The 142,887-nt window shown below is 45.9% G+C and overlaps 10 protein-coding genes across 10 annotated transcripts; all 10 read left to right on the top strand.

The window, feature by feature from the left end:
* Positions 1-37,019: 37,019 nt before the first annotated feature.
* LOC132223771 (T-cell leukemia/lymphoma protein 1A-like) lies at positions 37,020-37,358 on the top strand. The gene has a single exon (XM_059678791.1). The coding sequence runs from the start codon at positions 37,020-37,022 to the stop codon at positions 37,356-37,358; it is 339 nt and encodes a 112-aa protein (XP_059534774.1).
* A 32,391-nt stretch (positions 37,359-69,749) lies between these two features.
* Positions 69,750-70,091, top strand: LOC132223770 (T-cell leukemia/lymphoma protein 1A-like). The gene has a single exon (XM_059678790.1). The coding sequence runs from the start codon at positions 69,750-69,752 to the stop codon at positions 70,089-70,091; it is 342 nt and encodes a 113-aa protein (XP_059534773.1).
* A 5,226-nt stretch (positions 70,092-75,317) lies between these two features.
* Positions 75,318-75,665, top strand: LOC132223769 (T-cell leukemia/lymphoma protein 1A-like). Its single transcript, XM_059678789.1, has one exon. It carries the CDS (start codon positions 75,318-75,320, stop codon positions 75,663-75,665), a length of 348 nt encoding a protein of 115 aa, XP_059534772.1.
* A 4,480-nt stretch (positions 75,666-80,145) lies between these two features.
* LOC132223767 (T-cell leukemia/lymphoma protein 1A-like) lies at positions 80,146-80,484 on the top strand. Its single transcript, XM_059678788.1, has one exon. The coding sequence runs from the start codon at positions 80,146-80,148 to the stop codon at positions 80,482-80,484; it is 339 nt and encodes a 112-aa protein (XP_059534771.1).
* A 6,392-nt stretch (positions 80,485-86,876) lies between these two features.
* Positions 86,877-87,215, top strand: LOC132223766 (T-cell leukemia/lymphoma protein 1A-like). The gene has a single exon (XM_059678787.1). It carries the CDS (start codon positions 86,877-86,879, stop codon positions 87,213-87,215), a length of 339 nt encoding a protein of 112 aa, XP_059534770.1.
* A 10,848-nt stretch (positions 87,216-98,063) lies between these two features.
* LOC132223765 (protein p13 MTCP-1-like) lies at positions 98,064-98,402 on the top strand. The gene has a single exon (XM_059678786.1). The coding sequence runs from the start codon at positions 98,064-98,066 to the stop codon at positions 98,400-98,402; it is 339 nt and encodes a 112-aa protein (XP_059534769.1).
* A 4,531-nt stretch (positions 98,403-102,933) lies between these two features.
* On the top strand, positions 102,934-103,272 carry LOC132223764 (T-cell leukemia/lymphoma protein 1A-like). The gene has a single exon (XM_059678785.1). The coding sequence runs from the start codon at positions 102,934-102,936 to the stop codon at positions 103,270-103,272; it is 339 nt and encodes a 112-aa protein (XP_059534768.1).
* Positions 103,273-108,844: 5,572 nt separating this feature from the next.
* LOC132223763 (T-cell leukemia/lymphoma protein 1A-like) lies at positions 108,845-109,183 on the top strand. The gene has a single exon (XM_059678784.1). It carries the CDS (start codon positions 108,845-108,847, stop codon positions 109,181-109,183), a length of 339 nt encoding a protein of 112 aa, XP_059534767.1.
* A 15,935-nt stretch (positions 109,184-125,118) lies between these two features.
* LOC132223762 (T-cell leukemia/lymphoma protein 1A-like) lies at positions 125,119-125,457 on the top strand. Its single transcript, XM_059678783.1, has one exon. It carries the CDS (start codon positions 125,119-125,121, stop codon positions 125,455-125,457), a length of 339 nt encoding a protein of 112 aa, XP_059534766.1.
* A 714-nt stretch (positions 125,458-126,171) lies between these two features.
* LOC132223760 (protein p13 MTCP-1-like) lies at positions 126,172-132,281 on the top strand. The gene is made up of 2 exons (XM_059678782.1): positions 126,172-126,211; positions 131,938-132,281. Exons 1-2 carry the CDS (start codon positions 126,172-126,174, stop codon positions 132,279-132,281), a joined length of 384 nt encoding a protein of 127 aa, XP_059534765.1.
* Positions 132,282-142,887: the final 10,606 nt, after the last annotated feature.

The raw sequence follows: 142,887 nt of genomic DNA, 5'->3' as shown, positions 1-142,887 counted from the left end.
TAGCATATTGGGATTTTATTATATAGGATTAATTTCATACAGGAAGGGAGCGAGAAACATCACTGATGAGAGAGAATCATACATTGGGTGCCTCCTGCACGCCCCCTACTGGGGTTCGAGCCCACAACCAGAGCATGTGCCCTTGACCAGAATCAAACCTGGGACCTTCCAGGCTCCACAGTCCAACCCTCTATCCACTGAACCAAACAAGCTAGGGCTCATTGGTTAAATGTTGTCTTTGCATTGACCAGGAATTGAACCGTGACCTCCGGGTTCATAAGTCATCCCTCAACCACTGAGAAACACCAGCTTGACTCAAAATGCTTTTATTGATTTGAGAGAGAGGGAGAGATACAGAGAGAGACAGAGAGAGAAAAAGACAGAAATAGCGAAAGGAGGAGTAGAAGAACAAGAATAAGAACAAGAAGACCCAGAAGAATAAGAAGAATAAGAGAGAGGGAGAGAGAGAAAGAGAGAGAGAGAGAGAGAGAGAGAGAGAGAGAGAGAGAGAGAGAGAAATGTGCTCTCAGCAGATAGAAGGACAGAGCTTATTAAGAAGGTGAACATACTATACAGGTCCCACTAGCAGGGAAGCAGGACTGGGGCTCAGGTTGACAAGAGCCATCACATGTCCTATGAGTCTTCCATCAGCGCAAGGATCATTTCCTCTACGCCATTCTCCTTGATGTCGTGCAGGATGCGCCAGAACCGGTTCAGGTGTTCCACGTACGGGCCTCCAGGTTGGAGCATCCACATCAAAGGCATGATCCTCGAGGTCCGAGGGCCGGTGGTGAGTGAGATATGCCCACTGGGGATGTCTTCCTGGTGCAACTGTACTTGCACGACACCTCCTGTCTCCATGACAAGATGCAGCCACGTGCGCTGGTCCTCGTCCTCATACACCGAGTGCCCACGTATCCTCAGGCAGATGGGGTGCGAGTTGAGGTGCACCTTCAACGGGAGCTCGGCCATGAACCCTTCGTCATCCAAGGAGCGACAGCCACAACTTGTCGGAGCCTCTCACTATTTCGGTCCTGGAATCGAAAGACAGGGAATCAGGTCTCCAAATGCATTTTACCTCGGCTTTTATTTTATGGTTTTTACCGTTCTGTTTGTGGTTGCCATTTGTTTATTTTGCAAATTTATGAATCTCAACTTTTTTTTCTTTTTAGTTTTAGATCTCTCTTCTAGAACAACCTGTACAAAACGTACTTAAAGTAATATATGACTCTATGAAGGTAACATGGTCCTATGTAATTTTAAAAACTTTTTTTAAATGAGTTAACATAGAACATTAGGTTGATTTCAGGGGTACACCCCAATGATTAGACATTATATAATGGACTAATTAATCATGCAATTAATCTCATACACATCTGACAACATACACCGTTGTTATAATATTAATAGAGGCTCAGTGCACAAAATTCATGCACTTAAGGGGGCCCCCCATCCGACACTGCCACCTCTTCCAGTCCAGGACCCCTTGAGGGATGTCTAACTGAAGGCCTAGGCCCGCTTTAGTGCTGCCGTGGAGGCATCCACTACCCCCCTGTGCTCGGCAGCTGTGAGCCTGGCTTTTGGCTGAGCGGTGCTCCCCCTTTGGGAGCGCACTGACCACCAGTGGCCAGCTCCTGCCATGAGTATCTGCCCCTGGTGGTCAGTGCATGTCATAAGGACCAGTCATTCTGCCGATTTTCCGATTTGCACATTAGCCTTTTATTGTATTGGATTGACTCAAGGCTCTACTTTCCTGTGCCGTGAATATTCATTCTTTTTTTATATAGTTTTACTGATTTCAGAGAGAAAGGGAGAGGGAGAGAAAGAGAAGGATAAATGATGAAAGAGTATCTAGGATTGATTTCGTTCTGCATGTCCCCTACTGGGGATCAAGACTGTAACCCGGGCATGTGTCATGACTGGGAATCAAATCGACATCTCCTGGTTCCTAGGCTTAAGCTAAAAAACTGAGACATGGCAGCCGGGTTCTTTATTACTTTTCTATTCTTTTATTTTCTTTTTTTCTTAATTAAAGTTTGTACTTGGTTCAACTTTTCTTTTTGTCCTGACAAGAACACCTTCTTTCTGTTCATCTCAGAGGGAACTCACAAACCATAGAACAACCCACCCCATGCAAATAATATGCTTTACCTTTAACAGCTGGCAGAGGAACAAAGCTAACGTCTTCGTCCAGGTGGGCTTCTTAACAGGGGCCTTGCTTCTCAAGTGCTGGTGAGAGAGGCAAGACCAAAATATTCAGAGAGAGACAGATACCTGGGATAGCTGATTGGGACAACAGGAATCAAGTGACAGGTGAAACAGCAAGTCGGATTCCTGAGGTATCATTACATCTCTTATAGAATGATCTCTCCCTTCCCCAAACCTCAGCCTTGCTCTTGGCAAGAGCTGTATGGTTTTGCTGCTAAACTCACTTCAGCCCACAAAGCCCAAATCCCTCCCTCAGATCAGACTCCATCCCCCATCCTTCCTCCTCCTCCTCCCATCCATCTTTTTCTTACATGTTCTTCTTGCTCTAAAGGCAAAGCACTGTTCTTCGCTGCTTTCCTCTGTGACTGGTCTCTGCTTCCCCCTGTCACCTGCAGAAGAAAGAACATGACAATGATACACATATTCCCAGGAGTCCATGTACCCGGAATGTGTCCAGAAAAACAAGGTACCACTCACTCACACCCCAGAAACCAGTCCCGAAGACAGATGGTCGTGGGGAAGGAAAGAGGTTTATTCAGGTGCCAGCAGCATGAGAGGATGGGGGAAGCTCATCCCAAAACTCATCTGCACATCTCATTGCAGGCAGAGGCTTTTATGAGGAAGGAGAGGCCAAACAGAGCAAAGAGGTCAGGAGGTGGGACTGGAGAAGTTCTCTACGTTCCAAAAGGCACAGTCCAATCTGATAAGGATCTTGCACCTGGTCAGGTGACGGTCCGTTGTGCGTCATCCTAGCTTTTGTCCTCCTGGTTCTAAGGTTGAAGGTCATGAAATCTCCCAGAACTGGGAAAGTCAGAGTTCATATCTTCTAAAATTAGTTCCTAGGATTCTTATACAAACATGCTGTTTACCTACCAGCTTCATTATGAGTCAGAGTCTGTACTTAGAGAAGCAATGTGGAAAGAATGGGGAGGTGAGTTGTAATTCCCACTGTGACATGAATGCTGCAATGCTTCAAGGCGTTTGCACCCTTTGAAAATGTCAAATTGGCCCTGGCCAGTTTGGCTCAGTGGATAGAGTGTCGACGTTTGACCTGAAGGGTCCTGGGTTTGATTACCAGTCATGGGCACCTGCCCAGGTTGTGGGCTCGATCCCCAGGGACAGACGTGCAGTAGGCAGCCATTCCACGATTCTCTCATCATGGATGTTTCTAACTCTCTCTCTCCTTTCCTCTCTGAAAACAATAAAAATATATTTGAAAAAAAAAGGCCGACGCTCTGTCCACTGAGCCAAACCAGCTCGGGCCCTAGGTCATCTTTAAATGACTACTTACCTGGTATGTTACACCAAAAAAATAATTTACTATTTTAAAACAATGTGCACGTCATCTGAATGCAACAATGGCTAATATTTTATTTAAATGTTTTCATTGACTCAGAGAGGAAGGGAAAGATAGAGGGAGAGAAACGGCCATGATGAGAGAGAATCACGCATCAGCCGCCTGCAACACGTCCCTTACACTATAGATTGAGTCCGCAACCTGGGTATGTGTCTTTGACCGGGAATCGAACCATGACCTTCTGGTTGATAAGTCGATGCTCAAACATTGAGCCACGCCAGCTGGGCCCGAAGTTCAATATTTTGAATATGAGAAACAAACCTTAGAAACCCATCCCTCATGCTCCCCAATCCTCAGCCTTAAAGGTCTCAATTTGCATTTGCAAACACGTTCCTGCAAGAGGAGAATTTAACCAGCAGTCAGTGATCTCTTTAATGCAACCATGGATGCCCTGCAATTGATTTCTGGGGATCCCTCCTGCTCCCTCTCCAGCCACCGCTCTTTGGTGCGATGCTAGATGAATTTTATGATCGCTGGGCTTTGTTTGGGGTTTTTCAGTGATACACACAATTAAAAACCCAAATGCATCCAGACCTAGATGATAAAGCCAAACACAGAGCCGGCTTGACCTTCAGGAGACTAGCCCTGGCACCCCCATAATTCCTCAAAGGAAAGAGATGATCACCATAAAACACCGGTAATCCCCCAAACATCCGTTCTTTTTTTGGAGAGGGTAGTATGGGTTGACGAACCTCAGGAGATCAAACAATGAGAACCCTGGTCATTAAAATGAAAACTATTTCCAGTGATGTCTCTGAGCCTTGTCTACCGAGGCTGGGCTAATATTTTCAGGCTTACGGTCCTTTGCTTTTTCTTTCTCTGTGTAATATATTTTTATGAGAGGCCCAGTGCACGAATTCGTGCACCAGTGTGGTCCCTCAGCCTGTCCTGCGGGATCGGGCCAAAACCGACTCTCTGAAATCTCCCAAGGGGTCCCAGATTCTGAGAGGGCAGAGGCCAGGTCAAGGACCCCACCGCTGCCACATTTGGTCTGGGGAGGGACACGATAGGTTGGTCAGCTGGGGAGGCACTTTGTGAGGGCACCAGGGTTTGTCCAGCATGTCTCACTCAGTCGCGATCAGCCAGACTAGAGCAACAATCTGACCTACCAGTCTGAATGTCTTGTCCCTGGTGATCAATGCATGTCATAGTGACCAGTTGAGAAAACATAGTATATCATTTCCATATTATGCTTTGATTGGTTGAACAGATGACCGGTTGACTGGGCACTTAGCATATTAGGCTTTTTTTATATAGGATTGATTTCATACAGGAAAGGAGCGAGAAACGTCAATGATGAGAGAGAATCATACATCAGGTGCCTACTTCACGCCCCTGTCTGGGGATTGAGCCCACAACCAGAGAATGTGCCCTTGATCAGAATTGAACCTGGGACCTTCCAGAGTCTACAGTCCAACCCTCTACCCACTGAGCCAAACAAGCAAGGGCTTATTGGTAAATTCTTGTCTTTGAACTTACCAGGAATTGAACCGTGACCTCCGGGTTCATAGGTCATCCCTCAACCACTGAGAAACACCAGCTTGGCTCAAAATGCTTTTATTGATTTGAGAGATGGAGAGAGACAGAGAGAGTGAGAGAGAGAAAGAGACAGAGAGATAGACAAAGGAGAAGAAGAAGGAAAAGAAGAAGAAGAAGAAGAAGAAGAAGAAGAAGAAGAAGAAGAAGAAGAAGAAGAAGAAGAAGAAGAAGAAGAAAGAGAAAGAGAGAGAGAGAGAAACATCAACGTGCCCTTGCACACAGGGGCTGGCAGATAGAACAACAGAGATTAGTAAAAGGTGAACAGTACAATACACGTCCCTCCAGCAGGACATCAGGACTGGGTCTCAGGTTGTCAAGAGCCAGGGACCACATCACATGTCCTACGAGTTGTCCATCAGCTCAAGGATCATTTCCTCCATGTCACCCTCCTTGACGTGGTGCACGATGCGCCAGATCTGGCCTATGGAGTCCAGGTACCGACTGCCAAGCAGAAGCGACCACCATGAAGGCATGCTGCTCGAGGTCTGCGGCCTGGTGGTGAGTGCGATATTCAAACGGGGGATGTATTGCTGGCGCAACCGTACTTGCAGGACACCTCCTGTCTCCATGATGAGATGCAGCCACATGCGCTGATTATCGTCCTTGTACACTGAGGGCCCACGGATCCTCAGGAAGATGGGGTGCGAGGTGAGGTGCAACTTCGATGGGAGCTCGGCCATGACCCCTCCGTGGTCCAAGGAGCAACAGCCACAGCTTCTCAGAGCCTCTCACTACTTCGGTCCTGGTATCGAAAGACAGGGGATGAGGTCTCCAAACGCATTTTACCTCAGCTTTTGTCTTTATGGTTTTTGTGGTTGTGTTTGTGGTTTCCTTTGTTTTATTTTGCAAACTTATAAATCTCAACTCTTCTTTCCTTTGAGCTTTAGATCTCTCTCCTAGAACAAACTGTAACAAATGTACTTGAAGTAAAATTTGACTCCGTGAAGGTAACACGGTCCTATAGAATATTTAAGACACTTTTTATATGAGTTGACATACAACCTTAGGTTCATTTCAGAATTACATGCCAATTATTTCACATTATATAATAGACTAAGAAGCAATGCAATTCATCTCATGCGCATCTGACACCATACACAGGAAAATATTAGTAGAGACTCAGTGCACAAAATTCCTGCACTTGTGGGGGTCCCTCAGTCTGGTCTCGCAGTCCGGAACCCCTTGAAGGATGTCCAACTGACAACTTAGGCCCACTTGAGTGCTGCTGTGTAGGCTCCCACCAACCCCTGTGCTCGGCAGCTGTGAGCCCTGCTTTGGCTGAGCGGTGCTCCCCCTGTGGGAGTACACTGACCACCAGTGGAGAGCTCCTGACATAGCATCTGCCCCCAATGTTCAGTGTGTGTCAAAGCAACCAGTTGTTCTGACATTTGGTCGATTTGCATATTAGCCTTTTATTATATAATATTGCATTGATTCAATACTCTACTTTACTGTGCCATGACTATTCTTTCATTTTTTTCCTATAGTTTTACTGTTTTCCGAGAGGGAGGGAGAGGGAGAGAAAGAGAAAAAAAGATCAGTGATGACAGCGAATCACGGATTGGTTTCCTCCTGCACACCTCCTACTGGGGATCAAGTCTGTAACCCGGGCATGTGCCCGGAAAGGGAATCAAACTGTGATCTCCTGGTTCCTAGGTTTAAGCTAAACACGTAATCCATGCTGACCAGGCTCTTAGTTTTCTTTTCTTTTTTTCTTTTCTTAATTAAAACTTTGTTGTTGGATCTACTTTTCTTTTTGTGCTGACACCACCACCTTCTCACTGATCAACTCAGAGGGAACTCACAAACCATAGAACAACCCACCCATGCTAGTCATATGCAAATAATATGCTTTACATTTAACAGCTGGCAGAAGAACAAAGCTTACATCTGCTTCCAGGTGGGCTTATCAACAGCGGTTTTGCTTCTCAAGTGATGGTGAGAGAGGCAAGACCAAAATATTCAGGGACAGACAGATACCTGGGATAGCTGATTAGGCATACAGGAAGTCAGGAGACAGGTGAAACAGCAAGTTGGATTCCGGAGGTCCCATAGCATCACATATAGAATGATCTCTCGCTTCCCCAAACCTCAGCCATGCTCTTGGAAGAGCTGTATGGTTTTGCTGTTAAACTCACTTCAGTCCACAAAGTCCAAATTCCTCCCTCAGATCAGACTCCATCCCCAATCCTTCCAGTTCCTCCTCCTCCTCCTCCTCCTCCTCCTCCTCCTCCTCCTCCTCCCATACATCTTTTTCTTACTTGTTCTTCTTGCTCTGAAGGCAAACCACCGTTCTTCCCTCTTTTCCTCTGTGAGCAGACTCTGCTTCGCCCTGTCACCTGCAGAAGAAAGAAAATAGCCATGATACACCTGTTCCAAGGAGTCCATGTATCAGGAATGTGTCCAGAAAAAACGAGGTTCCCCTGACTCACACCCCAGAAACCAGTCCTGTGAGACAGGTGGTGGTGAGGAAGGAGAGGTTTATTCAGGTGCTGGAAACCTGAGAAGATGGGGGAAGCTCGTCCCAAAACTCTTCTGCACTTCTCAGTGCAAGCAGAGGCTTTTATAAGAATGGAGAGGCCAAACAGAGCAAAGAGATAAGGGGGCGGGGCTTGAGAAATTCTATACGTGCCCACAGGCACAATCCAATCTGATAAGGATCTTGAAAGTGGTCAGGTGACGGTCCAGTGTGCATCATCCTAGCCTTTGTCATCCTTGTTCTAAGGTTGAAGGTCGTTGAAGCTGGCTCACCCCAAGCATCATGCCTTTGATGTGGAGGCTCCACCCTTTCGGCCAGTACGTGGACCACATGTGCCAGTTCTGGCGCATCGTGCACCACATCAAGGAGAATGGAGTGGAGGAAATGATGCTTGAGCTGATAGACCACTTGTAGGACAAGTGATGGGGTCCCAGGCTCTTGTCAACCTGATCCCCAGTCCTGCTGACCTGCTGGTGGGATGTGTATAGTTCTGTTCAACTTTTTAATAAGCTCTGCTGTTTTATCTGCGACCCCCTGGGTGCGAGGGCACATTGATGTCTCTCTCTGTTTCACTGTCTCTCTGTCTCTCAATCTGTTTCTCTCCCTTTCTCTCAAATCAATATAACCATTTAGAGCCAAGCTGGTGTTTCTCAGTGGTTGAGCAATGACTTATGAACCAGGAAGTCACGGTTCGATTCCTGGTCAGGGCACAGACAAGAATTAACAAATGAGCCATAGCTTGTTTGGCTCAGTGGATAGAGGGTTGGACTGTGGACTCTGGAAGGCCCCAGGTTCGATTCTGGTCACAGGCACATGCTCTGGTTGTGGGCTCAATTCCCAGTAGGGGTTGTGCAGGAGCCACCCGATGGATGATTCTCTCTCATCATGGATGTTTCTCTCTCCCTTCCTGTATGAAATCAATCCTATATAATAAAAACCTAATATGCTAAGTGTCCAGTCGACCGGTCATCTGTTCAACGAATCAAAGCATAATATGCCAATGATATACTTAGGTTGCTCAGCTCCTGGCTATGACATGCATTGACCACCAAGGAGAAGACATTCAGACTGGTAGGTCAGGTTGCTGCAGGGGTCTGGCTGATCGGGACTGATGAGATGGGCTGGACACACCCTGGAGCCCTGCCATGGTCCCTCCCCAGCTGGCCAACCTCCAGTGTCCTCCCCAGATCTGATGGTGCACCAGTGGGGTCCCTTGGCCTGGCCTGTGCCCTCTTGTAATCTGGGACCCCTCGGGGGATTTCATAGAGCCAGTTTTGGCTGATCCCCACAGTGCAGGCCCATGCACCACACTGGTGCACAAGTTCGTGCACTGGGCCTCTAGTAAAAATATGTTAAACAGAGAAAGACAAAGAAAAAACCTTAAGCCTGAAAATATTAGCCCAGCCCCGGTAGACATGACTCGAAGACATCACTGGAAATAGTTTTCATTTCAATGACCAGCGTTCTCATTATTTGATCTCCTGAGGTTCATCAACCAATACTACCCTCTCCAAAAAGAATCAATGTTTGGGGGATTACCAGTGTTTTATGCTGATCATCTCTTTCCTTTGAGAAATTACGAAGGATGCCAGGGATCATCTCCTGAAGGCTCCAACTGGCTCTGTGTTTGGCTTTAGCATCTAGCTCTGGATGCATTTGGGTTTTTAGTTGTGTTTAGCAATAAACAGCCCCAAACAAAGCCCAGCGATCATATAATTGATCTAGCATTGCACCAGAGAGAGGCGGCTGGAGAGGGAGCTAGAGGGAGCCCCAGAAGTCAATTTCAGGGCATCCATGGTTGCATTAAAGAGATCACTGACGGCAGATTAAATTCTCCTCTTGCAGGAAAGCGTTTGGAAATGAACATGAAGACTTTTAAGGCTGAGGACTGGGGACCGTGAGGGATGTGTTTCTAAGGTGTGTTTCTCATATTCAAAATACTGCACTTCCGGCCTGTCCAGTGTGGCTCAGTGGCTGAGCATTGACAGATCAACCAGGACGTCTCGGTTCCATTCCCATTCAGGGGCACATGCCTGGGTTGCGGGCTCAATCTCCAGTAGGGGATGTGTGGGAGGCGGCCAATGTGAGATTCTTTCTCATCAAGGATGTTTCTCTCCCTCTCTCTTTTCCATCCTCTCTGAGTCAATAAAAACATTTAAAAAAATATTAACCAAGTGTTGCATTCACATTAAATGCACATTATTTTAAAATGGTTGATTATTTTTTGGGTTTAATATACAAGGTGGGTGTTCATTTAAAGTGGACCTAGCACCGGAGCTGGTTTGGCTCAGTGTATAAAGCGTCGGCCTTTTTTTTTCAAATATATATTTAATGATTTCAAAGAGGAATGGAGAGGGAGAGAGTTAGAAACATCCATGAAGAGAGAATCATGGATCGGCCACCTCTTCCAAGTCCGTCACTGGGGATCAAGTCCACAACCTGGGCATGTGCCCTTGATCAGGAATCAAACCCGGGACCCTTCAGTAGGAAGGCTGACACTCTATCCACTGAGCCAAACCGGCCATAGACTATTTCACTTTTTCAAACGGTGGAAACGCCTTGAAGAGGAATGAAGCATCACAGCATTCCTGTCACAGTGGGATTTCCAACTGACCTCACCATTCTTTCCACATTGTTCCTGTAAATGCAGACTCTGACTAACAATGAAGCTTGTAGGTAAACAACCTGTTTGTATAAGAATCCTAGGAACAAATTTTACAAGGTATGAACTCTGACATTCCCAGTTATGAAAGATTTGATGACCTTCAACCTTAGAAGCAGGAGGACAAAGTTCAGGATGACACACACTGGACCGACACCTGACCACTTGCAAGATCCTTATCAGATTGGACTGTGCCTGTCGTTACGTAGAGAACTTCTGAAGCCCTGCCCCCTGACCTCTTTGCTCTGTTTGGCCTCTCCCTCCTTATAAAATTCTCTGCCTCCACTGAGATGTGCAGATGGGTTTTGGGACAAGGTTCCCCATTCTTCTCAGGTTGCCGGCACCTGAATAAACCTCTTTCCTTCCTCACCACCACATTTCTCATAGGACGATATTCTGGGGTGTGATTCAGGGGAACCTTGTTTTTCCTGGATGCATTCCTGGTACATGGACTTCCGGGAACAGGTGTATCATGGCCATGATCTTTCCTCTGCAGGTGACAGGGGAAGCAGAGACCGGTCACAAAGGAAAGGAGTGAAGAACATTGCTTTGCCTTCAGAGAAAGAAGAACAGGCAAGAAAAAGATGGATGGGAGGAGGAGGAGGAAGGATGGGGGATGGAGTCTGATCTGAGGGAGGAATTTGGACTCTGTGGACTGAAGTGAGTTTAGCAGCAAGACCATACAGCTCTTGCCAAGAGCATGGCTGAGGTCTGGGAAAGAGAGAGATCATTCTAAAGGTGATATTATGAGGCCTCAGGAATCCTACTTGCTGTTTCACCTGTCACTTTGCTTCCTGATTTCCTGATCAGCTATCCCAGGTATCTGTCTGTACCTGAATATTTTGGTCCTGCCTCTCTCACCAGCATTTGAGAAGCAAGAAAACTGTTAAGAAGTCCACCTGGACGCAGACATTAGCTTTTTTCCTCTGCCAGCTGTTAAAGGAAAAGCATATTGTTTCCATATTATTTGCATGGGGTGGCTTCTTCTATGGCTTTGAGTTCCCTCTTAGATGAACAGAACTAAGGTGGTGGTGTCAGGACAAAAAGAAGAGTTGAACCAACTACAAAGTTTTAATTAAGTAAAAAAGAAAAGGAAAGGAAAGAAAAGAGCCCGGCTGGCATGGCTCAGTTTTTTAGCTTAAACCAAGGACCTGGAGATGTGGATTCGATTCCAAGTCATGGCACATGCCCGGGTTCCAGTCTTGTTCCCCAGTAGGGGGCATGCAGGAGGCACCCAATCCGAGATTCTCTGTCATCATTGATCTTTCTTTCCCTCCCGATCCCTTTCTCTCTGAAATCAGTAAAACTATATGTAAAAGACGAAAGAATAGTCATGGCACAGTAAAGTAGAGCATTGAGTCTATGCAATTATATATAATAAAAAGCCTATATGCAAATCGACCAAACAGCGGAATGACTGGTCTCTATGACACACACTGACAACCGAGGGCAGATGCTCATGAGAAGACCTGTCCACTGGTGGTCGGTGCACTCCCACAGAGGGAGCACCGTTCATCCAAAAGCCAGGCTCACAGGTGCCGAGCACAGAGGGGTGGTGGGAGTATCAATGGCAGCACTATAGCAGGCCTAAACTTTCAGCTGGACATCCCTCAAGGGGTCTTGGACTGGGAGAGGCTGAAGGGTTGGCGGAGCGACCCACCTGAGTGCATAAATTTTGTGCACTGAGACTCTAGTACTACTATAATAACTGTGTATGGTGTCAGATGGGTATGGGATTAATTCCATGATTTCTTAGTCCATTATATAATGTCTAATCATTGGAGTGTACCCCTGAAATGAACCTAAGGTTCTATGTTAACTGTCATTTTAAAATGTTTTTAAAATTCCATAGGACCATGTTACCTTCATAGAGTCATATTTTACCTTACCTACTTTTTTTTACCGTCTGTTCGAGAAAGAGCTCTAAAACTGAAAAGAAAGAAAAGTTGAGATTTATAAATTGGCAAAATAAACCAAAGGCCACCACAAACACATCCGTGAAAACCATAAAGATAAAAGCCAAGGTAAAATGCGTTTGGAGACCCCATTTCCTGTTTTTAGATTCCAGGACCGAAGTAGCGGGAGGCTCTGAGAAGCTGTGGCTGTTGCTCTGTGGACCACGGAGGGGTCATGGCCGAGCTCCCATCGATCGTGCACCTCACCTCGCACCCCATCTACCTGAGTATTCGTGGGCCCTCGGTTTATGAGGATGAGAACCAGTGCACATGGCTGCATCTCGTCATGGACACAGCAGGTCACCTTCAAGTACAGTTGTGCCAGGTGGACTACCCCAGTGAGCATAATGGACTCTCCCCTGGCCCACTGACCTTGAGCACCATGCCTTCGTGGTGGACGATCCACCTTCACAGCAGGTACCTGGACTCTATGGACCGATTCTGGCGCATCGTGCACCACATCAAGAAGGATGACATGGAGGAAATGATCCTTGAGCTGATGCACGACTCTTAGGACATGTGATGGGGTCCCTGGCTCTTGTCAACCTGAGCCCCAGTCTTGCTGGCCCGCTGGTGGGATGTTTATAGTTCTGTTCACCTTTTTAATAAGCTCTATTGATCTACCTGCCACCCCCTCTGTGTGAGGATACATTTCTCTCTCTCTCTCTCTCTCTCTCTCTCTCTCTCTCTCTCTCTCGTTGTTGTTGTTGTTTTTCTTCTTCTTCTTCTTCTTCTTCTTCTTCTTCTTCTTCTTCTTCTTCTTCTACTACTACTACTTTTCTTCTTCTACTGTTTCTCTCTCTCTATCTCTTTGTCTCTTTGTCTCTATCACACTCTCTCAAATCAATAAAAACATTTTGAGCCAAGCTGGGGTTTCTCACTGGTTGAGGGACAGACTATGAACCTAGAGGTCACGGTTCGGTTCCTGGTCAGGGCACAGACAAGGTTTACCAATGAGTCCTAGCTCTTTTGGCTCAGTGGATAGAGGGTTGCACTGTGGACTCTGGAAGGTCCCAGGTTCGATTCTCCTCAAGGGCATATGCTCAGGTTGTGCACTCCATCCCCAGTAGGCTGCGTAGAGGAGGCACCCGATGTATGATTCTGTCTCATCATTGATGTTTCTCATTCCCTTCCTTATGAAATCAATCCTATATAATAAAAGCCTAATATGCTAAGTGTTCAATCGACCGGTCATCTGTTCAACCAATCAAACCATAATATGCAAATGATATACTAAGATTGCTCAACTCCTCGCTATGTCATGCATTGACCACCAGGGACAAGACTTTGAGACTGGTAGGTCAGCTTGCTGCTGGGGTCTGTCTGATTGGGACTGAGACATGCTGGACACACCTTAGAGCCTTCCCAAGGTCTCTCCCCAGCAGGCCTACCTCCTGTGTCCATCCCCCGACCTAATGGGGCACCAGTTTGGTGCCTTGGCCTGGCCTGTGCCCTCTCACAATCTGGGATCCCTCGGGGTATGGCAGAGAGACAGTTTAGGCTGATCCCCGCAGACCAGGTCAAGGCACCACACTTGTGCACGAATTCCCACAAACATTTTTTCTTTTTTTGGAGAGGGTAGTATTGGTGGACGAACCTCAGGAGATCAAACAATGAGAACGCTGGTCATTGAAATGCAAACTATTTCCAGTTATGTCTTCTAGCCTTGTCTAGCGGGGCTGGGCCAATATGTTTAGGCTTAAGGTCTTTTTCTTTTTCTTTCTCTGTTTAATATATTTTTACTAGAGGCCCAGGTTTCAGGTTCATTTACCAGTAGGGGGTGAGGGGGAGGTGGGCGATCCCTGATTCTCTTTATTGCAACCATGGATGCCCTGAAATTGATTTCTGGGGCTCCCTTCGATCCACCTCAAACCTTCTCTCGCTGGTGTGATGCTAGATGAATTTTATGAAAGCTGGTGTTTTCTTGGGGCTCTTTAGTGTTAAACACAATTAAAAACCCAAATGCACACAGAGGTAGATGCTAAAGCCGTGATTCTCTCTAATCATGGATGTTTCTCTCCCTCTCGATTTGCCTTCCTCTCTGAGTCAATGAAAACATTTTTAAAAATATTAGCAATTTTTGCATTCAGATTAAATGCACATTGTTTTAAAATGGTTTATTATTTTTTTGAATTAACATACGAGGTGGGTACTCATATAAAGACTACCTCGCGCCCGAGGTGGTTTGGCTCAGTGGATAGAGCCTCGGCCTTTTTTTTTCAAATATATTTTTATTGATTAAAGAGTCGAAGAGAGAGGGAGAGAGTTAGAAACATCCATGATGAGAGAATCATGGATCGGCCGCCTCCTGCAAGTCAAGTCCAGGGGACCAGACCCACAACCTGGGCATGTGCCCCTGACCAGGAATCGAACCCAGGACCCTTCAATTCCATGGCTGACACTCTATCCACTGAACCAAACCAGGCAGGGCCAATTTGACATTTTCGAAGGGTGGAAAAGCCTTGAGGCATCTCAGCATTCATGTCACAATGGGAATTACAACTCACCTCACCATTCTTTCAACATTGTTCCTGTAAATGAAGACTCTGACTAATAATGAAGCTTGTAGGTAAACAGCATGTTTGTATAAGAATCCTAGGAACAAATTTTACAAGGTATGAACTCTGACATTCCTAGTTCTGAAAGATTTGATGACCTTCAATCTTAGAACCAGGAGGACAAAGGCTAGGATGACGCACACTGGACCATCACCTGACCACTTGCAAGATCCTTATCAGATTGGGCTGTGCCTGTGGGCACGTAGAGAACATTTCAAGCCCCACCCCCTGACCTCTTTGCTCTGTTTGGCCTCTCCCTCCTTATAAAAGCCTCTGCCTGCACTGAGATGTGCAGATGGGTTTTGGGACGAGATTCCCCCATCTTCTCAGGTTGCCCCCACCTGAATAAACCTCTTTCTTTCCTGACATCCACCTGCCTCCCGGGACTGGTTTCTGGGGTGTGAGTCAGGGGAACCTTGTTTTTCTGGACACATTCCTGGTACAAGGACTCCTGGGAATATGTGTATCATGGTCATGTTCTTTCTTCTGCAGGTGACAGGGCAAAGCAGAGACCGGTCACCGAGGAAAGGAGTGAAGAACGGTGCTTTGCCTTCAGAGAAAGAAGAACAGGTAAGGAAAAGATGGATGGGAGGAGGAGGAGGTGGAAGGATTGGGGATGGAGTCTTATCTGAGGAAGGAATTTGGACTTTGTGGACTGAAGTGGGTTTAGGAGCAAAACCATAGAGCTCTTGCCAAGAGCATGGCTGAGGTTTGGGAAGGGAGAGATCATTCCATAAGTGATGTTATGAGACCTCAGGAATCCTACTTCCTGTTTCACCCGTCAATTGCTTGCTGTTTGCCTGATCAGCTATCCCAGGTATCTGTCTGTCCCTGAATATTTTGGTCTTGCCTCTCTCACCAGCACCTGAGAAGCAAGACCACTGTTAAGAAGCCCACCTGGACGCTAACGTTAGTATTGATCCTCTGCCAGCTGTTAAAGGTAAAGCATATTATTTGCATATTATTTGCATGGGGTGGCTTGCTCAATGGTTTATGAGTTCCCTCTGAGATGATCAGAAAGAAGGTGGTGGTGTCAGGACAAAAAGAAAAGTTGAACCAATCTAAAAGTTTCAATTAAGAAAAAAAAAAAGAATGAAAAGAGACCGTCTGGCATGGGTCAGTTGTTTACCTTAAAGCTAGGAACAAGGAGATTCAATCTGATTCCCAGTCATGGCACATGCCTGGGTTACTGTCTTGATCGCCAGTAGGGGGCATGCAGTAGGCAACCAATCCGTGATTCTCTGTCATCCTTGACCTTACTCTTTCTCTCCCTCTCGCCCATCTCTGAAATCTGTAAAACTATATAAAAAAAAACGTAAGAATCGTCATAGCACAGTAAAGTAGAGCATTGAGTGAATCCTATGTAATAAAAGACTAATATGCAAATAAACCAAATGGGAGAACGACTGTTCGCTATGACACATACTGACCACCGGGGCAGATGCTCATGTCAGGAGCTGTCCACCAGTGGCCAGTGCACTCCCACAGGGGGAGCACCGCTCAGCCAAATGCAAGGCTCACAGCTGCCGAGCACATGGTTGGAGGGAGTCTCCACGGCAGCACTAAAGCTGGCCTAAGCCGTCAGTTGGACATCCCTCAAGGGGTCCTGGACTGGAAGAGGCCCCAGGGTTGGCTGAAGGACCTTCCACAGTGCATAGATTTTTGTGCAATGAGCCTCTAGTAATATTATAACTGTGTATGGTGTCAGATGGGTATGAGATTAATTGCATGAATTCTTAGTCCATTATATAATGTCTAATCACTGGGTTGTACCCCTGAAATGAACCGAAGGTTGTATGTCAACTGTCATTTAAAATATATTTTAAAAATTCTATAGGACCATGTTCCCTTCACAGAATCATATTTTACTTCAAGTAGGTTTTGTACAGGTTGTTCGAGAAGACAGATCTAAAACTGAAAAGATAGAAAAGTTGAGATTTATAAATTTGCAAAATATACCATAGGCAACCACAAACACAACGTTAAAAACCATAAATATAAAAGCCGAGGTAAAATGCATTTGGAGACTCTATCCCCTGTCTTTCGATGCCAGGACCGAAGTAGCGGGAGGCTCTGAGAAGCTGTGGCTGTTGCTCCTTGGACCACGGAGGGGTCATGGCTGAGCTCCCTGCAAAGGTGCATCTCACCACACACCCTTTTCGCCTGAGGATCCGTGGACCCTTGGTTTATGAGGACGAGGACCATCGTACCTGGGTACATCTCGTCATAAACACAATAGGTGTCCTGCAAGTACGGTTGCGCCAGGAAGACATCGCCATTGAGGATATCGGACTCAACGTCATCGAACTGACCTCGAACAGCATGCCTTTGATGTGGAGGCTCCACCCTGTAGGCCAGTACGTGGACCACAGGTACAGGTTCTGGCGCATCGTGCACCACGTCAAGCAGAATGGCGTGGAGGAAATGATCCTTGAGCTGATGGCAGACGCATAGGACATGTGCTGGGGTCCCTGGCTCTTGTCAACCTTAGCCCCAGTCCTTCTGGCCTCCGGTGGGACGTACATAGTTATGTTCACCATTTTAATAAGCTCTGTTTTTCTATCTGCCACCCCTGGGTGCAAAGTCACCTTGATATCTCTCTCTCTCTCTCTCTCTCTCTCTCTCTCTCTCTCTCCCTTTCTTCTTGTTCTTCTTCTGCTTCTTCTTCTCCTTTCTCCTTGTCTCTTGGTCTCTCAGTCTCTCTCTCTCTTTCTCTCTCTCTCTCTATCTCTCTCTCAAATCAATGAACGCATTTTGAGCCATGCTGGTGTTTCTCATTGGTTGAGGGATGACTTCTGAACCGTAGGTCACGGTTTGATTGCGGGTCAGGGCACAGACAAGAATTAACCAATGAGCCCATCTTGTTTTGATAAGTGGAGAAAGGGTTGGACTGTGGACTCTGGAAGGTCCCATGTTTGATTCTGCTCAAGGGCTGATGCTCTGGTGGTGGGCTCGATCCCCAGTAGGGGGCGTGGAGGAGGCACCTGATATATGATTCTCTCTCATCATTGATGTTTCCCGCTCCCTTCCTGCATGAAATCTATTGTATATAATAAAAGCCTGATGTGCTAAGTGTCCAGTCGACTGGTCATCTGTTCAACCAATCAAAGCATAATATGCAAATGATATACTAAGGTTGCTCAACTGCTCACTATGACATGCATTGACCACCAGGGACAAGACATTCAGACTGGTAGGTCAGCTTGGTGCTGGGGTCTGGCTGATCGGGACTGAGTGAGACTGGCTGGACACACCCTGGAGCCCTCCCATGGTCCCTCCCCAGCTGGCCAACCTCCCGTGTCCCACCCCAGACCTAATGGGGCACCGGGAGGGTGCCTTGGCCTGGCCTGTGTCCACTCGTAATCTGGAACCCCTCAGGAGATGTCAGAGAGCCAGTTTCGGTCGATCCCTGCAGGCCGGCTGAGGCACCAGACTGGTGCACGAATTCCCCCAAACATTCGTTCTTTTTTTGGAGAGGGTGGTATCGGTTGATGAACCTCAGGAGATCAAACAATGAGAACGCAGGTCATTGAAATGAAAACTATTTCCAGTGATGTCTTTGAGCCTTGTCTACTGGGGCTGGATTAATATTTTCAGGTTTAAGGTCTTTTTCTTTTTCTTTCTCTCTTTAATATATTTTTACTAGAGGCCCAGGTTTCAGGCTCGATCGCCAGTAGGGGCTGTGTGGGAGGAGGCCGATCCGTGATTCTCTAATGCAACCATGGATGTCCTGAAATTGATTTCTGGGGCTCCCTCGGCTCCCCTCCAGCCTCCTCTAGCTGGTACGATGGTAAATGAATTTTATGATCGCTGGGCTTTGTTTGGGGCTGTTTCATGCGAAACACAATTAAAAACCCATATGCCCACAGAGCTAGACGCTAAAGCCGTGATTCTCTCTCATCATGGATGTTTCTCACCCTCTCGATTTCCCTTCCTCTCTGAGTCAATAAAATCATTTAAAAAAATATTAGCAATGGTTGCATTCAGATAGCATGCACATTGTTTTAAAATAGTTTGTTATTATTTTGGTTTAACATACCAGGTGGGTAGTCATTTAAAGATGACCTATCGCCCTTGATGGTTTGGTGCAGTGGATAGGTCGTCAGTCTGCGAACTGAAGTGCCCTGGGTTCGATTATGCTCAAGGGCACATGCCCAGGTTGTGGGCTCAATCCCCCTTTGGGGGCATGCAGGGGGCAGCCAGTCCATGATTATCTCGCATCTTCACTGAGGTTTCTAACTCTCTCTCCCTTCCTCTCTAAAATCAATTAAATATATATATGCCTCTAGATCTGTCATGTGTCACACTGCAGACGCTCTGTCTCATGACCCCTTTGGGCTCGATTCCTTTGAGGGAAGTATGACGGTGACATTTGAACTCTGTTTTTTTCTCCCATTTTTTATTTTATTTTTTTATTTTGCTTCTCCTTAATGCCAACAGGCAAATGTCTGACATTTCCATAGGACTCCATTCATCTTTCCTTCCTAATTGGGGAAGAGTTTTTCTCAGTTCAGGTCATTGAGCTGGGAGTTGTTTTTAATTACATTTTTTTCAGAGAGGAATGGAGAGAGAGAAACATCCATGATGAGAGAATCATGGATCAGCTGACTACTGCACGTCCCTCACAGGGTATCAAGCCCACATCCTGGGCATGTTCCCTTGACGGGGACTCGAACCCGGGATCCTTGAGTTCACAGGCCGACACTCTATCCACTGAGCCAAACTGGCCAGGGCCAATTTGACTTTTTCAAAGGGTGCCAATGCCTTGAATAAGAACGAAGCATCTCAGCATTCATGACACAGTGGGAATTACAACTCACCTCGCCATTCTTTCCAAATTGCTCCTGTAACTGCAGACTCTGACTAATAATGAATCTTGTAGATAAACAGCATGTTTGTATAAGAATCCTAGGAGCTAATTTTAGAAGATATGAACTCTGACCTTCGCAGTTCTGGGAGATTTGATGACCTTCAACCTTAGAACCAGGATGACAAAGTTTCAGATGACCCATACGGGACCAACACCTGACCATTTGCAAGATCCTTATCAGATTGTACACTGCCTGTCTACACTTAGAGAACTTCTCCCACCCAGCCCCCTGACTTCTTTGCTCTTTTTGGCGTATCCCTTCTTATAAAAGCCTCTGCCTGCACTGTATTGTGCAGATGGGTTTGGGGACGAGCTTCCCCCATCTTCTCAGGTTGCCCCCACCTGAATAAAACTCTTTCCTTCCTGAGGACAACCTGTCTCCGGGACTGGTTTCTGGGGTGTGAGTCAGGGGAACCTTGTTTTTCTGGACACATTCCTGGCACATGGACTCCTGGTAAGATGTGTATCATGGTCATGTCCTTTCTTCTGCAGGTGATAGGTAGAAGCAGAGACCGGTAACAGAGGAAAGGAGAGAAGAATAGTTCTTTGTCTTTAGAGCAAGAAGAACAGTAAGAAAAAGATGGATGGGAGGAAAAGGAGGAGGAAGGTTGGGGGATGGAGTCTGATCTGAGGGAGGAATTTGGACTTAGTGGACTGAAGTGAGTTTAGCAGCAAAACCATACAGCTCTTGCCAAGAGCATGGCTGAGGTTTGGGGAAGCGAGAGATCATTCTATATGTGATGCTATGGAACCTCAGGAATCCTACTTGCTCTTTCAACTGTCTCTTTGTTTCCTGTATGCCTGATCAGCTATTCCAGGTATCTGTCTGTCCCTGAATATTTTGGTCTTCCCTCTCTCACCAACACTTGAGAAGCAAGACCGCTGTTAATAAGCCCACCTGGACGCAGACGTAAGCTGCCAGCTGTTAAATGTAAAGCATATAATTTGCATATTACTAGCATGGGTGGGTTGTTCTATGATTTGTGAGTTCCCTCTGAGATGATCAGTAAGAAGGTGGTGGTGTGAGGAAAAAAAGAAAAGTAGATCCAACAACAAAGTTTTAATTAAGAAAAGAAAAAAAGAAAAGAAAACTAAGAGGCCTGGTCAGCATGGATTAGGTGTTTAGCTTAAACTGAGGAACCAGGAGATCACAGTTTGATTCCCTTTCCGGGCACATGCCCGGGTTACAGACTTGATCCCCAGTAGGAGGTGTCCAGGAGACATCCAATCCGTGATTCTCTGTCATTATTGATCGTTTTTTCTCTTTCTCTCCCTCTCCCTCCCTCTCGGAAATCAGTAAAACTATAGGAAAAATATGAAAGAATAGTCATGGCACAGTAAAGTAGAGCATTGAATCACTGCAATCCTACATAATAAAAGGCTAATATGCAAATCGACCAAATGTCAGAACAACTGGTTGCTTTGACACACACTGAACATTGGGGGCAGATGCTATGTCAGGAGCTCTCCACTGCTGGTCAGTGCACTCCCACAGGGGAAGCACCGCCCAGCCAAAGCCAGGCTCACAGCTGCCGAGCACAGGAGTTGGTGGGAGCCTACACAGCAGCACTAAAGCTGGCCTAAGCTGTTAGTTGGACATCTTTCAAGGGGTTCCGGACTGCGAAACCAGACTGAGGGACCCCCACAAGTGCATGAATTTTGTGCACTGAGTCTGTACTAATATAACTGTGTATGGTGTCAGATGCGCATGAGATTAATTGCATGATTTCTTAGTCCATTATATAATGTGTAATCATTGGGGTGTAACTCTGAAATGAATCTAAGGTTGTATGTCAACTCATATAAAAAGTGTTTTAAGTATTCTATAGGACCCTGTTACCTTCACGGAGACAAATTTTACTTCAAGTACATTTTGTACAGTTTGTTCTAGGAGAGAGATCTAAAGGTCAAAAGAAACAAGAGTTGAGATTTATAAGTTTGCAAAATAAACCACAGGCAACCTCAAACACAACCGTAAAAACCATAAAGATAAAAGCCGATGTAAAATGCGTTTGGAGACCCCATTCCGTGTCTTTCAATACCAGGACCGAAGTAGCGAGAGGCTCTGAGAAGCTGTGGCTGTTGCTCTTTGGACCACGGAGGGGTCATGGCCGAGCTCCCGTTGAAGGTGCACCTCACCTCGCACCCCAACTCCCTGTGGATCCGTGGGCCGTGGTTGTATGAGGACGAGAATGATATCAGGTGGCTGCATCTCTTCATGGAGACAGGAGGTGGCCTGCAAGTACAGTTGCGCCAGGAAGACGTACCCATTGGGCATATTGCAGTCATCAAAAGCCTGCTCACCTCGAGCATCATGCCTTTGATGTGGAAGCTCCACCCTGGAGGCCAGTATGAGGACCACATTTGACGGTTCTGGCGCATCGTGCACCACTTCAAGGAGGATGGAGTGGAGGAAATGATCCTTGAGCTGATGGATGACTCGTAGGACACTTGCTAGGGTCCCTGCCTCTTGACCACCTCAGCCCCAGTCCTGCTGGCCTTCTGGTGGGACATGTTTAGTTCTGTTCACCATTTACTAAGCTCCGTTGTTCTATCTGCCACCACCTGTGTGCCAGGGCACATTGATGTCTCTCTCTCTCTCTCTCTCTCTCTCTCTCTCTCTCTCTCTCTCTCTCCTTGTTCTTCTTCTTGTTTTTCTTATTCTTGTTCTTTTTCTTCTTCTTCTCCTTCTTCTTCTTCTTCTTCTTCTTCTTCTTCTTCTTCTTCTTCTTCTTCTTCTTCTTCTTCTTCTTCACCTCCTACTCTTTTTTCTCTCTCTCTCTGTCTCTTACTCTCTCTCTCACTCTCTCTGTCTCTCTCCATCTCTCAAATCAATAAAACCATTTTGAGCCAAGCTGGTGTTTCTCAGTGGTTGAGGGATGACCTATGAACTCAGAGGTCATGGTTGGATTCCTGGTAAGGGCACAGACAAGAATTGACCAATCAGCCCTAGCATGTTTGGCTCAGTGGGGAGAGGGTTGGACTGCAGACTGTGGAAGGTCCCAGGTTCGATTCTGGTCAAGGACACATGCTCTGGTTGTGGGCTCGATCCCCAGTCAGAGGCGTGCAGGAGGCACCCGATGTATGATTCTCTCCCATCATTGATGTTTCTCACTCCCTTCCTGTTTGAAACCAATCCTATATAATAAAAGCCTAATATGCTAAGTGTCTAATCGACTGGTCATCTGTTCAATCAAAGCATAATATGCAAATGATATACTAAGGTTGCTCAACTGGTCACTATGACATGCATTGACCACCAGGGACAAGACATTCAGACTGGTAGGTCAGATTGTTGCTCTAGTTGTGCTGATCAGGACTGAGTGAGACATGCTGTACAGACCCTGGAGCCCTCACAAGATCCCTCCCCAGCTGGCCAACCTCCCGTGTCCCTCCCCAGACCTAATGGGGCAGTGGTGGTGTGCCTTGGCCTGGCCTGTGCCCTCTCATAATCTGGAACCCTCGGGAGATGTCAGAGAGCCAGTTTCGATCGATGCCGCAGGCCAAGCTGAGGCACCACATTGGTGCATGAATTCATGCACCGGGCCTATAGTGAAAATATATTAAACAGAGAAAGACAAGAAAAAGACCTTAAGCCTGAAATTATTATCCCAGCCCCTGTTGACAAGGTTCGAATACATCACTGGAAATAGTTTTCATTTCTTTTTTTAGTTTTTTTTTTTTTTTTTTTTTTTTGCTTAAAGTATTACAAAGGGTATTGCATATGTGTCCTTTTTTTCCCCCCACTCTGACAATCCCCTGGCCTCCCCTCCCCCCTAGTGTCTTATGTCCATTGGTTATGCTTATATGCATGCATACAAGTCCTTCGTTTTCATTTCAATGATCAGCATTCTCATTGTTTGATCTCCTGAGGTTCGTCAACCGATACTACCCTCTCCAAAGAAAAAGAACTAATGTTTGGGAGATTATGGGTGTTTTATGCTGATCAATTCTTTCCTTTGAGGAATTAAGAGGGATGCCAGGGCTTGTCTCCTGTGTATGGCTTTAGCATCTAGCTCTGGATGTATTTGGTTTTGTTATTGTGTATAGCACTAAACATCCCCAACCAAACCCAGCGATCATAAAATTCATCTAGTTCACACCAGAGAGAGGGAGCGGGAGAGGGAGCTGGAGGGAGCCCCAGAAATCAATTTCAGGGCATCCATGGTTGCAGTAAAGAGATCACTGCCTGCTGATTAAAATCTCCTCTTGCAGGAAAGTGTTTGCAAATGCACATTCACACCTTTAAGGCTGAGGACTGGGAAGTGTGAGGGACGTGTTTCCAAGTTGCCTTTCTCACATTCAAGATATTGCACTTCCGGCCCAGCCAGTGTGGCTCAGTGGTTGTGCGTCGACCTATCAATCAGGAGGTCATGGTTCTATTCCTGGTCAAGGGCACATGCCCACAATGCAGGCTCGATCGCCAGTAGGGGGCGTGCGGGAGGCGACCGATCCGTGATTCTCACTCATTGTGGATGTTTCTCTTCCTCTCTTTTTCCTTCCTCTCTGAGTCAACTCAATCATTTAAAAAAATGTTAAGCAAGTGTTGCATTCAGATTAAATGCACATTGTTTTAAAATAGTTTATTATTTTTTTGGTTTAACAGACCAGGTGGGTAGTCATTTAAAGAAGGCCTAGCGCCTGAGCTAGTTTGGGTCAGTGGATAGAGCATCGGCCTTTTTTCCCCCCAAATATATTTTTATTGATTTCAGAGAGGAAGGGAGAGGTACAGAGTTATAAACATCCCTGATGAGAGAATCATGGATTGGCCACAACCTGCAAGTCCCGCACCTGGGCATGTGCCCTTGCCTGGGAATCAAACCCGGGACCCTGCAAGTCCCTCACTGGGGATCAAGCCCACAACCTGGGGATGTGACCTTGACTGGGAATCAAACCCGGGACCCTTCAGTTCAAAGGCCGACACTCTATCCTCTAAGCCTAGCCGGCCAGGGATAATTTGACGTTTGCAAAAGGTGGAAACGCCTTGAAGAAGAACAAAGCAACTCAGAATTCATGTCACATTAATTACATGAATTCATGTAATTCATGGGAATTACAACTCACCTCACGATTCTTTCCACATTGTTCCTGTAAATGCAGAATCTGAAAATAATGAAGCTTGTAGATAAACAACATGTTTGTATAAGAATCCTAGGAACTGTTTTTAGTAGATATAAACTCTGACCTTCCCAGTTCTGGGAGATTTGATGACCTTCAAACTTAGAACCAGGACGACAAAGGCTAGGATGACTCACACTAGACCGTCACCTGACAACTTGCAAGATCCTTACCAGATTGGATTGTGCCTGTGGGCACATAGAGAACTTCCCAAGCCCTTCCCCCTGACCTCTTTGCTCTGTTTGGCCTCTCTTTCCTTATAAAAGTCTCTGCCTGCACTGAGAAGTGCAGATGAGTTTTGGGATGAGCTTCCCCCATCTTCTCAGGTTGCCGGCACCTGAATAAACCTCTTTCCTTCCTCACCACCACATTTCTCACAGGACTGGTTTCTGGGGTGTGAGTTAGGGGAACCTTGTTTTTTCTGGACACATTTCTGATACATGGACTCCTTGGAACAGGTGTATCATGGCCATTTTCTTTCTTCTGCAGGTGACAGGGCGAAGCAGAGTCTGCTCACAGTGGAAAAGAGGGAAGAACGGTGGTTTGCCTTCACAGCAAGAAGAACAGGTAAGAAAAAGATGGATGGGAGGAGGAGGAGGTCGAACTGGAAGGATTGGAGACGGAGTCTGATCTGAGGGAGGAATTTGGACTTTGTGGACTGAAGTGAGTTTAGCAGCAAAACCATACAGCTCTTCCAAGAGCATGGCTGAGGTTTGGGGAAGGGAGAGATCATTCTATAAGTGATGTTATGAGACCTCAAGAATCCTACTTGCTGTTTCACCTGTCATTTGCTTCCTGTTTTCCCGATCAGCTATCCCAGGTATCTGTCTGTCCCTGAATATTTTGGTCTTGCCTCTCTCAACAGCACTTGAGAAGCAAGACCACTGTTAAGAAGCCCAGGTGGACGCAGTTGTTAGCTTTATTCCTCTGCCAGGTGTTAAAGGTAAAGCATATTATTTGCATAATATTTTCATGGGGTGGCTTATTCTATGGTTTGTGAGTTCCCTCTGAGATGATCAGAAAGAAGGTGGTGTTGACAGGACAAAAAAAAATGTAGAAACAACTACAAAGTTTTAATTAAGAAAAGAAGAAAAGAGGTGAAAAAAATGGAAAGAAAAGAAGAGAAAAAAAAGAAAAGAAAAGGAAAGAAAGAAGCCCGGCTGGCATGGCTCATTTTTTTAGTGTAAACCTAGGAACCAGGAAATGTCGATCAATTCCCAGTCATGGTATATGCCTGGGTTACAGTCTTGATCCCCAGTAGGGGGCATGCAGGAGGCAACCAATTTGTGATTTTCTGTCATCATTGATCTTTCTTTCTTTCCCTCTTTCTTTCCTATGAAATCAGTAAAACTATATAAAAAGAAAGAATAGTCATGGCACAGTAAAGTAGAGTCTTGAGTCAATCCTTTATAATAAATTGCTAATATGCAAATCAACAAAACAGGAGAACGACTGGTCGCTATGACACACTCTGACCACCGGGAGCAGGTAGTCATGTCAGGATCTGTCCACCGGTGGTCAGTGCATTCCCACAAGGGGAGCGACACTCAGCCTAAAGCCAGGCTCACAGTGACTGAGGACAGGAGTTGGTGGGAGCCTCCCCAGCAGCAATAAAGCGGACCTAAGTCATCAGTTGGATATCCGAAAGGGGTCCCGGACTCCGAAAAGCCACAGGGCTGACTGCGGGACCCCTGCCCCAAAGTGCATGAATTTTGTGCACTGAGCCCTAGTAATATTATAATAACTGTGTATGGTGTCACATGGGTATGAGATTAATTGCATGATTTCTTAGTCCATTATATAATGTCTAATCATTGGGGAGTACCCATGAAATGAACCTAAGCTTCTATGTTAACTGTCATTGAAAAAATATTTTTAAAATTGCATAGGACTATGTTACCTTCATAGAGTCATATTTTACATTAAGTAAGTTTTGTACAAGTTGTAAAAGAAGAGAGATTTAAAACTAAAAAAAGAAGAGTTGATATTTATAAATTTGCAAAATGAAACAAAGGCAACCACAAACACAACCGTAAAAACCATAAATATAAAAGCCGAGGTAAAATGCATTTGGAGACTCTATCCCCTGTCTTTCGATACCAGGACCGAAGTAGCAAGAGGCTCTGAGAAGCTGTGGCTGTTGCTCCTTGGACCACGGAGGGGTCATGGCAGAGCTCCCTTCGAAGGAGCACCTCACCTCGCACCCCACCTGCCTGAGGCGTGGGCAGTCGCTGTATGAGGATGAGAACCAACGCACGTGGCTGCCGCTCCTCTTGGACATACGAGGTGTCCGGCAAGTCCGGTTGCACCAGAAAGACATTCCCAGGGGGCATTACATACTCTTTTCCAACCCTCTGACCTTGAGCATCCTGCCTTGGATGTGGACGCTCCACCCTGTAGGCAAGTACCTGGACCCTATGTTCCAATTCTGGCGCATCGTGCACCACGTCAAGGAGAATGGCATGGAGGAAATGCTGCTTGAGCTGATGAAAGACTCGTAGGACATATGATGGCGTCCCTGGCTCTTGTCAACCTGAGCCCCAGTCTTACTGACCTGCTGGTGGGATGTGTATAGTTCTGTTCACCATTTTAATAAGCTCTGTTGTTCTATCTGCCACACCCTGGGTGTGAGGGCACATTGATCTCCCTCTCTCTCTTCCTCTCTCTCTATCTCTTTCTTCTTGTTCTTATTCTTCTTGTTGTTGTTGTTCTTCTTCTTGTTCTTCTTCTTCTTCTTTCTCTCTCTCTGTTTCTCTCTCTCTCTCTCTCTCTCTCTCTCTCTCTCTCTCTCTCTCTCTTCCTCTCTCTCAAATAAATAAAAGTATTATGAGGCAATATGTTGTTTCTCAGTGGTTGAGGGACGACCTATGAACCTGGAGGTCAAGGTTCAATTCCTGGTCAGAGCTCAGACAAGAATTAACCAATGAGCCCTAGCTTGTTTGGCTCAGTGAATAGAGGGTTGGACTGTGGACTCTGGAAGGCCCCAGGTTCGATTCTGGTCATGGGCACGTGCTCTGGTTGTGGGCTCGATCCCCAATAGGGGTCTTTCAGGAGGCATCCGAGGTATGATTCTCTCTCATCATTGATGTTTCTCTCTCCCTTCCTGTATGAAATCAATCCTATATAATAAAAGCCTAATATGCTGTGTCCAGTCGACCGGTCATCTGTTCAACCAATCAAAGCATAATATGCAAATGACATACTAAGCTTGCACAACTGCTCGCTATGACATGCATTGACCACCAGGGACAAGACATTCAGACTGGTAGGTCAGCTTACTGCTAGGATCCGGCTGATCAGGACTGAGTGAGAGATGCTGGACACACCCTGGAGCCCTCCCATGGTACCTCCCCAGATGGACCAGCTCTCATGTCCCTCCCCAGAACTAATGGGGCACCATTGGGGTGCCTTGGCCTGGCCTGTGCCCTCTCATAATCTGGGACCCCTCAGGATATGACAGAGAGCCAGTTTCGGCCAGGCTGAGGCAACCCACTGGTGCACAAATTCGTGCACTGTGCCTCTTGTAAAAATATATTAAACGGAGAAAGGAAAAGAAAAAGTCCTTAAACTTGAAAAGAGTAGCCCAGCCCAGGTAAACAAGGCTCAAAGACATCACTGGAAATAGTTTTTATTTCAATGACCAGCGTTCTCATAGTCTGATCTCCTGAGGTTTGTCAAACCATACTACAATCTCCAAACAAGGAATAAATGTTTGGGAATTACGGGTGTTTTATGCTGATCAACTCTTTCCTTTGAGGAATTAAGAGGGATGCCAGGGCTCGTCTCCTGAAGTCTCGAACTTGCTCTGTGTGTGTCTTTAGCATCTAGCTCTGGATGCATTTGGGTTTTTAGTTGTGTTTAGCACTAAACAGCCCCAAACAAGCCCAGTGATCATAAAAATCATCTACCATCCCACCAGAGAGAGGAGGCTTGATTGGAAGCTGGAGGGAGCCCCAGAAGTGAATTTCAGTACATCCATGGTTGCATTAAAGAGATCACTGACTGCTGATTAAATTCTCATCTTGCAGGAAAGTGTTTGCAAATGCACATTGAGACCTTTAAGGCTTAGGACTGGGGAGCCTGAGGGATGTGTTTCTAAAGTGTGTTTCTCATATTCAAACTATTGCACTTCTGGCCTGGCCTGCATGGCTCAGTGGTTGAGCGTCAACCTATTAACAAGAAGGTCATGGTTCAATTCCCGGTCAAGAGCACATGTCCGGGTTGTGGGCTCAATCGCCTGTAGGGCGCTTGCGGGAGGGGGCCAATCTGTGATTCTCTCTCATCATGGATGTTTCTCTCCCTCTTGCTTTTCCTTTCTCTCTGAGTCAATAAAAACATTAAAAAATATTAAGCAAGTGTTGCATTCAGATTAAATGCACATTGTTTTAAAATACTTTATTATTTTTTTGGTTTAACAGACCAAGTGGGTAGTCATTTAAAGATGACCTAGCGCCCGAGCTTGTTTGGCTCAGTGAATAGAGCGACGGCCTTTTTTTTCAAATATATTGTTATTGATTTCAAATAGAAAGGGAGAGGTAGAGAGTTAAAAACATCCTTGATGAGAGAATCATGGATTGGCTGCCTCCTGCAAGTCCTTCACTGGGGATCAAGCCCACACCTGGGCATGTGCCCTTGACCAGGAATCAAACCCGTGACCCTTAAGTTGAAAGACTGACACTCTATCCACTGAGCCAAACCGGCTAGGGCCTATTTGACTTTTTCAAAGGGTGGAAACGCCTTGAAGAAAGGCGAAGCATTTCAGCATTAATGTCACAGTAATTACATGAATTCATGTAATTCATGGGAATTACAACTCACCTCAACATTCTTTCCACATTGTTCCTGTAAATGCAGACTCTGACTAATAAAGAAGCTTGTAGGTAAACAGCATGTTTGTGTAAGAATCCTAGGAACTAATTTTGCAAGATATGAACTCTGACCTTCCCAGTTCTGAGAGATTTGCTGACCTTCAACCTTAGAACCAAGAGGACAACGTCTAAGATGACACACAAGGGACCAACACCTGACCACTTGCAACATCCTTATCAGATTGGACTGTGCCTTTTGGCACGTAGAGAACTTCTCACGCCCCGCCCACTGACCTCTTTGTTCTGTTTGGCCTCTCCCTCCTTATAAAAGCCTCTGCCTGCACTGAGATGTGCAGATGGGTTTTGGGACAAGTGTCCCCCATCTACTCAGGTTGCTGGCGCCTGAATAAACCTCTTTAATTTCCCCCCAGCACCTGTCTCACGGGACTATTTTATGGGGTGTGATTCCGGGGAACCTTGTTTTCTCTGGACACATTCCTGGTACATGGAGGCATGGAAGATGTGTATCATGGTCATGTCCTTTCTTCTGCAGGTGACAGGGGGAAGCAGAGACCGGTCACAGAGAAAAGGAGCGAAGAACGGTGCTTTGCCTTTAGAGCAAGAAGAACAGGTAAGAAAAAAGTGGATGGGAGGAGGAGTAGGAAAGATTGGGGATGGAGTCTGACCTGAGGGAGGAAATTGGACTTTGTGGACTGAAGTGAGTTTAGCAGCAAAACCATAGAGGTCTTGCCAAGAGCATGGCTGAGGTTTGGGGAAGGGACAGATCATTCTCTATGTGATGTTATGGGACCTCACGAATCCTACTTGCTGTTTCACCTGTCTCTTTTCTTCCTGTGTGCCTGATCAGCTATACCAGATATCTGTCTGTCCCTGAATATTTTGGTCTTGCCTCTCTCACCAGCACTTGAGAAGCTGGACTGCTTTTAAGAAGCCCATCTGGACGCAGATGTTCACTTTGTTCCTCTGCCAGCTGTTAAAGGTAAAGCATATAATTTGCATATTATTTGCATGGGGTGGGTTGTTCTATGGTTTGTGAGTTCCCTCTGAGATGATCAGAAAGAAGGTGGTGGAGTCAGGACAAAAAGAAAAGTATATCCAACAAGAAAGTTTTAATTAAGAAAAGAAAACAAAGAAAAAAAAAACTAAGAGCCTGGTCAGCATGGATTAGTTGTTTAGCTACAACTGAGGAACTAGGAGATCACAGTTCGATTCCCTGTCAGGGCACATGCCTAGGTTGCAGTCTTGATCCCCTGTAGAAGGTGTGCAGGAGGCAACCAATCCATGATTCTCTGTCATCATTGATCTTTTTTTCTCTTTCTCTCCCTCTTCCTTCCTCTCTGAAATCAGTAAAAGTATATGAAAAAAATGAAAGAATAGTCATGGCACAGTAAAGTAGAACATTGAGTCAATGCAATCCTATATAATAAAAGGCTAATATGCAAATCGACATAACGGCAGAACAGGTGGACACTATGACATGCACTGACCACGGGGGCAGATTCTTATGGCAGGAGCTGTCCACCGGTGGTCAGTGCACTCCCACAGGGGGAGCGCCGCTCAGCCAAAGCCATGCTCACAGCTGCTGAGCACAAGGTGGTGGTGGGATCCTCCATGCAACACTTAAGGAGGCCTAAGCTGTCAGTTGGACATCTCTCAATGGGTCCCAGAGTGCAAGAGGCCACAAGGCTGACTGAGGGACCCCCCACAAGTGCATGAATTTTATGCACTGAGCCTCTGGTAATATTATAATAACTGTGTATGGTGTCAGATGTGTATGAGATAAATTGCATGATTTCTTGGTCCATTATATAATGTCTAAACATTGGGATGTACCCCTGAAAAGAACCTAAGGTTTTATGTCAATTGTCATTTAAAAAATATTTTTAAAGTTTCATAGGAAAATGTTATCTTCACATAGTCATATTTTACCTTAAGTATGTTTTGTAAAGCTTGTTCTAGAAGACAGATCTAAAGCTAAAAAAGAAAGAAAAGTTAAGATTTGTAAGTTTGCAAAATAAACCACAGGCAACCTCAAACACAACCGTAAAAGCCATAAAGATAAAAGCCGAGGTAAAATGCGTTTGGAGAGTCCATCCCTTGTCTTTTGAATCTAGGACCGAAGTAGCAAGAGGCTCTGAGAAGCTGTGGCTGTTGCTTCTTGGACCACGGAGGGGTCATGGGTGAGCTCCCGTCGAAGGTGCACCTCACGTCCCACCCCATCTGCCTGAGTCGTGGGCCCTCGGTGTATGAGGACGAGAATGATCGCACGTGGCTGTATCTCTTCACGGACACAGGAGGTGTCCTGCAAGTACTGCTGCGCCAGGAAGACGTACCCATTGGGCATATCCCAATCACCCAAAGCTGGCTCACCTCGAGCATCATGCCTTTAATGTGGACGCTTGATTCTGGAGGCCAGTACGTGGACCACATGTTCCGGTTCTGGCGCATCGTGCACCACATCAAGGAGGATGGAGTGGAGGAACTGATGCTTGAGATGACAGACAAGTCGTAAGACATGTGATGGGGTTCCTGGCTCTTGTCAACCTGAGCCCCAGTCCTGCTGACCTTCTGGTGGGATGTGTGTAACTCTGTTCACAATTTCACTAAGCTCCGTTGTTGTAGGACAAATTGATGTCTCTCTCTCTCTCTCTCTCTCTCTCTCTCTCTCTCTCTTCCTGTTCTTGTTCTTCTCCTTGTTCTTCTTCTTCGTCTACTTCTTTTTCTTTTTCTTCTTGTTCTTCTCCTCTTCCTCCTCCTCCTCCTCTCTCTCTGTCTCTTTGTCTCCCTGTATCTCTCGGTCTCTCTCCCTCTCTCTCAAATCAATAAAAGCATTTTGAACCAAGCTGGTGTTTCTCAGTGATTCAGGGACCACCTATGAAACCGGAGGTCACGGATCAATTCCTCGTCAAGGCACAGACAAGAATTCACCAATGAGCCCTAGCATGTTAGGCTCATTGGATAGAGGCTTGGACTGTGGACTCTGGAAGGTACCAGGTCCGATGCTGGTCAAGGGCACATGCTCTGGTTGTGGGCTTGATACCCAGTAGGCGGTGTGCAGGAGGCACCTGATGTATGATTCTCTCTCATCATTGATGTTTCTCGCTCCCTTCCTGTATGAAATCAATCCTATATAATAAAAGCCTAATATGCTAAGTGTCAAGTCAACCGGTCATCTGTTCAACCAAGCAAAGCATAATATGCAAATGATATACTTAGGTTGCTCAACTGCTCGCTATGACATGCATTGACCACCCGGGACAAGACATTGAGACTGGTAGGTCAGCTTGCTGCTGGGGTCTGGCTGATCGGGACTGAGCGAGACATGCTGGACACACCCTGGAGCCCTCCTATGGTCCCTCCCCAGCTTGTTAACCTCCCGTGTCCCTCCCGAGACCTAATGGGGCACAGGTGGTGTGCCTTGGCCTGGCCTGTGCCCTTTCATAATCTGGGACCACTCAGGAGATGTCAGAGAGCCAGTTTCGGCCGATCCCGGCAGGCCAGGCCAAGGCACCTCTCGATTTCCCTTACTCTCTGAGTCAAGAAAATCATTTAAAAAAATATTAGCAATTGTTTCTTTCAGATGGCATTCACATTGTTTTAAAATAGTTTATTATTTTTTTGGTTTAACATACCAGGTGGGTAGTCATTTAAAGACTACCTAGCACCCGTGCTGGTATTGCTCAGTGGATAGAGCGTAGGCCTGCTGACTGAAGTGTAATGCGTTTTATTCCAGTCAAGGGCACATGCCCAGGTTGCAGGCTTGATCCCCAGTGGGGGGTGTGCAGGAGGCAGCCGGTCCATGATTCTCTCTCATCAAAATGGATGTTTCTATATCTCTCTCCCTTCCTCTCTAAAATAATATATATATATACACATTTTTATAAAAGAGCCCACGCCTCAAGATCTGTCATGTGTAGCACTTCAGTCACTCTGTCTCGTGTCCCCTTCGGGCTCTATTCCTTCAAGGGCAGTATGAGGGTGACATTTGAATTGTTTTTTTTTCTCCCTTATTTTATTTTATTATTTTACTAGGGGCCCGGTGCACGAAATTCGTGCACTGGGTGTGTGTGTCGGGGGGAGTGTCCCTCAGCCCAGCCTGCCCCCTCTCACATACTGGGAGCCCTCAGGCGTTGACCCCCATCACCCTCCAATCACAGGATCGGCCCCTAGCCCAGGCCTGACGCCTCCGCCAGAGGTGTCAGGCTTGGACAGGGGACCCCCATTTCCCCCTGATCACTGGCTCTGGCCCCCGCCCAGGCCTGAGGCCTCTGGCCCAGGAATCATGCCTGGGCAGGGGACCCCCATCTCCCTCTGATCGCTTGCTCCACCCCCCGCCCAAGCCTGACACCTCTGACCCAGGCTTCAGGCCTGGGCAAGGGGACCATCATATCCCCCCAATCCCTGGCTCTGCCCCCCGCCCAGGCCTGATGCCTCGGCCAGAGGAGTTGACCCTCATCACCCTCTGATCACCAATCACCAGATCGGCCCCTTGATCAGGCCTGAGGCCTCTGGCAGAGGTGTCAGGCCTGGGCAGGGGAGCCCCAGCTCCCCGTGGTTGCAGGCTCCACCCCAGCCCAGGCCTAACACCTCTGGCCTAGGCATCTGGCCCGGGCAGTGGGGACCCGCAGCTGCAGCGGCACCGCGATCGTGGGCTCCGCTTTAGGCCCAGGCAAGGGACCCCTAGCTCCCGGGACTGCCAGCTTCGACCATGCCCAGCTCCCATTGCTGGCTCCTCCCATACTTCCTGCTATCACTGGCCAGGGCGGAAAAGGCACCTGATTCTCCGATCATGGCTGGGGGGCAGGGCAAAGGCGGCCCCAGGGCTGCCTTTGCCCTGCCCCTCAGCTCTTAGCTCCCCCCTGGGTTTCCGATCACTGTCAGTGGCAGGGGGCTTCTTCCTGCTTTCCCTTTCGCCTCCCTGCATTGTGCCTACATATGCAAATTAACCGCCATCTTGTTGGCAGTTAACTGCCAATCTTAGTTGGCAGTTAATTTGCATATATTCCTGATTAGCCAATGGAAAGGGTATCGTCGTACGCCAATTACCATTTTTCTCTTTTATTAGATAGGATTTTCTTCTCCTAAATGCAGACAGGCACATGACTGACATTACCTTAGGGCCCCATTCATCTTTCTTTCCTAATTGGTAAGAGTCTACCTCAGTCCAGGTCATTGACCTGGGAGTTGTTTTTAAATTTTTTTTTTTTTTCAGAGAGGAATGGAGAGGGACAGAGTTAGAAACATCCATGAGGAGAGAATCATGGATTGGCTGCCTCCTGAAAGTCCCTCACTGGGGATCAAGCCCACAACCTGGGCATGTGCCCTTGACCAGGAATCGAACCTGGGACCCTTCAGTTCGCAGGCCAACACTCTACCCACTGAGCAAACTGGCTAGGCCTTCTTTGACTTTTTTGAAGGGTGGAAATGCCTTGTAGAAGGATTAAGCATCTCAGCATTCATGTCACAGTGAGAATTAAGACTCACCTCCCCATTCTTTCCACATTGTTCCTGTAAATGCAGACTCTGACTAATAATGAACCTTGTAGGTAAACAGCATGTTTGTATAAAAATCCTAGGAACTAATTTTAGAAGATATAAACTCTGACCTTCCCAGTTCTGGGAGATTTCATGACCTTCAACCTTAGAACCTGGAGGACAAAGTCTAGGATGACACACACGGGACCAACACCTGACCACTGCAAGATCCTTATCAGATTGGACTGTGCCTTTTGGAATGTAGAGAACTTCTCCAGCCCCGCCCCCTGACCTCTTTGCTCTGTTTGGCCTCTGCTTCCTCATAAAAGCCTCTGCCTGCACTGAGATAAGCACATGAGTTTTGGGACGAGCTTCCCCCATCCTCTCATGTTGCTGGCACCTGAATAAACCTCTTTCCTTCCTGAGGAACACCTGTCTTCGGGACTGGTTTCTGGGGTGTGAGTCAGCGGTACCTTGTTTTTCTGGACACATTCCTGGTACATGGAGTCCTGGGAATATATGTATCATGGTCATGTTCTTTTTTCTGCAGGTGACAGGGGGAAGCAGAGACCAGTCACAGAGGAAAGGAGTGAAGAAGGGTGCTTTACCTTCAGAGCAAGAAGAACGGCAAGAAAAAGATGGATGGGAGAAGGAGGAGGAAGGATGGGGGATGGAGTCTGATCTGAGGGAGGAATTTGGACACTGTGGACTGAAGTGAGTTTAGCAGCAAAACCATACAGCTCTTGCCAAGAGCATGGCTAAGGTTTGGGGACAGGAGAGATCATTCTATAAGTGATGTCATGAGACCTCAGGAATCCGACTTGCTGTTCCACAAGTCACTTGCTTCCTGTATGCCTGATCAGCTATTCCAGGTAACTGTCTGTCCCTGAATATTTTGGTCTTGTCTCTCTCACCAGCACTTGAGAAGCAACAGGGCTGTTAAGAAGCCCACCTGGACACAGACGTTAGCTTTGTTCCTCTGCCAGCTGTTAAAGGTAAAGCATATTATTTGCATGGGGTGGGTTGTTCTATGGTTGGTGAGTTCCATCTGAGATGATCAGAAAGAAGGTGGTGTTGTCAGGACAAAAAGAAAAGTTGAACCAACTACAAAGTTTAATTAAGAAAAAAAAAAGAAAAGGAATGAAATAAAAAGAGCCCGGCTGGCATGGCTGAGTTGTTTAGCTTAAAAACTAGGAACCACGAGATGTCGATTCGATTCCCACTCATGGCACATGCCCGGGTTACAGTCTTGATTCCCAGTTGGGGGCATGCCGGAGGCAACCAATCCTTGATTCTCTGTCATCGTTGATCTTTCTCTTCCTCTCCCTCTCCCTTCCTCTCTGAAATCAGAAAAACTATATGGAAAAAAAAAAAAAACGAAAGAAAAGTCATGGCACAGTAAAGTAGAGCACTGAGTCAATGCACTAAAGTGGGCCTAAGCCATCAGTTGGACAACCCTTTAAGGGGTCCTGGACTGCGAGAGTAGGGCTGGCTGAGGGACACTCCTGAGTGAATAAATTTTGTGCACTGAGACTCTAGTAATATTATAATAACTGTGTATGGTGTCGTATGAGTATGAGATTAATTGCATGGTTTCTTAGTCCATTATATAATGTCTAATCCTTGGGGTGTACCCCCAAAATGTACCTAACGTTCTATGTCAACTGTCATTTTAAAAATGTTTTAAAGTTCCATAGGACCATGTTACCTTCATAGAATCATATTTTACATTCAGTACGTTTAGTACAGTTTGTTCTAGAAGAAAGATCTAAAGCTGAAAAAGAAAGAAAAGTTGAGATTTATAAATTTGAACCAAAGGCTACCACAACACAACGGTAAAAATGATAAAGATAAAAGCCGAGGTAAAATGCATTTGGAGACCCCATACCCTGTCTTTCGATACTAGGACAGAAGTAGCGACAGGCCCTGAGAAGGCTGTGGCTGTTGCTCTTTGGACCACAGAGTGGTCATGGCCAAGCGCCAGTCGATCGTGCACCTCACTTCGCACCCCATCTGCCTGAGGATCCGTGGGCAATCGGTGTATGAGGACGAGAACCAGCGCACATGGCTGCATCTCCTCATGGACACAGAAGGTGTCCTGCAAGTACGGTTGTGGCAGGAGTACATCCCCAAGTTGTATATCGCACTCACCGCCAACCCTCAGACCTCGAGCAGCATGCCTTGGATGTGGACGCTCGACCTTGGCAGCCAGTACCGGGACACCATGGGCCGGTTCTGGCGCATCGTGCACCACGTCAAGGAGGATGGCATGGAGGAAATGATCCTTGAACTGATGGACAACTCGTAGGACACTTGATGGGGTCCCTGGCTCTTCTCAACCTGAGCCCCAGTCCTGCTTCCCTACCGGCGGGAGGTGTATAGTTCTGTTCACCTTTTTACTAAGCTCTGTTGTTCTATCTGCCACCCACTGGGTGCGAGGGCACATTGATCTCTCTGGCCCTCTCTCTCTTTCTTCTTGTTCTTCTTGTTTTTGTTCTTGTTCTTGTTTCTTCTTCTTCTTCTTCTTCTTCTTCTTCTTCTTCTTCTTCTTCTTCTTCTTCTTCTTCTTCTTCTTCTTCTTCTTCTTCTCCTCCTCCTCCTCCTCCTCCTCCTCCTCCTCCTCCTCCTCCTTTCTCTATTTCTGTCTCTTTGTCTCTCTGTCTCTCTCTGTCTCTCTCCCTCTCTCTCAAATCAATCAAAGCATTTTGAGCCAAGCTGGTGTTTCTCAGTGGTAGAGGGACGACCTATGAATCCGGAGGTCACGGATCAACTCCTGGCCAGGGCACAGACAAGAATTAACCAATGAGCCCTAGCTTGTTTGGCTCAGTGGATAGAGGATTGGACTGTGGACTCTGGAAGGTCCCAGGTGAGATTCTGGTCAAGGGCACATGCTCAAGTTGTGGGTTCGACCCCAGGATGGGGCATACAGGAGGCACCGGATGTATGATTCTCTCTCATCATTGATGTTTCTCACTCCCGTTCCTGTATGAAATCAATCCATATAATAAAAGCCTAATATGCAAAGTGTCCAGTTGACCAGTCATCTGTTCAAACAATCAAAGCATAATCTGCAAATGGTATACTAAGGTTGCTCAACTGCTCACTATGACATGCATTGACCACCAGGGAGAAGACATTCAGACTGGTAGGTGAGCTTGCTGCTAGAGTCTGGCTGACCGGGACTGAGTGAGATGGGCTGGACATGCCCTGGATCCCTCCTATGATACTGCCCCAGCTGGCTAACCTACCACATCCAACCTCAGCCCCGATCATGCACCGTTGGGGTTCATAGGTCTGGCCTGTGCCATTGCATATTCTGGGACCCCTCGGGGGATGTCAGAGAGCCAGTTTTTGCCAATCCCCGCAGGCCAGGCCGAGGCACCACACTGGTGCATGACTCGTGCACCGGGCCTCTTGTAAAAATATATTAAACAGAGAAAGACAAAGGAAAATACCTTAAGTTTGCAAATATTAGCCCAGCCCGGGTAGACAAGGCTCGAAGCCATCACTGGAAATACTTTTCTTTTTTATTTTCATTTTAGTTTTCTTTCTTTTTTTAATTAAAATATTACAAAGGGTATTACATATGTGTCCTTTTTACCCCCTGCCCTTGACAATCCCCTGGCCTCCCCTCCCCCATAGTGTCTTATGTCCATTGGTTATGCTTATATGCATGCATACAAGTCCTTCGTTTTCATTTCAATGGCCAGCATTCTCATTGTCTGATCTCCTGAGGTTTGTCAACCAATACTACCCTCTTCGAGAAAAAAGAACGAATGTTTCGGATTCCGGGTGTTTTAAGCTGATCATCTGTTTCCTTTGAGGAATTATGAGGGATGCCAGAGAACGTCTCCTGAAGGCTCAAGGTGGCTCTGTATGTGGCTTCAACATATAGTTCTGTGTGCATTAGGGTTTTTAATTGTGTTTAGCACTAAACAGACCCAAACAATGCCCAGACATCACAAAATTCATCTACCATCGAACCAGAGAGAGGTGAAAGGCGGAGCGCCCAAGGGGAGCCCCAGAAATCAACTTCAGGGCATCCATGTTTGTATTAAAGAGATCACTGACTGCTGATTAAATTCTCCTCTTGCAGGAAAGCGTGTGAAAATGCAAATTGAGACCTTTAGGGCTGAGGACTGGGGAGCGTGAGGGATGTGCTTCTAAGGTGTGTTTCTCATTTTCAAAATATTGCACTTCTGGCCCGGCCAGCGTGGCTCAGTGGTTGAGCATCGACCTATCGACCAGCAGGTCATGGTTTGATTCCAGGTCAAGGGCACATGCCCAGGTTGCGGGCTCAATCCCTGCCGGGAGCCGGTCCATCCTTGCTGTTTCAAGGGACCTGGCATATATGGCATAAGGTTCTTAATATGTTTGCTCACCTTCTTGGCGCTGTGTTTTAACCAAGGTCACCTCTCCGAGAAAGGTTGAATCCCCAGGTAGGAATTTTCCCCTGAAGTTAGGGAGGGAATAAAACCCCTCAACTAAGTGCCAGGCGGGTAATTAATCATTTTAACTACGAACAATCATGCTTAAGCTACATAATCTTTACTCCCTGGAATGGAGATAAGAAACGCCCTAACCTTTGGAATAGAGATTGATAGGATTGAATCAACTGGTATAAATACAGATGCAACAAGACAACAACAGACAGAATTCAGAACACAGAACCTACACAGAACGTTCTCTAGAGACAGAAGAACTTCGCTGGAGAGAACATGGCAAAAGATCCTGGACTGAACCTGACTACAGAAATTGGCAAGAGAACCTGACTAGAACCTGGTGACTGAACCTGGCTGGAGAGCCTGGACGGAGCCTGGCTGGAGAACCTAGTGAGGGAACATGGCTACAGAACCTCGCTGGAGATCCGAAGCAGAACCTCTATGGAGATCCTGGCTGGAGATCCTGGCTAGGCTGCTGATCAACTGAACGCTGTCTCCGTGTCCTTCCTTCTTCGCCAACTCCGTCCACACCTTTGGGGACCCCTGGACCTGCTGCGGTTGGACCCCAGCAGATCCCCAGTAGGGGGAGTGTGGAAGGCAGCCGATCGGTGATTCTCTCTCATCAATGATGTTTCTCTCCCTCTCCCTTTTCCTTTCTCTCTGAATCAATAAAAACATTTGAAAAAATATTGAGCAAGTGTTGCATTTGATTAAATGCACATTGTTTTAAAATGGTTTAATATTTTTTTGGTTTAACAGACCAGGTGGGTAGTCATTTAAAGATGACCTAGCGACCGAGCTGGTTTGGCTCCGTGGATAGAGCGTCAGCCTTTTTTTTTCAAATATATTTTTATTGATTTCAAAGAGAAAGGGAGAGGGAGAGATTTAGAAACATCCATGATGAGAGAATCATGGATCGGCTGCCTCATGAAGGTCCCTCACTGGGGAACAGGTCCACAACCTGGGCATTTGCCCTTGACTGGGAATCAAACCCGGGACCCTTTAGTTCAAAGGCTGACACTCTATCCACTGAGCCAAACCGGCCAGGGCCTATTTGACTTTTTTAAAGGGTGAAAATGCCTTGAAGAAAAACGAAGCATCTCAGCATTCATGTCACAGTTGGAATTACAACTCACCTCACCGTTCTTTCCACATTGTTCCTGTAAATACAGACTCTGACAAAAAATGAAGATTGTAGTTAAACGACCTGTTTGTATAAGAATCCTGGTAACAAATTTTACAACGTATAAACTCTGATCTTCCCAGTTCTGGGAGATTTGATGACCTTCATCCTTAGAACCAGGAGGACAAAGTCTAGGATGACTCACATTGGACCAACACCTGACCACTTGTAAGATCCTTATCAGATTGGACTGTGCCTGTGGTCACGTAGAGAACTTCTCAAGCCCCGCCCCCTGACCTCTTTGCTCTGTTTGGCCCCTCCCTCCTTATAAAATCCACTGCCTGCACTGAGATGTGCAGAAGGGTTTTGGGATGACATCCTCCATCTTCTCAGGTTGCTGGCACCGGAATAAACCTCTTTCCTTCCTCACCACGACCTATCTCACGGGACTGGTTTCTGGGGGGTGAGTCAGGGGAACCTTGTTTTTCTGGACACATTCCGGGTACATGGACTCTGGGGAATATGTGTATCATTGTCACAGCCTAAGCCAGCAGGTCATTATCTCCCGAGGGGTCCCAGACTGGGAGAGGTCACAGGCCGGGCTGAGGGACCGCTCCCCACCCCCCTGAGTGCACAAATTTTTGTGCACCGGGCCTCTAGTATTATATTATCTGTGTATGGTGTCAGATGGGTATGAGATAAATTGCATGATTTCTTGGTCCATTATATAATGTCTAAACATTGGGATTTACCGCTGAAAAGAACCTAAGGTTGTATGTCAATTGTCATTTAAAAAATATTTTTAAGGTCCATAGGACCATGTTACCTTCATAGAGTCATATTTTACCTTAAGTATGCTTTGTACAGCTTGTTCAAGAAGAGAGATCTAAAGCTAAAAAAGAAAGAAATGTTGAGATTTATAAATTTTCAAAATAAACCAAAAGCAACCACAAAGAGAACCTTAAAAACCATAAAGATAAAAGCTGAGGTCAAATGCTTTTGGAAACCCGATCCCCTGTCTTTCAAAACCAGGACCAAAGTAGCGAGAGGCTCTGAGAAGCTGTGGCTGTTGCTCCATGGACCACGGAGGGGTCATGGATGAGCACCTGTCGAAGGTGCACCTCAACTCGCACCCCATCTGCGTGAGGCGTGGGCCTTCGTTGCATGAGGATGAAAACCAGCACACGTGGCTGCATCTCTTCATGGAGACAGGAGGTGTCCTGCAAGTACTGATGCGCAAGGAAGACATCCCCATTGGGCATATTGCAATCACCCAAAGCTGGCTCACCTCGAGCATCATGCCTTTGAAGTGGAGGCTCCACCCTTTAGGCCACTACGTGGACCACATGTGCTGGTTCTGGCGCATCCTGCACCACATCAAGGAGAATGGAGTGGAGGAAATGATGCTTGAGCTGATAAACCACTTATAGGACAAGTGATGGGGTCCCTGGATCTTGTCAACCTGAGCCCCAGTCCTGCTGACCTGCTGGTGGGATGTGTATAGTTCTGTTCAACTTTTTAATAAGCTCTGCTGTTTTATCTGCGACCCCCTGGGTGCGAGGGCACATTGATGTCTCTCTCTGTCTCTCTGTCACTCTGTCTCTCTTTCTTCTTGTTCTTCTTCTTTTCTTCCTTTTCTCCTTTCTCTCTGTCTCCCTGTCTCTCTTTCACTCTCTATCTCTCTGTCTCTCTCCCCCTATCTCAAATCAATAAAACCCTTTTGAGCCATGCTGGTGTTTATCAGTGGTTGAGGGACGAATTATGAACCCGGAGGTCACGGTACGATTCCTGGTCAGGGCACAGACAAGAATTAACCAATGAGCCCTAGCTTGTTTGACTCAGTGGATAGATGGTTAGACTGTGGACTCTGGAAGGCCCCAGGTTCGATTCTGGACACAGGCACATGCTCTGGTTGTGGGCTCGATTCCCAGTAGGACGCATGCTGGAGGCACCCGATGGATGATTCTCACTCATCATTGATGTTTCTCGCTCCCTTCCTGTATGAAATCAATCCTATATAATAAAAGCTTAATATGCTAAGTGTCCAGTGAACCGGTCATCTGTTCAACCAATCAAAGCATAATATGCAAACGATATACTAAGGTTGCTCAACTGCTCCCTATGACATGTATTGACCACCAGGGACAAGACATTCAGACTGGTAGTTCAGCTTGCTGCTTGGGTCTGGCTGATCGGGACTGATTGAGACAGCCTGGACATGTCCCAGAGCCCTCCTATGGTCCCTCCCCAGCTGGACAACCTCCCACATCCCACCCCACCCCGATATTGCACCAGTGGGGTCCCTAGGCGTGGCCTGCGACCTTTCCCAATCCGGGACCCCTCAAGGGATTTCAGAGAGCCGGTTTCACCCTAATTCCACAGGCCTGGCTGAGGGGCCCCACTGGTGTATGAATTCGTGCCCCAGGCCTCTCATAAAAATATATTTAAAGAACACACCAAGTCTTCAATTTCCATTGACGATGAAATTGGGAAGCAGTTCCTAAGACCTATCGTTCGTCTTCCAAGAATATGAACAGGAATTTAAGCTCAGATTCCGCAAATACAGAGACTGCCCACAGTATATATATTTCATCACGTTGGCGATTAGTTACCTCCGAGAGAGATTCCATTTCCATTAGAAAAAAGCCCGCGATTTCAAATAAAGGGGAAGTCGTGTTAATTGTGTCTATAATTTGTCCTCCATAACTTTTCTGCTTGTAGACCCGATTTGTCTCATTGTGTGTGGAGTTTCTTGCCCCAATAACCCTAGAAATTTTTTTTTCTCACCTTCCCCCAAAAGTTTACTTTTGTTATTTTTGTTTGTTTGTTTTTACTGGTAATTTTTATGCATTTGAAGTGGATTTCACATCCTTATAGGGTTTGGGGGGTCTGAACCATTACCGCCCTTTTTAAGGAGGGTTATGGATAATTTCAGAATATCACACACTCTCCCTCCCCCTGCCCCCCCATGTCTTCAAAGAAATGAAAGCATCGTTTTCTCTACTTCCCTTCAGAAAAATTTCTGGTTTTATGTGTGTGTATGTGTGTGTTTTTAATAAATATATTTTTATGGATTTCAGAGAGGAAGGGAGAGGGAGAGAGAGAGAAACATCAATGATGAGAGAGAACCATGGATTGGCTCTATCCTGCACGCCCTCTACTGGGGATCGAGCCTGCAACTCAGGCGTGTGCCTGACCGGGAATAGAACCTGTGACCTCCTGGTTCATAGGTCGATAATCAAACACTGAGCCACACCAGCTGGGCATTATATTTATTTTTTTACTTTATTTTTATTGTTGTCATTACTACTGATGCCCCATTTTCCCTCTCTTATCCCACCTCCACCATGTCTCCCCTCCCCTTTTCTGTGGCCATCATCACCCTGTTTACCGTGTCTATGGGTTATGCATATATGTTCTCTGGTTTTTGACCAATGTCCCAAAGTATTAAAAACCCATGCACTTAGTTGTCATTTGATATTTATGAATATCCTCTAAAACATCTATTACGTGCAAGTGCAGGTGGGAAGTCATATATTATGTCCGACTACCACTTTGGGCTTTGTAAAAATATGCAAATACTTTTTAAAAAAGCAGACTGAGATTACAGAGTCTAAAAGAGAAGAAAATCCACTGTAGCCAATCATTTAAGTACTAGAGGCCTGGTGCATGAAATTCGTGCATGAGAAGGGAGGTGTCCCTCAGCCCCTCTCCAATCTGGGACTTCCCTCTCACAATACAGGACTGCTGGCTCCTAGACGCTCGCCTGCCTGCCTGATCGCCCCTAACCACCTCTGTCTGCCGGTCTGATCACCCCTAACTCTTCCTCTGCCTGCCTGATTGCCCATAACTGCTCCCCTGTTGGCCCGATGGCCTCTATCTGCTTTCCTGCTGGCCTGATCACCCCTAATTGCCTCTGCCTCAGCCCCTGCAACCAGGACACAAGCTTCCCTCCTCCAGCTGGCAGCAGGAACCTGGGACCCAGACTTCCCTCCCTCTGGCCAGCCGCAGGCGCCCAGGACCAGGGACAGCTTTGCACCTGCTGGTTCCAGGCACCCAGGACCCGGGTGGCTTTGCTGGGGGCTGCTATTGTCCAGAAGGATGTCCAGAAGGTCGCCCAGAAGACGTCTGGTCTAATTAGCATATTACCCCTTTATTAGTATAAATAGTAATTGTTCTACTTGTTCTTTCTTGTTATAAAGATACATACATGTTGCTATAACCTATGGTTAGGTTTCATTCAAACGCAAATACAAAGGCCTTAAGTTCAGGGAAGGATTAACGGGATTATGTTGAAAATTACTTGGAAAAGAATCAGTGACTCTCTCCTGAAATGAATACATTAAATTTTTTTTTGAACTTTATTCTCAGGGATGCCTGTGTCTGTCATTGAATACTCTTTATCTTTTTTAAGAGTAGGGAGAAAGCTGTGTGTTGAGGTTTATTAGATGCAATTCTCCATGATATTAACACTACTAAGCCCGCATGATTCTTCGGATGAGAAGCTATGGATAGATGTCAAGTGTGGGCGGATGAATGAGGAATATTTAAGAATTTAAGGGTGGGCTTACCCAGCTGATTGATATCTCACACTTTGCGTGGGGGCAGGCTTACATCAGAATTTCCATTGGAATTGGGTTGACCAGATGTCCGAAAATGAAAAGAATTCGCAACTGCACCCTCCATGAAATATTCCTGTCCCCGCTGGGGATTTCAAACCAGTGTGTTAGAGACGGGCACTTTTATTCTTTCCAAGGAACTTAGACATTTGCCTGATTCTGGGTATTTCTATGCACTGCGGTTCAGGTTGTGAATATTGGGGAGGCAATTTGATTTTTTTCTTTTTTTTTCAAATATATTTTTATTGATTTCAGAGAGGAAGGGAGAAGGAGAGAGTTAGAAACATCCATGATGAGAGAATCATGGATCGGCTGCCTCCTGCATGTCCCTACCTGGGGATCAAGCCCACAAAATGGGCATGTGGCCTTGACCAGGAATCGAACCTGGGACCCTTCAGGTCGAAGGCCGACAGTCTATCCACTAAGCCAAACCGGCCAGGGCCAATTTGACTTTTTCAAAGGGTGGAAATACCTTGAAGCAACTCAGCATTCATGTCACAGTTAGAATTACAACTCACCTCCCCATTCTTTCCACATTGTTCCTGTAAATGCAGACTCTGACTAATAATGAAGCTTGTAGGTAAACAGCATGTTTGTATAAGAATCCTAGGAACTAAGTTTAGAAGATATGAACTCTGACCTTCCCAGTTCTGGGAGATTTGCTGACCTACAACCTTAGAACAAGGAGGACAAAGGCTAGGATGATGCACACTCTACTATCACCTGACCACTTGCAAGATCCTTATCAGATTGGACTGGGCCTGTTGGCATGTAGAAAACTTCTCAAGACCCACCCCCTGACCTCTTTGCTCTGTTTGTCCTCTCACTCCTTACAAAAGGCTCTGACTGCACTGAGATGTGTAGATGGGTTTTGGGACGAGCTTCCCCAATCTTCTCAGGTTGCCGGCACCTGAATAAACCTCTTTCCTTCCTGAGGAACACCTGTCTCACGGGACTGGTTTCTGGGGTATGAGTGAGTGGTACCTTGTTTTTCTGGACACATTCCTGGTACATGGACTCCTGGGAATATGTGTATCATGTTCATGTTCTTTCTTCTGCAGGTGACAGGGGGAAGCAGAGACTGGTCACAGAGGAACGGAGTGAAGAATGTTGCTTTGCCTTCAGAGCAAGAAGAAAAGGCAAGAAAAAGATGCATGGGAGGGGGAGGAGGAAGGATTGGGGATGGAGTCTGAGCTGAGTGAGGTATTTGGGCCTTGTGGACTGAAGTGAGTTTAGCAGCAAAACCAAACAGCTCTTGCAAAGAGCATAGCTGAGGTTTGGGGAAGGGAGAGATCATTCTATAAGTGATGTCATGAGACCTCAGGAATCCTACGTGCTCTTTCACCTGACACTTTGATTACTGTTTGCCTGATCATCTATCCCAGGTATCTGTCTGTCCCTGAATATTTTGGTCTTGCCTCTCTCACCAGCACTTGAGAAGCAAGACGGCTGTTAAGAAGCCCACCTGGACACAGACGTTAACTTTGTTCCTCTGCCACCTGTTAAAGGTAAAGCATATTATTTGCGTATTATTTCCATGGGGTGGCTTGTTCTATGGTTTGTGAGTTCCCTCTGAGATGATCAGAAAGAAGGTGGTGGTGTCAGGACAAAAAGAAGAGTTGAACAAACTACAAAGTTTTAATTAAGAAAAAAAGAAAAGAAAAGAAAAGAAAAGAAAGAAAAATCCCAGCTAGCATGTCTCAGTTTTTTAGCTTAAACCTAGGAAACAGGTGATGTCCATTCGATTCACAGTCATACAGTCATAGCACATGCCCTGGTTACAGTCTTGATCCCCAGTAAGGGGCATGCAGGACGAAACCAATCCGTGATTCTCTGTCATCATTGATATTTCTTTCTCTCCCTCTCCCTTCCTCTCTGAAATCAGGAAAACTATATATAAAAAAAGAAAGAATAGTCTTGGCACAGTAAAGTAGAGCATTGAGTCAATCCTATATAATTAAAGGCTAATATGCAAATCGACAAAATGGCAGAACTACTGGACGCTATGACACGCACTGAACACCGGGGGCAGATACTCATGGCAGGAGCTGTCCAACGATGGTCAGTGCACTCCCACAGGGGGAGCGCAGCTCAGCCAAAAGCCAGGCTCACAGATGCCGAGCACAGGGGTTGGTGGGAGCCTCACCAGCAGCACTAAAGCGGGCCTAAGCTGTAAGTTGGACATCCCTCAAGGGGTCCCCAACTGGGAGAGGCCACATGGTTGCCTGAGGGACCCGCAGAGTGCACAGATTTTTGCACACTGAGCCTCTCGTAATATTATAACTGTGTGTGGAGTCAGATGGGTATGAGATTAATTGCATGATTTCTTAGTCCATTATATAATGTCTAATCCACCCGTGGGCAAACTACAGCCTGCAGGCTGGATCCGGCCCGTTTGAAATGAATAAAACTAACAAAAAACAATGACCATACCCTTTTATGTAATGACTAGAGGCCCGGTGCACGAAATTCGTGCACTGGGTGTGGGGGAAGAGAGTGTCCCTCAGCCCTGCCTGCCCCCTCTCACATACTGTGAGCCCTCAATCATTGACCCTCATCACCCTCCAATCGCAGGATCGGCCCCTTGCCCAGGCCTGACGCCTCCGCCAGAGGTGTCAGGCTTGGACAGGGGACCCCCATCTCCCCCTGATCACTGGCTCTGGCCCCCGCCCAGGCCTGAGGCCTCTGGCCCAGGAATCATGCCTGGGCAGGGGACCCCCATCTCCCTCTGATCGCTTGCTCCACCCCCGGCCCAAGCCTGACACCTCTGACCCAGGCTTCAGGCCTGGGCAAGGGGACCATCATATCCCCCCTATCCCCGGCTCCGACCCCCACCCAGGCCTGATGCCTCTGGCCAGAGGAGTTGACCCTCATCACCCTCCGATCACCAATCACAGGATCGGCCCCTTGACCAGGCCTGAGGCCTCCGGCAGAGGTGTCAGGCCTGGGCAGGGGACCACCAGCTCCCCGCGGTTGCAGGCTCCACCCCTGCCCAGGCCTAACCCCTCTGGCTGAGGCGTCCGGCCCGGGCAGTGGGGACCCGCAGCTGCAGCAGCCCCGCGATCGTGGGCTCCGCTTTAGGCCCAGGCAAGGGACCCCTAGCTCCCGGGATTGCCAGCTTCGACCATGCCCAGCTCCCATCGCTGGCTCCACCCATACTTCCTGCTATCACTGGCCAGGGCGGAAAAGGCGCCTGATTCTCCGATCATGGCTGGGGGGCAGAGCAAAGGCGGCCCTGGGGCTGCCTTTGCCCTGCCCCCCAGCTCTTAGCTCCCCCTTGGGTTTCCAATCACTGTCAGTGGCAGGGGGCTTCTTCCTGCTTTCCCTTTCGCCTCCCTGCATTGTGCCTACATATGCAAATTAACCGCCAACTTGTTGGCAGTTAATTTGCATATAGCCCTGATTAGCCAATGAAAAGGGTAGCTCGTACGCCAATTACCATTTTTCTCTTTTATTAGTGTTGATGTTTACTTTGAATTTATATTAGTTCACACAAACACTCCATCCATGCTTTTGTTCTGGAACTCCGGTCCAGTTTAAAAACCCATTGTGGCCCTCAAGTCAAAAAGTTTACTCAACCCTGGTCTAATCATTGGGGAGTACCCCTGAAATGAACCTAATGTTCTATGTCAGCTATCATTGAAAAAATGGTTTTAAAATTTTATAGGACCATGTTACCTTCACAGAGTCATATTTTACATTAAGTACATTTAATAAAGTTTGTTCTAGAAGAAAGATCTAAAGCTAAAAAAGAAAGAAAAGTTGAGATTTATAAATTTGCAAAAGAAACCAAAGGCAACCACAAACACAACCGTAAAAACCATAAAGATAAAAGCCGAGGTAAAATGCAGTTGGAGACCCCCTCTCCTGTTTTTCGATACCAGGATCGAAGTAGCGAGAGGCTCTGAGAAGCTGTGGCTGTTGCTCTGTGGACCACAGAGCGGTCATGGCCGAGCTCCCATTGATCTTGCATCTCACCTCGCACCCCGTCTACCTGAGTATTCGTGGGCCCTCAGTTTATGAGGACGAGAACCAGTGCACATGGCTGCATCACATCATAGACACAGGAGGTCACCTTCAAGTACAGTTGTGCCAGGTCGACTACCCCAGTGAGCATAATGGACTCCCCACCAGCCCTCTGACTTCGAGCACCATGCCTTCCTACTGGACGATCCACCTTCACAGCATGTACCTGGACTCCATGGACCGATTCTGGCGGATCGTGCTCCATGTGATGAAGGATGACATGGAGGAAATGATCCTTGAGTTGATGGACGACTCATAGGACATGTGATGGGGTCCTTGACTCTTGTCAACCTGAGCCCCAGTCTTGGTGGCCCACTGGTGGAACGTGTATAGTTCTGTTCACCTTTTAAATAAGCTCTGTTACTCTATCTGCCACCCACTGAGTCTGAGAGCACATTGATCTCTCTCTCTCTCTCTCTCTCTCTCTCTCTCTCTCTCTTTTCTTGTTCTTGTTGTTCTCCTTGTTGTTGTTGTTGTTCTTCTCCTCCTCCTCCTACTTCTCCTCGTCCTCCTCCTCCACCTCCTCATTCTCCTCCTCCTCCTTCTTTCTCTCTCTCTCTGTCTCTTTGTATCTCTGTCTCTCTCTGTCTCTCTCCCTCTCTCTCAAATCAATAAAAGCATTTTGAGCCAAGCTGGTGTTTCTCAGTGGTTGAGGGACGACCTATGAACCTGGAGGTCACAGTCTGATTCCTAGTCAGTGCACAGAGAAGAATTAAACAATGAGCTGTAGCTTGTTTGGCTCAGTGAAGAGTGGGTTGGACTGTGGAATCTGGAAGGTCCCAGGTTTTATTCTGGTCAAGGGCACATGCTCTGGTTGTGGGCTCAATACCCAGTAGGGGGCGTTCAGGAGGCACCCGATGTATTGTTCTCTCTCATCATTTATGTTTCTCCCTTCCTGTCTGAAATAAATCTTATATAATAAAAGCCTAATATGCTAAGTGTCCAGTCAACCGGTCATCTGTTCAACCAATCAAAGTATAATATGCAAATGATATACTAAGTTTGCTAAACTGATCACTATGACATGCATTGAACACCAGGGACAAGACTTTCAGACTGGTACGTCAGCTTCCTCCTGGGGCCTGGCTGATCGGGACTGAGACGGGCTGGACACACCCTGGAGCACTTCCATGGTCCCTCCCCAGCGGGCCAACCTCCCGTGTCCCGCACCAGACCTAATGGTGCACCAGTGGGGTCATTTGGCCTGGCCTGTGGCCTCTCATAATCTGGGACCCCCTCGGGGGATGTCATAGAGCCGGTTTCGGCTGATCCCCGCAGGCCAGGCCGAGGCCCCACACTGGTGCATGAATTGGTGCACCGGGCCTCTAGTAAAAATATATTAAACAGAGAAAGACAAAGAAAAAGGCCTTAACCTTGAAAATATTAGCCCAGCCCCGGTAGGCAAGGTTCGAAAACATCACTGGAAATAGTTTTCATTTCAATAACCAGCGTTCTCATTGTTTGATCTCCTGAGGTTCGTCAACCCATACTACCTTCTCCAAAAAAAGAACGAATGTTTTTGGGATTACCGGTGTTTTATGCTGATCATTTCTTTCCTTTGGGAAATTATGAGGGATGCCAGGTATCATCTCCTAAAGGCTCGAGCCGGCTCTGTGTATGGCTTTAAAATCTAGCTCTGGATGCATTTGGGTTTTTAGTTGTGGTGAGCACTAAACAGCCCCAAACAAAGCCCAGCGATCATAAAATTCATCTAGCACCACACCAGAGAGAGGCAGCTGGAGAGCGAGCTGGAGGGAGCCCTAGAAGTCAATTTCAGGACATCCATGGTTGCATTAAAGCGATCACTGACTGCTGATTAAATTCTCCTATTGCAGGCCCTAACTGGTTTGGATCAGTGGATAGAGCGTTGGCCCGCAGACTGAATGGTCTCAGGTTCAATTCCAGTCAAGGGCCTGTATCTTGGCTGTGGGCTCATCCACAGTAGGGAGTGTGCAAGAGGCAGCTGGTCGATGTTTCTCTCTCATCGATGTTTAAAACTCTCTCTCCCTCTCCCTTCCTCTCTGTAAAAAATCAATAAAATATATTTCTTTAAAAAATAAATTCTGCTCTTGCAAGAGAGTGTTTGCAAATGCACATTGAGACCTGTAAGGCTGAGGACTGGGGAGCATGAGGGATGTGTTTCTAAGGTGTGTTTCTCATATTCAAAATATTGCACTTCCGGCCTGGCCGGCGTGGCTCAGTTGTTGAGCATCGACATATGGACCGGGTTACATGAAGGACGTGTATACAAGTTGCTTTTCTCATATTCAAAATATTGCACTTCCGGCCCAGCTGGCGTGGCTCAGTGGCTGAGCGTCGACCTATCAACCAGGAGTTCACCGTTTGATTCCTGATCAAGGGCACATTCCCAGGTTGCGGGCTCGATACCCAGTAGGGGGTGTGTGGGAGGCGACCGATCATTGATTCTCTCTCATCATGGATGTTTCTCTCCCTCTCGCTTTTCCTTCCTCTCTGAGTCAATAAAACATTAAAAAAATATTAAGCAAGTGTTGCATTCAGATTAAATGCACATTGTTTTAAAATAGTTTATTATATTTTTGGTTTAACAGACCAGGTGGGTAGTCATTTAAAGATGACCTAGCGCCCGAGGCTGGTTTGGCTCAGTGGATAGAGCGTTGGCCTATTTTGTCAAATATATTTTTATTGATTTCAAATAGAAAGGGAGAAGTAGAGAGTTAGAAATAACAATGATGAGAGAATCATGGATCGGCTGCCTCCTGCAAGTCCCTCACTGTGGATCAAGCCCACACCTGGGCATGTGCACTTGACTGGGAATCAAACCCGGGACCCTTAAGTTCAAAGACTAACACTCTATCCACTGAGCCAAACCGGCTAGGGCCTGTTTGACTTTTTCAAAGGGTGGAAACGCCTTGAAGAAAAACGAAGCATCTCAGCATTCATGTCACAGTAATTGCATGAAATCATATAATTCATGGGAATTACAACTCACCTCAATACTCTTTCCACATTGTTTCTGTAAATACAGACTCTGATTAATAAAGAAGCTTGTAGGTAAACAGCATGTTTGTGTAAGAATCCTAGGAACTAATTTTAGAAGATATGAAGTCTGACCCTCCCAGATCTGGGAGATTTGATGACCTTCAACCTTAGAACCAGGAGGACAAAGTCTGGGAGGACGCACAGTGGACCATCACCTGACCACTTGCAACATCCTTATCAGATTGGACTGTGCCTGTGGGCACATAGAGAACTTCTCAAGCCCCACCCCCTGACCTCTTTGCTCTGTTTGGCCTCTCCCTCCTTATAAAAGCCTCTGCCTTCACTGAGATGTGCAGATGGGTTTTGGGAAGAGCATCCTCCATGTTCTCAGGTTGCCGGCACGGGAATAAACCTCTTTCCTTCCTAACCACCACCTGTCACAGGGGACTGGTTTCTGGTGGGTGAGTCAGAAGAACCTTGTTTTTCTGGACACATTACTATTACATGGACTTCATGGAACAGGTGTACCTTGGCCATTTTATTTCTTCTGCAGGTGACAGGGGGAAGGAGAGAACGGTCACAGAGGAAAGGAGCGGTGTTTTGCCTTCAGAGCAAGAAGAATAGGTAAGAAAAAGGTGGATGGGAGGAGGAGGTATTGGGGATGGGGTCTAATCTGAGGGAGGAGTTTGGACTTTGTGGACTGAAGTGAGTTTAGCAACAAAACCACACAGCTCTTGCCAAGAGCATGGCTGAGGTTTGGGGAAGGGAGAGATCATTCTATCAGTGATGTCATGAGACCTCGGGAATCCTACTTGCTGTTTCACCTGTCACTTTGCTTCCTGTTTTACTGATCAGCTATCCCAGGTGTCTGTCTGTCCCTGAATATTTTGGTCTTGCCTCTCTCACCAGCACTTGAGAAGCAAGACGGCTGTTAAGAAGCCCACCTGGACGCAGACATAAGCTTTGTTCCTCTGAAAGCTTTTAAAGGTAAAGCATATTATTTTCATGGGGTGGGTTGTTCTATGGTTTGTGATTTCCCTCTGAGATGAACAGAAAGAAGGTGTTGCGGTCAGGACAAAAAGAAAAGTTTAACCGACTACAAACTTTAATTAAGAAAAAAAGAGAAGAAAAGAATAGAAAAGAAATAAAAAGAGCCTGGTGCCATGTCACAGTTGTTTAGCTTAAACCTAGGAACCAGGAGATGTCGACTTGATTCCCAGTCATGGCACATGCCCGGGTTAAAGTCTTGATCCCCAGTAGGGGGCATGCAGGAGGCAACCAATCCTTGATTCTCTGTCATCATTGATCCTTCTCTTTCTCTCCCTCTCGCTTTCTCTCTGAAATCAGTAAAACTAAATAAAAAAAGAAAGAATAGTCACGGCACAGGAAAGTAGGGCCTTGAGTCAATCCAATATAATAAAAGGCTAAAATGGAAATTGAAAAACGGCAGAATGACTGGTCGTTATGACACGCACTGACCACCGGGGGCAGATCCTCATGGCAGGAGCTGTCCACTGGTGGTCAGTGCGGTCCCAAAGGGGGAGCACTGCTCAGCCAAAAGCCAAGCTCACAGCAGCTGAGCACAGGGGGGTAGTGGGAGCCTCCATGGCAGCATTAAAGCGGGCCTAAGACTTCAGTTGGACATCCCTCAAGGGGTCCCGGAATGGGAGAGGCCGCAGGGTTGGCTGAGGGACCCACTTGAGTGCATAAATTTTGTGCACTGAGCCTCTAGTAATATTATATCATGTGTGTACCATGTCAGATGTGTATGAGATTAATTGCATGATTTCTTAGTCCATTATACAATGTCTAATCATTGGGGTGTACCTCTGAAATGAACCTAAGGTTCTATGTTAACTCATTTAAAAAATATTTTTAAGATTACATACGACCATGTTACCTTCTTAGAGTCATATTTTACATTAAGTACGTTTTGTTCAGGTTGTTAGAGAAGAGAGATCTAAAACTAAAAAGAAAGAAAAGTTGAGATTTATAATTTTGCAAAATAAACCAAAGGCAACCATAAACACAATGGTAAAAACTGTAAAGATAAAAGCCGAGGTAAAATGCGTTTGGAGACCCCATCCTATGTCTTTCAATACCAGGACCGAAGTAGCAAGAGTCTCTGAGAAGCTGTGGCTGTTGCTCCTTGGACCACGGAGGGGTCATGGCCGAGCTACAGTCGAAGGTGCACCTCACCTCACACCCTATGTTACTGAGGATCCATGGGCCCTCGGTGTACAAGGATGAGAAGGAGCGCACATGGCTGCATCTGGTCATGGAGTCAGTAGGTGTCCTGCAAGTACGGTTGCGCAAGGAAAAAATCCCCAGTCGGCATATCGCACGCAACACCAGCCCACAGACCTCGAACACCATGCCTTTGCTGTGGACGCTCCAACCTGGCAGCCAGTACCTGGACTGCCTGAGCCGGTTCTGGCGCATCGTGCATCACATCATGGACAATGGCGTGGAGGAAATGGTCCTTGAGTTGAAGGAAAACTCGTTGGACACCTGATGGGGTCCCTGGCTCTTGTCAACCTGAGTCCCTGTGCTGCTGGTATGCCGGTGGACGTGTATAGTTCTGTTCACCTTTTTAAAAAGCTCTGTTGTTCTATCTGCCACCCCTGGGTGCAAGGGCACATTGATCTCTCTCTCTCTCTCTCTCTCTCTCTCTCTCTCTCTCTCTCTCTTGTTGTTGTTGTTGTTGTTGTTGTTCTTCTTCTTCTTCTTCTTCTTCTTCTTCTTCTTCTTCTTCTTCACCTCCTTTCTCTCTCTCTCTCTCTCTCTCTCTCTCTCTCTCTCTCTCTCTCTCTCCCTCTCTCTCAAATCAATTTTGAGCCAAGCTTCTGTTGCTCAGTGGTTGAGAGACGACCTATTAATCTGGAAGTCAAAGTTCGATTCCTGTTCCGGGCACAGACAACAATTAACCAATGAACCCTAGCTTGTTTGGCTCAGTGAATAGAGGGTTGGACTGTGGATTCTGGAAGGTCCCAGGTTCAATTCGGGTGAAGGGCACATTCTCTGGTTGTGGGCTCATCCCCAATAGGAGTCGTTCAGGAGGCACCCGATGTATGATTCTCTCTCATCATTGATGTTTCTCTCTCCCTTCCTGTATGAAATGAATCCTATATAATAGAAGCCTAATATGCTAAGTGTCCAGTCAACTGGTTATCTGTTCAACCAATCAAAGCATAATATGCAAATGATATACTAAGATGGCTCAACTGCTCGCTATGACATGCATTGACCAACAGGTAAAAGACATTCAGATTCGTAGGTCAGCTAGCTGCTGGGATCTGGCTGATCTGGACTGAGTGAGACATGCTGGACACACCCTGGAGCTCTCCCATGGTCCCTCCCCAGCTGGTCAACCTCTCATGTCCCTCCCCAGACCTAATGTGGCACCGGTGGGGTCCCATTGCCTGTCCTGTGGCCTCTCATAATCTGGGACCCCTCGGGGGATGTCAGAGAGCCAGTGTCAGCCCGATCCCCGCAAACCAGGCCGAGGCACCACACTGGTGCACGAATTCGTGCACTGGGCCTCTAGTACAAATATATTAAACAGGGAAAGAGAAAAAAAAAGACCTTAAGACTGAAAATATTAGCCCAGCCCCAGAAGACAAGGATCGAAGACATCACTGGAAATAGTTTTCATTTCAATGACCAGCGTTCTCATTGTTTGATCTCCTGAGGTTCATCAACCGATACTACCCTCTCCAAAAAAGAACCAATGTTTGCGGGATCACGCGTGTTTTATGCTGATCATCTCTTTCCTTTGAGGAATTATGAGGGATGCCAGGGCTTGCCCCCTGAAGGCTCGAGCCGGCTCTGTGTATGGCTTTAGCATCTAGCTCTGGATGCATTTGGGTTTTTATGTGTGTTTAGCGCTAAGCAGCCCCAAACAAATCCCAATATCGTACAACTCATTACCATCGCACCAGACAGAGGTGCCTGGAGGGGGGACCAAGGGGAGCGCCAGAAATCAATTTCAGCGCATCCATGGTTGCATTAAAGAGATCACTGACTGCAGAATAAATTCCCTTCTTGCAGGGAAACTTTTGTAAATGAATATTGAGCCCCTTAAGGCTGAGGACTGGGGAGCATGAGGGACGTGTTTCCAAGTTGCATTTCTCATATTCAAAATATTGCACTTCCGGCCCGGCAGGCGTGGCTCAGTGGTTGAGCATCAACCTATCAACCAGGAGGTCATGGTTCGATTCCCGGTCAAGGACACATGCCCGGGTTGTAGGCTCGATCCCCAGTAGGGGGCGTGTGGGAGGCAGCCGATCCATGATTCTCTCTCATCATGGATGTTTCTCTCGCTCTCTCCTTTCCTTCCTCTCTGAGTCAATAAAATCATTTAAAAAAATATTAGCAATTGTTGCATTCAGATGGCATGCATATTGTTTTAAAATAGTTTATTATTTTTTTGGTTTAACATACCAGGTGGGTAGTCATTTAAAGACAAATTAACCCCCAGCTGGTTTGGCTCAGTGGATAGAGGGTTGGACTGTGGACTCTGGAAGGCCCCAGGTTCGATTCTGGTCAAGGGCACATCCTCTCATTGTGGTCTCGATCCTCACTGGGGGGCATGCAGGAGGCAGCCGGTCCATGATTCTCTCTCATCGTCGCTGATATTTCTATCTCTCTCTCTCCCTTCCTCTCTAAAATCAATAAAAATAATATATATATATTTTTAATAAAAGAGCCCATGCCTTGAGATCTGTCATGTGTCGCACTGCAGACACAATTTCTCATGACCCCTTTGGGCTCGATTCTTTCAATGGCCGTATGAGGGTGACATTTGAATTATGTTCTTTTTCTCCCCTTTTTTATTTTTATTTTTCTTCTCCTAAATGCCAACAGGCAGATGTCTGACATTTCGTTAGGATCCCGTTCATCTTAACTTCCTAATTGGAGAAGAGTTTGCCTCAGTCCAGGTCATTCAGATGGAAGTTGTTTTTATTTTATTTTATTTTTTCAGGGAGGAATGGAGAAGGAGAGATTTAGAAACATCCATGATGAGAGAATCATGGATCAACTGCCTCCTGCACGTACCTCACTGGGGATCAAGCCCACAACCTGGACATGCACCCTTAACTGGGAATCGAGCCCGGGACCCTTCAGTTCGCAGTCCAGCACTCTATCCACTTAGGCAAACCGGCCAGGGCCAATGTGAATTTTTGAAAGGGTGCAAATGCCTTGAAGAAGAACAAAGCATCTAAGCATGCATGACACAATGGGAATTACAACTCACCTCATCATTCTTTCCAAATTGCTCCTGGAAATGCAGACTCTGAATAATAATGAAGCTTGTAGGTAAACAGCATGTTTGTATAAGAAACGTAGGAACTAATTTTGAAAGATATGGACTCTGACCTTCCCAGTTCTGGGAGATTTGATGACCTTCAACCTTAGAACCAGGAGGACAAAGTCTAGGATGATGCACACTGTACCATCACCTGACCACTTGCAAGATCCTTATCAGATTGGACTGTGCCTGTGGGCACGTAGAGAACTTCTCAAGCCCCGCCCCCTGACCTCTTTGCTCTGTTTGGCCTCTCCCTCCTTATAAAAGCCTCTGCCTGCACTGAGATGTGCAGATGGGTTTTGGGACGAGATTCCCCCATCTTCTCAGGTTGCCTGCACCCGAAGAAACCTCTTTCCTTCCTCACCAACACCTGTCCCCCGGAAGTGGTTTCTGGGGTGTGAGTTAGTGGTACCTTGTTTTTCTGGACACATTTCTGGTACATTGAATCCTGGGAATATGTGTATCATGGTCATGTTCTTTCTTCTGCAGGTGACAGGGGGAAGCAGAGACGAGTCACAGAGGAAAGGAGCGAAGAACGGTGCTTTGCCTTCAGATCAAGAAGAACAGGTAAGACAAAGATGGATGGGGGGAGGAGGAGGAAGGATTCAGGATGGGGTCTGATCTGATGGAGGAATTTGACTTTGTGAACTGAAGTCAGTTTAGCAGCAAACCCATACAGCTCTTGCCAAGAGCATGGATGAGGTCTCTGAAAGGGAGAGATCATTCTATGAGTGATGTTATGAGACTTCAGGAATCCTACTTGCTGTTTCACCTGTCACTTTGATTCCTGTTTGCCTGATCACCTATCCCAGTATCTGTCTGTCCCTGAATATTTTGGTCTTGACTCTTTCACCAGCACCTGAGAAGCAAGACCTCTGTTAAAAAGCCCACATGGACGCTGAATTAGATTTGTTCCTCTTCCAGCTGTTAAAGGTAAAGCATATTATTTGCATGGGTGGGTTGTTCTATACTTTGTGAGTTCTCTCTGAGATGATCAGAAAGAAGGTTGTGGTGTCAGGACAAAAAAAAGTTGGTCAAACAACAAAGTTTTAATTAAGAAAGAAAGTAAAAAAAAAAAAAAAAAAGAAAAGAAAAGAAATGAAAAGAGCCCGGAATGCATGGCTCAGTTGTTTAGCTTAACCCTAGATACCAGGACATGTCAATTTGATTCCCAGTCATGGCGCATGCCCGGGTTACAGTATTGATCCCCAATAGGAGGTGTGCAGGAGGAAACCAGTCCGTGATTCTCTGTCATCATTATTCATTTTTTCTCTTTCTCTCCCTCTCCCTTCCTCTCTGAAATCAGAAGTATATGAAAAAAACGAAAGAATAATCATGGAACAGTAAAGTAGAGCATTGAGTCAATGCAATCCTATATAATAAAAGGCTAATATGCAAATCGACAAACGGAAGAATAACTGGTCGCTATGACACTCACTGAACAACGTGGGATGATGCTCATGTCCGGAGCTGTCCACTGTTGGTCAGTGCACTCCCACAGGGGGAGGGCTGCTCTGCAAAATGCCAGGCTGACAGCTGCCGAGCACAGGGGTTGGTGGGAGCCTCCACAGTAGCACTAAAACAGGCCTAAGCCATCAGTTGGACATCCCTCAAGGGGTCCTGAACTGCGTGAGGCCGAAGACCTGACTGAGGAACCCCCTCAAGTGCATTAATTTTGTGCACTGATCCTCTAGTAATATTATAACTGTGTATGGTGTCACATGGGTATGAGATTAATTGCATGATTTCTTAGTCCATTATATAATGTGTAATCATTGGGGTGTACCCCTGAAATGAACCTAAGGTTGTATGTCTACTGTCATTTAAAAAATGTTTTAAAATTTCTATAGGACCATGTTACCTTCACAGAGTCACATTATACTTCAAGTATGTTTTGTACAGTTTGTTCTAGAAGAGATATCTAACGCTAAAACAAAAGAAAAGTTGAGATTTATAAATTTGCTTAATAAACCAATGGCAACCACAAACACAAGCGTAGAAACCATAAAAATAAAAGCCATGGTAAAATGCATTTGGAGACCCCATCTTCTGTCTTTCGATACCAGGACAAAAGTATCAAGAGGCTCTGAGAAGCTTTGGCTGTTGCTCCTTGGACCACGGAGGGGTCATGGCTAAGCTACCATTGAAGGTGAACCTCACCACTCACCCTATCTTCCTGAAGATCCGTGGGCACTCGGTGTATGAGGATGAGAACCAGTGCATGTGGCTGCTTCTCCTCATGGAGACAGGAGGTGTCCTGCAAGTACGGTTGCGCCAGGAAGGCATCCCCAGTGGGCATATCGCACTCACCACCAGACCGCTGACCTCGACCACCATGCCTTCAAGGTGGGCGCTCCACCTTGACATCCAGTACCTGGACTCAATGCGCCGGTTCTGGCGCATCGTGCACCACATCAAGGAGGATGATATTGAGGAAATGATCCTTGAGCTGATGGATGACTCATAGGACATGTGATTGGGTCCCTGGCTCTTGTTAACCAGAGCCCCAGTCCTGCTTCCCTACCTGCGGGACATGTATAGTTCTGTTCACCTTTTTACTAAGCTCTGTTGTTCTATCTGCCACCCACTGGGTGCGAGGGCACATTAATCTCTCTGGCTCTCTCTCTCTCTTTCTTCTTGTTCTTCTTGTTCTTCTTGTTCTTGTTCTTGTTCTTCTTGTTCTTGTTCTTGTTCTTCTTCTTCTTCTTCTTCTTCTTCTTCTTCTTCTTCTTCTTCTTCTTCTTCTTCTTCTTCTTCTTCTTCTTCTTCTTCTGGTTCTCCTTTCTCTCTATATTTCTGTCTCTTTGTCTCTCTGTCTCTCTCGGTCTCTCTCCCTCTCTCTCAAATCAATAAAAGCATTTTGAGCCAAGCTGGTGTTTCTCAGTGGTTGAGGGACGACCTATGAATCCGGAGGTCACAGATCAATTCCTGGCCAGGGCATAGACAAGAATTAACCAATGAGCCCTATCTTGTTTGGCTCAGTGGATAGAGGGTTGGGCTGTGGACTCTGGAATGTCCCAGGTTAGATTCTGGCAAGGGCACATGCTCAGGTTGTGGGTTCGACCCCAGTCAGGGGCATGCAGGAGGCACCCGATGTATGATTCTCTCTCATCACTGATGTTTCTTGCTCGCTTCCTGTATGAAATCAATCCTATATAATAAAAGCCTAATATGCAAAGTGTCCAGTTGACCATTCATCTGTTCAAACAATCAAAGCATAATCTTCAAAAGATATGCTAAGGTTGCTCAACTGCTCATTATGACATGCATTGACCACCAGGGAGAAGACATTCAGACTGGTAGGTCAACTTGCTGCTAGAGTCTGGCTTACCGGGACTAAGTGAGAAGGGCTGGACATGCCCTGGAGCTCTCCTATGATACCGCCCCAGTTAGCCAATCTCCCACATCCCACCCCAGCCCATATCATGCTCCCGTGGGGTCCCTTGGTCTGGCCTGTGCCATCTCATAATCTGGGACCCCTCGGGGGATGTCAGAGAGCCGGTTTCTATCGATCCCCGCAGGACAGGCCAAGGCCCCACACTGGTGCACGAATTCGTGCTCCAGCCTCTAGTTAAAATATATTACACAGCGACAGGCAAGGAAAAAGACCTTAAGTTTGAAAATATTAGCCGAGCCCGGGTAGACAAGGCTCGAAGACATCACTGGAAATAGTTTTCATATTTTTTTTCATTTTCTTTTTTTTTTTTAAATATTACAAAGGGTATTACATATGTGTCCTTTTTTCCCCCCGCCCTTGACAATCCAATGGCCTCCCCTGCCATCCAGTTTCTTATGTCCATTGGTTATGCTTACATGCATGCATACAAGTCCTTCGTTTTCATTTCAATGACCAGCATTCTCATGGTTTGAAATCCTGAGGTTCATCAACCAATACTACCCTCTCCAAAAAAAGAACAGATTTTGGGGGGATTACGGCTATTTTATGCTGATCATCTCTTTCTTTGGGGAATTATGACGGATGCCAGGGCACATTTCCTAAAGGCTCAAGTTGGCTGTGTAAGTGGCTTCAATATCTAGCTCTGTGTGCATTAAGGTTTTTAATTGTGTTTAGCACTGAACAGCCCCAAACAAAGCCCAGCGATCATAAAATTCATCTACCATCGAACCAGACAGAGGCGGCAGGCGGAGGGCCCAAGGGGAGCCCAAAAATCAATTTCAGGGCATCCATAGTTGGGTTAAAGAGATCACTGACTGCTGATTAAATTCTCCTCTTGCAGGAAAGTGTGTGAAAATGCAAATTGAGACCTGTAAGGCTGAGGACTGGAGAGTGTGAGGGATGTGTTTCTAAGGTGTGTTTTTCATATTCAAAATATTGCACTTCTGGCCCGGCCGGCGTGGCTCAGTTGTTGAGAATCAACGTATGGACCAGGAGGTCACGGTTCGATTCCGGGTCCAGGGCACATGCCCAGGTTGCGGCCTCGATCGCCAGCAGGGGGCGTGTGGGAGGCGGCCGATATGTGATTCTCTCTCATCATGGATATTTCTCTCCCTATCGCTTTTCCTTCCTCTCTGAGTCAATAAAAACATTTAAAAAAATATTAAGCAAGTGTTGCATTCAGATTGAATGCACATTGTTTTCAAATAGTTTATTATTTTTTTTGTTTAACATACCAGGTGGGTAGTCATTTAAAGACTACCTATCGCCTGAGCCGGTTTGGCTCAGTGGATAGAGTGTCTGCTTTTTTATCTAAATATATTTTTATTGATTTCAGAGAGGAAGGGAGAGGGAGAGAGTTAGTAACATCCTTGATGAGAGAGTCATGGATCGGCTGCCTCCTGCAAGTCCCTCACTTGGGATAAAGCCCACAACCTGGGCTTGTATCCTTGACCAGGAATCAAAGCCAGGACCCTTTAGTTCGCAGGCTGACATTCTATCCACTGAGCCAAACCAACCAGGGCCAATTTGACTTTGCAAAGGTCGCAAATGCCTTGAAGAAGAAGTAAGCATCTCATTATTCGTGTCACAGTAATTCCATGAATTCATGGAATTCATGGGAATTACAACTCACCTCACCATTTTTTCCACATTTTTCCTGTAACTGCAGACTCTGACTAATAATGAAGTTTGTAGGTAAACAACCTGTTTGCATAAGAATCCTAGGAACAAATTTTATAAGGTATGAACTCTGACCTTCCCAGTTCTGGGAGATTTGCTGACCTTCAACCTTAGAACCAGGAGGACAAAGTCTAGGATGACCCACACTGGACCAACACCTGACCACTTGTAAGATCCTTATCAGATTGGAATGTGCCTGTCAGCACATAGAGAACTTATCAAGCCCCTCCCGCTGACCTCTTTGCTCTGTTTGGCCTCTCCTTCCTTATAAAAGCCTCTGCCTGCACTGAGATGTGCAGATGGGTTTTGGGACGAGCTTCCCCCATCTTCTCAGGTTGCCGGCACCTGAAGAAACCTCTTTCCTTCCTCACCACCACGTGTCTCCAGGGACTGGTTTCTTGGGTGTGAGTCAATAGTACCTTGTTTTTCTTGACACATTCCTGGTACATGGACTCCAGGGAATATATGTATCATGGTCATGTTCTTTCTTCTGCAGGTGACAGGGGGAAGCAGAGACCGATCACAGAGGAAAGGAGCGAAGAACGGTGTTTTCCTTCAGAGCAAGAAGAACAGGTAAGAGAAAGGTGGATGGGAGGAGGAAGAGGATTTATTGGGGATGGAGTCTGATCTGAGATAGGAATTTGGGCTTTGTGGACTGAAGTGAGTTTAGCAGCCAAACCATACAGCTCTTGCCAAGAGCATGGCTGAGGTTTGGGGAAGGGAGAGATCATTCTTTAAGTGATTTTATGAGACCTTAGAAATCCTACTTGCTGTTTCTCCTGCCTCTTTGCTTCCTGTTTGCCTGACCAGCTATCCCAGGTGTCTGCCTGTTGCTGAATATGTTGGTTTGCCTCTCTCACTAGCACCTGAGAAGCAAGACCTCTGTTAAGAAGCCCACCTGGACGCTGACATTAGCTTTGTTTTTCGGCCAGCTGTTAAAGGTAAAGCATACTATTTGCATATTATTTGCATGGGGTGGGTTGTTCTATGGTTTGTGAGTTCCTTCTGAGATGATCAGAAGGAAGGTGGTGTCAGGACAAACAGAAAAGTAGAACCAACAACAAAGTTTTAATTAAGGAAAGAAAAAAAGAAAAGAAAACTAAGAGCCTGGTCAGCATGATTAGTTGTTTAGCTTCAACTGAGGAACCAGGAGATCACAGTTCGATTCCCTGTCAGGGCCCATGCCCCGGTTACAGTCTTGATCCCCAGTAGGAGGTGTGTAGGAGGCAACCAATCCGTGACATCATTGATCTTTTTTTCTCTTTCTCTCCTGCTCCTCTCCTCTCTGAAATCAGTAAAACTGTATGAGAAAAATGAAAGAATAGTCATGGCACAGTAAAGTAGAGCATTGAGTCAATGCAATCCTATATAATAAAAGGCTAATAAGCAAATTGAAAATTGGCAGAATGACTGGTCGTTATGATACACACTGACCACTGGGTGCAGATGCTCATGGCAGGAGTGCTCCACTGGTGGTCACTGCACTCCCACAGGGGGAGCACCGCTCATCCAAAACCAGGCTCACAGTTGCTGAGCACAGGGGTTGCGGGGAGCCTCCACAGCAGCACTAAAGAGGCCCTACGTTGTCAGTTGGACAGCCCTCAAGGGGTTCCAGACTGCGAGTTGCCGCACACCTGACTGACGGACCCCCCGCAAGTACATGAATTTTGTGCACTGAGCCTCTAGTAATATTATAGCTGTGTATGGTGTCAGATGGGTCTGAGATTAATTGCCTGATTTCTTAGTCCATTATATAATGTGTAATCATTGGGGTGTAACTCTGAAATGAATCTAAGGTTGTATGTCAACTCATAAAAAATGTTTTAAATATTCTATAGGACCGTGTTACCTTCACAGAGTCAAATTTTACTTTAAGTACGTTTTGTACAGTTTGTTCTAGGAGAGAGATCTAAAGCTCAAAAGCAAGAAGAGTTGAGATTTATACGTTTGCAAAATGAACCAAAGGCAACCTGAAACACAACCGTAAAAACCATAAAGATAAAAGCTGATGTATAATGCATTTGGAGACCCTTTCCCCTGTCTTTCGATATCAGGACCAAAGTAGCGAGAGGCTCTGAGAAGCTGTGGCTGTTGCTCCTTGGACCACGGAGGGGTCACGGCCGAGCTCCCGTCGAAGGTGCACCTCACCTCGCACCCCAACTGCCTGTGGATCTGTGGGCCGTGGTTGTATGAGGACGAGAATGATCGCACGTGGCTGCATCTCTTCATGGAGACAGGAGGTGGCCTGCAAGTACTGTTGCGCCAGGAAGACGTACCCATTGGGCATATTGCAGTCATCAAAAGCCTGCTCACCTCGAGCATCATGCCTTTGATGTGGACGCTCCACCCTTGAGGCCAGTATGAGGACCACATTTGCCGGTGCTGGCGCATCCTGCACCACTACAAGGAGGATGCAGTGGAGGAAATGATCCTTGAGCTGATGGATGACTCGTAGGACACGTGCTAGGGTCCCTGCCTCTTGACAACCTCAGCCCCAGTCCTGATGGCCTTCTGGTGGGTCATGTTTAGTTCTGTTCACCATTTACTAAGCTCCGTTGTTCTATCTGCCACCACCTGTGTGCAAGGGCACATTGATCTCTCTCTCTCTCTCTCTCTCTCTCTCTCTCTCTCTCTCTCGCTCTCTCTCTCTCTCTCCCCCTCTCTCTTCTTGTTCTTCTTCTTCTTGTTTTTCTTATTCTTGTTCTTCTTCTTCTTGTTTTTCTTATTCTTGTTATTTTTCTTCTTCTTCTTCTTCTTCTTCTTCTTCTTCTTCTTCTTCTTCTTCTTCTTCTTCTTCTTCTTCTCCTTCTTCTTCTTCTTCTTCTTCTTCTTCTTCTTCTTCTTCTTCTTCTTCTTCTTCTTCTTCTTCTTCTTCTTCTTCTTCTTCTTCTGCTTCTTCACCTCCTACTCTTTTCTCTCTCTGTGTCTCTTACTCTCTCTCTCACTCTCTCTGTCTCTCTCCATCTCTCAAATCAATAAAACCATTTTGAGCCAAGCTGGTGTTTCTCAGTGGTTGAGGGATGACCTATGAACTCAGAGGTCATGGTTGGATTCCTGGTAAGGGCACAGACAAGAATTGACCAATCAGCCCTAGCATGTTTGGCTCAGTGGGGAGTGGGTTGGACTGCAGACTGTGGAAGGTCCCAGGTTCGATTCTGGTCAAGGACACATGCTCTGGTTGTGGGCTCGATCCCCAGTCAGGGGCGTGCAGGAGGCACCCGATGTATGATTCTCTCTCATCATTGATGTTTCTCGCTCCCTTCCTGTTTGAAACCAATCCTATATAATAAAAGCCTAATATGCTAAGTGTCTAGTCGACTGGTCATCTGTTCAAACAATCAAAGCATAATATGCAAAGGACACACTAAGATTGCTCAACTGCTCACTATGACATGCATTGACCACCAGGGACAAGACATTCAGACTGGTAGGTCAGCTTGCTGCTGGGGTCTGGCTTATTGGGACTGAGTGAGACATGCTGGACACACCCTGGAGCCTCCCATGGTCCCTCCGCAGCTGGCTAACCTCTCGTGTCCCTCCCCAGACCTAATGGGGCACCACTGGGGTGCTTTGGCCTGGACAGTGCTCTCTTGTAATATGGGTCCCCTCAGGAGATGTCAGAGAGCCAGTTGTGGCCAATCCCTGCAGGCCAGGCCTAGGCACCACACTGGTGAACGAATTCGTGCACCGAGCCTCTTGGAAAAATATATTAAACAGAGGAAAAAAATAAAAATACCATAAGCTTGAAAATATTAGCCCAACATCATTAGAAAAGACTCGTAGACATCACTGGAAATAGATTTCATTTCAATGACCAGCGTTCTTATTGTTTGATTTCCTGAGTTTTGTCAACCCATACTACCCTGTCCAAAAAAAGAATGAATGTTTGGTGGATTAAGAGTGATTTATCATGATCATCTCTTTCCTCTGAGGAATAACGAGGGATGCAAGGGCTCGTCTCCTGAATGCTCGAACCATCTCTATGTGTGGCTTTAACATCTAGCTATGTGTGCATTTGGGTTTTTAATTGTTTTTAGCACAAAAGAGCCCTAAAGAAAGGCCAGCAATCCATATAATTCATCTAGCATCGCATCAGAGAGGGGTGGCTGGAGAGAGAGCTGGAGGGATCCCCAGGAATCAATTTCAGGGCATCCATGGTTGCATTAAAGAGATCACTGACTGCTGATTAAATTCTCCTCTTGCAGGAAAGTGTTTGCAAATGCAAATTGAGACCTTTAAGGCTGAAGATTGGGGAGTATGAGGGATGGGTTTCTCAGGTTTGTTTCTCATATTCAAATATTGCACATCGGGCCCGGCCGGCGTGGCTCAGAGGTTGATCATCGACCTATAAACAGGAGGTCATGGTTTGATTCCCGGTTAAGGGCACATGCCCAGTTTGCGGTCCGATTGCCATTAGGGGGCGTGGGGGCGGTGGTCCATTCGTGATTCTCTCTCATCATGGATGTTTCTCTCCCTATCTCTTTCCTTTCCTCTCTGAGTCAATAAAATCATTTCAAACATATTAGCAATTGTTGCATTTAGATAACATGCACATTGTATTAAAATAGTTTATTATTTTTTTGGTTTAACATACCAGGTTGGTAGTCATTTAAAGATGACCTAGCACCTGAGCTTGTTTGGCTCAGTGGATAGAGCATCCACCTTTTTTTTTCCAAATATAATTTTATTGATTTCAGAGAGGAAGGGAGTGGGAGAGAGTTAGAAACATCCATGATGAGAGAGTCATGGATCAGCTGCCTCCTGTAAGTCCCTCACTGGGGATTAAGCCCACATCCTGGGCATGTGCCCTTAACTGGAAATCGAACCCAGGACCCTTAAATTCCCAGGCCAACACTCAATCCACTAAGCCAAACTGGCCAATTTGACTTGTTCAAAGAGTGTTAATGCCTTGAAACATCTCAGCATTCCTGTCACAGTGGGAATTACATCTCACCTCCCCATTCTTTCCACATTATTCTTTTAAATGCAGACTCTGACTAATAATGAAGCTTGTAGATAAACAAGCTGTTTGTATAAGGATCCTAGGAACTAATTTTAGAAGATAGGAAGTCTGACCTTCCCAGTTCTGGGAGATTTGATGACCTTCAACCATAGAACCAGGAGGACAAAGTCTAGGATGACGCACACTGGACCAACACCTGACCACTTGCAAGATCCTTATCAGATTGCACTGTGCCTGTGGGCACGTAGAAAACTTCTGCAGCCCCATCCCCTGACCTCTTTGCTCTGTTTGGCCTCTCCCTCCTTATAAAATCCTCTGCCTGCACTGAGATGTGCAGATGAGTTCAGGGACGAGCTTCCCCCATCTTCTCAGGTTGCCGGCACCTGAATAAACATCTTTCCTTCCTCACCACCACCTGTCTCACGGGACTGGTTTCTTGGGAGTGAGTCAGGGGAACCTTGTTTTTTCTAGACACATTCCTGGTACATGGACTTCTGGGAATATGGGTATCATGGCCATTTTCTTTCTTCTGCAGGTGACAATGGGAAGCAGAGACCAGTCACAGAGGAACAGGACAAAGAACGGTGCTTTGCCTTCAGAGCAAGAATAAAAGGTAAGAAAAATATGGAGGGGAGGAGGAGGAGGAAAGAATTGGTATGGAGTCTGATCTGTTGGAGGAATTTGGACTTTGTGGACGGAAGTGAGTTTAGCAGCAAAACCATACAGCTCTTGCCAAGAGAATGGCTGAGGTTTGGGGAAGGGCAAGATCATTCTATAAGTGATGTTATGAGATCTCAGGGATCCCACTTGCTGTTTCACCTGTCTCTTTGCTTCCTGTTTTCCCGATCAGGTATCCCAGGTATCTGTCTGTCCCTGAATATTTTGGTCTCGCCTCTCTCACCAGCACCTGAGAAGCAAGACCACTGTTAAAAAGCCCACTTGGACGCTAAGGTTAGCTTTTCCTCTGCCAGCTGTTAAAGGTAAAGCATATTATCTTCATATTACTTGCATGGGGTGGGTTGTTCTATCGTTTGTGAATTCCCTGAGATGATCAGAAAGAAGGTGGTGTAGTCAGGACAAAAAGAAATGTTGAACCAACTACAAAGTTTTAATTAAGAAAAAAAGAAAAGAAAAGAAATAAAAAGGAAAGAAAAGTGATGAAGATAAAAGAGCCTGGCAGGCATGGCTCAAAACCTAGGAACCAGAGATGTCGATTCGATTTGCAGTCATGGCACATGCCCAGGTTACAGTCTTGATCCCCAGTAGGGGGCATGCAGGAGGCAACCAATCCGTGATTCTCTGTCATCATTGATCTTTCTCTTTCTCTCCCTCTCCCTTCCTCTCTGAAATCAGTAAAACTATATGAAAAAAATGAAAGAATAATCATGGCACAGTAAAGTAGAGCATTGAGTCAATCAATATAATAAAAGGCTAATATGCAAATCGACCAAACAGCAGAATGACTGGACTCTATGGCACGCACTGACCACTGGGGGCAGATGCTCATGGCAGGAGCTGTCCACCGGTGGTCAGTGCACTCCCACAGGGGGAGTGCCGCTCAGCCAAAAGCCAGGCTCACAGCTGCCGAGCACAGGGGGTTAGTGGGAGCCTCCACGGGAGCACTAAAGCAGGCCTAAGTTGGCAGTTGGACATCCCTCAAGGGGTCCTGGACTGGGAGAGGGTGCAGGGTTGGCTGAGGGACCCCCCTGATTGCATAAATTTTATGCACTGAGCCTCTAGTAATGTTATAATAACTGTGTATAGTGTCAGATGGATATGAAATTAATTGCACGATTTATTAGTCCATTATATAATGTCTAATCATTGGGGTGTACCCCTGAGGAGAACCTAAGGTTCTATGTTAACTGTCATTTAAAAAATGGTTTTAAAATTCCATAGGACCATGTTACATTCATAGAGATATATTTTCCATTAAGTACGTTTTGTACAGTTTGTTCTAGGAGAGAGATCTAAAGCTAAAAAGAAAGAAAAATTGAGATTTATAAATATGCAAAATAAACTAAAGGCATCCACAAACACAACCGTAAAAACCATAAAGATAAAAGGTGAGGTAAAATGCATTTGGAGACCCCATTCCCTGTCTTTCGATGCCAGGATCGAAGTAGCGAGAGGCTCTGAGAAGCTGTGGCTGTTGCTCCTAGGACCACGGATAGGTCATGGCCGAGCTCCCGTCGATCATCCTGCACCTCACCTCGCACCCCATCTGCCTGAGGATCCGTGGGCAATCGGTGTATGAGGACGAGAACCAGCGCACATGGCTGCATCTCGTCATGGACCTAGAAGGTGACCTGCAAGTACGGTTGTGGCAGAACGACACCCCTAGTGGGAATATCGCACTCACCACCAGCCCTCTGACCTCGAGCACCATGCCTTCGATGTGGACGCTCCACCTTGGCAGCCAGTATGTGGACTCCATGGGCCAGTTCTGGCGCATCGTGCACCATGTCAAGGTGGATGACCTGGAGGAAATGGTCCTTGAGCTGATGGACGACTCATAGGACATCTGCTGGGGTCCGTAGGACGTATATATTTCTGTTCACCTTTTTAATAACCTCTGCTGTTCTACCTGCCACCTCCTGGCTGTGAGGGCACCTTGATGTCTCTCTCTCTCTCTCTCTCTCTCTCTCTCTCTCTCTCTCTCTCTCTCTTTCTTATTGTTCTCCTTCTACTTTTCCTTCTCCTTCTCCTCCTCCTCCTCCTCCTTCTCCTCCTCCTCCTCCTCCGCCACCTCTTCCTCTTCTTGGTCCTCCTCCTTCTCGTCCTTTCTCCTTCTCTCTCTCATGTCTCTTTGTCTCTTTCTCTGTCTCTCTCTGTCTCTCTCTCTCTCTCTCTCTCTCTCTCTCTCTCTCTTTCTCTCTCTCTCAAATCAATAAAAGAATTTTGAGCCAAGCTGGTGTTTGTCAGTGTTTGAGGGATGACCTATGAACCTGGAGGTCACAGTTCGATTCCTGGTGAGGTCAAAGACAAGAATTAACCAATGAGCCTAGCTTGTTTGGCTCAGTGTATAGAGGGTTGGACCGTGGACTCTGGAAAGTCCCAGGTTCGATTATGGTCAAGCGCACAAGCTCTGGTTGTGGCCTCAGTCGCCAGTAGAGGGCGTGCAGGAGGCACCCGATGTTTGATTCTCTATCATCATTGATGTTTCTCACTCCCTTCCTGTATGAAATCAAACCTATATAATAAAAGCCTCATATGCAAAGTGTCCAGTCGACCAGTCATCTGTTCAACCAATCAAAGCATAATATGCAAATGAAATACTAAGGTTGCTCAACTGCTCACTATGACATGCATTGACCACCAGGGACAAGACATTCAGACTGGTAGGTCAACTTGCTGCTGAGGTCGGACTGATCGGGACTGAGTGAGATGGGCTGGACATGCCCTGGATTCATCCCATGGTCCCTCTCCAGCTGGCCAAACTCCCGTGTCCCTCCCCAGATGTAATGGTGCACCAGTGGGGTCCCTTGGCCTGGCCTGTGGCCTCTCGTAATCTGGGACCCCTCGGGGGATGTCATAGAGCCAGTTTTGGCCGAACACCGCAGGCCAGGCTGAAGCCTCACACTGGTGCAGGAATTCGTGCACCGGGCCTCTTGTAAAAATATATTAAACAGAGAAAGACAAAGAAAAAGACCTTAAAAATGAAAATATTAGCCAAGCCCGGGTAGACAAGGCTCCAAGACATCACTGGAAATGGTTTTCATTTCAATAACCCGCGTGCTCATTGTTTGATCTCCTGAGGTTCCTCAACCAATACTACCCTCTCCAAAAAAAGAACGAATGTTTGCGGAATTACGGGTGTTTTATGCTGATCATCTCTTTCTTTGAGGAATTATGAGGGATGTCAGGACTCATCTCCTGAAGGCTCGAGCCAGCTCTGTGTATGGCTTTAGTGTCTCGCACTGGATGCATTTGGGTTTTTAGTTGTGTTTAGCACTAAACAGCCCCAAACAAAGCCCAGTGAATATAAAATTCATCTAGTATCGCACCAGAGAGATGCGGCTGGACTCGGAGCTGGAAGGAGACCCAGAAGTCACTTTCAGGGCATCCATGGTTGCATTAAAGAGATCAGAGTCTGCTGATTAAATTCTCCTCTTGCAGGAAGGTGTTTGCAAATGCAAACTGAGCCCTTTAAGGCTGAGGACCAGGTTACATGAAGGACGTGTATACAAGTTGCTTTTCTCATATTCAAAATATTGCACTTCCGGCCCAGCCGGCATGGCTCAGTGCTTGAGCATGGACCTATCAACCAGGACGTCATGGTTAGATTCCCGTTCAAGGTCACATGCCCAAGTGCGGGCTCGATCTGAGTAGGGGGTGTGCGGGAGGCGGCTGATCGTTGTTTCTCTCTCATTATGGATATTTCTCTCTTTCCATCCCTCTCCCTTCCATTCTCAGTCAATAAAATCATTTAAAAAAGTATTCTCAATTCTTGCATTCAGATAACATGCTCATTGCTTTAAAATAGTTTATTATTTTTTTGGTTTAACATACTTGGGCGGTAGTCATTTAAAGATGACATAGGGCCTGAGCTGGTTTGGCTCAGTGGATAGAGCGTCGGCCTGTGGACAGAAGGGTCCCGGGTTCGATTCCAGTCAAGGGCACATGCCTGGGATGTGGGCTCGATACCCAGGCGGGGCGTGCAAGAGATAGCCAGTCCATGATTCTCTGTCATCATCACTGATGTTTCTATCTCCCTCTCCCTTCCTCTCTAAAATAAATAATAAAAAATATATATATTTTTTATAAAAGAGCCCATACCTTGAGATCTGTCATGTGTTGCACTGCAGACACTCAGTCTCGTGACCCTTTTGAGCTCGATTCCTTCGAGAGCAGTATGAGGGTGACATTTGAATTATGTTTTTTTCTCCCTTATTTATTTTATTATATTTTATTTTATTTTATTTTTATTTATTTATTTAATTTATTTATTTATTTTTTTATTGCTCAAAGTATTACAAAGGGTATTACATATGTGTCCATTTTTTCCCCCGCCCTAGACAGTCCCCTAGCTACCCCTATCCCCCAGTGTCTTATGTCCATTGGTTATGCTTATATGCATGCATACAAGTCCTTTGGTTATTGTTTTATTTTTTTCTTCTAAATGCCAACAGGCAGGTGTCTGACATTTCCTTAGGACCCCATTCAACTTTCCTTCCTAATTGGAAAGAGTTTGCCTCAGTCCATGTCATTGAGCTGCGAGTTGTTTATTATTTTATTTTATTTTTTCAGAGAAGAATGGTGAGGGAGAGAGTTAGAAACATCCATGATGAGAGAATCATGGATCAGCTGCCTCCTGCACATCCTTCACTGGGGATCAAGCCCACAACCTGGGGATGTGACCTTGACCGGGAATCAAACCTGGGTTGCTTCAGTTCAAAGGCTGACACTCTATCCACTGAGCCAAACCGGCCAGCGACAATTTGACTTTTTAAAAAGGTGGAAATGCCTTGAAGAAGAACAAAGCAACTCAGAACTCATGTCACATTAATTACATGAATTCATGTAATTCATGGGAATTACAACTCACCTCATGATTCATTCCACATTGTTTGTGTAAATGCAGACTCTGACTAATAATGAAGCTTGTAGATAAACAGCCTGTTTGTATAAGAATCCTAGGAACTATTTTTAGAAGATATAAACTCTGACCTTCCCAGTTCTGGGAGATTTGATGACCTTCAAACTTAGAACCAGGACGACAAAGGCTAGGATGATGCACACTGGACCGTCACCTGACCACTTGCAAGATCCTTATCAGATTGGATTGTTCCTGTGAGCACGTACAGAACTTCTCAAGCCCCGCCCCCTGACCTCTTCGCTCTGTTTGGCCTCTCCCTCCTTATAAAAGCCTCTGCCTGCACTGAGATGTGCAGATGGGTTTTGGGACGAGCTTCCCCATCTTCTCAGGTTGCCGGCACCTGAATAAACCTCTCCTTCCTCACCACCACATTTCTCACAGGACTGGTTTCTGGGGTGTGAGTCAGGGGAACCTTGTTTTTTCTGGACACATTCCTGGTACATGGACTCCCTGGAACAGGCGTATCATGGCCATTTTCTTTCTTCTGCAGGTGACAGGGGGAAGCAGAGACCGGTCACCGAGGAAAGGAGCAAAGAACGGAGCTTTGCCTTCAGAGCAAAAAGAACAGGTAAGAAAAAGATGGATGCGAGGAGGAGGAGAAGGAGGAAATATTGGAGATAGAGTCTGATCTGAGGGTGGAGTTTGGACGTTGTGGACTGAAGTGAGTTTAGCAGCAAAACCATACAGCTCTTGCCAAGAGCATGGCTAAAGTATGGGGAAGGGAGAGATCATTCTATAAGTGATGTCATGAGACCTCAGGAATCCTACATGCTGTTTCACCTGTCACTTTGATTCCTGTTTGCCTGATCAGCTATTCCAGGTATCTGTCTGTCTCTGAATATTCTGGTCTTGCCTCTCTCTCCAGAAACTGAGAAGCAAGACGGCTGTTAAAAAGCCCACCTGGATGCAGACATTAGCTTTGTTTCTCTGCCAGCTGTTAAAGGTAAAGAATATTATTTGCATATCATTTGCATGGGGTTGCTTGTTCTATGCTTTGTGAGTTCCCTCTGAGATGGTCAGAAAGAAGGTGGTGTAATCAGGACAAAAAGAATAGTTGAACCAACTACAAAGTTTTAATTTAGAAAAAAAGAAAAGCGAAGAAAAGAAAAGAAATGAAAAGACCTTGGCTGGCATGGCTCAGTTATTTAGCTTAAACCAAGGAACCAGGAGATGTCAATTCGATTCCCAGACATGGCACAAGCCAGGTTACAGTCTTGATCCCCAGGTGGGGGCATGCAGGAGGCAACCAATTCTTGATTCTCTGTCATCATTGATCTTTCTCTTTCTCTCCCTCTCCCTTCCTCTCTGAAATCAGTAAAACTATATGAAAAAAACGAAAAAATAGTCATGGCACAGTAAAGTAGAGCACTGAGTCAATGCAATCCTATATAATAAAAGATTAATATGTAAATCTACCAAATGGCAGAACACCTGGTTCTATGACACACACTGACCACCGGGAGCAGATGCTCATGTCAGGAGCTGTCCACCGGTGGTCAGTTCACTCCCACAGGGGGCGCACCGCTGAGCCAAAAGCCAGGCTCACAGCTGCCAACCAAAGGGGTTGGTGGGACCCTCCACAGTGGCACTAAAACCGACCTAAACTGTCAGTTGGACATCACTCAAGGGGTCCCAAACTGGGCTAAGCCCCAGGGCTGATGGAGTGACCCCTCCCCAAGTACATGAATTTTGTGCACTGAGTCTGCAGTATCATTATAATAACTGTGTATGGTATCAGATGGGTATGAGATTAATTGCATGATTTCTTAGTCCATTTATAATGTCTAATCATTGGGTTGTACCCATGAAAGGAACCTACGGTTGTATGGCAACTGCCATTTAAAAAAATGTTTTAAAAATTCTATAGGACCATGATACCTTCACAGAGTCACATTATAATTCATGTATGTTTTGTACAGTTTGTTCTACAAGAGAGATCTAAAGCTAAAACAGAAAGAAAAGTTGAGATATATAAATTTGAAAAATAAACCAAAGGAAACCACAAACACAACCATAAAAACCATAAAGATAAAAGCCAAGGTAAAATGCATTTAGAGACCCCATCTCCTGTTTTTCCATACCAGGACCAAAGTAGCGAGAGGCGCTGAGAAGCTGTGGCTGTTGCTCTTTGGACCACGGAGGGGTCATGGCCGAGCTCCCATCGAAGGTGCACCTCACCTCGCACCCCATCTGCCTGAGGATCCTAGGGAACTCGGTGTACCAGGACGAGAAGCAGCGCACATGGCTGCATCTAGTCATGGAGACAGGAGGTGCCCTGCAAGTACGGTTGCGGCAGGAAGCCATCCCCAGTGGGCATATCTCACTCACCACCAGCACGCTGACCTCGAGCACCATGCCGTTTATGTGGACGATCCACCCTGGCAACCAGTACCTGGACTGCATGTTGCGGTTCTGGCGCATTGTGCACCACATCAAGGAGGATGACATGGAGGAAATGATCCTTGAGCTGATGGAAGACTCGAAGGACACGTGATGGGTTCCCTGGCTCTTGTTAACCTGAGCCCCAGTCCTGCTGGCCTGCTGGTGGGACATGTATAATTGTGTTCACCATTTTAATAAGCTCTGTTGTTCTCTCTGCAATCCCCTGAATGCGAGGGCACATTGATGTCTCTCTCTCTCTCTCTCTCTCTCTCTCTCTCTCTTTTTCTTCTTGTTCTTCTCCTTGTTCTTGTTTTTCTTCTTCTTCTTGTTCTTCTATTTTTCTTCTTCTCATCCTCCCTCTTCTCTCCCTCTCTGTCTCTTTGTCTCTCTGTCTCTCTCCCTCTCTCTCAAATCAATAAAAGCATTTTGAGGCAATCTGGTGTTTCTCAGTGGTTGAGGGAAGACGTATGAACCTTGAGGTCATGGCACGATTCCTGGTCAGGGCACAGACAAGAATTAACCAATGAGCCCTACCTTGTTTGGCTCAGTGAATAGAGGGTTGGACTGTGGACTCTGGAAGGTCCCAGGTTCAATTCTGCTCAAGGGCACATGCTCTGGTTGTGGGTTCGATCCCCAGTAGCGGGTGTGCAGGAGGCACCCGATGAATGATTCTCTCTCATCAATGATGTTTCTCGCTCCCTTCCTGCATGAAATCAATCCTATATAATAAAAGCCTAATATGCTAAGTGTCCAGTACACCTGTCATCTCTTCAACCAATCAATGCATGATATGCAAATGATATACTAAGGTTGCTCAACTGCTTTTTATGACATGCATTGACCACCAGGGACAAGACATTCAGACTGGTAGGTCAGCTTACAGCTGGGGTCTGGCTTGTCAGAACTGAGTGAGACATGCTGGACAAACCCTGGAACCCTCCCATGGTCCCTCCCCAGCTGGCCAACCTGCCGTTTCCCTCCACAAACCAAATGGGGCACCAGAGGTGTCCCTTGGCCTGGCCTGTGCCCTCTCATAATCTGGAACCCTCGGGAGATGTCAGAGAGCCAGTTTCGGCCGATCCCCCAGGCCAAGCTGAGGCACCACATTGGTGCATGAATTCATGCACCGGGCCTATAGTGAAAATATATTAAACAGAGAAATACAAGAAAAAGACCTTAAGGCTGAAATTATTATCCCATCCCCAGTAAATAAGGCTCGAAGACATCACTGGAAATAGTTTTTGTTTCAATGACCAGCGTTCTCATTGTTGGAACTCCTGAGGATGGTCAAAGGATACTACCTTCTCCAAAAAAATAAAGAATGTTTGGGGGATTACGGGTGTTTTATGCTGATCATCCCTTTTCCTTTGAGGAATTAAGAGGGATGCCAGGGATCATCTCCTGAAGGCTCGAGCCGGCTCTGTGTATGGCTTTAGCGTCTAGCTCTGGATGCATTTGGGTTTTTAGTTGTGTTTAGCACTAAACAGCCCCAAACAAAGCCCAGCGATCATAAAATTCATCTACCATCGCACCATAGAGAGGCGGCTGGAGGGGGGCACAGGGTGAGCCCCAGAATTAAATTTCAGGGCATCCATGGATACATTAAGGAGATCACTGACTGCTGATTAAATTCTGCTCTTGCAGGAAAGTGTTTGCAAATGCACATTGAGACCTTTAAGGCTGAGGACCGGGGATCGTGAGGGATGTGTTTCTAAGGTGTGTTTCTCATATTCAAAATATTGCACTTCTGGCCCGGCCAGCGTGGCTCAGTGGTTGAGCGTCAACCTATCAACCAGGAGGTCATGGTTCAATTCCTGGTCAAGGGCACATGTCCGGGTTGCGGGCTCAATAGCATGTAGGGGTTGTGGGGGAGGCGGCATATCCGTGATTCTCTCTCATCATGGATGTTTCTCTCCCTCTCGCTATTCCTTCCTCTCTGAGTAAATAAAAACATTTAAAAAAAGATTAAGCAAGTGTTGCATTCAGATTGAATGCACATTGTTTTAAAATAGTTTATCATTTTTTTTGTTTAACATACCAGGTGGGTAGTCATTTAAAGACTACCTAGCGCCTGAGCCAGTTTGGCTCAGTGGATAGAGTGTCCGCTTTTTATTCTAAATATATTTTTATTGATTTCAGAGAGGAAGGGAGAGGGAGAGAGTTAGAAACATCCTTGATGAGAGAATCATGGATCGGCTGCCTCCTGCTAGTCCCTCACATGGGATAAAGCCCACAACCTGGGCATGTGCCTTTGACCAGGAATCGAACCCAGGACCCTTCAGTTCGCAGGCTGACACTCTATCCATGGAGCCAAACCAACCAGGGCCAATTTGACTTTTCAAAGGCCGCAAATGCCTTGAAGAAGAAGTAAGCATCTCATTATTCATATCACAGTAATTCCATGAATTCATGTCATTCATGGGAATTACAACTCACCTCACCATTCTTTCCACATTGTTCCTGTAACTGCAGACCCTGACTAATAATGACGCTTGTAGGTAAACAACCTGTTTGTATAAGGATCCTAGGAACAAATTTCATAAGGTATGAACTCTGACCTTCCCCGTTCTGGGAGATTTCCTGACCTTCATCCTTAGAACCAGGAGGACAACGTCTAGGTTGACACACACTGGACCATCACCTGACCACTTGCAAGATCCTTATCAGATTGGACTGTGCCTGTGGGCACATAGAGAACTTCTCAAGCCCCGCCCCCTGACCTCTTTGCTTTGTTTGGCCTCTCCCTCCTTATAAAAGACTCAGCCTGTTCTGAGATGTGCAGATGAGTTTTGGGACTAGCGTCCCCTATCTTCTCAGGTTGCCTGCACCTAAATAAACCTCTTTCCTTCCTAACGACCACCTGTTTCCAGGGACTGGTTTCTGGGATGTGAGTCAGTGGTATCTTGTTTTTTCTGGACACATTCCTGGTACATGGAATCCGGGAATATGTGTATCATGGTCATGTTCTTTCTTCTGCAGGTGACAGGGGGAAGCAGACACTGGTCACAGAGGAAAGGAGCGAAGAACGGTGCTTTACCTTCAGAGCAATAAGAACAGGTAAGAAAAATATGGATGGGAGGAGGAGTAGGAAGGACTGGAATGGAGTCTTGCCTGAGGTAGGAATTTGCACTTTGAGTACTGCAGTGAGTTTAGCAGCAAAACCATACTGCTCTTGTCAAGAGCATGGCTGTGGTTTGGGGAAGGGAGAGATCATTCTATGAGTGATGTTATGAGGCCTCAGGAATCCGACTTGCTGTTTCACCTGTCACTTGATTCCTGTTTTCCCAATCAGCTATCCAAGGTGTCTGTCTGTCTCTGAATATTTTGGTCTTGCCTCTCTCACCAGCACTTGAGAAGCAAGACGGCTGTTAAAAAGCCCACCTGGACGCAGACATTAGCTTTGTTCCTCTGCCAGCTGTTAAAGATAAAGCATATTATTTGCATGGGGTGGGTGGTTCTATGGTTTGTGAGTTCCGTCTGAGATGAACAGAAAGAAGGTGTTGTTGTCAGGACAGAAAGAAAAGTTGAACCAAGTACAAACTTTAATTAAGAAAAAAAGAAAAGAAAAGAAACAAAAAGAGCCTGGTGCCATGTCACAGTTGTTTAGCTTAAGCCTAGGAACCAGAAGATGTTGATTAGATTCCCAGTCATGACACACGCCCGGGTTACAGTCTTGATCCCCAGTAGGGACATGCAGGAGGAAACCAATCCTAGATTCTCTGTCATCATTGATCCTTCTCTTTCTCTCCCTCTCCCTTTCTCTCTGAAATCAGTAAAACTATATAAAAAAAGAAAGAATAGTCCTGGCGCAGGAAAGTAGAGCCTTGAGTCAATCCAATATAATAAAAGGCTAATATGCAAATCAAAAAACGGCAGAATGACTAGTCCTTATGACATGCACTGACCACCAGGGGCATATACTCATGGCAGGAACTACCCACTGGTGGTCAGTGCGCTCCCAAAGAGGGAGCACCGCTCAGCCAAAAGCCAGGCTCACAGCTGCCGAGCACAGGGAGGTAGTGGGAGCCTCCACGGCAGCACTAAAGAGGGCCTAAGCCTTCAGTTGGACATCCCTCAAGGGGTTCTGGACTGGGAGAGGCCACAGGGTTGGCTGAGGGAACCCCTTAGTGCATGAATTTTGTGCACTGAGCCTCTAGTAATATTATAACAACGGTGTACATTGTCAGATGGGTATGAGATTAATTGCATGATTTCTTAGTGCATTATATAATGTGTAATCATTGGGGTGTACCCCTGAAATGAACCTAATGTTCTATGTTAACTTATTTAAAAAATGTTTTTAAAATTACATAGGACCATGTTACCTTCATAGAGTCATATTTTACATCAAGTATGTTTTGTACAGGTTTTTTGAGAAGAGAGATCTAAAACTAAAAAGAAAGAAAAGTTGAGATTCATAAATTTACAAAATAAACCAAAGGCAACCACAAACACAATGGTAAAAACCATAAAGATAAAAGCCGAGGTAAAATGCATTTGGAGACCTGATCCCCTGTCTTTCGATGCCAGGACCGAAGTAGCCAGAGGCTAAGATAAGCTGTGGCTGTTGCTCCTGGGACCACGGAGGAGTCATGGCCGAGCTCCCGTTGAAGGTGCACCTCACCTCTCACCCCATTGGCCTGAGGATGCGCCGGCCCTCGGTGTACCAGGACGAGAAGCAGCGCACGTGGCTGCATTTCGTCATTGAGACAAGAGGTGTCCTGCAAGTACGGTTGCGCCAGGAAGACATCCCCAGTGGGCATATCGAATTCACCATCAACCCGCTGTCCTCGAGCACCATGCCTTTGCTGTGGACGCTCCAAACTGGCAACCAGTACCTGGACTGCAGGTGCCGGTTTTGGCACATCGTGCACCACATCAAGGAGAATGGCTTGGAGGAAATGATACTTGAGCTGATGGACAACTCATAGGACATCTGATGGGGTCCCTGGCTCTTGTCAACCTGAGCCCCAGTCCTGCTGGCCTGCCGGTGGGACATGTATAGTTCTGTTCACCATTTTACTAAGATCTGTTGTTCTATCTGCCACACCCTTGGGGTGAGGGCACATTGATCTCTCTCTCTCTCTCTTTGTTGTTTTTGTTGTTGTTGTTGTTGTTGTTGTTGTTGTTGTTGTTGTTCTTCTTCTTCTTCTTCTTCTTCTTCTTCTTCCTCTTCTTCTTTCTTCTTCTTCTCTTCCTCCTCCTCCTCCTCCTCCTCCTCCTCCTCCTCCTCCTCCTCCTCCTTTCTTTCTCTCTCTCTCTGTCTCTTTGTCTCACTGTCTCTCTCTGTTTCTCTCCCTTTTTCTCAAATCAATAAAAGCATTTTGAGCCAAGCTGGTGTTTCTCAGTGGTTGAGGGACTACTTATGAATGCGGAGGTCATGGCTCAATTCCTGGTCAGGACACAGACAAGATTTAACCAATGAGCCCTAGCTTGTTTGGCTCAGTGGATAGAGTGTTGGACTGTGGACTCTGGAAGGTGCCAGTTTTGATTCTGGTCAAGGGAACACACTCTGGTTGTGGGCTCGATCCCCAGTAGGGGCTGTGCGTGAGGCACCCGATGTATGATTCTCTCTCATCATTGATGTTTCTCAGTCCCTTCATTTATGAAATCAGTCCTATATCATAAAAGCCTAATATGCTAAGTGTCAAGTCGACCGGTCACCTGTTCAACCAAGCAAAGCATAATATGCAAATGAAATACTAAGTTTGCTCAACTGATCACTATAACATGCATTGACGACCAGGGACAAGAAATTCAGACTGGTAGGTCAGATTGCTGCTGGTGTCTGGCTGATCTGGACTGAGTGAGATGGGATGGACATGCCCTGGCGTCTTCCAATGGTCCTTCCCCAGCTGGCCAACCTCCCATGTCCCTCCCCAGGTCTAATGGTGCAACGGTGGGGTCCCTTGGCCTAGCCTGTGGCCTCTCCTGATCAGGGACCCCTCGAGGGATGTCAGAGAGCCAGATTTGGCCGATCCCCACAAGACAGGCCAAGGCCCCAAACTGGTGCACGATTCATGCTCCGGAACTCTATTAAAAATATATTAAATAGAGAAAGAAAAAGAAAAAGACCTTAAGCCTGAAAATATTAACCCAGCCCCGATAGACAAGGCTCGAAGACATCAATGGAAATAGCTTTCATTTCAATGACCAGAGTTCTCATTGTTTGATCTCCTGAGGTTCGACAACCAATACTACCCTCTCAAAAAAAAGAACGAATGTTTGGGGGATTATGGGTATTTTATGCTGATCATCTCTTTCCTTTGAGAAATTACAAGGGGTGCCAGGGCTCCTCTCCTGAAGGCTCGAGCCGGCTCTGTGTGTGGCTTTAGAGTCTAGCTCTGGGTGCATTTGGGTTTTTAATTGTGTTTAGCAATGAACAGCCCCAAAAAAAGACCAGCAATCATAAAATTCATCTTCCATTGCACCAGAGAGAGGCATCAGGAGAGGGAACTGGAGTGAGCCCCAGAAGTCTATTTTAGGTCATCTATGGTTGCATTAAAGAGATCACTGACTGCTGATTAAATTCTCCAATTGCAGGTCAAAACCGGTTTGGCCCAGTGGATAGAGCGTTGGCCTGCAGATTGAATGGTCCCAGGTTCATTTACAGTCAAGGGCATGTACCTTGGGTGTGGGCTCATCCCCAGTAGGGAGTGTGCTGGAGGCAGCTGATCAATGTTTCTCTCTCATCGATGTTTCGAACACTCTTTTCCTCTCCCTTCCTCTCTTCAAAAAATCAACAAAATGTATTTTTTTTAAAAAATAAATTCTCCTCTTGCAAGAAAGTGCTTGCAAATGCAAATTGAGACCTTTAAAGCTGAGGACTGTGGAGAGTGAGGCATGTGTTTCTAAGGTGTGTTTCTCATATTCAAAATATTGCACGTCGCGACCAGCTGGCATGTTTCAGTGGCTGAGTGTCAAGGTATCAACCAGGAGGTCATGGTTCGATTCCTGGTCAAGGCCACATGCCCGGGTTTCAGGATCGATCACCAGTAGTGAGTGTGCGGGAGGCGGCTGATCCATGATTCTCTCTCATCATGGATGTTTCTCTCCCGCTCGCTTTTCCTTCCTCTCTGAGTCAATTAAACATTTAAATATTTTAAGCAAGGGTTGCATTCAGATTAAATGCACATTGTTTTAAAATAGTTTATTATTTTTTTGGTTTAACATACCAGGTGGTTAGTCATTTAAAGATGACCTAGCGCCGGTGCTGGTTTGGTTCAATGGATAGAGCATCGGCCTGCAAACTGAAGAGTCCCCAGTTTGATTCCCAGGCAAGGGCACATGCCCAGGTTGCAGGATCAATCCCCAGTGAGGGGCGTGAGGAGGCAGCAGGTCCATGATTCTCTCTTATCATCACTGATGTTTCTTCTCTCTCTCCCTTCCTCTCTAAAATCAATAAAAAATTATATTTTTTATAAAAGAGCCCACGCCTCAAGATCTGTCATGTGTCGCACTGCAGACACTTTGATTCGTGACCTTTTTGTGCTCGATTCCTTCGAGGCCAGTATGAGGGTGTCATTTGAATTAAATATTATTTTCTGCCGTTTTTTTTTTCTTTTTTCTTCTTATTTTGCTTCTTCTAAATGCAACCGGGCAGATGCCGAACATTTCCTTAGGACCCCATTCATCTTTTCTTCCTAAATGGGGAAGAGTTTGCCTCAAACCAGGTCATTGAGCTGGGAGTTGTTTTTAATTTTTTTTTTAGAGAGGAATGGAGAGGGAGAGAGTTAGAAACTTCCATGTTGAGAGAATCATGAATCGGCTGCCTCCTGCATGTCCCTCACTGGGGATCAAGCTCACAACCTGGGCATGTGCCCTTGACTGGGAATCAAACCCGGGATCCTTGAGTTCGCAGGCCAAAACTCTATCCACTGAGCCTAACCGGCCAGGGCCAATTTGACTTTTTCAAAGGGTGGAAACGCCTTGAAGAAGAACGAAGCATCTCAACATTCATGTCACAGTGGGAATTACAACTCATCTCACCATTCTTTCCAAAATGTTCCTGTAAATGTAGACTCTGACTAATCATGAAGCTTGTAGGTAAACAGCATGTTTGTATAAAAATCCTAGGAACTAAATTTAGAAGATATTAACTCTGACCTTCCCAGTTCTGGGATATTTGCTGACCTTCAACGTTAGAACCAGGAGGAAAAAGTGTAGGATGACGCACACTGGACCGACACATGACCACTTGCAAGATCCTTATCAGATTGGACTGTGCCTGTTGACACGTAGAGAACTTCTCAAGCCCCGCCCCCTGACCTCTTTGCTCTGCTTGGCCTCTCCCTCCTTATAAAAGCCTCTGACTGCACTGAGATGTGCAGATGGATTTTGGGACGAGGTTCCCCCATCTTCTGAGGTGGCCGGCACCTGAATAAACCTCTTTCTTTCCATACAACCTCCTGTCTCACGGGACTGGTTCTGGGGTGTGAGTCAGGGGAACCTTGTTGTTTCTGGACACATTCCTGGTACATGGACTTCTAGGAATATGTGTATCATGGTCATTTTCTTTCTTCTGCAGGTGACAGGTGGAAGCAGAGATCAGTCACAGAGGAAAGGAGCGAAGAACGGTGTTTTGTCTTCAGAGCAAGAAGAACAGGTAAGAAAAAGATGGATGGGAGAAAGAGGAGGAAGGATTGGGGATGGAGTCTGATCTGAGGGAGGAATTTGGACTTTGTGGACTGAAGTGAGTTTAGCAACAAAACCATACAGCGCTTGCCAAGAGCATGGCTGAGGTTTGGGGAAGGGAGCGATCATTCTATAAGGACCCAATTCATCTTTCCTTCCTAATTGGAAAGGGTTTGCCTCAGTCCAGGTCATTGAGCTGCGAGTTGTTTATTATTTTATTTTATTTTTTCAGAGAAGAATGGTGAGGGAGAGAGTTAGAAACATCCATGATGAGAGAATCATGGATCACTGACTCCTGCAAGTCCCTCACTGGGGGTCAAGCCCACAACCTTGGGATGTGACCTTGACTGGGAATCAAACCCAGATTGCGTCAGTTCAAAGGCTGACACTCTATCCACTGAGCCAAACCCTCCAGGGACAATTTGACTTTTTCAAAAGGTGGAAATGCCTTGAAGAAGAACAAAGCAACTCAGAATTCATGCCACATTAATTACATGAATTCATGTAATTCATGGGAATTACATCTCACCTCACCATTCTTTCCACATTGTTCGTGTAAATGCAGACTCTGACTAATAATGAAGCTTGTAGATAAACAGCCTGTTTGTATAAGAATCCTAGGATCTAATTTTAGTAGATATAAATTCTGACCTTCCCAGTTCTGGGAGATTTGATGACCTTCAACCTTAGAACAAGGACGACAAAGGCTAGGATGACGCACACTGGACCCTCACCTGACCACTTGCAAGATCCTTATCAGATTGGTTTGTGCCTGTGGGCACGTAGAGAACTTCTCAAGCCCCGCCCCCGGACCTCTTTGCTCTCTTTGGCCTCTCCTTCCTTATAAAAGGCTCTGCCTGTACTGAGATGTGCAGATGAGTTTTGGATCGAGCTTCCCCCATCTTCTCAGGTTGCTGGCACCTGAATAATCCTCTTTCCTTCCTGACTACGACCTGTTTCCTGGTACTGCTTTCTGGGGTGTGAGTCATTGGTACCTTGTTATTCTGGACACATTCCTGGTACATGGACTCCTGGGAATATGTGTATCATGGTCATGTTCTTTCTTCTGCAGGTGACAGGGGGAAGCAGAGACTGGTCACAGAGGAAAGGACTGCAGAACAGTGCTTTGCCTTCAGGGCAAGAATCACGGGTAAGAAAAAGATGGATGGGAGGAGGTGGAGGAAGGATTGGGGATGGAGTCTGATCTGAGGGAGGAATTTGGAATTTGTGGACTGAAGTGAGTTTAGCAGCAAAACCATACAGCTCTTGCCAAGAGCATGGCTGAGGTTTGGGGAAAGGAGAGATCATTCTATAAGTGATATTATGAGACCTCAGGAATCCGACTTGCTGTTTCAGCTGTCCCTTGCTTCCTGTTTGCCTGATCAGCTATTCCAGGTATCTGTCTGTCCCTGAATATTTTGGTCTTGCCTCTCTCACCAGCACTTGAGAACCAAGACGGCTGTTAAGAATTCCAGCTTGACGCAGACGTTAGCTTTTTCCTCTGCCAGCTGTTAAAGGTAAAGGATATTATTTGCATGGGTGGGTTGTTCTATGGTTTGTGAGTTCCCTCTGAGATGATCAGAAAAAAAGGTGTTGTTGTCAGGACAAAAAGAAAAGTTGAACCAACTACAAACTTTAATTAAGAAAAAAAGAAAAGAAAAGAAAAGAAAAAAAGAGCCCAGCTGCCATGTCTCTGTTGTTTAGCTAAAACCTAAAAACCAAGAGATGTCGATTTGATTCCCAGTCATGGCACATGCCCGGGTTAAAGTCTTGATCCCCAGTAGGAGGTGTGCAGGAGGCAACCAATTCTTGATTCTCTGTCATCAATGATAATTCTCTTTCTTTCTCTCTCCCTTTCTCTCAGAAATCAGTAAAACTATATAAAAAAAGAAAGAATAGTCACGGCACAGGAAATTAGAGCCTTGAATCAATCCAATATAATATAAGGCTAATATGCAATTCTAAAAACGGCAGAATTATTGGTCGTTATGACACGCAAAGGCCACCGGGGGCAGATATTCATGGCAGGATCTGTCCACTGCTGGTCAGTGTGCTCCCAAAGGGGGAGTACCGTTCAGCCATAAGCCAGGCTCACAGCTGCCGATCACAGGGGTAGGTGGCAGCCTCCACGGCAGCACTAAAGCGGGCCTAAGCCTTCAGTTAGACATCCCTCAAGGGGTCCCAGACTGGGAGAGGCTGCAGGGTTGGCTGAGGGACCCACTTGAGTGCGTAAATTTTGTGCACTGAGCCTCAAGTAATATTATAACATCTGTGTACGGTGTCAGATGGGTATGAGATTAATTGCATGATTTCTTAGTCCATTATATAATGTCTAATCATTGGGGTGTACCCCTGAAATGAACATAATGTTGTATGTCAGCACATTTATAAATGTTTTTAAAATTCCATAGGACCACGTTAACTTCACAGAGTAATATTTTACATTAAGTACGTTTTGTACAGGTTGTTCGAGTAGAGAGATCTAAAACTAAAAAGAAAGAACAGTTGAGATTCATAAATTTGCAAAATAAACCAAAGGCAACCACAAACACAATGGTAAAAACCATAAAGATAAAAGTCGAGGTAAAATGCGTTTGGAGACCCCATCCCCTGTCTTTCGATACCAGGACCAAAGTAGCAAGAGGCTCTGAGAAGCTGTGGCTGTTGCTCCTTGGACCAAGGAGGGGTGATGGCCGAGCTCCCGTCGAAGATGCACCTCACCTCTCACCCCATATGCCTGAGGATCCGTCGGCCCTCGGTATACCAGGACGAAAAGCAGCGTACGTGGCTGCATCTCGTCATGGAGACAAGAGGTGTCCTGCAAGTACGGTTGCGCCAGGAAGACATCCCAAGTGGGCATATTGAACTCACCACCAACCCACTGTCCTCGAGCACCATGCCTTTGATGTGGACGCGCAAACCTGGCAGCCAGTACCTGGACAGCCTTCACCGGTTCTGGCGCATTGTACACCACATCAAGGAGAATGGTGTGGAGGAAATGATCCTTGAGTTGATGGAAGACTCATAGGACACGTGATGGGGTCCCTGGCTCTTGTCAACCTGAGCCCCAGTACTGCTTTCTTGCCAGTGGGATATGTATAGTTCTGTTCACCTTCTTAATAAGCTCTGTTGTTCTATCTGCCACCGCCTGGGTTCGAGGGCACCTTGATCTCTCTCTCTCACTTTCTTTCTTTCTTCTTGTTCTTCTTCTTCTTGTTCTTGTTCATCATCTTCTTCTTCTTCTCCTTTCGCTCTCTCTCTCTCTCTCTCTCTCTCTCTCTCTCTCTCTCTCTCTGTCTCTTTGTCTCGCTGTCTCTCTCCCTTTCTCTCAAATCAATAAAAGCATTTTGAGCCAAGGTGATGTTTTTGAGGGACGACCTATGAACCCAGAGGTCACGGTTCAATTCCTGGTCAGGGTACACACAAGATTTAACCAATGAGTCCTAGCTTGTTTGGCTCAGTGGATAGAGGGTTGGATTGTGGACTCTGGAAGGTCCCAGTTTCAATTCTGGTCAAGGGCACATGCTCTGGTTGTGGGCTCGATCCCCAGTAGGGGGCGAGTAGGAGGCACCCGATTTATAATTTTCACTCATCATTGATGTTTCTCACTCCCTTTTTGTATGAAATCAATCCTATGTAATAAAAGCCTCATATGCTAAGTGTCCAGTGATCCGGTCATCTGTTCAACCAATCAAATCATAATATGCAAACGATATACTAAGGTTGCTCAACTGCTCCCTATGACATGGATTGACCACCATGGACAAGACATTCAGACTGGTAGGTCGGCTTGCTGCTTAGGTCTGGCTGATCGGGACTGATTGTGACAGCCTGGACATGCCCTGGAGACGTCCTATGGTCCCTCCCCAGCTGGCCAACCTCCCACATCCCACCCCACCCCGATATTGCACCAGTGGGGTCCCTAGGCGTGGCCTGCACCCTCTCGCAATCCAGGACCCCTCAGGGGATGTTAGAGAGCCGGTTTCACCATAATTCCACAGGCCAGGCCGAGGGACCCCACTGGTGCACGAGTTCGTGCACCTGGCCTCTCATAAAAATATATTTAAAGAGCCCACCAAGTCTTTGATTTCCATGGGCGATGAAATTGGGAACCAGTTCTTAAGACCTATCGTTCGTCTTCCAAGAATATGAACAGGAATTTAAGCTCAGATTCCGCAAATACATAGAGTTCCCCCAGTATATATATTTCATCACGTTGGAGATTAGTTTCGTCTGAGGAAGCTTCCATTTCCATTAGAAAAAAGCCCGAGATTTAAAATAAAGGGGAAGTCGTGTTAATTGTGTCTATACTTTGTCTCCCATAACTTTTTGTTCCCATTCTGTGTGACGTTTCTTACCCCAATAACCCTAGAAGTTTCCTTTTCTCACCTTCCCCAACAGTTTACATTTGTTTTTTTGTTTGTTTTTATTGGTAATTTTTAAGCATTTCAAGTGGATTTCACATCCTTGTTGGGTTTTTGGGGTCTGACACATGACTGGCCTTTTTTTAAGGAGGGTTATGGATAATTTCAGATTATCACACACTCCCTGCCCCCCCATGTCTTCAAAGAAATGAAAGCATCGTTTTTTCTACTGCCCTTCAGAAAAAAGTTCTGGTTTTATGTGTGTGTATGTGTGTGTTTTTAATAAATATGTTTTTATGGATTTCAGAGAGGGAGGGAGAGGGTGAGAGAGAGAAACGTCAATGATGAGAGAGAACCATGGATTGGATGTGTCCTGCACGCCACCTACTGGGGATCGAGCCAGCAACTCAGGCATGTGCCTGACCTGGAATAGAACCTGTGACCTCCTGGTTCATAGGTCGACACTCAAACACTGAGCCACACCAGCTGGGCATCATATTTATTTTTTTACTTTTTTTATTGTTGTCATTACTACTAATGTCCCCATTTTCCCTCTCTTATCCAACCTCCACCATTTCCCCCCCTTTTCCTGTGGCCATCACCACACTGTTGACTGTGTCTATGGGTTATGCATATATGTTCTCTGCCTTTAGACCAATGTCCCAAAGTATTAAAAACCCATGCACTTAGTTGGCATTTGATATTTATGAATATCCCCTAAAACATCTATTATGTGGAAATATATGTAGGAAGTCATATATAATGTCAAAGTATCACTTTGGGCTTTGTAAAAATAGCAAATACTTTTTTAAAAAGCAGACTGACATGATGGAGTCTAGAAGAGAAGAAAATCCACCGTAGACAATCATTTCAGTAGTATTGGTCCGGTGCATGAAACTATTGCACGGGGGCAGAGGGGGGGGTGTCCCTCAGGCCTTCTCCATTCTGGGACATCCCTCTTGCAATCCAGGACTGCTGGCTCCCAACCGCTCGCCTGCCTGTGTGATTGCCCCTAACCCCTCTGCGTGCCAGTCCAATCACCCCTAACTGTTCCTCTGCCTGTCTGATCGCCCCTAACTTCTCCTCTGCCACCTGATGTCTCTAACTGCTCCCCTGTTGGCCCGATCACCTCTATGTGCTTTCCTGCTGGCCTGATCACCCCTAATTGCCTCTACCCCTGCACCCAGGAACCAGGCTTCCCTGTTCTGGCTGGAAACAGGCACCTGGCACCAGTGTCAGCTTTGCCCCACCTGGTTTCAGGCACCCGGCACCCTGAGTGGCTTCTCCTGGGGCCACCTTTGTCAGGAAGGATATCCAGAAGGTCGTCTGGAAGACATCCTGTCTAATTACCATATTACCCTTTATTAGTATAGATAGTAATTGCTCTACTTGTTCTTTCTTGTTATAAAGATACATACATGTTGCTATAACCTATGGTTGGGATTCATTCAAACACAAATACAAAGACCTTAAGTTCAGAGAAGGATTAACGGGATTATGCTGAAAATTACTTGGAAAAGAATCAATGACTCTCTCCCGAAATGAATACATTAAATTTTTTTTTGAACTTTATAGTCAGGGGTGCCTGTGTCTGTCATTGAATACTCTTTGTCTTTTTTAAGAGTAGGGAGAAGGCTGTGTGTAGAGGTTTATTGGATGCATTTTCTATGATATTAACACTTCTAAGCCCACATGATTCTTCGGATGAGAGGCTATGGATAGATGTCAAGTGTGGGCTGATGAATGAGGAATATTTAAGAATTTAAGGGTGGGCTTGCCCAGCTGTTTGATATCCCACCCTTTCGGGGAGGGGGGCAGGCTTACATCAGAACTTCCATTAGAATTGGGTTGACCAGATGTCCAAAAATGAAAAGAATTTGCGACCGCAACCTCCATGAAAAATTCCTGTCCCAGCGTTGGGGATTTCAAAACGGTGTGTTGGAGACAGGCACTTTTATTCTTTCCAAGGAACTTGGACATTTGCCTGATTCAGGGTATTTCTATACACTTCGGTTCAGGTTGTGAATATTGGGGAGGCAATTTGATTTTTTCCTTTTTTTTCAAATATATTTTTATTGATTTCAGAGAGGAAAGCAGAGGAAAAGAGTTCGAAACATCCATGATGAGAGAATCATGGGTCGGCTCCCTCCTGCACGTCCCTCCCTGGGATGAAGCCCACAACCTGGGCGTGTACCCTTGACCAGGAATGGAACCAAGGACTCTTCAGGTCGAAGGCTGACATTCTATCCACTGAGCCAAACCGGCCAGGGCCAATTTGACTTTTTCAAAGGGTGGAAACGCCTTGAAGCATCTCAGCATTCATGTCACAGTGGGAATTACAACTCACCTCAACATTCTTTTTACATTGTTTCTGTAAATACAGACTCTGACTGATAATGAAGCTTGTAGGTAAACAGCATGTTTGTATAAGAATCCTAGGAACTAATTTTAGAAGATATAAACTCTGACCTTGCCAGTTCTGGAAGATTTGATGACCTTCAACCTTAGAACCAGGAGAACAAAGTGTAGGATGACGCACACTGGACCGACATATGACCATTTGCAAGATCCTTATCAGATTGGACTGTGCCTGTCCACACATAGAGAACTTCTCCAACCCCGCCCCCTAACCTCTTTGCTCTGTTTGGCCTCTCCATCCTTATAAAAGCCTCTTCTTGCAGTGAGATGTGCAGATGGGTTTTGGGATGAGTATCCTTCATCTTCTCAGGTTGCCGCGAAATGAATAAACCTCTTTCCTTCCTCAACACCACCTGTCTCACGGGACTTGTTTCTGGGGTGTGAGTCAGGGGAACCTTGTTTTTTCTGGACACATTCCTGGTACATGGACTCCTGGGAATACGTGTATCATGGTCATGTTCTTTCTTCTGCAGGTGACAGGGGGAAGCAGAGAACGGTCACAAAGGAAAGGAGCTACGAATGGTGATTTGCCTTCACAGCAAGAAGAACAGGCAAGAAAAAGATGGATGGGAGGAGGAGGAGGAAGGATTGGGGATGGAGTTTGATCTGATGGAGGAATTTGGGCTTTGTGGACTGAAGTGAGTTTAGCAGCAAAACCATACAGCTCTTGCCAAGAGCTTGGCTGAGGTTTGGGGAAGGAAGAGATCATTCTGTAAGTGATGTTATGAGCCCTCAGGAATCCTATTTGCTGTTTCAGCTGTCATTTGCTTCCTGTTTGTCCCTTCAGGTAACATTGGTTTCTGTCTGTCCATGAATATTTTGGTCTTGCCTCTCTCACCAGCACTTGAGAAGCAAGACCACAGTTAAGAAGCCCACCAGGACGCTGACGTTAGCTTTGTTCCTCTGCCAGTTGTTAAGGGTAGAGCATATTATTTGCATGTTATTTGCATGATTTGGGTGGTTCTATGGTTTTTGAGTTTCCTCTGAGATGATCATTAAGAAGGTGGTGTTGTCAGGACAAAAAGAAAAATTGAAACAACTACAAAGTATTAATTTAAAAACAAAAGAAAATGAAAGGAAAGAAAAGAAATGAGAAGAAAATAAAGGAAAAGAAAAGAGAAGATAAGAAAAGAAAAAATAAGGAAAGAAAATAAAAGGAAAGAAAAGAGCCTGGCTGGCATGGCTCAGTTTTTAGCCTAAACCTAGGAACCGGGAGATGTGGATTAGATTCCCAGTCATGGCACTAGCCCGGGTTACAGTCTTGATCCCCAGTAGTGGGCATGCAGGAGGCAACCAATCCATGATTCTCTGTCATCATTGATCTTTCTTTCTCTCCCTCTCCCTTTCTCTCTGAAATCAGTAAAACTATATGCAAAACACGAAAAAATAGTCATGGCATAGTAAAGTAAAGTATTGAGTCTATGCAATCGTATATAATAAAAGGCTAATATGGAAATCGACCAAACAGCAGAATGACTGGTTGCTATGACACGCACTGACCACTGGGGACAGATGCTTATGAGAAGAGCTGTCCACCGGTGGTCAGTGCACTCCCACAGGGGGAGTGCCATTCATCCAAAAGCCAGGCTCACGGCTCCGGAGCACAGGGGTTGGTGGCAGCCTCCACGGCAGCACTAAAGAGTGCCTAGCAGTCAGTTGGACATCCCTCAAGGGGTCTTGGACTAGGAGAGGCTGAAGGGTAGGCGGAGCACCCCCTTGAGTGCATAAATTATGTGCACTGAGACTCTAGTACTTTTATAATAACTGTGTTTGGTGTCAGATGGGTATGGGATTAATTCCATGATTTCTGAGTCGATTATATAATGTCTAATCATTGGGGTGTACCCCTGAAATGAGATTAAGGTTCTATGTTAACAGTCATTTAAAAGTGTTTTTAAAATTTCATAGGACCATATTACCTTCATAGAGTCATATTTTACCTCATGTACTTTTTGTACAGTCTGTTCGAGAAAGAGCTCTAAAACTGAAAAGAAAGACAAGTTGAGATTTATAAATTTGCAAAATAAACCAAAGGCAACCACAAACACAACCGTAAAAACCATAAAGTTAAAAGGTATAGTAAAATGCATTTGGAGACCTCATTTCCTGTCTTTAGATACCAGGACCGAAGTAGCGAGAGGCTCTGAGAAGCTGTGGCTGTTGCTCTGTGGACCACGGAGGGGTCATGGCAGAGCTCCCATCGATCGTGCACCTCAACTCGCACCCCAGCTACCTGAGTATTCGTGGGCCCTCAGTTTATGAGGATGAGAACAAGCGCACATGGCTGCATCACGTCATGGACACAGGAGGTCACATTCAAGTACAGTTGTGACAGGTGGACTACCCCAGTGAGCATAAAGAACTCCCCACCAGCCCACTGACCTCGAACACCATGCCTTCGTTGTGGACGATCCACCTTCACAGCATGTACCTGGACTCCATGGACCGATTCTGGCGCATTGTGCACCACATCAAGAAGGATGACATGGAGGAAATGATACTTAAACTGATGGAAGACTCTTAGGACATGTGATGGGGTCCCTGGCTCTTGTCAACCTGAGCCCCAGTCTTTCTGACCCGCTGGTGGGACGTGTATAGTTCTGTTCACCTTTTTAATAAGTTCTATTGTTCTACCTGCCACCCCCGCTGTGTGAGGGTACATTGATATCTCTCTCTCTCTCTCTCTCTCTCTCTCTCTCTCTCTCTCTCTCTCTCTCTCTTCTTGTTGTTGTTCTTGTTGTTCGTGTTCTTCTAATTTTCTTCTTCTACTTTCTCTCTCTCTCTCTATCTCTTTGTCTCTCTCTCTCTCACACACTCTCTCAAATCAATAAAAACATTTTGAGCCAAGCTGGGGTTTCTCACTGGTTGAGGGACAAACTATGAACCTGGAGGTCACGGTTCGGTTCCTGGTCAGGGCACAGACAAGAATTAACCAATGAGTCCTAGCTTGATTGGCTCAGTGGATAGAGGGTTGGACTGTGGACTCTGGAAGGTCCCAGGTTCGATTCTGTTCAAGGGTATATGCTCAGGTTGTGCGCTCCATCCCCAGTAGGCGGCCTAGAGGAGGCACCCGATGTATGATTCTCTCTCATCATTGATGTTTCTCACTCCCTTCCTGTATGAAATCAATCCTATATAATAAAAGCCTAAGATGCTAAGTGTCCATCGACCGGTCATCTGTTCAACCAATCAAATCATAATATGTCATGATATACTAAGGTTGCTCAACTACTCACTATGACATGCATTGACCACCAGGGACAAGGCTTTCAGACTGGTAGGTCAGATTGCTGCTGGGGTACGGCTGATCGCGACTGAGTGAGACATGCTGGACTCACCCTGGAGCCCTTCCATGGTCCCTCAACAGCTAGCCTGCCTCCCGTGTCCCTCACTAGACCTAATGAGACACTGTTGGGGTGCCTTGGCCTGGCCTCTGCCCTCGCATAATCTCTGACCCCTTGGGGGATGTCAGAGAGCCAGTTTCTTCTGATGCCCGCAGGCCAGGCCGAGGCACCACACTGGTGCACGAATTCCCCCAAACATACGTTCTTCTTTTGGAGAGGGTAGAATCGTTGGATGAACCTCATGAGATAAAACAATGAGAACGGAGGTCATTGAAATGAAAACTATTTCCAGTGATGTCTTCTAGCCTTGTCTACCAGGGTGGGGCCAATATGTTTAGGCTTAAGGTTTTTTTATTTTTCTTTCTCTGTTTTATATATTTTTACTAGAGGCCCAGGTTTCAGGTTCATTTGCCAGTAGGGTGTGAGGGGGAGGCAGCCGATCCCTGATTCTCTTTATTGCAACCATGGATGCCCTGAAATTGATTTCTGGGTTCCCTTGGATCCCCCTCCAACCTCCTCTTGCTGGTTCGATGGTAGATGAATTTTATGAAAGCTGGGCTTTGTTTGGGCCAGTTTAGTGCTACACCCAATTAAAAACCCAAATGCACACAGAGCTAGATGCTAAAGCCGTGATTCTCTCTAATCATGGATGTTTCTCTCCCTCTCGATTTCCCTGCCTCTCTGAGTCAATAAAATCATTTTTAAAAATATTTGCAATTGTTGCATTCTGATGTCTTCCATATTGTTTTAAAATAGTTTATTATTTTTTTGGTTTAACATAACAGGTAGCTAGTCATTAAAAGACTAACCTAGCGCCCGTGCTGGTTTGGCTCAGTGGATAGAGTGTCGGCCTGTGGACGGAAGCGTGCTGAGTTTGATTCCAGTCAAGGGCATATGCCCAGGTTGAGGGCTCTATCCCCAGTGGCGGGCATGCAGAAGGCAGCCGGTCCATGATTCTCTCTCATCATCACTGATGTTTCTATCTCTCTCTCCCTTCCTCTCTACAATCCATAAAAAATATATATAGATTTTATTATAAAAAAGCCCACCCCTCAAAATCTGTCATGTGTTGCACTGCGGACACTCTGTCTCATGACCCATTTGGACTCGATTCTTTCGAGGGCAGTATGAGGGGAACATTTGAACTATGTTGTTTTTTTCCTCCAATTTTTTCTTTTTTCTTTTTACTTTGCTTCTGCTAAATTCCAAGAGGCAGATGCCTGACATTTCCTTAGGACCCCTTTCATCTTTCCCGCCTTATTGGGGAAGAGTTTGCCTCAGTCCAGGTCATTGAGCTGGGAGTTGTTTTCAATTTTTTTTTTTTTTTTGAGAGGAATGGAGAGGTAGAGAGTTAGAAACATCCATGATGAGAGAATCATGGATCGGCTGCCTACTGAAAGTCCCTCACTGGGGATCAAGCCCACAACCTGCGTATGTGCCTCAACCAGGAATTGAACCAGGGACCCTTCAGTTCGCAGGCCGACACTCTATCCACTGAGGCAAACCAGCCAAGGCCAATTTGACTTTTTCAAAGGGTGGAAATGCCTTGAGGAATAATGAAGCATCTCAGCATTCATGTCACAGTGGGAATTACAACTCACCTAACCATTCTTTCCTCATTGCTCCTTTAACTGCAGACTCTGACTAATTATGAAGCTTGTAGATAAACAGCCTGTTTGTATAAGAATCCTAGGAACTAATTTTAAAAGATATGAACTCTGACCTTCCCAATTCTGGGAGATTTGCTGTCCTTCAACCTTAGAACCAGGAGGACAAGTCTAGGATGACGCACACTGGACCATCACATGACCACTTGCAAGACCCTTATCAGATTGGATTGTGCCTGTGGGCACATAGAGTACTTCTCAAGCCCCGCCCCCTGACCTGTTCACTCTGTTTGGCCTCTCCCTCTTTATAGAAGCCTCTGCCTGCACTGAGATGTGCAGATGGGTTTTGGGACGAGCATCCTCCATCTTCTCAGGTTGCCGGCACCTGAATAAACCTCTTTCCATCCTAACCACCACCTGTCTCAGGGGACTGGTTTCTGGGGTGTGAGGGGTACCTTGTTTTACTCGACACATTCCTGGTACATGGACTCCTGGGAATATGTGTATCATGGTCATGTTCTTTCTTCTGCAGGTGAGAGGGGGAAGCAGAGACTGGTCACAGAGGAAAGGAGCGAAGAACGGTGCTTTGGCTTCAGAGCAGGAAGAACATGTAAGAAAAAGATAAATTGCAGGAGGAGGAGGAAGGATGGGGGATAGAGTCTGATCTGAGGGAGGAATTTGGACTTTGTGGACTGAAGTGAGTTTAGCAGCACAACAATACAGCTCTTGCAAAGAGCATGGCTGATGTTTGGGGAAGGGACAGATCATTCTATGAGTGATGTTATGAGACCTCAGGTATCCGACTTGCTGATTTACTTGACACTTGCTTGCTGTTTGCCCGATCAGCTATTCCAAGTATCTCTCGGTCCCTGAATATTTTGGTCTTGCCTCTCTCACCAGCACTTGAGAAGCAAGACGGCTGTTAAGCCCACCTGTACGCAGACGTTAGCTTTGTTCCTCTGCCTGCTGTTAAAGGTAAAGCATATTATTGCATATTACTAGCATGGGGTGGGTTGTTCTATTGTTTGTGAGTGCCCTCTGAGATGATCAGAAAGAAGGTGGTGGTATCAGGACAAAAAGTTGAAACAACTACAATGTTTTAATTAAGAAACAAGAAAATAAAAGAGCCTGGGTGGCATGGCTCAGTTGTTTAGATTAAACCTAGGAACCAGGAGAATTGGATTCGATTCCCAGTCATGGCACATGCCTGGGTTAAAGTCTTGATCCCAGTAGGGGGCATGCAGGAGGCAAACCATCTGTAATTCTCTGTCATCATTGATCTTACTCTTTCTCTCCCTCTCCCTCCCTCTCTGAAATCAGTAAAACAATATGAAAAAAATGAAAGAATAGTCATGGCACAGTAAAGTAGAGCATTGAGTGAATCAATATAATAAATGGCTAATATGCAAATCGACCAAACGGCAGAATGACTGGTCTCTATGACACGCACTGACCACTGGGGGCAGATGCTCATGGCAGGAGCTGTCCACCGGTGGTCAGTGCACTCCCACAGGGGTATGCCCCTCAGCCAAAAGCCAGGCTCAGAGCTCCCAAGCACAGGGGGTTAGTGGGAGCCTCCACGGAAGCACTAAAGCAGGCCTAAGTTGGCAGTTGGACATCCCTCAAGGGGTCCCGGACTGGGAGAGGGTGCAGGGTTGGCTGAGGAACACCCCTGATTGCATAAATTTTATGCACCGAGCTTCTAGTAATATTATAATAACTGGGTATGGTGTCAGATGGGTATGAAATTAATTGCATGATTTCTTAGTCCATTATATAATGTCTAATCATTGGGGTGTACCCCTGAGGAGAACCTAAGGGTCTAAGTTAACTGTCATTTAAAAAATGGTTTTAAAATTCCATACGAGCATGTTACATTTATAGAGACATATTTTCCATTAAGTACGTTTTGTACAGTTTGTTCTAGGAGAGAGATCTAAAGCTAAAAAGAAAGAAAAGTTGAGATTTATAAATATGCAAAATAAACTAAAGGCATCCACAAACACAACCGTAAAAATCATAATGATAAAAGCCAAGGTAAAATGCATTTGAAGACCTGATTCCCTGTCTTTCGAAGCCAGGATCAAAGTAGCGAGAGGCTCTGAGAAGCTGTGGCTGTTGCTCCTTGGAACACGGAGGTGTCATGGTTGAGCTCCTGTCGAAGGTGCACCTCACCTCACACCCCATCTACCTGAGGATCCGTGGGCACTCGGTGTATGAGGACGAGAACCAGCGCACATGGCTGCATCTCGTCATGGACCTAGAAGGTGACCTGCAAGTACGGTTGTGGCAGAACGACATCCCAAGTGGGAATATCGCACTCAGCACCAGCCCGCTGACCTCGAGCACCATGCCTTCGATGTGGACGCTACTTTTTGGCAGCCAGTACCTGGACTCCATGGGCCGGTTCTGGCGCATCGTGCACCATGTCAAGGTGGATGACCTGGAGGAAATGGTACTTGAGCTGATAGACGACTCATAGGGCATCTGCTGGGGTCCGTGGGACGTGTATAGTTCTATTCACCTTTTTAATAAGCTCTGCTGTTCTATCTGCCACCTCCTGGCTGCGAGGGCACATTGATGTCTCTCTCTCTCTCTCTCTCTCTCTCTCTCTCTCTCTCTCTCTCTCTCTCTTTCTTCTTGTTCTTCTTTTCCTTCTCCTTCTCGTTCTCCTTCTCGTTCTCCTTCTCCTTCTTCTCCTCCTCCTCCTCCTCCTCCTACTCCTCCTCCTCCTCCTTTCTCCCTCTCTCTCTTCTGTCTCTTTGTCTCTCTGTCTCTCTCTCTCTCTATCAAATCAATAAAAGTATTTTGAGCCAAGCTGGTGTTTCTCAGTGGTTGAGGGATGACCTTTGAACCTGGAGGTCACAGTCTGATTCCTGGTGAGGTCACAGACAAGAATTAACCAATGAGTTCTTGCTTGTTTGGCTCAGTGTATAGAGGGTTGGACCGTGGACTCTGGAACGTCCCAGGTTCGGTTCTGGTCAAGGGCACACGCTATGGTTGTGGGTTCGATCCCCAGTAGGGGGCGTGCAGGAAGCACCCGATGTATGATTCTGTATCATCATTGATGTTTCTCCCTCCCTTCCTGTATGAAATCAATCCTATATAATAAAAGTCCAATATGCTAAGTGTCCAGTCGACCGGTAATCTGTTCAACCAATAAAAGCATACTATGCAAATGAAATACTAAGGTTGCTCAACTGCTGGCTATGACATGCTTTGACGACCAGGGACAAGACATTCAGACTGGTAGGTTAGCTTGCCGCTGGGGTCTGGCTGAACAGGACTGAGTGAATCGGGCTGAAAACACCCTGGAGCCCTCCCATGGTCCCTCCCCAGCAGGCCAACCTCCCATGTCTCTCCCCAGATGTAATGGTGACCGATGGTGTCCCTTGGCCTGGCCTGTGGCCTCTCATAATCTGGGACCCCTTGGGGGATGTAAGACAGCCACCTTCGCCTCTCCCCGCAGGCCAGGCCAAGGTACCACACTGGTTCACCAATTCATGCACTGGGCCTCTAGTACATAAATATTAAACAGAGAAAGAAAAAGAAAAAGACCTTAGACCTGAAAATATTAGCCCATCCCCAGTAGGCAACGCTCAAAGACATCACTGGAAATAGTTTTCATTTCAATGACCAGCGTTCTCATTGTTTGATATCCTGAAGTTCATAAACCAATACTACCTTCTCTATAAAAAGAAGGAATGTTTGCGGGATTATGGGTGTTTTATGCTGATCATCTCTTTCCTTTGAGGAATTAGGAGGGATGCCAGGGCTCATCTCCTGAAGGCTCGAGCCGGCTCTGTGTATGGCTTTAGCATCTAGCTCTGGATGCATTTGGGTTTTAATTGTGTTTAGCACTGAACAGCCCCAAACAAAGCCAAGCGATCATAAAATTCATCTACCATCAAACCAGACAGAGGCGGCTGGAGTAGGAGTTGGAGGGAGCCCCAGAAATCAATTTCAGGGCATCCATGGTTGCATTAAAGAGATCACTGACTGCTGATTAAATTCTCCTCTTGCAGGAATGTGTTTGCAAATGCAAATTGAGCCCTTTAAGGCTGGGGACTGGGGAGCGTGAGGGATGTGTTTTTAACATGTGTTTCTCATATTCAAAATATTGCATTTCCGGCCCGGCCAACATTGCTCAATGGTTGAACGTTGACCTATCAAGAAGGAGGTCATGGTTCAATTCCCAGTCAAGGGCACATACCTGATTTGCAGGCTCTATCCCCAGTAGGGGGAGTGTGGGAGGCAGCCGATCCTTGATTCTCTCTCATCACGGATGTTTCTCTCCCGCTCGCTTTTCCTTCTGCTCTGAGTCAATAAAACATTTAAAAAAAAAAACATTAAGCAAGAGTTGCGTTCAGATTAAATGCACATTGTTTTAAAATAGTTTATTATTTTTTTTTTGGTTTTAAACACCAGGTGTGTAGTCATTTAAAGAGGACCTAGCCCACAAGCTGGTTTCGATCAGTGGATAGAGCGTTGGCCTTTTTTTTCAAATATATTTTTATTGATTCAAAGAGGAAGAGAGAGGGAGAGAGTTAGAAACATCCATGATGAGACAATCATCGATCAGCCAACTCCTGCAAGTCCCTCTCTGGGTATCAAGCCAACAACCTTGGCATGTGCCCTTGACTGGGAATCAAACACTGGACCCTTCAGTTCGAAGGCCGACACTCTATCCACTGAGCCAAACCGCCTAGTGCATATTTGATTTTTCAAACGGTGGAAATGCCTTGAAGAAAAAAGAAGTATCTCAGCATTCATGTAACAGGAATTACGTGAATTCATGTAATTCATGGAAATTACAACTCAACTCCCCATTCTTTCCACATTGTTCCTGTAAATGCAGACTCTGACTAATAATGAAGCTTGTAGATAAACAGCCTGTTTGTATAAAAATCCTAGGAACTAATTTTAGAAGATATGAACTCTGACTTTCCAAGTTTTAGGAGATTCACTGACCTTCAACCTTAGAACCAGGATGAAAAAGGCTAGGATGATGCACAATGGACCAACACCTGACCACTTGCAAGATCCTTATCAGATTGGACTGTGCCTGTGGGTACGTAGAGAACTACTCAAGCCCCGCCCCCGGACCTCTTTGCTCTGTTTGGCCTCACCCACCTTATAAAAGCCTCTGCCTGCACTGAGATGTGCAGCTGGGTTTTGGGACCAGCTTCGCCCATCTTCTCAGGTTGCCAGCACCTGAATAAACCTCTTTCCTTCCTCACCACCACCTGTCTCACAGGACTGGTTTCTGGGATGTGAATTAGGGAAACCCAGCTTTTTCTGGACACATTCCTGATACATGGACTCCCTGGAACAGGTGTATTATGGCCATTTTCTTCTTCTGCAGGTGACAGGGGGAATCTGAGATGCTCACAGAGGAAAGGAGGGAGGAACGGTGGTTTGCCTTCAGAGCAAGAAGAACAGGAAAGAAAAAGATGGATGGGAGGAGGAGGAGGAAGGATTAGGGTAGGAGTCTGATCTGAGGGAGGAATTTGGACTTTGTGGACTGAAGTGAGTTTAGCAGCAAGACCATACAGCTCTTGCCAAGAGCATGGCTGAGGTTTGGGGAAGGGAGAGATCATTCTATAAGTGATGTCATGAGACCTCAAGAATCCTACGTGCTCTTTCACCTGACACTTTGATTCCTTTTTGCCTGATCAGCTATCCCAGGTATCTGTCTGTCTCTGAATATTCTGGTCTTGCCTCTCTCTCCAGAACCTGAGAAGCAAGAACGCTGTTAAAAAGCCCACCTGGATGCAGACATTAGCTTTGTTTCTCTGCAAGCTGTTAAAGGTAAAGCATATTATTTGCATATCACTTGCATGGGGTTGCTTGTTCTATGGTTTGTGAGTTCCCTCTGAGATGGTCAGAAAGAAGGTGGTGTTGTCAGGACAAAAAGATAAGTTGAACCAACTACAAAGTTTTAATTAAGAAAAAAAGAAAAGCGAAGAAAAGAAAAGAAATGAAAAGACCTTGGCTGGCATGGCTCAGTTGCTTAGCTTAAACCAAGGAACCGGGAGATGTCAATTCGATTCACAGACATGGCACATGCCGGGTTACAGTCTTGATCCCCAGGTGGGGGCATTCAGGAGGCAACCAATCCTTGATTCTCTGTCATCATTGATCTTTCTCTTTCTCTCCCTCTCCCTTCCTCTCTGAAATCAGTAAGACTATATGAAAAAAAACGGAGAAATAGTCATGGCACAGTAAAGTAGAGCATTGAGTCAATGCAATCCTATATAATAAAAGACTAATATGTAAATCTACCAAAAGGCAGAACACCTGGTTCTATGACACACACTGACCACCGGGGGCAGATGCTCATGTCAGGAGCTGTCACTGGTGGTCAGTGCACTCCCACAGGGGGAGCACTGCTGAGCCAAAAGCCAGGCTCACAGCTACTGTGTACAGGGGCATGGTGGGAGCCTCCACAGTAGCACTAACGCGGGCCTAAGCCTTCAGTTGAACATCCCTCAAGGGGTCCCGGACTGGGCAATGCTCCAGGGCTGATGGAGTGACCCCCCCAAGTGCATGAATTTTGTGCACTGAGTCTGTAGTATCATTATAATAACTGTGTGTGGTGTCAGATGGGTATGAGATTAATTGCATGATTTCTTAGTCCATTATATAATGTCTACTCATTGGGTTCTACCCATGAAAGGAACCTAAGTTTGTATGTCAACTGACATTTAAAAAATGTTTTAAAAATTCTATAGGACTATGTTACCTTCCCAGAGTCACATTATACTTCAAGTATGTCTTGTACAGTTTGTTCTACAAGAGAGATCTAAAGCTAAAACAGAAAGAAAAGTTGAGATATATAAATTTGCAAAATAAAACAAAGGCTACCACAAACACAACCCTAAAAACCATAAAGATATAAGCCCATGTAAACTCCGTTTGGAGACCCCATCCCGTGTCTTTCGTTACCAGGACCAAAGTAGCGAGAGGATCTGAGAAGCTGTGGCTGTTGCTCCTTGGACCACGGAGGGGTCATGGCTGAGATCCCATCAAAGGTGCACCTCACCTCGCACCCCATCTGCCTGAGGATCCTTGGGGACTCGGTGTACCAGGACAAGAAGCAGCGCACGTGGCTGCATCTAGTCATGGAGACAGGAGGTGTCCTGCAAGTACGGTTGCGGCAGGAAGCCATCCCCAGTGGGCATATCTCACTCACCACCAGCCCGCTGACCTCGAGCACCATGCCTTTTATGTGGACGATCCACCCTGGCAACCAGTACCTGGATTGCATGTGCCGGTTCTGGCGCATCGTGCACCACATCAAGGAGGATGACATGGAGGAAATGATCCTTGAGTTGATGGAAGACTCATAGGACACGTGATGGGTTCCCTGGCTCTTGTTAACCTGAGCCCCAGTACTGCTGGCCTGCTGGTGGGACATGTATAGTTGTGTTCACCATTTTAATAAGCTCTGTTGTTCTATCTGCCACCCCATGGGTGCGAGGGCACATTGATGTCTCTCTCTCTCTCTCTCTCTCTCTCTCTCTCTCTCTCTCTCTCTCTCTCTTCTTGTTCTTCTTCTTCTTGATCTTCTTCTTGTTCTTCTTCTTCTATTTTTCTTCTTCTCAGCCTCCCTCTTCTCTCTCTCTCTCTATCTCTTTGTCTCTTTGTCTTTCTCTGTCTCTCTCCCTCTCTATCAAATCAATACAAGAATTTGGAAGCAAGCTGGTGTTTCTCAGTGGTTGAGGGAAGACGTATGAACCTTGAGGTCAAGGTACGATTCCTGGTCAGGGCACAGACAAGAATTAACCAATGAGCCCTAGCCTGTTTGGCGCAGTGAATAGAGGGATGGACTGTGGACTCTGGAAGGTCCCAGGTTCGATTCTGCTCAAGGGCACATGCTCTGGTTGTGCGCTCCAGCCCCAGTATGCTGCGTAGATGAGGCATCCGATGTATGATTCTGTCTCACCATTGATGTTTCTCGCCGCCTTCCTGTATGAAATCAATCCTATATAATAAAAGCCTAATATGCTAAGTGTCCAGTCGACCGGTCATCTGTTCAACCAATCAAATCATAATATGCCATGATATGGGAGAACATATTTGCTAATGTTATCACCGATAAGGGTTTAATCTCCAACATTTAGAGGGAGCTCATACAAGTTAACAAAAGGAAGATAAACAACCCAATCAAAAAATGGGCAACGGACCTAAATAGATACTTTTCAAAAGAAGACAGAAGGAAGACCAAAAGACATATGAAAACATGCTCAAAGTCACTAATCATCTGAGAGATGCAAATCAAAACGACAATATGGTACCATCTCACACCTGTCAGAATGGCTATCATCAACAAATGACAAGTGCTGGAGAGGATGTGGAGAAAAAGGAACCCTCCTGCACTGCTGGTGGGAATGCAGACTGGTGCAGCCACTGTACAGAACAGTATGGAGTTTCCTCAAAAAACTAAAAATAGAACTCCCATTTGAGCCAGTGATCCCACTTCTAGGAATATATCCCAAGAAACTAGAAACATCAACTAGAAAGGATACATGCACCCCTATGTTCGTAGCAGCACAATTCACCATAGCTAAGATTTGGAAACAGCCTAAGTGCCCATCAGCAGATGAGTGGATTAGAAAACTGTGGTACACCTATACAATGGAATACTATGCTGTGGTAAAAAAGCAGTTCTTACCATTTGCAACAGCATGGATGAAACTGGAAAGCATTATGCTAAGTGAAATATGCCAGTCAGAGAAAGATAAATATCACATGATCTCACTCATTTATGGAATATAATGAACAACATAAACTGATGAACAAAAACAGATCCAGAGACAGAGAAGCATCAATCAGATCATCAAACCTCAGAGGGAAGGTAGGGGAAGGTGGGAGTAAGGGGGAGAGATCAACCAAAGGACTTATATGCAAGCATATAGGCCTAACCAATGGACACAGACAACAGGGGGGTGAGGACATGAGCGGGGGTGGGGGTGAGGGGGATGGGGGTTAATGTAGGGATAAGGACACATATGTAATAATTTAATCAATAAAAAATTTAAAAATATATATATATGCCATGATATACTAAGGTTGCTCAACTGCTCGCTATGACATGCATTGACCACCAGGGACACGACTTTCAGACTGGTAGGTCAGCTTGCTGCTGGGGTCTGGCTGATTTGGACTGAGCGAGACATGCTGGACATACCTTGGATCCTTCCCATGGTCTCTTCCCAGCTGGCCTACCTCCTGTGTCCATCCCCAGACCTAATGGGGCACCGGTTTAGTGCCTTGGCCTGGCCTGTGCCCTCTCATTATCTGGGACCCATCAGGGGATGTCAGAGATCAGTTTCGGCCAATCCCCTTAGGCCAGACCAAGGCACCCCACTGGTGCACGAATTCCCCCAAACATTCGTTCTTTTTTGGAGAGGGTAGTATCGGTTGAGGAACCTCAGGAGATCAAACAATGAGAACGCTGGTCTTTGAAATGAAAACTATTTCTAGCGATGTCTTCTAGCCTTGTCTACTGGGGCTGGGCCAATATGTTTAGGCTTAAGGTCTTTTTCTTTTTCTTTCTCTGTTTAATATATTTTTACTAGAGGCCCAGGTTTCAGGTTCATTTGCCAGTAGGGGGTGACGGGGAGTTGGCCGTTCCCTGATTCTCTTTATTGCAACCATGGATGGCCTGAAATTGATTTCTGGGGCTCCCTTCGATCCCCGTCAAACCTCCTCTTGCTGGGTCGATTGTAGATGAATTTTATGATCGCTGGGCTTTGTTTGGGGCTGTTTAATACTAAACACAATCAAAAACCCAAATGCACACAGCGGTAGACGCTAAAGCTGTGATTCTCTCTCAGCATGGATGTTTCTCTCCCTCTCGAATTCCCTTCCTTTCTGAGTCAATAAAATCATTTTAAAAAATATTGTAATTGTTGCATCAGATGGCATGCACATTGTTTTAAAATAGTTTATAATTTTGTTTGGTTTAACATACCAGGTGTGTAGTCATTTAAAGACGACCTAGCGCCCGAGCTGGTTTTGCTCAGTGGATAGAGCTTAGGCCTGCGGACTGGAGGGTCCCGGTTTTGATTCCAGTCAAGGGCACATGCCTGGTTTGTGGGCTCTATCCCCAGTGGTGGGCATGCAGGAGTCAGCAGGTCCATGATCTCTCTCATCATCACTGATGTTATTATCTCTCTCTCTCCCTTCCTCTCTAAAATCAATAAAAAAATATATATATTTTTTTTTTATAAAAGAGCCAACGCCACAGGATCTGTCATGTGTCCCACTGCAGACTCACTGTCTCGTGACCCTTTGGGCTCGATTCCTTCGACCGAAGTATGAGGGTGACATTTGTATTATGATTTTTTTACCCTTTTTTCTTTTTTCTTCTTATTTTGCTTCTCCTAAATGCCAATGGACAGATGCAGCACATTCCCTTAGGACCCCCTTCATCTTTCCTTCCTAATTGGGGAAGATTTTGCCTCAATCCAGGTCATTGAGCTGGGAGTTGTGTTTTATTTTTATTTTTTCATAGAGGAATGGAGAGGGAGAGAGTTAGTAACATCCATGATGAGAGAATCATGGATCGGCTGCCTCCTGCACGTCCCTCACTGGGGATCAAGCCCACAACCTGGGCATGTGCCCTTGACCAGAATCGAACCCGGGAACCTTCATTTCGCAGGCCAACATTCAATCCACTGAGCCAAACTGGTTAGGGCCATTTTGACCTTTTTAAAGGGTGGAAACGCCTTGAAGCATCTCAGCATTCATGTCACAGTGGGAATTACAACTCACCATTCTTTCCACATTGTTCCTGTAAATTCAGACACTTACTAATAATGAAGATTTTAGGTAAACAACCTGTTTGTATAAGAATCCTAGGAACAAATTTCACAAGGTACGAACTCTGACCTTCCCAGTTCTGGCAGATTTGATGACCTTCAACCTTAGAACCAGGAGGACAAAGTCAAGGATGACGCACACTGGACCATCACCTGACCACTTGCAAGACCCTTATCAGGTTGGATTGTACCTGTGGTCACGGAGAGAACATCTCAAGCCCTGCCCCCTGACCTCTTTTCTCTGTGTGGCCTCTCCCTCCTTATAAAAGCCTCTGACTGCACTGAGATGTGCAGATGGGTTTTGGGACAAGCTTCGCCCATCTTCTGAGGTTGCCGGCACCTGAATATACCTCTTTCCTTCCTCACCACCACCTGTCTCCGGGGCTGGTTTCTGAGGTGTGAGTCAGGGGATCCTTCTTTTCTGGACACATTCCTGATACATGGACTCCCTGGAACAGGTGTATCATGGCCATTTTCTTTCTTCTGCAGGCGACAGGGGGAAGCAGAGACTGGTCACAGAGGAAAGGAGCGAAGAACGGTGCTTTGACATCAGAGCAAGAAGAACAGGTACGGAAAAGGTGGATGGAAGGAGGAGGAGGTGGAAGGATTGGGGATGGAGTCTGATCTGAGGGAGGAATTTGGACTTTGTGGACTGAAGGGAGTTAAGCAGCAAAACCATAGAGCTCTTGCCAAGAGCATGGCTGAGGTTTAGGGAAGGGAGAGATCATTCTATAAGTTATGTTATGAGACCTCAGGAATCCTACTTCGTGTTTCACCTTTCATTTGCTTGCTGTTTTCCCGATCAGGTATCCCAGGTATCTGTCTGTCCCTGAATATTTTGGTCTTGCCTCTCTCACCAGCACTTGAGAAGCAAGATGGCTGTTAAGAAGTCCACATGGGCGCAGACATTACCTTTGTTTCTCTGACAGCTGTAAAAGCATATTATTTGCATGGGGTGGGTTGTTATATAGTTTGTGAGTTCCATTGAGATGATCAGAAAAAAAGGTGGTGGTGGTGTCATTACAAAAAGTTCAAGCAACTACAAAGTTTTAACTAAGAAAAAAGAAAAGAAAAGAGCCCGGATGGTATGGCTCAGTTTTTTAGGTTAAACCTAGAAACCAGAAGATGTGGTTTCAATTCCCAGTCATCGCACATGCCTGGGTTACAGTCTTGATCCCCAGTAGGGGGCATGCAGGAGGCAACCAATCTGTGATTCTTTGTCATTTTTGATCTTTCTTTCTCTCCCTCTCCCATTCTCTCTGAAATCAGGAAAACTATATAAAAAAACAAAGAATAGTCATGGCACAGAAAAGTAGAGCATTGAGTCAATTCTATATAATAAAAGGCTAATATGAAAAACGACAAAATGGCAGAATGACTGCACGCTCTGACATGCACTGACCACCGGGGGTAGATACTCATGACAGGAGCTCTCCACCGGTGGTCAGTGGACTCCCACAGGGAAAGCGCCACTCAGCCAAGGGCCAGGCTCAAAGCTGCCGAGTACAGGGGTTGGTGGGAGCCTCCAAGGCATCGCTAAAGAGGGCCTAAGCCATCAGTTGGACATCCCTCAAGGGGTCCCGGACTGTGAGAGGCGGCAGGGCTGACTGAGGGACGCCCCCTCCCCAAGTGCATGAATTTTGTGCACTGAGCCTATAGTAATATTATAATAACTGTGTATGGTGTCAGATGGGTATGAGATTCATTGCATGATTTCTTAGTCCATTATATAATTTCTAATCATTGGAGTTCACCACTGAAATGAACATAATGTGCTATGTCAACTGTCATTTAAAAAATACTTTTAAAATTCCATAGGATCATGTTACCTTCATAGAGTCATATTTTACATTAAGTACGTTTTGTACAGGTTGTTCGAGAAGAGATATCTAAAGCTAAAAACAAAGAAAAGCTGAGATTTATAAATTTGCAAAATAAACAAAAGGCAACCACAAACACAACAATAAAAACCATAAGGATAAAAGCCGAGGTAAAATGCGTTTGGAGACCCCATCACCTGTCTTTAGATTCAGGACGGAAGTAGGGAGAGGCTCTGAGAAGCTGTGGCTATTGCTCCTTGAACCACGGAGGTGTCATGGCCGAGCTCCCATCGAAGAAGCACCTCACCTCACACCCCATCTGCCTGAGGATCCGTGGGCACTCAATATATGAGGACGAGAACCAGCGCACATGGCTGCATCTTCTCATGGACACAGGAGGTGACCTGCAAGTATGGTTGTGGCAGGACGACATCCCCAGTGGGTATACTGCACTCACCACCAGCCCTCTGACCTCGAGCACCATGCCTTCGATGTGGACGCTCCATCTTGGCAGCCAGTACGTGGACTCCATGGGTCAATTTTGGCGCATTGTGCACCACATCAAGGAGGATGACACGGAGGAAATGATCCTTGAGCTGAAGGACGACTCTTAGGACATGTGATGGGGTCCCTGGCTCTTGTCAACCTGAGTACTAGTCTCCCTGTCTCTTTCTCTAGCTGACCCTCTCTGTCTCTCCCCTTCTCTCTTAAGTCAATAAAAGCATTATGAGCCAAGCTGGTGTTTCTCAGTGGTTGAGGGACGACCTATGAACCCGGAGGTCACGGATCAATTCCTGGCCAGGGCACAGACAAAAATTAACTAATGAGCCCTAGCTCTTTTGGCTCAGTGGATAGAGGATTAGACTGTGAACTCTGGAAGGTCCCAGGTTAGATTCTGGTCAAGGGCACATGCTCTGGTTGTAGGCTCGATCCCCAGAGGGAGCGTGCAGGAGACAACCGATGTATGATTCTCTCTCTTCATTGATGTTTGTCGCTCCCTTCCTGTATTAAATCAATCCTATATAATAAAAGCCTAATATGCTGAGTGTCCAGACAACCGGTCATCTGTTCAACCGATCAAAGCATAATATGAAAATGATATACTAAAGTTGCTGGACTGCTCACTATGACATGCTTTGACCACCAGGGACAATCCATTCAGACTGGTAGGTCAGCTTGGTGCTAGGGTCTGGCTGATCAGGACTGAGTCAGATGGGCTCAAAACACCCTGGAGCCCTCCCATGGTCCCTCCCCAGCAGGCCAACCTCCCATGTCTCTCCCCAGATCTAATGAATGGTGACCGGTGGTGTCCCTTGGCCTGGACTGTGGCCTCTCATAATCTGGGACCCCTTGGGGGATGTAAGACAGCCACCTTCGTCTCTCAGTGCAGGCCAGGCCGAGGTAACACACTGGTTCACGAATTCGTGCACTGGGCCTCTAGTACATGAATATTAAACAGAGAAAGAAAAAGAAAAAGACCTTAGACCTGAAAATATTAGCCCAGCCCCAGTAGGCAAGGCTCAAAGACATCACTGGAAATAGTTTTCATTTCAATGACCAGCGTTCTCATTGTTTGATATCCTGAAGTTCATCAACCAATATTACCTTTTCTAATAAAAGAAGGAATGTTTGGGGGATTACGGGTATTTTATGCTGATCATCTCTTTCCTTTGAGGAATTAGGAGGGATGCCAGGGCTCATCTCCTGAAGGCTCGAGCCGGCTCTGTGTATGGCTTTAGCATCTAGCTCTGGATGCCTATGGGTTTTAATTGTGTTTAGCACTGAACAGCCCCAAACAAAGCCAAGCGATCATAAAATTCATCTACCATCAAACCAGACAGAGGCGGCTGGAGTAGGAGTTGGAGGGAGCCCCAGAAATCAATTTCAGGGCATCCATGGTTGCATTAAAGAGATCACTGACTGCTGATTAAATTCTCCTCTTGCAGGAATGTGTTTGCAAATGCAAATTGAGCCCTTTAAGGCTGGGGACTGGGGAGCGTGAGGGATGTGTTTCTAACATGTGTTTCTCATATTCAAAATATTGCATTTCCGTCCCTGCCAGCGTTACTCAATGGATGAGCATTGACCTAACAAGAAGGAGGTCATGGTTCAATTCCTAGTCAAGGGCACATTCCTGGTTTGCAGGCTCAATCCCCAGTAGAGGCAGTGTGGGAGGCGGCCGATCCTTGATTCTCTCTCCTCACGGATGTTTCTCTCCGGCTCGCTTTTCATTCCGCTCTGAGTCAATAAAACATTTTAAAAAACATTAAGCAAGAGCTGCATTCAGATTAAATGCACATTGTTTTAAAATAGTGTATTTTTTTTTTTTTGGTTTTAAACACCAGGTGTGTAGTCATTTAAAGACGACCTAGCCCACAAGCTGGTTTCGATCAGTAGATAAAGGGTTGGCCTTTTTTTAAAAAAAATATTTTTATTGATTCAAAGAGGAAGGGAGAGGGAGAGAGTTAGAAACATCCATGATGAGACAATCATGGATCGGCCAACTCCTGCAAGTCCCTCCCTGGGATCAAGCCCACAACCTTGGCATGTGCCCTTGACCGGGAATCAAACACTGGACCCTTCAGTTCGAAGGCCAACACTCTATCCACTGAGCCAAACCGCCTAGTGCATATTTGATTGTTCAAAGGGTGTAAACGCCTTGAAGAAAAACGAAGTATCTTAGCATTCATGTAACAGTAATTACATGAATTCATGTAATTCGTGGGAATTACAACTCCCCTCCCCATTCTTTCCACATTGTTCCTGTAAATGAAGACTCTGACTAATAATGAAGCTTGTAGATAAACAGCTTGTTTGTATAAAAATCCTAGGAACTAATTTTAGAAGATATGAACTCTGACCTTCCAAGTTCTGGGAGATTCGCTGAGGTTCAACCTTAGAACCAGGACAAAGTCTAGGATGACGCACACTGGTCCATCAGCTGACCACTTGCAAGATCCTTATCAGATTGGATTGTGCCTGTCGACACGTAGAGAACTTCTCAAGCCCCGCCCCCTGACCTCTTTGCTCTGTTTGGCCTCTCCCTCCTTATAAAAGCCTCTGCTTGCACTGAGATGTGCAGATGGGTTTTGGGAGGAGCTTCCCCCATCTTCTCAGGTTGCCGGGACCTCAATAAATCTCTTTCCTTCCTCATCACCACCTGTCTCACAGGACCGGTTTCTGGAATATGAATCAGGGGAACCCTGTTTTTTCTGGACACATTCCTGACACATGGACTCCTTGGAAAAGGTGTATATTGGCCATTCTCTTCTTTTGCAGGTGACCTGGGGAAGCTGAGACTGCTCACAGAGGAACGGAGGGAAGAACGGTGGTTTGCCTTCAGAGCAAGAAGAACAGGAAAGAAAAAGGTGGATGGGAGGAGGTGGAAAGATTGGGGATGGAGTCTGATCTGAGGGAGGAATTTGGACTTTGTGGACTGAAGTGAGTTTAGCAGCGAAACCATACAGCACTTGCCAGGATTATGGCTGAGGTTTGGCGAAGGGAGAGATCATTCTATAAGTGATGTCATGAGACCTCAGGAATCCTACGTACTCTTTCACCTGACACTTTGATTCCTGTTTGCATTATCATCTATCCCAGGTATCTGTCTGTCCCTGAATATTTTGTCTTGCCTCCCTCACCAGCACCTGAGAAGCAAGACCACTGTTAAGAAGCCCACCAGGACGCAGAGGTTAGCATTGTTCTTCTGTTAGCTGTTAAAGGTAAAGCATTTTATTTGCATATTATTTGAATGAGGTGGGTTGTTCTATGGTTTGTTAGTTCCCTCTGAGATGAGCAGAGCGAAAGTGGTGTTGTCGGGACAAAAAGAAAAGTTGAACCAACAACAAAGTTTTAATTAAGAAAAAAAGAAAAGAAAAGAAAAGAAATGAAATAAAATAAAATAAAATAAAATAAAATAAAATAAAATAAAATATAGCCAGGTTGACATTGCTCAGTTGTTTAGCTTAAACCAAGGTACCAGGAGATCTTAGTTCAATTCGCGGTCTGGGTACATGCCCAGGTTACAGTCTTGATCCCCAGTAGGGGGCATGCAGGAGGCAACTAATCCGTGATTCTCTGTCATCTTTGATCTTTCTCTTTCTCTCCCTCTGCCTTCCTCTCTGAAATCAGTAAAGGATATAAAAAAATGAAAGAATCGTCATGGCACAGTAAAGTAGAGCATTGAGTCAATGCAATCCTATATAATAAAAGGCTAAAATGCAAATCGACCAAATGGCAGAACAACTGGTCGAAATGACACACACTGATCACCGTGGGCAGATGCTCATGTCAGTAGTCGTCCACTGGTGGTCAGTGCACTCCCACAGGGGGAGCTCCGCTCAGCCAAAAGCCAAGATCACAGCTGCCGAGCACAGAGGCTTGGGGGAGCCTCCACGGCAGCACTAAAACGGGCCTAAGCAGTCAGTAGGACATCCCTGAAGGGGTCCCGGACTGGTAGAGGGCGCATGGTAGGCTGAGCAACTCCCTTGAGTGCATAAATTTTGTGCACTGAGCCTCCATTAATATTATAATAACTATGTATGGTGTCAGATGGATATGAGATTAATTGCATGATTTCTTAGTCCATTATATAATGTCTAATCATAGGGGTGTACCCCTGAAATGAACCTAATGTTCTATGTCAACTGTCATTTTAAAAAGTGTTTAAAAATTCCATAGGATCATGTTCCGTTCATAGAGTCATATTTTACAGTAAGTACGTTTTGTACAGGTTTTTGGAGAAGAGAGATCTAAAGCTAAAAAAAAAAAAGAAAACTTGAGATTTATAAATTTGCAAAATAAACCAAAGGCAACCACAAACACAACCATAAAAACCATAAAGATAAAAGCCGAGGTAAAATGCATTTGGAGCTCCCGTACCCTGTCTTTTGGTGCCAGGACCGAAGTAGCGAGAGTCTCTGAGAAGCTGTGGCTGTTGTTCCTTGGACCACGGAGGGGTCATGGCTGAGCTCCCATCGATGGTGCACCTCACATCACACCCCAACTGTCTGAGGAGCCATGGGACCTCAGTGTATAAGGACGAGAACCAGCGCACATGGGTGCATCTCGTCATGGACACAGGAAGTGACCTGCAAGTATGGTTGTGCCAGGTAAACATCCAGAGTGGGCATATCCCACTCACCACCAGTACGCTGACTTCAAGCACCATGCCATCAATGTGGACGCTCCACCATGGGAGCCAGTACCTGGACTCCATGGGCCGGTTCTGGCGCATCGTGTTCCACGTCAAGGAGGATGACACGGAGGAAATGATACTTGAGCTGATGGACAACTCGTAGGACATGTGATGGGGTCCCTAAATCTTGTCAACGTGAGCACCAGTCATGCTGGCCTGCCAGTGGGACGTGTATCATTCTGTTCATCTATTTACTAAACTCTGTTGTTTTATCTGCCACCCCCTGGGTGCGAGGGCATGTTGATGTCTCTCTCTCTCTTTCTCTCTGGCTCTCTTTCTCTCTCTTTCTCACTGTGTCTCTCTCAAATCAATAAAAGCAATTTGAGCCAATCTGGTGTTTCTCAGTGGTTGAGGGACAACGTATGAACCTGGAAGTCACAATTCGATTCCTGGTCAGGGCACAGACAAGAATTGACCAATCAATCCTAGCTTGTTTGGCTTAGTGGATAGAGAGTTGGACTGTGGCCTCTGGAAGGCCCAGGTTCGATTCTGGTCAAGGGCACATGCTCTGGTTGTGGGCTTGATCCCCAGTAGGGGGTGTGCAGGAGGCACCTGATGTATGATTCTCTCTCATCATTGATGTTTCTCGCTCCCTTCCTGTATGAAAACTGTCCTATATAATAAAAGCCTAATATGCTAAGTGTCAAGTCGACCAGTCATCTGTTCAACCAAGCAAAGCATAATATGTAAATGATATACAAAGGTTGCTCAACTGCTCACTATGACATGCATTGACCACCAGGGACAAGAAATTCAGATTGGTAGGTCAGATTGCTGCTGGTGTCTGGCTGATCTGGACTGAGTGAGACGGGCTGCACATGTCCTGGCGTCTTCCTATGGTCCTTTCCCAGCTGGCCAACCTCCCGTTTCCCTCCCCAGGTCTAATGGTGCACCAGTGGGGTCCCTTGGCCTGGCCTGTGGCCTCTCCTAATCAGGGACCCTTCAGGGGTTGTCAGAGAGCCAGTTTTGGCCGATCCCCACAAGACAGGCCAAGGCACCACACTGGTGCATGAATGTGTGCACGGGGCCTCTATTAAAAATATATTAAACAGAGAAAGAAAAAGAAAAAGACCTTAAGCCTGAAAATATTAACCCAGCCCCGATAGACAAGGCTCAAAGACATCAATGGAAATAGTTTTCATTTCAATGACCAGTGTTCTCTTTGTTTGATCTCCTGAGGTTCGACAACCAATACTACCCTCTCCAAAAAAAGAACGAATGTTTGGGGGTATTACGGGTATTTTATGCTGATCATCTCTTTCCTTTGAGGAATTATGAGGGATGCCAGGGCTCCTCTCCTGAAGGTTCGAGCCGGCTCTGTGTGTGGCTTTAGAGTCTAGCTCTGGGTGCATTTGGGTTTTTAATTGTTTAGCAATGAACAACCCCAAACAAAGACCAGCAATCATAAAATTCATCTTCCATTGCACCAGAGAGAGGCCTCAGGAGAGGGAACTGGAGTGAGCCCCAGAAGTCTATTTTAGGTCATCTATGGTTGCATTAAAGAGATCACTGACTGCTGATTAAATTCTCCAATTGCAGGTCAAAACCGGTTTGGCTCAGTGGATAGAGCGTTGGCCTGCAGATTGAATGGTCCCAGGTTCAATTACAGTCAAGGGCAAGTACCTTGGGTGTGGGCTCATCCCCAGTAGGGAGTGTGCTGGAGGCAGCTGATCAATGTTTCTCTCTCATCGATGTTTCGAACACTCTTTTCCTCTCCCTTCCTCTCTTCAAAAAATCAAGAAAATATATTTTTTTTAAAAAATAAATTCTCCTCTTGCAAGAAAGTGCTTGCAAATGCAAATTGAGACCTTTAAAGCTGAGGACTGTGGAGAGTGAGGCATGTGTTTCTAAGGTGTGTTTCTCATATTCAAAATATTGCACGTCGCAACCAGCTGGCATGTTTCAGTGGCTGACTGTCGAAGTATCAACCAGGAGGTCATGGTTCAATTCCTGGTCAAGGGCACATGCCCGGGTTTCAGGATCAATCACCAGTAGTGGGTGTGTGGGAGGCGGCTGATCCATGATTCTCTCTCATCATGGATGTTTCTCTCCCACTCGCTTTTCCTTCCTCTCTGAGTCAATTAAACATTTAAATATTTTAAGCAAGGTTGCATTCAGATTAAATGCACATTGTTTTAAAATAGTTTATTATTTTTTTGGTTTAACATACCAGGTGGTTAGTCATTTAAAGACGACCTAGCGCTAGTGCTGGTTTGGCTCAATGGATAGAGCATCGGCCTGCAAACTGAAGAGTCCCCAGTTTGATTCCCAGGCAAGGGCACATGCCCAGGTTGCGGGATCGATCCCCAGTGGGGGGCGTGAGGAGGCAGCAGGTCCATGATTCTCTCTAATCATCACTAATGTTTCTATCTCTCTCTCCCTTCCTCTCTAAAATCAATAAAAAAATATATTTTTTATAAAAGAGCCCACGCCTCGAGATCTGTCATGTGTCGCACTGCAGACACTCTGTCTCGTGACCCTTTTGTGCTCGATTCCTTCGAGGCCAGTATGAGGGTGTCATTTGAATTAAATATTATTTTCTGCCGTTTTTTTTTCTTTTTTCTTCTTATTTTGCTTCTTCTAAATGCAACCGGGCAGATGCCGAACATTTCCTTAGGACCCCATTCATCTTTCCTTCCTAACTGGGGAAGAGTTTGCCTCAAACCAGGTCATTGAGCTGGGAGTTGTTTTTAATTTTTTTTTCAGAGAGGAATGGAGAGGGAGAGAGTTAGAAACTTCCATGTTGAGAGAATCATGGATCAGCTGCCTCCTCCAAATCCCTCACTGGGGATCAAGCCCACAACCTGAGCATGTGCCCTTGACCGGGAATCAAACCCGGGATCCTTGAGTTTGCAGGCCGAAACTCTATCCACTGAGCCTAACCGGCCAGGGCCAATTTGACATTTTCAAAGGGTGGAAACGCCTTGAAGCATCTCAGGATTCATGTTACAGTGGGAATTATAACTCACCTCATCATTCTTTCCAAATTGTTCCTGTAAATGCTGACTCTGACTAATAATGAAGCTTGTAGGTAAACAGCATGTTTGTATAAGAATCTTAGGAACTAATTTTAGAAGATAGGAACTCTGACCTCCCCAGTTCTGGGAGATTTTCTGACCTTCAACCTTAGAACCAGGAGGACAAAGAGTAGGATGACGCACACTGGACTGACACATGACCATTTGCAAGATCCTTATCAGATTGGACTGTGCCTGTTGACACGTAGAGAACTTCTCAAGCGCCGCCCCCTGACCTCGTTGCTCTGTTTGTCCTCTCCCTCCTTATAAAAGCCTCTGACTGCACTGAGATGTGCAGATGGGTTTTAGGACAAGCTTCCCCCATCTTCTGAGGTTGCCGACACCTGAATAAACCTCTTTCCTTCCTCACCATATCCTGTCGCACAGGACTGGTTTCTGGGGTGTTAGTCAGGGGAACTTTGTTTTTTCTGGACACATTCCTTGTACATGGACTTCTGGGAATATTTGTATCATGGTCATTTTTTTTCTTCTGCAGGTGACAGGTGGAAGCAGAGACCAGTCACAGAGGAAAGGAGCGAAAAATGGTGTTTTGCCTTCAGAGCAAGAAGAACAGGTAAGAAAAAGATGGATGGGAGAAGGAGGAGGAAGGACTGTGGATGGAGTCTGATCTGAGGGAGGAATTTGGACTTTGTGGACTGAAGTGAATTTAGCAACAAAACAATACAGCGCTTTCGAAGAGCATGGCTGAGGTTTGGGGAAGGGAGCAATCATTCTATAACTGATGTTATGAGACCTCAGGAATCCCACTTGCTGTTTAAACTTTCTCATTGCTTTGTGTTTGTCTGATCAGCTATCCCAGGTATCTGTCTTTCCCTGAATATTTTGGTTTTGCCTCTATCACCAGCACTTGAGAAGCAAGACTGCTGTTAAGAAGCCCACCTGGACACAGCCATTAGCTTTGTTCCTCTGCCAGTTGTTCAGGGTAAAGCATATTGTTTCCATATTATTTGCATGGGGTAGCTTGTTCTATCGTTTTGAGTTCCCTCTTAGATGTTCAGAAAGAAGGTGGTGGTGTCAGGACAAAAAGAAGAGTTGAACCAACTACAAAGTTTTAATTAAGAAAAAAAGAAAAGGAAAGGAAAGGAAGGAAAGAAAAAAGAAAAGAAAAGGAAAGGAAAGAAAAGAAAAGGAAAGAAAAGAAAAGGAAAGGGAAGGAAAGAAAAGAGCCCGGCTGGCGTGGCTCAGTTTTTTAGCTTAAACCAAGGACCTGGAGATGTCAATTCGATTCCAAGTCATGGCACATGCCTGGGTTACGGTCTTGATCCCCAGTAGGGGGCATGAAAGAGGCAACCAATACGTGATTCTCTGTAATCATTGATCTTTCTTTCTCTCCCTCTCCATTTCTCTCTGAAATCAGTAAAATTATATGTAAAAAATGAAAGACTAGTCATGGCACAGTAAAGTAGAGCATTGAGTCTATGCAATAGTGTATAATAAAAGGTTAATATGCAAATCGACCAAACAGCCGAATGAATGGTTGCTATGACACGCACTGACCACTGGGGGCAGATGCTCATGACCAGAGCTGTCCACCGGTGGTCAGTGCACTCCCACAGGGGGAGCGCCATTCATCCAAAAGTCAGGCTCACAGGTGCCAAGCACAGAGGGGTGGTGGGAGCCTCCATGGCAGCACTATAAAAGGCCTAAACTGTCAGTTGGACATCCCTCAAGGGTTCTTGGGCTGGGAGAGGCTGAAGGGTTGGCTGAGCAGCCCCCTGAGTGTATAATTTTTGTGCACTGTGACTCTAGTACTATTATAATAACAGTGTATGGTGTCAGATGGGTATGGGATTAATTCCATGATTTCTTAGTCCATTATATAATATCTAATCATTGGGGTGTACCGCTGAAATGACCCTAAGGTTCTATGTCAACTGTCATTTAAAAGATGGTATAAAAATTCCATAGGAACATGTTAACTTCAAAGAGTCATATTTTACCTTAAGTACATTTTGTACAGTTTGTTTTAGAAGAGAGATCTAAAGCTAAAAAGAAAGAAAAGTTGAGATTAATTAATTTACAGAATAAACCAAAGGCAAACACAAACACCACCTTAAAAACCATAAAGATAAAAGCTGTGGTAAAATGCGTTTGGAGACCCAATCCCCTGTCTTTCGATGCCAGGACCGAAGAAGAGAGACTCTGAGAAGCTGTGGCTGTTGCTCCTTGGACCACGGAGGGGTCATGGCCGAGCTCCCTTCGAAGTTGCACCTCACCTCGCACCCCATTTGCCTGAGGATCCTTGGGCCCTCAGTGTATGAGGATGAGAAGCAGCGCACATGGGTGCATCTAATCCTGGAGACAGGAGGTGCCTGCAAGTATGGTTTCGCCAGGAAGACATCTCCAGGGGGCATATCGCACTCACCACCAGTCTGCTGACCTCGAGCACCATGCCTTTTACGTGGATTCTATACGCTGATAGCGAATACGTGGACTCCATGTGCAGGTTCTGGCGAATCCTGCACCACATCAAGGAGGATGTAGTGGAGGAGATTATACTTGAGCTGAGAGACAACTCCTAGGACATGTGATGGGGTCCCTGGCTCATGTCATCCTGAGCGCCAGTCCTGCTATCCTGCTGGTGGGATGTGTATAGTTCTGTTCACCTTTTTACTTAGCTCTGCTGTTCTATCTGCCACCCCCTGGGTGCGAGGGCACATTGATCTCTCTCTCTCTCTCTCTCTCTCTCTCTCTCTCTCTCTCTTTCTTCTTCTTCTTCTTCTTCTTCTTCTTCTTCTACTTCTTCTTCTTCTTCTTCTTCTTCTTCTTCTTCTTCTTCTTCTTCTTCTTCTTCTTCTCCTTCTTCTTCTTCTTCTTCTTCTTCTTCTTCTTCTTCTTCTTCTTCTTCTTCTTCTTCTCATCCTCCTCCTTTCTCTCGCTCTGTCTCTGTATCTCTCTCTGTCTCTCTCCCTCTATCTCAAATCAATAAAAGCATGTTGAGCCAAGCGGGTGTTTCTCATTGGTTGAGGGACGACCTATGAACCTGGAGGTCACGGTTCGATTCCTGGTCGAGGCACGGACAGGAATGAATCAATGAGCCTTAGCTTGCTGGCTCAGTGGATAGTGAGTTGGACTGTGGACTCTGGAAGGTCCCAGGTTCAATTCTGTTCAAGGAACATGCTCTGGTTGTGGGCTCAATCCCCAGAAGGGGGTTACAGGAAGCACCCGATGTATGATTCTCTCTCACCATTGATGTTTCTCCCTCCCTTCCTGTATGAAATCACTAATATATAATAAAAGCTTAATATGCTAGGTGTCCAGTCGACTGGTCATCTGTTGAACCATTCAAAGTGTAATATGCAAATTATATACTACGATTGATCAACCCCTCACTATGACATGCATTGACGACTAGGGACAAGACATTCAGACTGGTAGGTCAGCTTGTTGCTGGGGTCTGGCAGATCGGAAATGAGTGAGACATGCTGTACACACCATAGGCTCCTCACAGGGTCCCTCCCCAGCTGGCCAACCTCCCACGTCCCTCCGCAGACCTAATGGGGCACCAGTGTGGTGCCTTGGCCTGGCCTGTGCCCTCTCGTAAATTGGGAACCCTCTGGGAAAGTCAGAGAGCCAGTTTCAGCCAATCCCCGCAGGCGACTCCGAGGCACCACACTGGTGCACGAATTCGTGCACTGGGCCTCTAGTAAAAATATATTAAATAGAGAAAGACAAGGAAAAAGACCTTAAGCCTGAAAATATTAGCCCACCCCGGTAGACAAGGCTTGAAGACATCACTAGAAATAGTTTTTGTTTCAATGACCAGCGTTCTCATAGTTTGAACTCCTGAGGTTCGTCAACTGATACTACAGTCTCCCCAAAAAGAACCAAAGTTTGGGGGATTATTGGTGTTTTAGGCTGATCATCTCTTTCCTTTGAGGAATTATGAGGGATGCCAGGGCTCGCCTCCTGAAGGCTCGAACTGGCTCTGTGTGTGGCTTTAGCATCTAGCTCTGGACGACCAGATGCAGTGAAATTGATCTCTCTCTCTCTCTCTCTCTCTCTCTCTCTCTCTCTCTCTTTCTTCTTCTTCTTCTTCTTCTTCTTCTTCTTCTTCTTCTTCTTCTTCTTCTTCTTCTTCTTCTTCTTCTTCTCTTCTCATCCTCCTCCTTTCTCTCGCTCTGTCTCTGTCTCTGTCTCTGTCTCTGTATCTCTCTCTGTCTCTCTCCCTCTATCTCAAATCAATAAAAGCATGTTGAGCCATGCTTTCTCTCACTCTCTCTATCTCTTGTCTCTCTGTCTCTCTTCCACTCTCTCAAATCATTAGGTCTGTCCCATTAGGTCTGCGGAGGACACAGGAGGTTGGCCAGCTGGGGAGGGACCCTGTGAGGAGCCTATGGTGTGTCCAGCATGTCTCACTCATTCCCGATCTGCCAGACCCCAGCATTTGGGTTTTTAGTTGTGTTTAGCACAAAACAGCCCAAAACAAAGCCCAGCAATCACAAAATTGATCTAGCATCACACCAGAGAAAGGTGGCTGGAGAGGGAGCTGAAAGGAGCCCCAGAAGTCAATTTCACTGCATCCTTGGTTGCATTAAAGAAATCACTGACTGCTTGCCGGGAGCCGGTCCATCCTTGCTGTTTCAAGGGACCTGGCATATCTGGCATACGGTTCTTAATATGTTTGTTCACCTTCTTGGCACTGTGTTTTAACCAAGGTCACCTCTCCGAGAAAGGTTGAATCCCCAAGTAGGGATTTTCCCCTGAAGTTAGGGAGGAAATAAAACCCCTCAATTAAGTGCCAGGCGGGTAATTAATCACTTTAACTACGAACAATCATGCTTAAACTACATAATCTTTACTCCCTGGAATGGAGATAAGAAACGCCCTAACCTTTGGAATAGAGATTGATAGGATTAAAATCAACTGCTATAAATACAGATGTAACAAGACAGCAAGACACAGAACTTATAAGACAGAACTGAGAACACAGGGCTCGGAAGACAGGACCAAGAGAGACAGAGCCTAGGCACAGAACCTACACAGAACGTTCTCTAGGGACAGAAGAACTTCGCTGGGGAGAGCATGCCGGAGGATCCTGGACAGGGACTGGCCTCAGAGCCTGGAGGCAGAGCCTGGCGAGAGAACATGGCAATAGACCCTGGACTGAACCTGACTATAGAACATGGCAAGAGAACCTGACTAGAACCTGGTGACTGAACCTGGCTGGAGATCCTAAGCTGAACCTCTCTGGAGATCCAGACCAGAACTTGGCTGGAGATCCTGGCTAGAGATCCTGGCTAGGCTGCTGATCAACTGAACACTGTCTCCGTGTCGTTCCTTCTTCGCCGACTCCGTCCACACCTTTGGGGACCCCTTGACCTGCTGGGGTTGGACCCCGGCAACTGCTGATTAAATTCTCCTCTTGCAGGAAAGTGTTTGGAAATGAACATGAAAACTTTTAAGGATGAGGACTGGGGAGCGTGAGGGATGTGTTTCTAAGGTGTGTTTCTCATATTCAAAATAATGCACTTCGGGCCCGGCCAGCGTGGCTCAGTGCCTGAGCGTTGACAGATCAACCAGGAGGTCAGGGGTCGATTCCCGTTCAAGGGCACATGCCTGGGTTGCGGGCTCCATCCCCTGTAGGGGGGGTGTGGGAGGCGTCCAATGCGAGATTCTTTCTCATCAAGGATGTTTCTTTCCATCTCGCTTTTCCTTCCTCTCTGAGTCAATAAAAACATTTAAAAAAACATTAAGCAAGTGTTGCATTCACATTAAATGCACATTATTTTAAAATGCTTGATTATTTTTTTGGTTAAATACAAGGTGGGTGTTCATTTAAAGTGGACCTAGCGCCTGAGCTGGTTTGGCTCAGTGGATAATGCATTGACCTTTTTTTTCAGATATATACTTAATGATCTCAAAGAGGAAGGGAGAGGGAGAGAGTTAGAAACATCCATCATGAGAGAATCATGGATCGGCCACCACTTGCAAGTCCCTCACTGGGGATAAAGTCCACAACCTGGGCATGTGCCCTTGAACGGGAATCAAACCTGAGACCCTTCAATTCGAAGGCTGAAACTCTATCCACTGAGCCAAACCGGCCGTGGCCTATTTGACTTTTTCAAAAGGTGGAAACACCTTGAAGAAGAATGAAGCATCACAGCATTCCTGTCACAGTGGGATTTCCAACTGACCTCACCATTCTTTCCACATTGTTCCTGTAAATGCAGACTCTGACTAATCATGAAGATTGTAGGTAAACAACCTGTTTGTATAAGAATCCTAGGAACAAATTTTACAAGGTATGAACTCTGACATTCTCAGTTCTGAAAGATTTGATGACCTTCAACCTTAGAACCAGGAGGACAAAGTCTAGGATGACACACACTGGAAAAACACCTGACCACTTGCAAGATCCTTATCAGATTGGACTGTGCCTGTAGGCACGTAGAGAACTTCTCAAGCCCCGCCCCCTGACGTCTTCGCTCTGTTTGGCCTCTCCCTCCTTATAAAAGCCTCTGCCTGCACTGAGATGTGCAGATGGAATTTGGGACAAGCTTCTCCCATATTTTCAGGTGGCCGCACCTGAATAAACCTCTTTCCTTCCTCACCACCACCTTTCTCATGGGACGATTTTCTGGGGTGTGAGTCAGGGAAACCTTGTTTTTCCTGGATGCATTCCTGGTACATGGACTCCCGGGAACAGGTGTATCATGGCCATGTTCTTTCCTCTCCAGGTGACAGGGGAAGCAGAGACCAATCACGGAGGAAAGGAGTGAAGAAAACTGCTTTGCCTTCAGAGCAAGAAGAACAGGCAAGAAAAAGATGGATGGGAGGAGGAGGAGGAAGGATGGGGGATGGAGTCTGATCTGAGGGAGGAATTTGGACTTTGTGGACTGAAGTGGGTTTAGCAGCAAAACCATACAGCTCTTGCCAAGAGCATGGCTGAGGTCTGGGAAAGGGAGAGATCATTCTATAAGTGATATTATGAGACCTCAGGAATCCTACTTGCTGTTTCACCTGTCACTTTTCTTCCTGATTTCCTGAACAGCTATCCCAGGTATCTGTTTATACCTGAATATTTTGGTCCTGCCTCGCTCACCAGCATTTGAGAAGCAAGAAAACTGTTAAGAAGTCCACCTGGACGCAGACGTTAGCTTTTTTCCTCTGCCAGCTGTTAAAGGTAAAGCATATTGTTTCCATATTATTTGCATGGGGTGGCTTGTTCTATGGTTTTGAGTTCCCTCTTAGATGATCAGAACTAAGGTGGTGGTGTCAGGACAAAAAGAAGAGTTGACCCAACTACAAAGTTTTAATTAAGAAAAAAAGAAAAGGAAAGGAAATAAAAGAGCCCGGCTGGCATGGCTTAGTTTTTTAGCTTAAACCAAGGACCTGGAGATGTGGATTTGATTCCCAGTCATGGCACATGCCCGGGTTACAGGCTTGATCCGCAGTAGAGGGCATGCAGGAGGCAACCAATCCGTGATTCTCTGTCATCATTGATCTTTCTTTCTCTCCCTCTCCCTTTCTCTCTGAAATCAGTAAAACTATATGTAAAAGACAAAAGAATAGTCATGGCACAGTACAGTAGAGCATTGAGTCTATGCAATCATATATAATAAAAAGCTTATATGCAAATCGACCAAACAGCAGAATGACTGGTCGCTATGACACGCACTGACAACCGGGGGCAGATGCTCATGAGAAGAGCTGTCCACTGGTGGTCGGTGCACTCCCACAGAGGGAGCACCATTCATCCAAAAGCCAGGCTCACAGGTGCCGAGCAGAGAGGGGTGGTGGGAGCCTCCATGGCAGCACTTTAGCGGGCCTAAACTGTCAGCTGGACATCCCTCAAGGGTTCTTGGACTGGGAGAGGCTGAAGGGTTGACTGAGCGACCCCCCTGAGTGCATAAATTTTGTGCACTGAGACTCTAGTAATATTATAATAACTGTGTATGGTGTCCGATGGGTATGGGATTAATTCCACGATTTCTTAGTCCATTATATAATGTCTAATCATTGTGGTGTACCCCTGAAATTAACCTAAGATGGTATGTTAATTGTCAGTTAAAAAATGTTTTTAAAATTCCCTAGGACCATGTTACCTTCATAGAGTCATATGTTTCCTTAAGCATGTTTTGTACAGGTTGTTCTAGAAGAGAGATCTAAAACTGAAAAGATAGAAAAGTTGAGATTTATAAATTTGTAAAATAAACCAAAGGCAACCCAAACACAACTGTAAAAACCATAAAGATAAAAGCTGAGGTAAAATGTGTTTGGAGACCCCAGCCCCTGTCTTTGGATACCAGGACCGAAGTAGCAAGAGGCTCTGAGAAGCTGTGGCTGTTGCTCTGTGGACCACGGAGGGGTCATGGCCGAGCTCCCATCGACCGTGCACCTCACCTCACACCCCAGCTACCTGAGTTTTCGTGGCCCCTCTGTTTATGAGGACGAGAAACAGCGCACATGGGTGCATCTCTTCACGGACATAGGAGATACCCTTCAAGTACACTTGTGCCAGGTCGACTACCACAGTGAGCCTAACCGACTCCCCACCAGCCCACTGAACTCCAGCGACATGCCTTCGTGGTGGACGATCCACCTTCACAGCAAGTACCTGGACTCCATGGACCGATTTTGGCGCATAGTTCACCACATCAAGAAGGATGACATGGAGGAAATGATCCTTGAGCTGATGGAAGACTCTTAGGACATGTGATGGGGTCCCTGGCTCTTGTCAACCAGAGCCCCAGTCTTGCTGGCCGGCTGGTGGGACGTGTATAGTTCTGTTCACTTTTTAATAAGCTCTATTATTCTACCTGCCACCACCCCTCTGTGTGAGGGTACATTGATCTCTCTCTCTCTCTCTCTCTCTCTCTCTCTCTCTCTCTCTTTCTTCTTCTTGTTGTTGTTCTTGTTCTTCTTTTCTTCTTCTTTTTCTATTTTTCTTCCTCTATTTTCTCTCATGATCTCTATCTCTTGTCTCTCTGTCTCTCTCCCACTCTCTCAAATCAATAAAACCATTTTGAGCCAAGCTGGGGTTTCTCACTGGTTGAGGGACAAACTATGAAGCTGGAGGTCACGGTTCGGTTCCTGGTCATGGCACAGACAAGAATTAACCAATGAGTCCTACCTCTTTTGGCTAAGTGGATAGAGGTTTGGACTATGGACTGTGGAAAGTCCCAGGTTCAATCTGGTCAAGGGCATATGCTCAGGTTGTGCGCTCCATCCCCAGTATGCGGCGTAGAGGAGGCACCCGATGTATGATTCTGTCTCATCATTGATGTTTCTCACTGCCTTCCTGTATGAAATCAATCCTATACAATAAAATCCTAATATGCTAAGTGTCCGGTCAACCGGTCATCTGTTCAACCAATCAAATCATAATATGCCATGATATACTAAGATTGCTCAACTGCTCGCTATGACATGCATTGACTACCAGGGACAAGACTTTCAGACTGGTAGGTCAGCTTGCTGCTGGGGTCTGGCTGATTGGGACTGAGTGAGACATGCTGGACACACCCTGGAGCCTTCCCATGGTCTCTTCCCAGCTGGCCTATCTCCCGTGTCCATCCCCAGACCTAATGGGGCACCGGTTTAGTGCCTTGGCCTGGCCTGTGCCCTCTCATTATCTGGGACCCCTCGGGGGATGTTTTGATCAGTTTCGGCCAATCCCCTTAGGCCAGGCCAAGGCACCCCATTGGCGTGCGAATTCCCCCAAAAAGTCGTTCTTTTTTGGAGAGTGTAGTATCGGTTGACGAACCTCAGGAGATCAAACAATGAGAATGCTGGTCATTGGAATGAAAACTATTTCTAGCGATGTCTTCTAGCCTTGTCTACCGGGGCTAGGCCAATATGTTTAGGCTTAAGGTAAAGACAACACAATGAAAGAGAATTACAGGCCAATATCCCTCATGAACATAGATGCCAAAATCCTCAACAAAATCTTAACAAATCGGATCCAGCAGTACATCAGAAAGATCATACACCATGACCAAGTAGGATTTATCCTAGGGATGCAAGGATGGTACAATATCCGCAAATCAATAAACGTGATACATCACATAAACAAATTGAAAGAAAAAAACCACATGGTCATATCAATTGATGCAGAAAAAGCATTTGACAAAATTCAACACCCATTTTTGATAAAAACTCTCTGCAAGGAGGGAGTATAAGGATCATACCTCAATATAATAAAAGCCATATATGACAGGCCCACAGCCAACATCATACTCAATGGACAAAAACTAACACCATTTTCCCTACGAACAGGAACAAGACAGGGATGCCCACTCTCTCCACTCCTGTTCAGCATAGTACTGGAAGTGTTAGCCATTGCAATTCGGCAAGAAGAAGAAATAAAAGGCATCCAAATTGGAAAAGAGGAAGTAAAACTGTCCTTATTTGCAGACGACATGATATTATACGTACAAAACCCTAGAGACTCCATCAAAAAGCTACTAGACTTAATACATGAATTTGGCAATGTAGCAGGATACAAAATTAACCCCAAGAAATCTGAGGCATTTCTATACACCAATAGTGAACTTTCAGAAACAGAGATTATAAAAACAATCCCGTTTACCATTGCACCAAAAAAATTAAGCTACCTAGGAATAAACTTAACTAAAGAGGTAAAAGACCTCTACTCAGAAAACTACAGGACGTTGAAAAAAGAGATAGAGGAAGACATAAACAAATGGAAGAACATACCGTATTCATGGATTGGTAGAATCAACATCATTAAAATGTCCATACTACCCAAAGCAATCTATAAATTCAATGCACTTCCCATTAAATACCAACGACATACTTCATAGATCTAAAACGAACTCTCCAAAAATTCATCTGGAATAAAAAAAGACCCCGAATAGCTGCAGCAATCCTGAAAAAGAACAAAGTAGGTGGGATATCAATACCAGATATCAAGTTGTATTACAAAGCCACTGTTCGCAAAACTGCCTGGTACTGGCACAAGAATAGGCATATAGATCAATGGAATAGAATAGAGAGCCCAGAAATCGGCCCGAACCAATATGCTCAATTAATATTTGACAAAGGAGGCAAGAACATACAATGGAGCCAAGATAGTCTCTTCAATAAATGGTGTTGGGAAAATTGGACAGATATATGCAAGAAAATGAAACTAGACCACCAACTTACACCATACACAAAAATAAACTCAAAATGGATAAAGGACTTAAATGTACGACAGGAAACCATAAAAATTCTAGAAGAATCCAAAGGCAACAAAATCTCAGACATATGCCGAAGCAATTTCTTCACTGATACAGCTCCTAGGGCACTTGAAACTAAAGAGAAAATGAACAAATGGGACTACATCAAAATAAAAAGCTTCTGCACAGCAAAAGAAACCATCAACAAAACAACGAGAAAACCCACTGTGTGGGAAAACATATTTGCCAATGTCATATCTGATAAGGGGCTAATCTCCAAAATTTATAGGGAACTCATACAACTTAACAAAAGGAAGATAAACAATCCAATTAAAAAATGGGCAAAGGACCTAAATAGACACCTTTCAAAAGAGGACATTCAGAAAGCCAAGAGACATATGAAAACATGCTCAAAGTCACTAATCATCCGAGAGATGCAAATCAAAACAACAATGAGGTACCATCTCACACCTATCAGACTGGCTATCATCAACAAATCAACAAACGACAAGTGCTGGAGAGGATGTGCAGAAAAAGGAACACTTGTGCACTGCTGGTGGGAATGCAGACTGGTACAGTCACTATGGATGACAGTATGGAGTTTCCTCAAGAAACTGAAAATGGAACTCCCATTTGACCCTGTAATCACACATCTAGGAATAGATCCCAAGAAACCAGAAACACCAATCAGAAAGGATATATGCACCCCTATGTTCATAGCAGCACAATTCACCAGAGCTAAGATCTGGAAACAGCCTAAGTGCCCATCAGTAGATGAATGGATTAGAAAACTGTGGTACATCTACACGATGGAATACTATGCTGCTCTAAAAAGAAGGAACTCTTACCATTTGCAAGGGCATGGATGGAACTGGAGAGCATAATGCTAAGTGAAATATGCCAGTCAATGAAGGAAAAATACCACATGATCTCACTCATTCATGGATAATAGAGACCATTATAAACTTTTGAATGATAATAGATACAGAGCAGAGCTGCCTCAAACAGATTGTCAAACTGCAGCGGGAAGGCCGGGGAGGGTTGGGGGGCAAAAGGTAGGGGGGTAAGAGATCAACCAAAGGACTTGTATGCATGCATATAAACATAACCAATGGACATAAGACACTGGGGGATAGGGGAGGCGAGGGGACTGTCTAGGGCGGGGGAAAAAATGGACACATATGTAATACCCTTTGTAATACTTTAAGCAATAAAAAAAAAAAGAAGGATGTCATGGTTGGATTCCCGATCAAGGGCACATGCCCGGGTTTCAGGCTCGATCCCCAGTAGGAGGGTGCAGGAGGCGGCCGATCCGTGATTCTCTCTCATCATGAATGTTTCTCTCCCTCTCGCTTTTCCTTCCTCTCTGAGTCAATTAAATCATTTAAAAAAAATATTAAACAAGTGTTGCATTCAGATTAAATGCACATTGTTTTAAAATAGTTTATTATTTTTTTGGTTTAATATACCAGGTGGGTAGTAATTTAAAGACTACCAAGTGCCCGAGCTGGTTTGACTCAGTGGATAGGGCATCGAACTTTTTTTTGAAATATATTTTTATTGATTTCAGAGAGGATGGGAGAAGGAGAGAGTTAGAAACATCCATGATGAGAGAATCATGGATCGGCTGCCTCCTGCAAGTCCCTCACTGGGAATCAAGCCCACAACCTAGGCATGTGCCCCTGACCAGGAATCGAATCCAGGACCCTTCAGTTCCCAGGCCGACAATCTATCCACTGAACCACACCAGCCTGGGCCAATTTGACATGTTCAAAGGGTGGAAACGCCTTGAGGCATCTCAGCATTCATGTCACAGTGGGAATTACAACTCACCTCACCATTCTTTCAACATTGTTCCTGTAAATGAAGACTCTGACTAATAATGAAGTTTGTAGGTAAACAGCATGTTTGTATATGAATCCTAGGAACAAATTTTACTAGGTATGAACTCTGACTTTCCCAGTTCAGGGAGATTTGCTGACCTTCAAACTTAGTATCAGGAGGACAAATTCTCGGATGATGCACACTGGACAGCCAACTGACCACTTGCAAGATCCTTATCAGATTGGACTGTGCCTGTGGGCACGTAGAGAATATCTCAAGCCCCACCCCCTGACCTCTTTGCTCTGTTTGGCCTGTCCCTCCTTATAAAAGGCTCTCACTGTACTTACATGTGCAGATGAGTTTTGGGACGAGCTTCCCCCAACTTCTCAGGTTGCCGGTACCTGAATAACCCTCTTTCCTTCCTGACGACCACCTTTCTCACGGGACTGGTTTCTGGGGTGTGAGTTAAGGGAACCTTGTTTTTCTGGACACATTCCTGATACATGGATTCCTGGGAATATGTGTATCATGGTCATGTTCTTCCTTCTGCAGGTGACAGGGGAAGCAGAGACCGGTCACAAAGAAAAGGAGCTAGGATGGTGCTTTGCTTTCAGAGCAAGAAGAACAAGTAAGTTAAAGGTGGATGGGAGGAGGAGAAGGAAGGATTGGGAATGGAGTCTGATGTGAGGGGGGAATTTGGACTTTGAGGACTGCAGTGAGTTTAGCAGCAAAACCATGCTGCTCATGCCAAGAGCATGGCTGAGGTTTGGGGTAGGCAGAGATCATTCTATAAGTGATGTTATGAGACCTCAGGAATCCTACTTGCTCTTTCACCTGTCACTTTGCTTCCAGTTTTCCCGGTCAGCTATCCCAGGTATCTGTCTGTCCCTAAATATTTTGGCCTTGCCTCTCTCACCAGCACTTGAGAAGCAAGACCGCTGTTAAGAAGCCCACCTGGACGCAGACTTGAGCTTTGTTCCTCTGCCAGCTGTTAAAGGTAAAGTATATTATTTGCATATTACTAGCATGGGGTGGGTTGTTCTATGGTTTGTGAGTTCCCTCTGAGATGATCAGAAAGAAGGTGGTGTTGTCAGGACAAAAAGAAAAGTTGAACCAACAACAAAGTTTTAATGAGGAAAAGAAGAAAAGAAAAGAAAACTAAGAGTCTGGTCAGCGTGGATTAGTTGTTTCGCTTCAACCGAGGAACCAGGAGATCACAGTTCGATTCCCTGTCAGGGCACATGCCCGGGTTACAGTCTTGATCCCCAGTAGGAGGTGTGCTGGAGGCAACCAATCCGTGATTCTCTGTCATCATTGATGTTTATTTCTCTTTCTCTCCCTCTCCCTTACTCTCTGAAATCACTAAAAGTATATGAAAAAAATGAAAGAATAGTCATGGCACAGTAAAGTAGAACATTTGAGTCAATGCAATCCTATATAATAAAAGGCTAATATGAAAATCGACCAAATGGCAGAACAACTTGTTGCTATGACACACACTGATCATCGGGAGCAGATGCTCATGTCAGGAGCTCTCCACTGGTGGTCACTGCACTCCCACTTGGGGAGCACCGCTCATACAAAACCAGGCTCACAGTTGCCAAACACAGGGGTTGGTGGGAGCCTCCACAGCAGCACTAAAGCGGGCCTAAGCTGTCAGTTGGACAACCCTCAAAGGGTCCCAGAATGCAAGTTGCCAAAGAACTGACTGAGGGACCCCCCACAAGTACATGAATTTTGTGCACTGAGCCTCTAGTAATATTATAGCTGTGTATGGTGTCAGATGGGTCTGAGATTAATTGCATCATTTCTTAGTCCATTATATAATGTGTAATATTTGGGGTGTACCCCTGAAATGAACCTAAGGTTGTATGTCAACTCATATAAAAAATGTTTTAAATGTTCTAAAAGATTGTGTTACCTTCACAGAGTCAAATTTTACTTTAAGTACGTTTTGTACAGTTTGTTCTAGGAGAGAGATCTAAAGCTCAAAAGAAAGAAGAGTTGAGATTTATAAGTTTGCAAAATAAACCAAAGGCAACAGCAAACACAACCGTAAAAACCATAAAGATAAAAGCCGAGGGAATATGAGTTTCGAGACCCCATCCCATGTCTTTCGATACCAGGACCAAAGTAGCAAGAGGGTCTGAGAAGCTGTGGCTGTTGCTCCTTGGACCACGGAGGGATCGTGGCCGAGCTCCCGTCAAAGGTGCACCTCACCTCGCACCCCATCTTACTGAGGATCCATGAGCCCTCGGTGTACAAGGACGAGACGCAGCGCACGTGGCTGCATCTCGGCACGGAGACAGGGCGTGTCCTGAAAGTACGGTTGCGCCAGGAAGTCATCCCCAGTGAGGATATCGCACTCATCACCATCCCCCAGATTTCGGGCACCATGCCTTCGATGTGGTCGCTCCAGTTTGGCAGCCGGTACCTGGACTCCATGGGCCGGTTCTGGCGCATCGTGCACCACGTCAAGGAGGATGACATAGAGGAAATGATCCTTGAGCTGATGGAAGAGTCGTAGGACATCTGATGGGGTCCCTGTCTCTTGTCAACCTGATCCCCAGTCCTGATGGCCTGCTGGTGGGACGTGTATAGTTCTATTCACCTTTTACCTAAGCTCTGTTATTCTATCTGCCACCCCAGGGTGCGAGGGCACATTGATGTCTCTCTCTGTCTCTGTTTCATCTTGTTGATTTAATACCTGTTTTTGTTTTTGTTGTTATTGTTGTTGTTGTTGTTGTTGTTGTTGTTGTTGTTCTTCTTCTTCTTCTTCTTCTTCTTTTTCTTCTTCTTCTTCTTCTTCTTCCTCCTCTTCTTCTTCTTCTCCTTCCTCCTCCTCTTCCTCCTCCTCTTCTTCTTCTTCTTCTTCTTCTTCTTCTTCTTCTTCTTCTTCTTCTTCTTCTTCTTCTTCTTCTTCTCCTACCCCTTCTCTCTCTCTCAGTGTCTCTTTGTCTCTCTGTATCTCTCCTTCTCTCTCAAATCAATAAAAGCATTTTGAGCCTAGCTGGTGTTTCTCAGTGGTTGAGGGACGACCTATGAACCTGGATGTCACGGTTCGATTCCTGGTCAGGGCACAGACAAAAAATAACCAATGAACCCTAGCTTGTTTGGCTCAGTCGATAGAGAGTTGGACTGTGGACGCCAGAAGGTCCCAAGTTCGATTCTGGTCAAGGGTACATGCTCTGGTTTTGGCCTCGATCCCCAGTAGGGGGCGTGCAGGAGGCACCGGATGTATGCTTCTCTTTCATCATTGATGTTTCTCACTCTCTTCCTGTATGAAACCAATCGTATATAATAAAAGTCTAATATGCTAAGTGTCCAGTCGACTGGTCATCTGTTCAACCAATCAAAGCATAATATGCAAATGATATACTAAGTTTGCTCAACTACTCACTATGAAATGCATTGACCACCAGGGACAAGACATTCCAACTGGTAGGTCAGCTTGCTGCTGTTGTCTGGCTGACTTGTCCTGAGTGAGATGGGCTGGACATGCCCTGAAGCCCTCCTATGAACCCGCCCCATCTGGTCAACCTCCCACATCCCACCCCAGCCCTGAACCTGCACTGGTGGGATCCCTTGGCCTGGCCTGTGCCCTCTCGTAATCTGGGATCCCTCGGAGGATGTCAGAAAGCCCGTTTCGGCCAATTCCCGCAGGCCAGTCCGAGGCACCACACTGGTGCACGAATTCGTGCACCAGCCTCTAGTCAAAATATTTGAAATAGAGAAAGAGAAAGGAAAAGACCTTAAGCATGAAAATATTATCCCATCCCCAGTAGATAAGGCTCGAAGACATCCCTGGAAATAGTTTTCATTTCAATGACCAGCATTCTCATTGTTTGATCTCCTGAGGTTCATCAACCAATACTACCCTCTCCAAAAAAAGACTGAATGTTTTGGGGATTACGGGTGTTTTATGCTGATTGTCTCTTTCCTTTGAAGAATTATGAGGGATGCGAGGGCACGTCTCCTGAAGGCTCGAGCCATCTCTGTATTTGGCGTTAACATCTAGCTCTGTGTGCATTAGGGTTTTTAAATGTGTTTAGCAATGAACAGCCCCAAACAAATCCCAGCGATCATAAAATTCATCTACAATCGAACCAGAGAGAGGCGGCAGGCGGAGGACCCAAGGGGAGCCCCAGAAATCATTTCAGGGCATCCATGGTTGTATTAAAGAGATCACTGACTGCTGATTAAATTCTCCTCTTGCAGGAAAGTGTGTGAAAAAGCAAATTGAAATCTGTAAGGCTGAGGACTGGGGAGCGTGAGGGATGTGTTTCTAAGGTGTATTTCTCATATTCAAAATATTGCACTTATGGCCCGGCCGGCGTGGCTCAGCTGTTGAGCATCGACATATGGACCAGGAGGTCACCGTTCGATTCCCGGTAGAGGGCACATGCCCAGGTTGCGGGCTCGATCGCCAGAAGGGGGCGTGTGGGAGGCGGCCGATCCGTGATTCTCTCTCATCATGGTTGTTTCTCGCCCTCTCGCTTTTTCTTCCTCTCTGAGTCAATAAAAACATTTAAAAAAATATTAAGCAAGTGAAGTGTTGCATTCACATTGAATGCACATTGTTTTCAAATAGTTTATTATTTTTTTGGTTTAACATACCAGGTGGGGAGTCATTTAAAGACTACCTAGCGCCTGAGCCGGTTTGGCTCAGTGGATAGAGTGTCCGCTTTTTATTCTAAATATATTTTTATTGATTTCAGAGAGGAAGGGAGAGGGAGAGAGTTAGAAACATCCTTGATGAGAGAATCATGGATCGGTTGCCTCCTGCTAGTCCCTCACGTGCGATAAAGCCCACAACCTGGGCATGTGCCCTTGACCAGGAATCGAACCCAGGACCCTTCAGTTCGCAGGCTGACACTCTATCCACCGAGCCAAACCAACCAGGGCCAATTTGACTTTTCGAAGGTCACAAATGCCTTGAAGAAGAAGTAAGAATCTCATTATTCATGTCACAGTAATTCCATGAATTCATGTAATTCATGTTAATTACAACTCACCTCACCATTCTTTCCACATTGTTCCTGTAACTGCAGACTCTGACTATCAATGACACTTGTAGGGAAACAATCTGTTTGTATAAGGATCTTAGGAACAAATTTCATAAGGTATGAACTCTGACCTTCCCCGTTCTGGGAGATTTCCTGACCTTCAACCTTAGAACCAGGAGGACAACGTCTAGGATGACGCACACTGGACCATCACCTGACCACTTGCAAGATCCTTATCAGATTGGACTGTGCCTGTGGGCACATAGAGAACTTCTCAAGCCCCGCCCCCTGACCTCTTTGCTTTGTTTGGCCTCTCCCTCCTTATAAAAGACTCAGCCTGTTCTGAGATGTGCAGATGAGTTTGGGGACTAGCGTCCCCTATCTTCTCAGGTTGCCTGCACCTAAATAAACCTCTTTCCTTCCTATCGACCACCTGTTTCCAGGGACTGGTTTCTGGGATGTGAGTCAGTGGTATCTTGTTTTTCTGGACACATTCCTGGTACATGGACTCCGGGAATATGTGTATCATGGTCATGTTCTTTCTTCTGCAGTTGACAGGGGGAAGCAGACACCGGTCACAGAGGAAAGGAGCGAAGAACAGTGCTTTGCCTTCAGAGCAATAAGAACAGGTAAGGAAAAGATGGATCGGAGGAGGAGTAGGAAGGACTGGGAATGGAGTCTTACCTGAGGTAGGAATTTGGAATTTGAGTACTGCAGTGATTTTAGCAGCAAAACCATACAGCTGGTGCCAAGAGCATGGCTGTGGTTTGGGGAAGGGAGAGATCATTCTATGAGTGATGTTATGAGACCTCAGGAATCCTACTTGCTCTTTCACCTGTCACTTGCTTCCTGTTTGCCCGATCAGCTATTCCAGGTATCTCGCTGTCGCTGAATATTTTGGTCTTGCCTCACTCCCAGCAATTGAGAAGCAAGACCACTGTTGAGAAGCCCAGCTGGATGCAGACGTTAGCTTTGTTCCTCTGCCAACTGTTAAAGGTAAAGCATATTATTTGCACGGGGTGGGTTGTTCTATGGTTTGTGAGTTCAATCTGAGATGATCAGAAAGAAGGTGGTGGTGTCAGGACAAAAAGAAAAGTTGAACCAACTACGAAGTTTTAATTAAGAAAAAAAGAAAAGGAAAGAAAAAAGAAGAAAAGAAAAGGAAATAAAAGAGAAGAAGAGAAAAGAGCCCGGCTGGCATGGCTCAGTTGTTTAGCTTAAACCTAGGAACCAGGAAATCTCGGTTTGATACCCGGTTTGGGCACATACCCGAGTTACAGTCCTGATCCCCTGTAGGGGCCTGCAGTAGGCAACCAATCCGTGAATTTCTGTCATCGTTGATCTTTCTCTCTCTCTCTCCCTCTCCCCTCCTCTCCAAAATCTGTAAAACTATATGAAAAAAAAACACGAAAGAATAATCATGGCAAAATGAAGTAGAGCATTGAGTCAATGCAATATAATAAAAGGCTAATGTGCAAGTCAAGCAAACGGCAGAACAACTGGCCGCTATGACACACACTGACCACGGGGGACAGATGTTCATGGCAGGACCTGTCCACTGGTTGTCAGTGCACTACCACAGGGAGAGCACTGCACAGGGCAAAGCCAGGCTCAAAGCTGCGGAGACAAGGGGCGAGGGGGAGCCTCCACAGTGCCAGGAGCCGGTCCATGCTTGCTGTTTCAAGGGACCTGGCATATATAGCATACGGTTCTTAATATGTTTGCTCACCTTCTTGGCACTGTGTTTTAACCAAGGTCTCTGAGAAAGGTTGTTTCCCCAGGTAGGGATTTTCCCCTGAAGTTAGGGAGGGAATAAAACCCCTTAACTAAGTGCCAGGCGGGTAATTAATCATTTTAACTACGAACAATCATGCTTAAGCTGCATAATCTTTACTCCCTGGAATGGAGATAAGAAATGCCCCAACCTTTGTAATAGAGATTGATAGGATTGAATCAACTGGTATAAATACAGATGTAACAAGACAGCAAGAGACAGAACTCAGGAGACAGGACTTAGAAGAGAGAACCTACAGACAGAACCTACACAGAACCTACAGACAGAAGAACTTCGCTGGAGAGAACATGGCAAAAGATCCTGGACTGAACCTGACTACAGAAATTGGCAAGAGAACCTGACTAGAACCTGGTGACTGAATCTGGCTGGAGAACCTGGATCCTGAACAGAACTTGGCTGGAGATCCTGGCTAGGCTGCTGATCAACTGAACGCTGTCTCCGTGTCATTCCTTCTTCGCCGACTCCGTCTACGCCTTTGGGAACCGACTCCGTCCACACCTTTGGGGATCCCTGGACCTGCTGGGGTTGGACCCCGGCTCCACAGCAGCACAAAATTGTGCCTAAGACATCAATTGGACATCCCTCAAGGGGTCCCAGACTGTTAAAGGCCACAGGACTGACTGAGGGACACCCCCAAGTGCATGAATTTTGTGCAGTGAGACTCTAGTAATATTATAATAACTGTGTATGGTGTCAGATGGGTATGAGGTTAATTGCATGATTTCTTACTCCATTATATAATGTTTAATCATAGGGGTGTACCCATGAAATGAACCTAAGATTGTATGTCAACTGTCATTTTAAAAATGTTTTTAAAATTCCATAGGACCATGTTAACTTCATAGAGTCACATTTTACCTTAAGTATGTTTTGTACAGGTTGTTCTAGAAGAGAGAGCTAAATCTAAAAAAGAAAGAAAATTTGAGGTTTATAAATTTGCAAAATAAACCAAAGGCAACCACAAACACAACCGAAAAAACCATAAAGATAAACGCCGAGGTAAAATCCGTTTGGAGACCCCATCCCCTGTCTTTCGATGCCAGGATCGAAGAAGCGTGAGGCTCTGAGAAGCTGTGGCTGTTGCTCCTTGGACCACGGAGGGGTCATGGCCGAGCTCAGGTCGAAGGTGCACCTCACCTTCCACCCCATCGTCCTGAGGATCCATGGGCCCTCGGTGTACCAGGACGATAAGCAGCGCACGTGGCTGCATCTTGTCATGGAGACAGGAGGTGTCCTGCAAGTACAGTTGCGCCAGGAAAACATCCCCAGTGGGCATATCGCACTCACCACCAGCCCGCAGACCTCGAGCACCATGCCTTCCTGGTGGACGCTACAGCTTGGCAGTCGGTACCTGGACACCATGGGCCGGTTCTGGCGCATCATGCACCACGTCAAGGAGAATGGAGTGGAGGAAATGATCCTTGAGCTGAAAGGCAACTCATAGGACATGTAATGGGGTCCCTGGCTCTTGTCAACCTGATCCCCAGTCCTGCTGACCTGCTGGTGGGATGTGTATAGTTCTGTTCACCTTTTTAATAAGCTCTGCTGTTCTATCTGCCACCCCCTGGGTGCAAGGGAACATTGATGTCTCTCTCTCTCTTTCTCTCTCCCCTCCCCCTTTCTCTCTGTTTCCTTGTTCTTCTTCTTTTTGTTGTTGTTGTTGTTGTTGTTGTTGTTCTTCTTCTTCTTCTTCTTCTTCTTCTTCTCCTTCTCCTTCTCCTTCTCCTTCTCCTTCTCCTTCTTCTTCTCCTCCTCCTCCCACTTCTCTCTCTCTCTCTCTCTCTCTCTCTCTCTCTCTCTTTCTGTCTCTCTCTGTCTCTCTCCCTCTCTCTCAAATCAATAAAAGCATTTTGAGCCGAGCTGGTGTTTCTCAGTGGTTGAGGGACGACTTATAAACCCGGAGGTCATGGTTCAATTCCTGGACAGGGCACAGACAAGAATTATCCAATGAGCCCTAGCTGGTTTCGTTCTGTGGATAGAGGGTTGGACTGTGGACTCTGGAAGGTCCCAGGTTCAATTCTGGTCGAGGGCACATGCTCTGGTTGTGGGCTCAATCCCCAGTGGGCGGTGTGCCGGACGCACCCGATGTATGATTCACTCTCATCATTGATGTTTCTCTCTCCCTTCCTGTATGAAATCAATCCTATATAATAAAAGCCTAATATGCTAAGTGTCCAGTCAACCGGTCATCTTTTCAAACAATCAAAGCATAATATGCAAATGACATACTAAGGTTGCTCAACTGCTCGCTATGACATGCATTGACCACCAGGGACAAGGCTTTCAACTGGTAGGTCAGCTTTATGCTGGGGTCTGGCTGAACGGAACTGAATGAGACATGTTTTACACACCCTAGACCCCTCACACGGTCCATCCCCAGCTGGTCAACCTCCTGAGTCCCTCCACAGACCTAATGGGGCACCGGTGTGGTGCCTTGGCATGTTCTCTGCCCTCTCATAAATTGGGAGCCCACTGGGGAAGACAGAGAGCCAGTTTCGGCCTATCTCTGCAGGCAAGTCAGAGGAACCACACTGGTGCACGAATTTGTGCACTGGGCCTCTAGTAAAAATATATTAAATAGAGAAAGACAAAGAAAAAGACCTTAAGCCTGAAAATATTAGCCCAGCCCGGTAGACAAGGCTCGAAGACATCACTGGAAATAGTTTTTGTTTCATTGACCAGCGTTCTCATAGTTTGAATTCCTGAGGTGTGGCAACTGATACTACAGTCTCCAAAAAAAAAGAAGGAACGTTTGGAGGATTATGGGTGTTTTATGGTGATCATCTCTTTCCTTTGAGGAATTACGAGGGATGCCAGGGCTCCTCTCCTGGAGGCTCAAGCCGTCTCTGTGTATGGCTTTAGCATCTAGCTCGGGATGCATTTGGGTTTTGAAGTGTGTTTAGCACTGAACAGCCCCAAACAAAGCCTAGCGATCATAAAATTCATCTAGATCGCACCAGAGATGGCGGCTGGAGGGGGGTGCCGGGGGGAGCCCCTCAAATCAATTTCAGGGCATCCATGGTTGCATTAAAGAGATCACTAACTGCTGAGTAAATTCTAATCTTGCAGGAAAGTGTTTCCAAATGCATATTGAGACCTTTAAGGCTGAGGACTGGGGAGCGTGAGGGATGTGTTTCTAAGGTGTGTTTCTCATATTCAAAATATTGCACTTCTAGTTCGGCCAACATTGGTCAATCGCTGAGCATCAACCTATCAAGAAGGAGGTCATGGTACGATTCCCAGGCAAGGGCATATGCCCCGGTTGAGTTGGGATCCCAAATAGGGGGTGTGCAGGAGGCGGACGATCAGTGATTCTCTCTCATAATGGATGTTTCGCTCCCTCTCACTTTTCCTTCCTCTCTGAGGCAATAAAAACATTTAAAAAATATTAAGGAAGTGTTGCCTTCAGAATAAATGCACATTGTTTTAAAAGAGTTTATGATTTTTTTGGTTTAACATACCAGGTGTGTAGTCATTTAAAGACTATCTAGCACCCGAGCTGGTTTGGTTTAGTGGATAGAATGTCCGCCTTTTTTTTTTCAAATATATTTTTATTGATTTCAGAGAGGAAGGGAGAGGGAGAGAGTTAGAAACATCCATGATGAGAGAATCATGGATCGGCTGCCTCCTGCAAGTCTCTCACTTGGGATAAAGCCCACAACCTGGGCTTGTGTCCTTGACCAGGAATTGAAGCCAGGACCCTTTAGTTCGCAGGCTGATACTCTATCCCCTGATCCAAACCTACTAGGGCCAATTTGACTTTTCAAAGGTCGCAAATGCCTTGAAGAAGAAGTAAGCATCTCATTATTCATGTCACAGTAATTACATGAATTCATGTAATTCATGGGAATTACAACTCACCTGACCATTTTTTCCACAGTGTTCCTGTACATTGTTCCTGTAATTGGAGACTCTGACTAATAATGACACTTGTAGGGAAACAACCTGTTTGCATAAGAATCCTAGGAACAAATTTTATAAGGTATGAACTCTGACCTTCCCAGTTCTGGGAGATTTGCTGACCTTAAACCTTAGAACCAGGAGGACAAAGTCTAGGATGACGCACACTGGACCAACACCTGAACCACTTGTAAGATCCTTATCAGATTGGAATGTGCCTGTGAGCATGTAGAGAACTTCTCAAGCCCCACCCCCTGACCTCTTTGCTCTGTTTGGCCTTTTTCTCCTTATAAAAGCCACTGCCTGCACTGAGATGTGCAGATGGGTTTTGGGATGAGCTTCCCCCATCTTCTCAGGTTACTGGCACCTGAATAAACCTCTCTCCTTCCTGAGGACCACCTGTCTCACAGGACTGGTTTCTGGGGTGTGAGTCAGTAGTACCTTCTTTTTCTGGACACATTCCTGGCACATGGACTACAGGGAATATATGTATCATGGTCATGTTCTTTCTTCTGCAGGTGAAAGTGGGAAGCAGAGACCGGTCACACAGGAAAGGAGTGATGACGCTGCTTTGCCTTCAGAGCAAGAAGAACAGGTAAGAAAAAGGTGGATGTGAGGTGGAGGAGGAAGGATTGGGGATGGAGTCTGATCTGAGAAAGGAATTTTGGCTTTGTGGACTGAAGTGAGTTTAGCAGCAAAACCATACTGCTCTTGCCAAGACCATGGCTGAGGTTTGGGGAAGAGAGAGATCATTCTATCAGTGATGTCAGGAGATCTCGGGATTCCTACTTGCTGTTTCACCTGTCACTTTGCTTTCTGTTTTCCTGATCAGCTATCCCAGGTGTCTGTCTTTCCCTCAATATTTTGGTCTTGCCTCTCACAGCACTTGAGAAGCAAGGCCCCTGTTAAGAAGCCCACCTGGATGCAGACCTTAGCTTTGTTCCTTGCCGGGGTCCAACCCCACCGGGTCCAGGGGTCCCCAAAGGTGTGGACGGAGTCGGCGAAGAAGGAACGATACAGAGATAGCGTTCAGTTGATCATCATAGCCGGGTTCGCTTGTCAGGGTCTCCAGCCAGGTTCTGTACAGGTACTCCAGTCAGGTTCAGTGTCCAGGTTCCAGTCAGGTTCTCCTGCTAATCTCTGTTAGTCAGGTTCAGTCCAGGATCCCTTGCCATGTTCTCCCGCTAGGCTCTGTCTCTAGGCTCTGAGGCCAGTCCCTCTCCAGGATCCTCTGGCATGCTCTCTCCAGCGAAGTTCTTCTGTCTCTAGAGAACGTTCTGTGTAGGTTCTGTGCCTAGGCTCTGTCTCTCTTGGTCCTGTCTTCCAAGCCCTGTGTTCTCGATTCTGTGTTCTGAATTCTGTGTGTTTCTGTCTTGTTACAACTGTATTTATACCAGTTGATTCAATCCTATCAATCTCTATTACAAAGGTTAGGGCGTTTCTTATCTCCATTCCAGGGAGAAAAGATTATGTAGTTTAAGCATGATTGTTCGTAGTTAAAGGGATTAATTACCTGCCTGGCACTTAGTTGAGGGGTTTTATTCCCTCCCTAACTTCAGGGGAAAATCCCTACCTGGGGATTCAACCTTTCTCGGAGAGGTGACCTTGGTTAAAACACAGTGCCAAGAAGGTGAGCAAACATATTAAGAGCCGTATGCCATATATGCCAGGTCCCTTGAAACAGCAAGGATGGACCGGCTCCCGGCAGTTCCTCTGCCAGCTGTTAAAGGTAAAGCATATTATTTGCATTGGGTGGGTTGTTATATGGTTTGTGAGTTCCCTCTGAGATGATCAGAAAGAAGGTGGCGTTCAGGACAAAAAGAAGACTTGAGCCAACTACAAAATTTTAATTAAGAAAAAGAAAAGGAAAGGAAAGAAAGGAAAGGAAAGAAAGGAAAGGAAAGTAAAAGAAAAGAAAAGAAAAGAAAAGAAAAGAAAAGAAAAGAAAAGAAAAGAAAAGAAAAGAAAAGAAAAGAAAAGAAAAGAAAAGAGCCCAGCTGGCATGGCTCAGTTTTTAGATTAAACTGAGGAACCAGGAGATGTGGATTCGATTCCCAGTCATGGCACATGCCCGGGTTACAGTCTTGATTCCCAGTACGGGGCATGCAGGAGGCAACCAATCCGTGATTCTCTGTCATCATTGATCTTTCTTTCTCTCCCTCTCCCTTTCTCTCTGAAATCAGTAAAACTATATGTAAAAGACGAAAGAATAGTCATGGCACTGCAAAGTAGAGAATTGTGTCTATTCAATCGTATATAATAAAAGGCTACTATGCAAATCAACCAAACAGCACAATGACTGGTTGCTATGACACGCACTGACCACTGGCGGCAGATGCTCATGAGAAGAGCTGTCCAAACGGTGGTCAGTGTACTCCCACAGGGGGAGCGCCGTTCATCCAAAAGCCAGGTTCACAGGTGCCCAGCACAGA

The sequence above is a fragment of the Myotis daubentonii genome, chromosome X (genome assembly GCF_963259705.1).
Source record: "Myotis daubentonii chromosome X, mMyoDau2.1, whole genome shotgun sequence".
NCBI classification, from domain to species: domain Eukaryota; kingdom Metazoa; phylum Chordata; class Mammalia; order Chiroptera; family Vespertilionidae; genus Myotis; species Myotis daubentonii.
This window is presented reverse-complemented; position numbering and strand designations above follow the sequence as displayed.

What these genes read in the sequence shown, in the direction of transcription:
- LOC132223769 (XM_059678789.1), top strand. Translation starts at nt 75,318, where the DNA reads ATGGCCGAGCTCCCATCGAAGGTGCACCTCACCTCGCACCCCATCTGC.
- LOC132223763 (XM_059678784.1), top strand. Translation starts at nt 108,845, where the DNA reads ATGGCCGAGCTCCCATCGAAGAAGCACCTCACCTCACACCCCATCTGC.
- LOC132223762 (XM_059678783.1), top strand. Translation starts at nt 125,119, where the DNA reads ATGGCCGAGCTCCCATCGACCGTGCACCTCACCTCACACCCCAGCTAC.
- LOC132223770 (XM_059678790.1), top strand. Translation starts at nt 69,750, where the DNA reads ATGGCCGAGCTCCCGTCGATCATCCTGCACCTCACCTCGCACCCCATC.
- LOC132223767 (XM_059678788.1), top strand. Translation starts at nt 80,146, where the DNA reads ATGGCCGAGCTCCCGTTGAAGGTGCACCTCACCTCTCACCCCATTGGC.
- LOC132223760 (XM_059678782.1), top strand. Translation starts at nt 126,172, where the DNA reads ATGACATGCATTGACTACCAGGGACAAGACTTTCAGACTG. An exon ending in GGGACAAGACTTTCAGACTG is followed by an intron (nt 126,212 to 131,937) that starts GTAGGTCAGCTT and finishes TGGACCACGGAG; the next exon opens with GGATCGTGGCCGAGCTCCCG.
- LOC132223764 (XM_059678785.1), top strand. Translation starts at nt 102,934, where the DNA reads ATGGCTGAGATCCCATCAAAGGTGCACCTCACCTCGCACCCCATCTGC.
- LOC132223771 (XM_059678791.1), top strand. Translation starts at nt 37,020, where the DNA reads ATGGCCAAGCGCCAGTCGATCGTGCACCTCACTTCGCACCCCATCTGC.
- LOC132223765 (XM_059678786.1), top strand. Translation starts at nt 98,064, where the DNA reads ATGGTTGAGCTCCTGTCGAAGGTGCACCTCACCTCACACCCCATCTAC.
- LOC132223766 (XM_059678787.1), top strand. Translation starts at nt 86,877, where the DNA reads ATGGCCGAGCTCCCGTCGAAGATGCACCTCACCTCTCACCCCATATGC.